This window comes from Canis lupus, chromosome 25, assembly GCF_003254725.2.
Source record: "Canis lupus dingo isolate Sandy chromosome 25, ASM325472v2, whole genome shotgun sequence".
In the NCBI taxonomy this organism is placed as follows: Eukaryota; Metazoa; Chordata; class Mammalia; order Carnivora; family Canidae; genus Canis; species Canis lupus.
Genome location: NC_064267.1, coordinates 20852382 through 20996560, shown reverse-complemented (window position 1 = coordinate 20996560; position 144179 = coordinate 20852382). Strand labels below are relative to the sequence as shown.

The 144179-nt window shown below is 40.3% G+C and overlaps 2 protein-coding genes and 1 long non-coding RNA gene across 10 annotated transcripts; 2 read left to right on the top strand and 1 right to left on the bottom strand.

Annotated features, from left to right (window-relative positions):
• The first annotated feature begins 30154 nt into the window (after positions 1 to 30154).
• On the top strand, positions 30155 to 53085 carry AADAT (aminoadipate aminotransferase). Of its 4 annotated transcripts, none has more exons than XM_035716362.2 (13): positions 30166 to 30372; positions 31424 to 31592; positions 32775 to 32907; positions 36359 to 36433; positions 41039 to 41248; positions 43107 to 43172; positions 44538 to 44620; positions 45085 to 45181; positions 46395 to 46456; positions 46954 to 47018; positions 48345 to 48451; positions 51668 to 51769; positions 52722 to 53085. In XM_035716362.2, exons 1-13 carry the CDS (start codon positions 30306 to 30308, stop codon positions 52761 to 52763), a joined length of 1278 nt encoding a protein of 425 aa, XP_035572255.1. In that variant the 5' UTR covers positions 30166 to 30305; the 3' UTR covers positions 52764 to 53085. The 4 variants fall into 4 exon arrangements, with proteins under 4 accessions (XP_035572265.1, XP_048957296.1, XP_035572255.1 ...); XM_049101340.1 differs by lacking the exon at positions 30166 to 30372 and adding an exon at positions 31047 to 31159; XM_035716372.2 differs by lacking the exon at positions 43107 to 43172 and having other exon boundaries at positions 30155 to 30372.
• Positions 53086 to 86575: 33490 nt separating this feature from the next.
• LOC112669605 (uncharacterized) lies at positions 86576 to 89621 on the bottom strand. The gene is made up of 2 exons (XR_003142379.3): positions 88811 to 89621; positions 86576 to 88427 (listed from the first exon to the last, which is right to left on the bottom strand). It is a non-coding gene; the product is annotated as an uncharacterized LOC112669605 (long non-coding RNA).
• A 441-nt stretch (positions 89622 to 90062) lies between these two features.
• Positions 90063 to 128102, top strand: MFAP3L (microfibril associated protein 3 like). Of its 5 annotated transcripts, none has more exons than XM_025462854.3 (3): positions 90063 to 90195; positions 110547 to 110971; positions 122368 to 128102. In XM_025462854.3, exons 2-3 carry the CDS (start codon positions 110677 to 110679, stop codon positions 123297 to 123299), a joined length of 1227 nt encoding a protein of 408 aa, XP_025318639.1. In that variant the 5' UTR covers positions 90063 to 90195; positions 110547 to 110676; the 3' UTR covers positions 123300 to 128102. The 5 variants fall into 5 exon arrangements, with proteins under 5 accessions (XP_025318639.1, XP_035572236.1, XP_025318638.1 ...); XM_025462853.3 differs by lacking the exon at positions 90063 to 90195 and adding an exon at positions 109713 to 109899; XM_035716343.2 differs by lacking the exon at positions 110547 to 110971 and having other exon boundaries at positions 90083 to 90195.
• Positions 128103 to 144179: the final 16077 nt, after the last annotated feature.

Here is a 144179-nt window from a genome sequence, read left to right as displayed (position 1 = left end):
CCCTGGAGAGAGGAGAAGATAACCACAAACACCAGTTTGACTACAGCCTGAGTAATGGGCTGGGGACAGATATCTAATCTGACTGCCAGACCTGTCCACCAAAGAAACCTCACAGGAGGCAGCACAAAGAGAGAGCACAGTAGCTTAGGGTCACTGCAATCCCAACAGACAGTGTGGGGATAGATATCTTGTCTAACTGCAGGCTCCACCAACCAACCAAAGTCTTTCAGGGGACAATACTGAGAGAGTATCTGTACTTCTGTATAATGCAGCTCTGGCAAACAAGTTGAGGGCAAACATCTGGTCTGACCCAACTCAAGGCCAAGGTGGCCCCATAGTGAACACTTAACAGCATAGGGACCATACCTTGCCCGCAAGAGGCAAAGAAGACCACTACAGATGACTGGACTGAAGGCAAATGTGGCTCAACCATAATAGTAGGGTGCATGAAAAACTCTTAGAAGCCATCCCTGAAGGAAGTAGAAATCCAGATCCAGAAGGTACAGAGATTCCCCAATATTTCAACCCAAGGAGGTCCATACAAAAACACATAACAATTAAAATGGCAAAATGTAGTGATAAAGAGAGAATTTTAAAAGCAGAAAGAGAAAAGAAAACAGTTACATACAAGGGAAACCCCATGAGGCTATCAACTGGTTTTTCAGCAGAAATTTTACAGGCCATAAGAGGGTGGCATCATATATTCAAGGTGCTGGAAAACAAAATAAAACAAAAACAAAAACAAAAAACAAACAAACAAAAACTTACAACCAGGAATATTCTATCCAGCAAGGCTATAACTCAGAATAGAAGGAAGAGAGATTTTCCCAAACAAAAGTTAAAGGAATTAATGACCACTAAATAAGCTTTACAAGAAATGTTAAAGGGGATTCTTTGAGTTGAAAGGAAAGACAATAATCAGGAGTAAAATACTAAGAAAGGAAAAAACTTCAGAGATACAAATAGACATAATAAAAGTAGTAGATTAATCACTTATAAAACCAGTACAGAGGTCAAAGCACAAAAGCAGTAAAATCAAGTATATCTATAAAAATCATTCAAGGGATTCACATAATAAAAGGATGTAAAATATGACATCATATACTTAAAACATGGGGTGGTGGGAGAGTAAAAACTGAGTGTTTATAGAATGGGTTCAAACTTAAGTGACCATCAACTTACCATAGACTGCTATATGCACAAGATTTTATATATAAACCTAATGGTAACCATAAACCAAAAACCTGTAATAGATATGGCAAAAATAAAAAAAGAAAGGAAGCTAATCATATCACCAAAGAAAGCTATTACACCATAAGAGAAGAGACTAGAAAAGAAAGGAAGTGAAGAACTACAAAAACAATTGTAAAACAAGTTTTTTAAAAATGACAATAAGTACATCCCTATTAATTACTTTGAATGTAAATGGACTAAATGACCAACCCAAAAAACATAGTTGACTGAATGGACAAAAAAAAAAAAAAAAAAAAAAAAGACTCATACACTGCTTACAAGATATTCATTTCAGATCTAAAGATACATGCAAATTGGAAGTGAAGGAATGGAAAAGCATTTATCATGCAATGGAAATGAAAAGAAAGCTGGGGTAGCAATACCTATAACAGACAAAATAGATTTTTAAACAAAGACAACAGAGACAAAGAAGGACACCATATAATAATAAAGGGAACAATACCACAAGAGGATACAATAATTATAATTATTTATGCACTCAAGATAGGAATACCCAAATACATAAAGCAACTATTAACAAAATTACAGAATAAATTGATAGCAATACAATAATAGCAGGAGACATTACTACCCCACTTACTTCAATGGATAAATCATCCAAACAAAATCAACAAGGAAACAGTGGCTTTGAATGACACATTGAACCAAATGAATCTAGCAGATATACTCAGAACACTCCCTCCTAAAACACCAAAATACACATTCTTTTCAAGAATGGAACATTCTCCAGATTGAAATCATATCAAGCATCATTTTTTACCAATGCTTCAATTTTTTACCAATCATTCAATGCTATGAAACTAGAATCAACCACAAGAAAAAAATCTGGAAAGAGCATAAGCACATGGAGTTTAAAAAATATGCTACTAAACAATGAATGGATCAACCAAAAAATCAAAGAGGAAATTTTAAAATACATGGAAACAAATGAAAATGAAAACACTATGTTGCAAAATCTTTGGGATGCAGCAAAAGCTGTATTAAAAGGGAACACTATATCAACACAGGAGTACCTTAAGAAGCAAGAAAAACCTCAAATAGACAACCTGACCTTACACCTAAAGGACCTAGAAAAAGAGCAACAAAGCCCAAAACCAGTAGAAGAAAGGAAATAATGAAGATCAGAGCAGAAATAAATGAAATAGAAACTTAAAAAAAAAAAATAGAACAAACCAATGAAACCAGAAGCTGGTTCTTTGAAAATATCAACAAAATTGACAAACCTTCAGCCAGGTCTATCAAAAAGAGAGAGAGAGAGAGAGGATTCAAATAAATAAAATCAGAAATGAAAGAGGAGAAATAACAACTAATACCATGAAAATACGAAGAACTATAAAAGAATATTATGAAAAATTAAATGCCAACAAATTAGACAACCTAGAAGAAATGGATAAATTCCTAGAAACATATAACCCCCCAAAACTGAATTGAAAAGAAATAGAAAATTTTAACAGACCAATTATTAGTAATGAAATTTAATCGGTAATCAAAAACTCCCAACAAACAGAAGTCCAGGACTGGACAGCTTTGTGGGTGAATTCTACCAAACATTTAAAGAAGTAATACCTATTCTTCTCAAAACTATTGGAAGATAGAAGAGGAAGGAAAGCTTCTTTTTTTTTTTTTTTTTTTTTTTTGGAAGGAAAGCTTCTAAATTCATTCTATGAGGTATGCATTATTTTGATAAGAAAACCAAATAAAGATACTACAAAAAAATAAAACTGCAGCCAATATCTATAATGAACAAAGATGCAAAAATTTTCAACATACTAGAAAATTATATCCAAAAATACATTTTTTAAAATCATCCACCAGGGATGCCTGGGTGGCTCAGTGGTTGAATGTCTACCTTCAGCTCAGGGCATGATCCCGGGGTCCTGGGATTGAGTCCCACAGCAGGCTCTCTGTGGGGTGTCTGCTTCTCCCTCTTCCTATGTCTCTGCTTCTCTCTGTATCTCCCATGAGTAAATAAATAAAATATTTTTTAAAAAACCATTCACCATAATCAAGTGGGTTTTATTCCTGGGAAGCAAGCATGTCTAATATTTGTATTTCAATCAATATGATACATCACATCAATAAGAAAAAGGATAAATTATTTCAATAGATGCAGAAAAAGCATTTAACAAAGGACAACATCCACTCATGATAAAACCCTCAACAAAGTAGGCTTAGAGGGAACATAACTCAACATAATAAAGGCCATATATAAAAAACCCAGAGCTAACATTATACTCTAAGATCAGGACCAGAACAAGGATGTCCATTCTCACCATTTTTATTCAACAGAGTACTGAAAGTCCTAGCCACAGCAATAAAACAAGAAAAAGAAAGAAAAAGCATCCAAACTAGAAAGGAAGAAGTAAAACTTTCACTATTTGCAGATAACTAATACTATATATAAAGTATTATAGACTAAAGACTCCAACAAAACTACTAGAACTGATCAATGAATTCAATAAGGTTTCAGGATATAAAATCAACATACAGAAATCTGTTGCATTTTTATATACTAATAATGAAGAAGTGGAAAGAGAAATTAAGAAAATAATCCCATTTATAATTGCACCCAAAAAAATAAGATACCTAGGAACAAACTTAACCAAAGTAAAAGATCTATACTCAAAAAGCTATAAAACATTGATGAAAGAATTACACTACAAACAAATGGAAAAATATCCCATACTTGGGAATTGGAAGAGCAAGTATTGTTAAAATGGCCGTACTACCCAAAGCAATCAACAGATTCAACATAAGTCCTATCAAAATACCAACAGCATTTTTTATAGAACTAGAATAAATAGTACTAAAATTGTACGGAACCACAATAAACCCTGAATAGCCAAAGCAATCTTGAAAAGAAAAAAAAAAAAAACTGAAGGGATCACAATCCCAGATTTCAAGATATACTACAAAGCTATAATAATGAAAACAATATGGTACTGGCACAAAAATAGACACCTCGATCAGTGGAACATAATAAAGTGCCCAGAAATAAGCCCACACTTACATAGTCAATTAATCTACGGCAAAGGAGGCAAGAATATGCAGTGGGAAAAAGTCTCTTCAATAAATCATGTTAGGAAAACTGGACAACTATATTCAAAAGAATAAAACTGAACCACTTTCATACATCATACACAAAAATAAACTCAAGATGGATAAATATCTAATTGTGATACCCAAAAGCATAAAATTTCTAGAAGAAAATAGGCAGTAATCTCTGTGACATTAGCCACAGACATATTTTTCTAAATATGTCTTTTTTGGCAAAGGAAATAAAAGCAAAAATAAACTACTGGGACTATATCAAAATAAAGTTTTACACAGCAAAGGAAACCATCAACAAAACAAAAAGGCAACCTATGGAATGGGAGAAGATATTTGCACAAATTATTTATCTGATAAGGGGTTAATATCCAAAAAGTATAAAGAATTTATATAATTCAACACCAAAAAGTCCAATTTAAAAATAGAAGACATGAAGAGACATTTCTCAAAGAAGACATACAGATGGCCAACAGGCACATGAAAAGATGCTCAACATCACTCATCATCAGGGAAATGCAAATCAAAACCATAATGAAACATCACTTCACACCACTCAGAATGGCTAAAATCAAAAACAATAAACAATAAGTGTTGACAAAGATATAGAGAAAAAGGAACCCTCATGTATTCCTCAAGGAAAGAGAAAAGAAAGGAGTCCATGGCCAGTTATTTCCTCTTTGTTCACATTTCATTTGTTCACATTTAATTTATGAGAATTCAATCACCAAGCCACACCTACCTGCATAAAAGACTGGATAGTAGTCTCTAGATGGGCAGCCACTTGTCCACGATGAAGGAAAGAACAGAACTTGGGTGAAAGCCAGGAGCTTGCCACTGTCTGTTTCTCTGGCCACCTAATTCCTGTAGTTATTCACATTCTAGACAGAACACCTGCCCTTTGGACACAACCCAGGATCTCAGCTGTACATGTAGCTCAAAGTCCAGGGAATATGCAATTCAATGATCTATAAACTAAAAAAAAAGTAATCTGCCCTCCATACACTCACAAATGGTGGAGCTGGATAAGAAACACTACAGTAAAACTCCCATTTAGAAAATGAAAAATTGAGAAACACACAAAAGTCAGAATTCTATAATGTCAGGGAAAAAACCTGTCAAAAATTTGGAAATGGGCCAAAGAGATTACTGAGTGTCCTTTCAGTGGGACTGGTATAGTTGCCCTCCTGTGATCATCAGATTCTATAAGCATGTGCATGTTGGACTATCTTTGGGCTTTTTATAAACCTATAGAGACAGAACTTAAATTATACAAAGCTGAAAATGATGCAAATGTTTCCAATCCATATCAATGAAAAATATCACTGTTTGTGGTAATGCAAATGAATTTTGTCCCTGTATAAAAGATAAGCCTCTGCAAGATAAATCATCAATTTGACCCATTTTAATGTTTTACAGGTTCTCTCATGATGAATTAAATGCATCTTTTATGTGTGCTCATTTTACATGCGTATGAGTTTCATGACTTAACCTTTTTGAAAGTAATACTTTAACAATAGTGAAATCTTATGCTTATCCTGGAATGTGTTCTTTCTTTGACCTGTTGTGTGTGTTGGAAGAAATTCCTTGCAGTGTCTTCCCTGGTCCTACTTCAGCCCCAGGAGATCCTTCCTGTTCCTCATACCCAGTACCCACAGCAGAAGTGGGTGTTAGAGTGTATGCTGTCCTCAGTGCTGTAGGGTTTTCATGTACTCACTGCTAGTTCATGTTAGAGGTGCCTTAGGGCTTACCCAGGCGGGTATTGTGGTTTCTTTGGCAATAATATTCCCTTTGGAACTTTGAAATTTTTCTCACTTGACTTCTAATCAGCTCTCCGTCTTGGTAACCTTAACCAAGGTTACTTTCTGAAGCTAATGTTTATACCTGGTGTTATTTACTGGCTTCCTTGTTCTGCCCAAGCATTTCTCCCTCATTTTACTGGGGGCTACATGAAAGCCCCCAGTATTATCTGAGACAGTGGGCTTCAGTTGGGCAGCTGGGACCTTTTATTTAGCTAATAAAGACACTGAGCAAATTTTGCCTCAAGGTTTGAATTTGGATGAATTTGTCTTTCTCACATGAAGTCTATTTACTTTAATCTATTTGCAAATTACCAATGCTTTCCTGAGTTCATCCCATTTTTATAGTACCTTATTAAAAGCTGCAAGAAACAGGAGCACCTGGGTGACTCAGTCAGTTAGTTAAGCACCCAACTCTTGGTTTCAGATCAGGTCATGATCTCAAGGTCATGAGATCAAGTCCTGTGGAGAGCCGCATGTAAAGTCCTATGAAGAGCCCCATGACAGGCTCTGTGTTCACTGGGGAGTCTTCCTCTCTCCCTCTCCCTTTGCCCCTCCTCCCTACTCTCTCTCCCTAAAAATAAATAAATAAATCTCTTTAAAAAAAATAATAAAAATAAAAGTACTGAGAAATGGCCAACATTCTTACTCTTAGCATAGGGGCAGAGGGATTTCACCAAATGACAAAGGTCACTTATCTTCAGTTTTTAAAAAATAATCTATTCCTCACTGCTCAGCCATTAAACCAATGTCATATATCTTAGATTTTTGTTATAACAACACTCCACTTCCAGTATTAATTTCTATATTAGAGAAAAGAATAGACTGACATAATTTTTTTCTAATATAGTATCTTAAAGATAATTGTCTGGCCATTCACGTGGTATGGTACCTTGCTCCTTCAGGACATTCAGAGTCCCAGATTCATCCTATTTTGTTTAGCCATTTGCCATAGCAGAAGTGGGCAATCTTTTCCTCTAAGGGCCAGATAGCAAATATTTTAGGCTTTGCATGCCATACAATCTCTGTTGTAACTATCCAATCTTGCTGCAAAAGCAACCATAAACAGTAAGTTTTAAGAAATGAGCATGGCTATGTTCCAATAAAACTTATTTATGGACACTGGAAATTTGAATTTCATATAATTTTTTCAGGTCATGAAATATTATTCTTCTTTTGAATTTTTTCAACCACTTAAAGATAGAAAACCAATTTTAAAAACAAGACCAGATTTATCCTATGGGCTGAAGTTTTCAGACCCTTGTGTGAGAGGGTTGTCCCCATCTGCATGATTGAAAGTGAGTCACAGGCATATCTATGACCTAGCGCATACCATAGCAAAACGGGGGCCAGACAGCCATCAAAAAAAAAAAAGAAGAAGAAACCAAAAACAGAAATCTTGCCATTTGCAACAATGTGGATGAAACTAGATGGTATTATGCTAAGCAAAATAAGTCAGAGGAAGACAATTATCATATGATCTCACTCATATGTGAAATTTAAGAAATAAGACAGAAGAGAAGGGGAAGAGAGGAAAAAAATAAAACAAGATGAAATCAGAGAGGGAGACAAACCATGACACTCTTAATCATAGAAAACAAACTGAGGGTCCCTGGAGGGGAGAGATGGAGGAATGTGGTCACTGGGTGATGGACATTAAGGAGGGCACGTGATGTAATAAGCACTGGGTGTTATATAAGATGGATCAATCACTGAACTCTACTTCTGAAACTAATAACACTATATGTTAATTAACTGAATTTAAATTTAAATTAAAAAGAGCAAGTCTAGAGCAAGAAATTTTGTTTTAAGGATTTTTTTTTAAGATCTTATTTATTTATCCATGAGAGACACAGAGGGAGAAGCAGGCTCCTCACATGGAGCCCGATGCAGGACTCGATCCCCAGACCTGGGATCACACTCTGAACCAAAGGCAGATGCTCAACCACTGAGCCACCCAGGTGTCCCAAAAATTAAGCAATTGTTGTTTTAATATCTGTTTACCTTCCATTATTAAGAACTTGGTCACATGTCCATACCTCATTGCAAAGGAAGCTGGAAAATAGAATTAAAACTGGCTCACCATATGCCCCCGGAAGAAGGGAAGAACCTATGACAAAAGGTTACCTGTTACACATCCCCAAGACTAGTTTTTAAGAGCCTCATTAAAATCAATACCACTAGTTTAATTCTCCAGCTCCCTGGGCCTAACTTTGCTTTAATGACTCTTCCTTACAGCTGCATGAAATGAAATATTCTCCACTTCTATGTACCATTCTTCTAAGAATCTATGTCCATCTAGAGAGAAACTAGAGAAATGTCCTTGGCTCCAGTCTAAGAGTATACTATACACATAACACAGTGCTAATACTATGAAAGCTACCAAATTTTTAGTGTCCTATATGAGCTCTCCTGTGTAAAACTTACAACTCTAAAGCAATCATGTTGTAACTACAGAATAGTTACATAATAGTAAACAACTCCTGTGTGTCCCACCGTGTGTACACTGCATTAGCATCTCAAGTACAGCTGGATTTTTTTCCTACCTATCACCCATTAGAAGTCTTGTCCTCTCTCCAATCTTTGGACTAATAAAAATTCTGGGATATTAAAGAGATAGGTTTCCATACACCACCACAGAGAAGTGTCACACTGGACCATCAACAGCTGAGATAGTGGAGAAGACGGAACAAAATCGTGTAAAGCTCCAACTGGAATATCCTTTGCTGTTGCCTTGAGTTCAGGTAATGGGAAATTCCCAGAATCCACAAACTTTACCCTCTAACCAACAAGAGCCAGCATAAGAGTTGGACTGATGTGAGTCTATCACTACTAGAAGTTGGATAAAATGTAAAAGATTGAGATCTGAATTTCTGGAAAGATCATGAATAAGATGAAATCTTTCAACTGGTAACAGAATTGCTGATCAAAACTGAACTAAGGATAGACGGGATCCTGAAGGAAAGAAACTGCAAATAGTTTTATGGAAGGGGCTTAACCTGATGGGATTACATTTAGGAAGTAGATTTCTTTTTCTCCCTCCACTGCCTCAAATAGACTTTGTGGGATCCCTCTCCTCTGCCCCTTCACAATATCTGGGGCAGATCCCAAAAGTTTTTGGTCGTTTACAGCTTTAAGATCATTTTCAGCATCGAAAGTTTAGTGTAGTATAACTACAATTCCAATCTTGTCCAATCCAGTGTGAGCAGGCTTGATCCAAGGCCATTTAATATCAGGGATGACTCCATGCATTCCCTGGCTCACCACTTAGGACTACTCTGCTCCACTCCAGTGGTCCAAGCACCCTTTCATGAATTATGTGCCCACTATCTCCCAGAACCCTGGTTCTCTTACTTCCATTGTAACAGGGAGCTTAGAAAATACAGATTTCCCGGAGAGCCTGGGTGGCTCAATGGTTGAGCATCTGTCTTTGGCTCAGGTCGTGATCCTGGGGTCATGGGATCAAGTCTCTCATCGGGCCTGCCTCTCCCTCTGCTTATGTCTCTGCCTCTCTCTGTGTGTCTCATGAATAAATAAATAAAATCTTAAAAAAAAAAAGAAAGAAAAGAAAAGAAAATACAGATTCTCCAAGTATCTTCCCATCACACTACCAACTCCCCGACTTTCCTCACCCCATTCCTCTTGTCAGATTCAAATTTGGTTAGAAAGTAGCAGAGCCCTCAATTATGAATTTACAACAAACCCCTAGGTGATTCTGATGAAAGTGGCCTACAGACTATATTTGGAAAAACACTGCTTCAGGAATCTCTAAATAATATCTGACCAGGAAACACATCCTTTATTCTTGGTTCCTGTCCTAAATTAATTATTTACACTCTCCAACATCCTCATTATTCAAATATCTTATTTGATTTCTTCCTTGATTAAACAATTTCTCCTTCCCTCTTCTAAGCTTTTTGAATAACCGGGTTATCATTAACTCTTTTAGACCTCTAAACTGTGCTCCATACTTTGTGGCTTTACCAAACCCTGGCTTTACTGAAACCTGGCTACCCACTGAAGATACTGGTTTCCCTATAGTTCTCTCAAGTAAAAACTGCTCATCTTCCTACATCTCACTTACCTTGCAATTGGAAAATGAGGTTGGTATCCTCCTCTCCCCAAAACCATGCCCACACCATTATTCCAGCACCTTCTTACAAAAGTTCCTGCCTCCTTGAGACTCATGCAGTTTGGTTATACATTTTATCTGCCAGCATACACTACCTCCACCTTTCCTGCCACTGTTATTTTTTTTAAGATTTTATTTATTTATTCATGACAGACACAGAGAGAGAGAGAGGCAGAGACATAGGCAGAGGGAGAAGCAGGCTCCATGCAGGAAGCCGGATGTGGGACTCAATCCCAGATCCTCAGGATCACACCCTGAGCCCAAGGCAGACGCTCAACCACTGAGCCACCCAGGCATCCCTCCTGCCACTGTTATGTGCCAAGCTCCCTCAGTGCCAGTGGCACCCAAATCAAATATTCCTTTATTTCCAAACCATGCCATTATCCTGAATGACTTTACTGTCCACGTGGATGAATGATTTAGCTCCCTGACTTCTCATGTTCTTGACTTCATCTCTTCCATCACTTCAGCTACCACTCTACAGAAACTCAGTGAAACTTATCGCCTGGAAGCACTCTATCTCTAATACACTAACTCAGACATCTCACTCTCAGCCCACAAGCTCCCATCTTCCCAGCTCACTCACTAGTGACTCTTACCACATAGGTTCTTCAACTTCCAGGGCAACTCCAGTCCATAGAACCCTTGACTTCCTCTATCAGCTGCTTCATTTCATTACTTCCACCTTAATTCTTCTTAGGTACAATCACAGCCCCACTCTCTCTAATGTTCTAAAGTCTCTTGCTCCACAGATTTCTCACTGCATCCACATGCAAATATTCCTACCCTAGGTGAACCAAGCACTCCTCCTTTGTCTTTGCACTCTAGGTGCTAAATGTTGGTAGAGACAAATCTCACTAACAGTAGTTTGGTCCCAATCTACAGTTACCAACCTCAAATGGGCCCAAAACACTCATCAGCAAGGCTATAATGCTTCTCTATCCTCCATAACAAATATATTTAGGTATACTTCCTTCTCATCAAACCCCCAATCCTTCCACATCCCCCCTCTTCTCAGCATAAGGTCTTTAGAAAAACAAATAGATAAACCCTCCTTTATCTGCATCAATACTTTCGTCCTATTACCACACTCATTTGCAAAGGAAAACATGTTTCACTGTTCACTGGGTGGTCAGGCTGTGCAGCCAAAGTTAAAAGGTGGATAAGTGTCACTCAAGGAAGAGATCAGTGCATAACATGACATTGCTGAGCATAGACAATGTGCACATCAAGCTCAAGGGGTTCAGCATTTCCTTACAGCAAGAGGAGAGAATGCACAAGATCCAGCCCCTTATAATGCATTGGTCCCTGATGGCCAGCACATCCAACCAGCAGCCTAATATGGACAGCATGACTGCATATAACCCTCTTTGTGCTACAGTAGAAGGATGCTGAGTCCTCCTCTCTGGGGTCTGAAATACAGAACACTGCAGACATGCCTGCAGGCCATTAATGCACGTGTGTAAGCAGAACAAAGGGGTCTACTTCCAGTTCAGATCAGGGGAAGCTATTTCCTCACAAGGCAACAAGCCCAGCACAGGCTGAGAGTTCTCTATCTCTTTGAAAGGAAACATTCCAGGCAAAAGGCCATCTTATATATAGCCCATGCATGAGGTTACAAATTGTGCGTGACTGCCTTTCCCAACAAAAATTATCCTACCTTCCACTTGAGATCATCTTATTCTGAACCAAAAACTTTTTTCAATCCCCACATCAACCTATAGATACAGTTCAATCCCCTCCCTTTCTATTAACTACTCACTGTCATTTCCTAATATTCTACTCGTTTTCACCCCACTTCAATCTTGCTTTTACAACACATACCATAAAATTATCCAGGTCGAGTTCAGCAAGGACTTCTCCTCACTAAATTCAAAGAAGACTTCTCTGTTTTATCTTGACTGAACACTGTGCACATTTGACATTCTTGACCACTCTCTCCCTCCTCTGAGTTCTTTTTCTCTTTACTGTCTGTGCCTGACTTTCTTCACTGGCAATACCCCATTTTCTCTGCTAGCATTCTCAACTCCACATGCCCCTCACATTAAGAGCACCTCAAGGCTCTGTCCTTTTCTCCCTGTAGAGCTCAGGTACTTCTATTGCTTCTAGTATCCTCTCATTGATACAGTCACTCCAAAAATATTTATGAGCAGCCCCAATGGGACAGACGCTGTAGACGGTGAGAGAATTCAGTGGCAGGGCCACTCCTCTGCATGAGTCCAGATGGCACCTTTCATCTAGAATGCTATGTGAGGCAATGGCACTGTTTAGTGGTTTTCAGAGAGACAAAAGGGATATCTACCCTCATAGGCTTTACTGGTTTGAGGGAGAAATATGAACATAAACAAATACTTTCCAAAGTAATTACTCAATTAGAGCTGGGAATAGCATTCTAAAGGAAATGCTGGGAGCAGGAGGCTCAGCAAAGAGCAGAGTTTCCAGGAAAGAACCAACATACACCAAGCACCAAGGTAGGAAGAAGCATGGTATAGTGGAAGGTCTTCTAAAAGGCCACTGTGCTGGAGTTGGAAAGTGGGAGAGAAAGCAGTGTGACAAGAACCTGGAGGGGCAGGCAGGGGCTACATGACATGGACTCTCGAAGGCCACTTGAAGCATTTAACTCTTGACCTTGAGATTTTAGTCTGAATTCCTAGGGAAGTCACTGAAAGACGTTAAGTAGACAGAAATACAATCAAATCTGCATTATAGGGACTGCCTGGGTGGCCCAGTAGTTGAGTGTCTGCCTTCAGCTCAGGGCACGGTCCTGGGGTCCTGGGATGAAGTCTGCATGGGACTCCCTGCAGGGAGCCTGCTTCTCCCTCTGCCTGTCTCTGCTTCTCTCTGTGTGTCTCTCATGAATAAATAAATAAAAGTCATTTTAAAATTTGCATTTTAAAAAGTTTACTTTGGCTGCAGAGTGATTACAGTGGAGCTAGGGAGGCTGGTTTCAAGGCTAAGAAAGTGACTTAGGGTGCTTTATAGGCTATCGGCAGTAGCTAGATCGACGCAAATTTTCAAGATACCATTTTAGGAGGACTCTTGTGAGAATGTTCTGGTCTAACCAATTGGTTACACAGTGGTACCATTTCCTAAGAGGAGGAACAGTGGAAGAAACATGTTTAGGGAAAGCAGCACAGTACACATTTGGAGATGCTGAATTTGAGATGCTTGAAAAGCATCCTAGGGGAGAGACTGAGGGACAGTTAGCTATATGTTGTTCTGAGGTTAGAGATATATTATTCCTCTCAGAGTGATTAGTCCTTCTCAAAACACTCTTTCTCTCTTTAAAAAAAAAAATTATTTATTTATTCATGAGAGACACAGAGACAGAGAGAGAGGCAGAGACACGCAGAAGGAGAAGTAGGCTCCATGCAGGGAGCTCAATGTAGGACTCAATCCTGGGTCTTCAGGATCACGCCCTGGGCTGAAGGCGGCGCTAAACCGCTGAGCCACCTGGGCTGCCCAACACTCTTTCTCTGTTGTCTTTCTCACCATTTTCTGTCCTTTGTTGTCCTTTTATCCCTATATATTAGGCTCCTTTAGTCACTGGCTATGGTGGGTTGAGTAGTATACCCTAAAATCCGTGTCTACAGAGCCTATGAATGTGACCTTATTTGTAAAAAGGGTCCTTGCAGATGTAATCAAGTTAAGAAAAAATCATACTGAATTAGGGTATGTTCTAAATCCAATAACCAAAGACCACATATGGAAAATGAGACACAGAGGAAAGAAGACCATGTGAAGATGGAGGCAAAAATCAGATACTTATAGCTACAAGCCACAGAATGCCACAGATTGCAAGCAACCAGCAGATGCTAGAAAGAGCAAGGACAAATTCTTCCCTAAAGCCCTTAGAGGGACTGTGGTTCTGCTGACATCTTGATTTTGGAATTCCAGCCTCCAGAACTGGGAGAGAATAAACTTCTGTTGTTTTCAGCCATCCGGTTGGTAGTAATTTGTTATGGCAGTACCAGGAAATTAATACCCTGACTCAACTTTGGCTCCTCCCTCTCCATGTGAATCCATCACAAATCTCTATTCTAGCCATCCAATGCCTCTCAAATCTATTTATTTCCTGCATTCCCACTCCCATCATCTCACAGAAGACTCTATCATCCCTCACCTTGTTATTACAAAAAAACAAAAACAAAAAAACACCTAACTGGCTCAATGGGTTTATTTTTGCCCTTCTTCAAACCTACTCAGTAGCCCAAGTGACCTCAAAAATACAAATATGAAAAAAAAAATACAAATATGTACACGCCACTCTCTTTAATAAACATATCTGGTAGAATTAGGAAAAGGTTCACCATCTTCAATATGGGAAACAAACACTTCTGTGATCTCACCAGCCTGGCCCCCAAAGTCAACACTTGGCTCCCTCTTCATTATTCTTTCAACTCTTGCTATATTGGACTTCTTTGGGTTCCTCAACCTTGCCATGTTTTCTCACCTCTTCCTACTTACCTTCTATCACTCACACACTTTTAGTTATGTACTTAATGTGTAAACTCCATGACAGCATGAACTATATATGCAATGTTCACTGGTATATATACTCTGTGCCTAATACATACCTAAAAAATACAAAGTTCTCAGTGAACACTTTTTGAAATAATGGCACAGAATGCAATCAAATTCTTCAAGTTACATTAGACCACACCTGATCAGATATATTTTTTCCAGAAAACCAAGTTTTAACTCAGAATATATTTTAATAGAAATAATGTATGAAAAATTCAATCACCATTTATAACAGTACTTCTAGTGGGATAAATATCAGTTTCATTCAACCAGCAAAAGAAAAAAAAATGAACTTTTCAAAAATGAACTTTTGAACTGTCTCTACTCCATACATGCTCAGTCACTATCACCTGACCTTTTCATTCAAGCCAAGTCCTCAAACTCAACATGTACACAAGCATGCTTTGAGAATGCCAAGCAGAAACATAGATCTTAACTGTTTCTGAGGGGGGATGTTACACCCTGGAGATTTTGAAGACAAGAAAGAAGGACAGGAGAAACAAAGTCAATATTTCTCAGCCTGACAGGGGATTACACGGCTCCATTTCCCTTTCCTTCCATTTGGTCAAGTACTTCACAAAAACACTAATGTCAACTGGTAGCCTGGAGGAGAAGTTCATCTCCACAAATAAACATGGTCGCGGTTCTTCCCTTCTCCTTCTCTGCCACCGTTCTATTACTTGCCCCAATCACCAAGACAAACTGATGCAAACCCTGATCTACATTCATACCCAACCCATTCAATACACTTGTGATTACAAAGTCCACCATTCTGTACACTGGTATCCTGATATATGTAAAACTAGTAGGAACACTGTCATTCCTTCTAAACTCACAATAGTACAAAAGTCTAATCTATGATCTCTAACTCAGTACAGGTATGCCTCATTTTATTGCACTTCACTTTATTGTGCATCATGGATACCGCATGTTTTATAAATTGAAGATCTATCACAACTCCACATCAAGCTAGTCTCCTGGCTTCATTTTTCCAACAGCATTTGCTCACTTCATGTCTCTGTGTCACATTTTGGTAATTTTCACAGTATTTTAAACTTTCTCATTGCTATTATATTTGTTATGGTGATCTGTGATCAGGGATCTTCAATGTTACTATTGTGGTTGTTTTTGGGATGCCACAAACTGCACCCATACAAGACAGCAAACTTAATCAATGTTATGTGTCTGACTGACCCCCTGACCCACTGTTATCCATCTCTTCCCCCATCCTCAGGCCTCCCTATTTCCAGAGACACAACAATATTGAAATTAGGCCAATCAATAACCCTACAATGGTCACTGAGTTTTCAAGTGAAAGGAAGAGCTACAAATGATTAAGCTTAGTGAGGAAGGCCTGTCAAAAACTGAGAAAGGCTGAAAGTTAGGCCTCCTGTGTCAAATAGTTAGCAGACTTTTGAATGCAAAGGAAAAGTTCTTGAAGGAAATTAAAAGTGTTACTCTAGTGAAGACACAAATAAGAAATCAAAACAACCCTATTGCTGAGGTAGAGAAAGTTTGCATGGTCTGGATACAAGATCAAACCAGCCACAACATTCCCTTAAGCCAAAGCCCAATTCAGAGCAAGATCCATCCCTCTTTAATCCTGTGAAGGCTGAGAGAGGTAAAGAGCCTGTAGAAGAAAAGCTGATAGCTGGCAGACATTGTTGGTCCATGAGGTTTGAGGAAGAAGCCACCTCCATAGTAGAAAAGGGCAGGAGCAACAGCAAGTGCTGATGTAAAAGCTGCAGCAAAAAAAAAAAAAAAAAAAACTGCAGCAAATTATCCAGAAGCTCTAGCTCTTATACTTCATGAAGCAACAGATTTTCCACATAGATGAAACGACCTTCTATTGGAAGAAGATGCCATCTAGGACTTTCATACTTTCATAGCTGGAAAAGAGAACTCAATGCCTGGCTTCAAAGCTTCAAAGGACAGACTCTTTTGTTAGGAGTTAATGCAGCTGAGGACTTTATGTTGAAGCCAATGCTTATTCATCACACAAAAATCCTACAGCCCTTAAGTACATTAAATCTATTCTGTCTGTACTCTCTAAATGTAATAACAAGGCCTGGATGACAGCACACCTGTTTGTGACATGGTTTACTGAATATTTTGAACCCACTGTTGAGACTTATTGCTTAGAAAAAAAGATTCCCGGGATCCCTGGGTGGCGCAGGGGTTTGGCACCTGCCTTTGGCCCAGGGCGCGATCCTGGAGACCCGAGATCGAATCCCACATCGGGCTCCCGGTGCATGGAGCCTGCTTCTCCCTCTGCCTAGGTCTCTGCCTCTCTCTCTCTTTCTCTCTCTGTGACTATCATAAATAAATAAAAATTTAAAAATTTTTTAAAAAAAGAAAAGAAAAAAAGATTCCCTTCAGAATAGAACTGCCCATTGACAATGCACCCAGTCACCCAAGAGCCAATTCTAAAAGAAGTTCTACTGTGGGTAAATGCTATGCAACAGCATCACATGCCATAGAGAAATCCTAGGGAAAAGAAAAGTCAATCAATGCAGCAAACTTCATTGTTGTTTTATTTTAAGGAGTTGCCACAGGCATTCCCCCTTCAGCAACCACTACCCTGATCGGTTAGCTACTATAAATATCAAGGCAAGATCCTCTACCAGCAAAAAGATTATGACTCACTGAAAGCTCAGAGGATAGTTAGAATTTTTTAGGAATAAAGCATTTTTTAAATTAAGGTATGTACATTGTTTTATATATATGTTGTATTACATATTATGTATAATATATATGTTTATAGTTATATTTATATATAATAAATGATATGATTATAATATATAAATATGCAATTATAATAATGTTATTGTATCATGTTATAGGTTATATTATATATTAAATATATAGTGCCATTGCACACTTCATAAACTACAACATAGTGTAAGCATAACTTTTATATGCACTGGGAAACCAAAAACTTCATTTCAGTCACTTTATTGTGGTATTTATTTACCAGTTCAGCCATTTTCCCTTACTGTTGGAATAAGAACTAAAATCTTGACTAGAGCCTACAAAAACCAGTATGACTTGACCTCTGTCTCCATAGCTGCATCTCTTCCTACTCAACTCTTCCATTTCTAGCCTCCTTTCACTTCCTTGAATATACCATGATTCCTTATCTAGGAAACCATTGCACATTCTATTTCTGCTACTGAGAGTGCTCTCTCTTTCACCTACTCTACTTTTGCCTACTTCTACTTGGCCCTTATTTTTTTTAAGATTTATTTATTGATTTTATATAGAGAGAGAGAGCAGGAAGGAGAAGGCAGGAGGGGGGAGAAACTCAAGCAGACACCACACAGCAGAGCCTGACCCAGGGCTCCATCTCACAACCCTCAGATGAGACCTAAACAGAAACCAAGAATCAGACACTTAAGTCACTGCACCACCCAGGCGCCCCTCTACTCAGCCTTTAGATCTCAGTGGAAATATCGCTTCCTCAGAAGACTGTCTCTCTTCAGCCCCAAGACCACATCACTGCATCATCATATACTGTCACTCCACTGTGTGTCTTTCTTCTCGACCCTTCCCAGTGCAAATTAAAATACTGGATATAGGAAATGCCAAACAAATATTTTTTAAATCAACCCTTACTCTGGGGGCTTCAACTTGCCCAAAAAAATAATACCTTGCTGCCTATTTTAAATCTTACTTCAGCTGCCATCTGCATACTACTTTCTGGGGGGGAAAAAGGCAACAGGCCAAAATTTTCTATTTGTTTTCTGAGTTTATGTCCATATTTTAATTCTAACTGTTGGGTAGGTGAGTTGTTATTATATACCTTTCTTTACTACAGATCTTAAGCCCAGAATGCTCACCAGTATACTTGTCTGAAACAAACCTCTCTCAGATCATGGATAAGAGTCTATGGTAAATATGTTGAATGAGGGAAGTCTTCCCAATTAAAATTAATCATTGCCATCTACGTGCTTCATTTATGTACTTTGCTCAGACACTTTGGAGTTTTCACACTATTCTTTCATCATTTGTTGACTTACAGGGCTCACTGAATATACCCATATTTACTTGCTTACCAATAACAGGAATTCTGTGTTGTCTTAGTAAACTCAGCTCAAGTTTGTACAGTACTCTCTGCCACAGAGTTACAGATTTGGATTACAATTCAATGTCAGAAAACCAATTCAGAAGCGCAGTTATAAAGCTACTGGTGGCTCTGGAAAAAAGCATAAAGGAATCAAGACACTTCATGACTGCAGAATTTAGATCTAATCAAGCAGAAATTGAAAATCAATTAAATGAGATGTAATCCAAACTGGAGGTCCTAACAACAAGGGTTAATGAGGTAAAAGGAAGAGTGAGTGACATAGAAGACAAGTTGATGGCAAGGAAGGAAAAACAAGAAAAACAAAAGACCATGAGGAAAGATTAAGGGAAATAAATGATAGCCTCTGAAGGAAAAATCTACGTATAATTGGGATTCCAGAGGGCGCTGAGAGGGCCAGAAGGCCAGAAAGCGTATATGAACAAATCATAGCTGAGAACTTCCCTAATTTGGGGAGGGAAACAGGCATTCAGATCCAGGAGATAGAGAGGTCCCCCCCTAAAATCAATAAAAACTGTTCAACAACTCAACATTTAATAGTGCAACTTGCAAATTCCAAAGATAAAGAGGAAGTCCTTAAAGCAGCGAGAGACAAGAGATCCCTAACTTATATGGGGAGAAATATTAGATTAACAGCAGACCTCTCCACAGAGACCTGGCAGGCCAGAAAGGGCTGGCAGGATATAGTCAAAGTACTAAATGAGAAGAACATGCATCCAAGAATACTTTATCCAGCAAGGCTCTCATTCAGAATAGAAGGAGAGATAAAGACCTTCCAAGATAGGCAGAAACTGAAAGGCTATGTGACCACCAAGCCAGCTCTGCAAGAAATATTAAGGAGGACTCTGTAAAAGAAAGAGGAAGCCCAAAGAAATAATCCACAAAAACAGGGATTGAATAGGTATTATGATGACACTAAATTCATATCTTTCAATAGTAGCTCTGAGCATAAATTGGCTAAAAGATCCCATCAAAAGACTCAGGGTTTCAGACTGGATAAAAAAGCAAGACCCATCTATTTGCTGTCTACAAGAGACTCATTTTAGACCTAAGGACACCTTCAGCCTGAAAATGAAAGATTGGAGAACCATTTACGATTCAAATGGTCCTCAAAAGAAAGTAGGGGTAGCAATGCTCATATCAGATAAATTAAAGTTTTTACCAAAGACTGTAGTAAGAGATGAAGAGGGACACTATATCATACTTAAAAGGTCTATCCAACAAGAGGACCTACAATCATGAATATTTATGCCCCTAATGTGGGAGCTACCAAGTATATCAATCAATTAACAACCAAAGCAAAGTCATACTTAGGTAATAATACACTAATACTGGGAGACTTCAACACGGTGCTTTCTGTAAATGACAGAGTTTCTAAGCACAACATCTCCAAAGAAACAAGAGCTTTAAATGATACAGTGGACCAGATGGATTTCACAGATATTTACAAAACTGTACATCCAAACGCAACTGAATACACATTCTTCTCAAGTGCACATGGAACTTTCTCCAGAATAGACCACATACTGGGTCACAAATCAGGTCTTAACTGAGACCTTAACTTACCAAAAAATTGGAATTGTCCCCTGCATATTTTCAGGCCATAATGCTTTGAATCTAGAACTAAATCACAAGAAGAAATTTGCAAGAAATTCAAACACGTGGAGGTTAAAGACACTCCTGCTAAAAGATGAAAGGGTCAGGAAATTAGAGAAGAATTAAAAATATTCATGGAAACTAATGAGAATGAAGATACAACCATTCAAAATCTCTGGGATACAGCAAAAGTAGTCCTGAGAGGGAAATACATCACAATACAAGCATCCCTCAAAAAACTGGAAAAAAACTCAAATACAGAACGTAACCTTGTGCTGAAAGGAACTGGAGAAAGAACAACAAATAAAACCTGCACCAAGCAGAAAAAGAGAGTTAATAAAAATTAGAGCAGAACTCAATGATATAGACACCAGAAGAACTGTGGAACAGATCAACAAAACCAGGAGTTGGTTCTTTGAAAGAATTCATAAGATAGATAACCGATTAGCCAGCCTAATTAAAAACAAAAGAGAAAATACTCAAATTAATAAAATCATGAATGAAAAGGAGAGATTACCACCAATACCAAAGAAATACAAACGATTTTAAAAACATACTATGAGGGGATCCCTGGATGGCTCAGCGGTTTGGCACCTGCCTTTGGCCCAGGGCGCGATCCTGGAGTCCCAGGATCAAGTCCCGCATCGGGCTCCCAGCATGGAGCCTGCTTCTCCCTCTGCCTGTGTCTCTGCCTCTCTCTCTCTCCCTATGTCTGTCATGAATAAATAAATAAAATCTTAAAAAAAAAAATATTATGAGCAGCTATATGCCAATAAATTAGGGAATCTAGAAGAAATCGACGCATTTCTGGAAAACCACAAACTACCAAAACTGGAACAGGAAGAAACAGAAAATCTGAACTGGCCAATAACCAGGGAGGAAATTGAAGCAGTCATCAAACCTCCCAAGACACTAAAGTCCAGGGCGAATGGCTTCCCTGGGGAATTCTATCAAACGTTTTAAGAAGAAACCATAGCTATTCTACTAAAGCTGTTCCAAAAGATAGAAAGGGACAGAATACTTCCAAACTCGTTCTATGAGGCCAGCATCACCTTAATTCCAACCAAAGACCCCACCAAAAAGGAGAATTATAGACCAATCTCCCTGATGAACACAGATGCAAAAATTCTCAACAAGATACTAGCCAATAGGATCCAAAAGTACATTAAGATTATTTGCAATGACCAAGTGGGATTTATCCCAGGGATGCAAGGTTGATTCAACACTCATAAACAATCAACATGATAGATCATATCAACAAAAGAAAAAACATGAATCCTATGATCCTCACAATAGATGCAAAGAAGGCATTTGACAAAATACAGCATCCATTCCTGATCAAAACTCTTCAGAGTGTAGGGATAGAGGGAACATTCCTTAACATCTTTAAAGCCATCTATGAAAAGCCCACAGCAAATATCATTCTCAATGGGGAAGCACTGGGAGCCTTTCCCCTAAGATCAGGAACAAGACAGGGATGTCCACTCTCACCACTGCTATTCAACATAGTACTAGAAGTCCTAGCCTCAGCAATCAGACAACAAAAAGAAATAAAAGGCATTCGAATTGGCAAACAAGAAGTCAAACTCTCCCTCTTTGCAGATGACATGATATTGTACATAGAAACCCAAAAGACTCGACCCCAAGATTGCTAGAACTCATACAGCAATTCGGCAGTGTGGCAGGATACAAAATCAATGCCCAGAAATCAGTGGCATTTCTATACACTAACAATGAGACTGAAGAAGGAGAAACTAAGGAGTCAATCCCATTGACAATTGCACCCAAAAGCATAAGATACCTAGGAATAAACCTAACCAAAGAGGTAAAGGGTCTATACCCTAAAAACTACAGAACACTTCTGAAAGAAATTGAGGAGGACACAATGAGATGGAAAAATATTCCATGCTCATGGATTGGAAGAATTAATATTGGGAAAATGTCGATGCTACCCACAGCAATTTACACACTTAATGCAATCCCTATCAAAGGACCGTGAACTTTGTTCACAGAGTTGGAACAAATCATCTTAAGATTTGTGTGGAATCAGAAAAGACCTCGAATAGCCAGGGGAATATTGAAAAAGAAAACCAGAGCCGGGGGCATCACAATGCGAGATTTCAAGTTGTACTACAAAGCTGTGGTCATCAATACAGGGTAGTACTGGCACAAAAACAGACACATAGATCAATGGAACAGAATAGAGAATCCAGAAGTGGACCCTGAACTTTATGGTCAACTAATATTCGACAAAGCAGGAAAGACTGTCCACTGGAAAAAGGACAGTCTCTTCAATAAATGGTGCTGGGGAAATTGGACAGCCACGTGCAGAAGAATGAGACTAGACCATTCTCTTGCACCATACACAAAGGTAAACTCAAAATGGATGAAAGATCTAAATGTGAGACAAGAATCCATCAAAATCCTAGAGGAGAAAACAGGCAACACCCTTTTTGAACTTGGCCACAGCAACTTCTTGCAAGATAGACCTATGAAGGCAAGAGAAACAAAAGCAAAAATGAACTATAGGGACTTCATCAAGATAAAAGGCTTCTGCACAGCCAAAGAAGCAGTCAACAAAACTAAAAGACAACCTACAGAATGGGAGAAGATATTTGCAAATGACATATCAGATAAAAGGCTAGTTTCCAAGATCTATAAAGAATTTATTAAACTCAACAGCAAAGAAACAAACAATCCAATCATGAAATGGGTAAAAGACATGACAGAAATTTCACCAAAGAAGACATAGACACAGCCAACAAGCACATGAGAAAATGCTCCGCATCACTGGCCATCAGGGAAATACAAATCAAAACCACAATGAGATACCACCTCCCACCAGCGAGAATGGGGAAAATTAACAAGACAGGAAACAACACATGTTGGAGAGGATGTGGAGAAAGGGGAACCCTCTTGCACTGTTGGTGGGAATGTGAACTGGTGCAGCCACTCTGGAAAACTGTGTGGAGGTTCCTCAAAGAGTTAAAAATAGATAAGCCCTACACCCAGCAATTGCACAGCTGGGGATTTACCCCAAAGATACAGATGCAGTGAAACACTGGGACACCTGCACCCCGATGTTTATAGCAGCAATGTCCACAACAGCCAAACTGTGGATGGCCTCAGTGTCCATCGAAAGATGAATGGAAAAGAAGCTGTGGTCTATGTATACAACGGAATATTACTCAGCCATTAGAAACAACAAATACCCACCATTTGCTTCAACGTGGAGGGACCTGGAGGGTATTATGCTGAGTGAAGTAAATCAATCAGAGAAGGACAAACATATGGTCTCATTCATTTGGGGAATATAAAAAATAGCGAAAGAGAATAAAGGGGAAAGGAGAGAAAATGAGTGGGAAATATCAGAAAGGGTGACAGACCATGAGAGACACCTAACTCTGGGAAACGAACAAGGGGTAGTGGAAGGGGAGGTGGACAGGGGGTGGGGGTGACTGGGTGACCAGCACTGAGTGGGGCACTTGATGGGATGAGCACTGTGTATTATGCTATATTTTGGCAAATCTAACTCCAATAAAACACACACACACACACACACACACACACACAAATAAGTATGCTCCCACGGGACCCAAACCTCTTGCAGATAACAAATTTAGGTTCTGAAAAAAATGTGAGAAGGAAGGAAGGAAGGGAGAGATGGAGGGAGGGAGGGAAATAAGAAAACTTGGGTCTCAAGAGTGAACAAAAGCCTGCAGAATCTGGAGGGAATCTATACCTGAAAGAAGAGTATTCCTATTTATGCAACTTCCAGTTGTAAATCCTAAGAACAGGTCACAATCAACACCCCATGGGGCAGCTAGCTCCAGGGGAAAAACCAGTCTCTCTGGTCTAAAGAACAAAAGATTACAAGGCAACCACAGACACTGAAAATTGACGGGCAAAATCCCTGAAAAGAGAGTCTGAGAGAGGACATCACAAATCCTGTGTATAAGTCTATGTATTCTCTGCCCCAGTCCCTGACCAATCCTTGAACCATGCAGCATGCACGCATAGAAAAAAAATCAAAGCAACCAGCTAAAGATAAAAGAGCTGAACTGAGATTTGAACCACTGCCCAAGAGATAGAAATTATACTTTGATTTGAACCAAGTAAACTGCCTGCTGGAAGAAAAACCTCCACACTTTTAGAGGAATATAATAGAATTCAGAGTCTTTTCCACATAACATTCACAATGCCAAGGTGAATTTAAAAATATTCAATATATGAAGGACCAGAAGAATGTGAATTCATCTCAGGAAAAAAGGCAAAGGAAATGATCCAGATGTTTCAATTAGTGGACAAAGAATTGAGAGCAACAATTATAACAGTGCTAAACCAACTGTTAGTGTTTTCCTTGGCCTTAGAATGTTCCAAAAATATGTTTACAGTGATGAAAAATATAGTTGATCTCAACAGAAAACTAGAAACTTTCTAAAGGATCAAATGGAAATTATAAAACTGAAAAATACAATATCTGAAATCAAAAAGGCAGCTTTGCAGGTACAACTGTTTCCTCAAAAGAATTCTTTCTCTTTTTATATATAATAACCTCTTTTATTTAGTTTCTGATAACTAACCTTAGCTATTTAACTACTCAGTTCCTCCTTCTTTGAGTGTTCAGTGGCTGAAGTACTAAAGCACTTATGACAGTTATAATCTCTCTAACTTGATTCCTGCCTTAATTTTATTCCTCTACCCTAATATTTTTGCCTAATTGACCTAACCCTGCATTCCGTCTGTAGTGGTTTTAAAACATGGGGTACCTGGCTGGCTCAGTCAGTAAAGCAAATGACTCTTGGTCTTGGTGTTGTAAGTTTGAGCCCCATGTTGGGTGTAGAGATTACTTAAAAATAAAATCTTGCCAAAAAAAACAAATTTCATGACATTCTGTTCTTCAAAACATAGACCATGATTCCCCTCCCCCTGAGAGTGGACTGGACTCAAAGAATCACTTCTAATCAACAGAATATAGCAAACATGACAGTATGATTTCCAAGACTAGATCATGGAAGGCACTGAAGCCTCTTCCTTTCTCTCTTGGGTCACTCAACCTGAGGGAAGCCAGCTGTCCATGTCATGAAGACATTCTTGCAACTCTTTGGAAAGGTACATGTAGAAAGCAACCAAGTTCTCCTACCAATAGCCAGCAAGAGGTCTTCAGCCCATAGTCATGTGTTATGGGTTCAATTGTGTCCCTCCTAAAAGATAAGTTAGAATCTTAACTTACATAACACAGTACCTAAAAATATGACCTTATCTAAAATAGAGTTCTTACGGAGATAATCAAGTTACAATAAAGTCATTATGATGAGCCCTAATCCAGTATGACTGATGTCCTTATGAAAAAGGGTAGAAAAACAAAAAAGGGAGGAGATGGGTACACAGGGAAAATGGCATGTAGGATGAAGTCTGAGATCAAGATAATATTAGTACAAGCCATAGAACATGAAAGACTGCCAGCAAACCACCCAAATCTTGGAGAAAGGCATGATAGAGATTGTCCCTCACAGCTCTCTGAAAGAACCACCCTGCCAACACCTTGATCGTTCACTTCTAGCCCCCAGGACAGAAACAATACATTTCTGTTGTTCCAAAGCATTTGGGGTACTTGGTTACAGCAGCCGCAGGAAACTAACGTATCATATGAATGAACCACTTTGGAAGCAGATCATCTAGTTCCAGACAAGCTTGCAGATGATTGCAGTCCTAACCATTATCTTGACTTCCACTTCCTGAGACAACCCTAGCCAGAACTGACAGCTAAGTGGCTACTGAATTCCTGACCCACAGAAATTATGAGATAAGTGTTTGGTGTCTTAACTGTTGTTATGGCCTGAATTGTGTCCCCACCACATATTCATATGTGGAAGCCCGAAACTCTCAAGTGACTGTATTTGGAGGCAGAGCCTTTAAAGAGGTAATTAAGGTTGAATGACACTGTTAGATGGGGCCCTAGTCCAATATGACTGGTGTCCCTATCAGAAGAGGATCAAGAGACACCTGGGTGGCTCAGTAGTTGAGCATTGCCTTTGGCTCAGGGCATGATCCCAGGGTTCCTGGGATTGAGTCCCGTATTGGGCTTACCACAGGGAGCCTGTTTCTCTCTCTGCCTATGTCTCTGCCTCTCTCTGTGTGTCTCTCATGAATAAATAAATAAAATCTTAAAAAGAAGAAGAAGAAGAAGAAGAAGAAGAAGAAGAAGAAGAAGAAGAAGAAGAAGAAAACAACAACAACAACACCAGGGATGGGCACACACAAAGCAAAGGTCATGTGAGAACATAAGGAGAAGGTGCCCATCTGGAACCCAGTGAGGGGGCCCCAAGAGAAACCAACTCTACTGACATCTTGACCTTGGCCTTGACCAAGGCTTCCAGAAGTGTGAGAAAATAATCTTCTGTTGTTTAAGCCACTCAGTCTGCGGTATTTTGTTATGGGAACCCCAGAAGAACAACACAGCTGATAAATTTGGGAATAACCTATCACACAACAATAGATACTAATACACTTTCCCACACCAGCCCCCCAAACACACACATTTTTCCACTTCCATTTGCCACTGTTTCAACAAGTACTGCAAATTAGAAATGTCAGCAATATCTCTTTGAACAGATTTGGTGTTCTGAAACTTGATTCCCTCACAGAGTATGGAAAAGGCTCTGTGATAAATATGTCAAGTGAGAAACAAGTCTTCCCATAAAGACCTCTATCGTTTAAGTGAAAGTAGTAAAGGATGACAATTAGCCTGTGCGTGACCCTGTTTGATCTTAGACTATGAGCATGACCAAGATCATAATAGAAGGCTTACACTTCTAACCCAATGGAAAACTTCAGTCCATTGGAAACAACCACCACCTCCTTCTCTCTTTCCTCAGCAGCTTGTACCTCAGCTATGGATGCTGAATTATATGAATTTGTTAAGCCCTCAACCAACAAACACTTGCTCTTCCAGACGTGTCTCAGTTATATTTTTAAATATATACTTTTTAAATTTATTACAGTTCCTAGCACAGAGAAAGCACTCAGTATATGTTTAGAGAATGACTGAATCCAGAAGAACTGTCCCCTTTAATTCTATCCTCAGGCAGACCTACACCAGCCAAGACTTTAAAAAGGCAGTGCTGAGCTGTGAATCTCCCTCGTTTATCTTATTCCCTCTGGAGAATTCCTTCTGCTGTTGCTCCTGACAAATTCAAAGTCTGGTCTGTTTGATTTCTGCTTCTGATGGTCAGGTAAGCTCTCCCTAAGTTAACTCTTGCCTGTTCCTTCGCATCACACCATTTTCTTCCTTGCGTTGTCTGAACATAATCCTAAGGTCCTGTGCATCCCATTTAGCCCTCCCTCATGGGCCAATTCTCTGCCCTTGTACGTGGCCTCAATCTTCACCCCAGTTATGACTGTTCAGCACCCTCAACCATCTCACCCATCCAACTCCAGGGCAGGCCCAAAAGAAGGTTCAGGGCAGCCCTGGTGGCCCAGCGGTTTAGCGCCTGCCTTTGGCCCAGGGCCTGATCCTGGAGACCCGGGATCGAGTCCCATGTTGGGCTCCCTGCATGGAGCCTGCTTCTCCCCTGCCTCTCTCTTTCTCTCTCTCTCTGTGTGTGTGCCTCTCATGAATAAATAAATTAAATCTTAAAAAAAAAGAAAAGAAAAGAAAAGAAAAGAAAAGAAAAGAAAAGAAAAGAAAAGAAAAGAAAAGTTCAGCAAAGTGTTTAAGGTTGAGAACTTGCATCTTATGACCTGTTGGCCTACATCTCTTTAGCTTTGCTTCCTGGAATTGTGTTCTACTGATTGATGGGGGCAGGGCAGTGGGTGAGTTCTGCTCTATTTTTAATGTCTATAGATATCATAAGAATCACAGACCTGTCCATGAATGTGGTTCCAAAAGCTAATCTTGAGTGTTTTCTTGGCCCAAAACTCCAAACTGCTTTCATCCTTTCCTACCATCAAAGAGAAGTTTAGGTTTCTGTTAAGTATCTGAGGGACTCGAACTCACTAGAGCCAAAAAGAAGCTGCAGTCTCCGGAGTCTACTTACATCTCGTAATGAACCCGGTCTACATTGTATTCAGGTGTATTTAGAGCTTCTTGAACTAATTTCTTAAAACATTCAGGGGCAACCCTTTTTAAAACAGACAATCTAAAAATGATCCTTCATACATTCATGAATTAACTAAGACATAACTTGCCTTAAACATTGCCAAGTAGTTTCTCCAGCCAAAAACCTTCGGAGGCTGAGTACTTTAGTGAAAACATTGTAACCATTCATAATAAGAGCTTAACATTTATTGAGTGCTTTTATAATGTGCAGGCTGCTTTGCACTTAATATGGATTCTCTCATTTAATCCTGCCAACAGCCCTGTGAGAAAACTTACCCACAAAAATGTAACTTATCCCAAGACATCCAGCTGTTAAATCATCAAGTGGGATTTAAACCACTTGAAGTCTCTGAATCCAGAACTCCACCGCCTCTTGGGTTTCATGCAGCTTTACTAATGAAATTCCCTCCTGGTATTTGGCTGCCGATGTAAAGATTTCACTGGGTTATCTCATTCTTTTGTTGCCAGGACCTGGATAAGGATAGAAGTATCTCCTGGACTAATCTACTTCTGTCCCGAGGAGAGCGGTTGGGCAGTATGTCAATTCTCACCCAGGAAGTCTTCAATACACGTTTACTGAATGAATGAAGTCAGTTTGGAATTTGTTAAAAACAAATGACTCTTTTCTATCCACCTAAGAATAAGAGGAATTGTCTCAATATCTTCTCTCATTAAGTGCTCCCATGGAAAACTGTGCATTCCATTTTGGTGACTCAGAAAGATGAAATCACAGAGAAAACTGGGGGCGGAGGGGGCTGCCCGTGGAAGGTGGGGAGAAGTGTAGGAAACAGGGCATAGGGGATCCCTGGGTGGCGCAGCGGTTTGGCGCCTGCCTTTGGCCCAGGGCACGATCCTGGAGACCCGGGATCGAATCCCACGTCGGGCTCCCGGTGCATGGAGCCTGCTTCTCCCTCTGCCTATGTCTCTGCCTCTCTCTCTCTCTCTCTGTGACTATCATAAATAAATAAAAATTAAAAAAAAAAAAGAAAGAAACAGGGCATAGACCCACAGAGATGAGTCTAAGTCTTAAGTCTAACCTAAGTCCATAATGAGGAGTCAGAAAATCCAAGGGGAGGGAAGACGCTAACATTTGAGGAGGTCAGTGATTCTCCCAACACTCCATCCTCACTCTAAAATGTTCAGATCTTGGAGAACGTGATGTCGCAAATCATCTGGGTGGCCTAGGTTGGGGCCTGTAGCTCTGTCATAAAAGGTCAGTATGAAACACAAGTGTCTGCGGGATGTAAGGCGCCAGGGGCTCCGCGGGGGGAGGGGGGACCGCGGGCGGCCCAGAGCGGCGCGGTGCGGAGCGGAGCGGTGCGGAGCGGAGCGGCTTCCAGGCGGGTCGCGGCGAGGAAGCCCGCTGCAGTGGACCAGGGCGGCCAGCAGATGGCGCGCTCGGGGGGTCGCGGCGGACGTCCGCCCACCCGGCACCCTCCACCCCACCCGCCCGGCCACCCCGCCTCGTCCTCGCGGCCACTCCGGCTGCGAGGTCAAGGGCTGGGCTTCTGCCAAATGGACTCAGGCACCGCCCGGGGCTCCGAGGGCGTTGACCCGGGGGGGCGGCGGCCGCGGCGGGCGGCCATAGGCTGCGGCGCGGGGCGGGGGAGCGAGGCGGGCCCTGCCCGGCCCCGGGACCCCGAGGGCCTCCGAGGAGCCCCGAGCGCGCCGCCGCCCGCCCCGGCCGCCTGGGACCCGGCGCCCCGAGCCCTCCTGCACCGGGCTGTGCGGTGCTTCCCCGACCGCCAAGGGGCTCGGCCGTCAGACATGAACTACGCGCGGTTCCTCACCGCCGCCAGCGCTGCCAGACAGCCGTCGGCCATCCGCGTCGTGAGTGAGTGCGGGGCGCCAGGGGCTCGCGGGCTCGGGGCGGGGGGGGCTCTCGCGGGGCCTCCGGGGGCCGGGCCTCCCCCGGGCGGGGGCTCTCGCGCATCCTCCGGGGACTTGCCCCCCTCCGGGTCGGGGTCTCCCTGGGGCCCTCCTGGGACTTGCCCTCCCCCGGGGCGGGGGTCTCCCTGGGGCCCTCCGGGGACTTGCCCTCCCCCGGGGCGGGGTCTCCCTGGGGCCCTCCTGGGACTTGCTCCCCCCCGGGGCGGGGGTCTCCCTGGGGCCCTCCGGGGACTTGCCCCCCCCCCGGGTCGGGGTCTCCCTGGGGCCCTCCTGGGACTTGCCCCCCCCCGGGGCGGGGTCTCCCTGGGGCCCTCCTGGGACTTGCCCTCCCCCGGGGCGGGGGTCTCCCTGGGGCCCTCCGGGGACTTGCCCTCCCCCAGGGGGCCGGGGTCTCTCTGGGGCCCTCCGGGGACGGGGACGGGGCCCGGTGGCGCGCTGAGCTCCCTTCACTCCTTCGCTGTGAGCCCGGCCCTGCGCGCGGACCTCAAACAGGGACAGACTCGGGCTGGAGAGGAAGGCGAGGACTTGGGTGTCCGTGCTCCAGTGCAGCAGGAGCAGCAGTAGAGAGACAGGGGCTGCTGCGGACACGTCCTGGGAAGAGAGGCTGTGCTGCCAGAGGGCTCTTCCCTGCAGGATGAGCAGATGTCAGGCACAGGGTGCAAATGTGTGCGCAGTGGGGAGGGCCTGGTAACTTGGAAAGAAAGGAGTGAGCCCTGCAGCCGGAAAGGCAGGTAGGTGCCAAATGGAGGAGGGTTTTCTGTGATTGCGACCCTCTGCTTTACCTTTGGGATCGCTCTACCTTCTCCATTCTTTAGTTCCTCCACCAGGGAGGTAGGGTCAGAAAAAGCAATTTTATGTGCTTTAGACTAGCATTCTATCACTAGAAATTGTTCAACTTTACAGTTTTTTGTTGACCATAATGCAATATATTGAGCTATCTCTGTTTATGAAAGTCTTCAATGAAAGTGTTTTCTTCTCTTCTGTATTTATTGTAGCTGAGATATTGAGCAGGATGCCGAAATCATTAATTTCCTTGGCTGCTGGAATGCCAAACCCCAACACCTTCCCCTTTAAGACTGCTGTTATCACCATAGAAAATGGAAAGCCCATCCAATTTGATGAAGAGATGATGAAGAGAGCACTTCAGTATTCTCAAAGTGCTGGGTAGTTATCAACGGATAACATAATTTTGTTGGTTTTTTTTTTTTTTGCAATATTCTAAGGCCCATTGATAAAGTAATAAGTAGGTATTCCACAAGTAGGTAGATTTGAGGAAGAGTCTTTAAAGAATAATTAAGACCAATAGGTTTATTAAATGCTTAACACTCCCCAGTGACTGCACCTTAATGGGTGGGGAGACTCAGAGAAGGCTTCTACAAGGAAGCTTGGAGCTGAGACTGAAAAGAGAAAAATGAGGTAGCTAGGGGAAGAAGTAGGTTAGGAGGAAGGAGGAAAAGCAAAATCCAGGAAACAGCAATTTTAATTCTGCGGAGTAATTTTGTAATATGTTCCCTTAATAGTTGCGGACAACTGTGCAAATACTTTGTCCCTCCATTTAGATGTCCTGAATTTTTTTTTTAAGATTTTATTTATTTATTTGAGAGAGGGAGAGAGCATGTACATGGGCATGAGTGAGGGGAGTGGCAAAGGAAGGGGGAGAAGCAGGATCGCCACTGAGCAGGAGCAGGACATGGGGCTCCATCACAGGACCCTGAGATCATGACCTGCGCCAAAGACAGACACTTAACCAGCTGAGCCACCCACACATCCCCAGATGTCTTTCATTTCTTAAAAGCAAGCTGAAACATACTTTATGACTTTGGTTAGCTGGTCTTCATCCAATGATAAAGGGTAATTTATGGAGTGTCTACACATTATACCTTATTAAAGTTTTCTTTGTTCTGTGACCAAAAAGTGTATTGAAATGTAGCACGTTATATATATAAATGATATATATGTAGGTTTTTCTTTCCATGATACAAAGAACTTGAGACTGGATTTCTAGGTAGCCTATGGAAATTTTCCTAGGAGAACAATCAATTGTGCAGTGAGTGCTCTAGTGTAAGAGAAAGAGAATAGGCTTTGGAATAAGAAAGATGTAGATTCATATCTCAGTTCATAATCTGAACTGATTGACTTTATGTGAATTTCTTAATCTCTAAGTCTATTGCTTTGTCTTTTAAATAGGGATATTAATATTGGCAAAAAGCATTTGAGGATTTTTTTTGAGGATTTTTTAGATTGAATGAATAAAGTGACTGGCCTAAAGCTACCATTTAATTCTTGTCTACTATTATTATTATGATTTTTAAAACAATAAATTTGAAAATACATTTTATGCTTTAGAATCCCAGAGCTGTTATCCTGGATAAAACAGTTACAAGTAAAATTGCATAATCCTCCCACCATCAATTACCCAACCAACCAAGGACAAATGGACATATGTATAACATCTGGCAGCCAAGATGGTCTTTGCAAGGTAAGACTGAAAGGACAGGGAACCCCACGTTAAAAATCCAGTATGTTGGTCAATATAGTCATCTCTCCCCTGACCTCAAGAGGATTGTGTTTCACGAATTACTGGTAGCCTATCTTGTCTTACCTAGAATTTTAAACAGGGAACTTAAAGACATTCACCAACCTGATTTTTCTTAAATGTAGATCATGTGGTTAATGTCCCAGAGCTATGAGTCATTAAAACAAGATTCCTATTAAGGAAGTACTCAACTCCTGCCAGAAGCTTAATGAGCACTGCTTAATTTCATCTGGCTCAGAGATTACATTTTGATTTATATAGTTATGACATTTCGGGATGATTTTTAAATTCTTTAGAGGGTAAATCCTGAAATTCCTGAGATGAAACATTATTCCTTTGTATGCTTGCTTATGTAATCATCTCTGCTTGCCACTGCTTCCATCGGTCTCCTTCTTGGACATGCTTCGTAGATCTAGGTATGTCTGCCTGACTTCTCTCTGGGTTAGTTCTCCTGTTGTCTCCCTCTTACTCTCTGTGTGTCTCTTTCTCTCTGTTACTCCATCCACCTCTTTCCTGGGTTCCAGAGAGTCTACAGACAGACATAACCACCACTGGGGGTTCTCACAAGAGACTGCACCAGTGGTTCTCAGTTTCATCTGTTTCTTTTTTCCTTTCTTTTTCACAAATAGTCCTATAAAGATTCTCTATATCCAGACTTCACATCTAGACTAAAAAGGACTCTCATTTATCTTAAACCAAAGTAGTTTTGTTTTTCTTTTCATGAAAATGTGAAAGCTGCAATCCAGTTAGCTTTAAGGAATTTTAAATTATCATTACAGAATAAGGTTTTGAAATAAGAATATAATTTTTCCTCCCTCTTTCTGTGTTTAATTGGAGAAAAAATGGGGATTAGCTACTGTTTGAGTAAAGAGAAACATCTGTGATTCCATAGATTAATTAATATGAAAAAAGTTCTTTTTCAATTAAATTCTGTCTTTCTGTCTTAAGAAGGTATACTATGAACTTTTTTCCAGAACAGTGCTCAAGACAGTTTCTTCTTTATCTGTCACAATCAGTCATAACAAAGGAAGATGGCATAGATGGCCAAATACACCAATAATGCACTTATAGACATGCTTATTACAGAGGCCTTCATGGGAATCTGATTTACTCTTCCTTCCACTTTGTTCTCCAATATAGATATTATGTTAAGCACCTGTGTCTCTGTCTACCTCTCTTAAACAATGCTACCAGATAACAACCAGCCCCTCTTTTCATCTAGGATATTTGACATTTTCATGTCCTTTAATTGACGGGGGAAATGTCTGTGTAGGTTTTCATTTAATTTATTGACAGTGAACATGCCACCCAAGTGATTTGTTTGGTCCTAAGATGTCCTGTAAAGCCTGGATCACTTAGAAACTTTTCAGAGCAGCGTAGTATTTGTTATAAAATGCCAAAAACTCATAAGGAAAAGATGAAGGGAACATCATAACCCAAATCAGGAAACAAAAGTCAGAACATCTGCTTCAGAGGAGCCTGGGTGGCTCAGCGGTTTAGCACCGCCTTCAGCCCAGGGTGTGATCCTGGGGTCCCGGGATCGAGTCCCACATCAGGCTCCCTGCATGGAGCCTGCTTCTCTCTCTGCCTGTGTCTCTGCCTGTGTGTGTGTGTGTGTGTGTGTGTGTGTGTGTGTGTGTGTCATGAATAAATAAATAAAATCTTTAAAAAAAAAAAAACATCTGCTTCATTTGATAACGGCCATACTGTTTCTCATGAGATAAAGGTTGTTAAAGTGATAGGAAGGAGGGGCTCAGACTGAGGATCGTGACACACCACAAGGAAAGAAAGGATGATTCCATGAATTATGTAAGATGTCATCATAATAGATCCGTTTGATTTAGGCTAGAAGCAACTATTGCCTAGATCATGTTGTCTGCAGAATCTCCTCTAAGATTTGTCAAGCCTGTCTTACCTAACCTCTAAATATTCTTTAACATTGTTAACCTTCCCAACCTTTCTAAAACACTCTTCACTGGTTCTCTCGACACCTCATTGACCCAATTGGCCTGCCTTTGCAGTGTCCTCATCTACACATCCATCATTTATCAGAGTTCCTCAAGGCTCAGTCCTCAAAACTCTTCTCCCCTTAGCCCATATACTTTCCCGGGATACTTCCACTCACACCCATGTGCTCGATCATATGCTAGTAACTTCCAAGCTTCTTCCAAATCCATGTGTCCCATCTGTCCACCTGGCACCATGACAGGATGTTTAAAAGGCATCTCAAACCAAAACACACTCATCACCTTGTCCATCGGAGAGAGACAACTTTGTGGTTCTGTTTTTCAGTGAACAGCATCACTCCCTCCATCTGTCTAGTTCCATGGCCAGAAATCTAAGAGTCATTCTTCATGCCTCCTCTTCCTCATTCCCCTATAATCCATAATTGTGTTCTGTTGGTTTGGATTTCCTAAGTGCCTCTCAGTTCTCTCCAATTCCATCATCACTGTATGTCATGCTACACACATATCTCTTCCCAGAACTGCAGCAAAAACATTCCAGGTGACCCCCCAAATTTCCCAGACTTTCCACATATATTCTCACTCATATTTTATTTCATATTGAAGCCAGAATGATCTTTCCAACATGCATATCTGATAATGTGACTCCCCCCTTCCCAGCCTCTACCTAAAATTCTTACTGTCCTCATGTGGCTTGAATACCTGCATGGTATTTCTCTGCCTATTTCTGTCTAATCTCACTCCACCCTCCTCTTTACATTCCTTTTCAGGACACAGAATTCTTCCAGTTTCTAAAACTGTACCTATTGTCATCACCTATTCCAACTCATAACTTCTCAATGAAGGCTTCCCTGAAGGCCCAAGTCCTCCTACAATGAGCCCTTATAACATTGTGTGTCTATACTTAAGCACTTACCATTGTATTTTAAGTATACATTTATTTGAGTGATTATTTGATTAGCATCTAGCTTTTCCATTGGACTAGTAGCTCCATGAAGATAAGAACCATGTTGCTATGTTTGTCATTTTGTCTCCATACCATGCATAGGCTTGGCTTATAGTAAATATTTAATAAATTTTCAAAGAAGAAATAAATGAATTTTAGGAGCCAAACCAATTATCTTACCCTAGAACAGAACTTGGGAAACTACAGCTAGAGAGCCAATTCCAGCCCTCACCTGACTTTGTAAATAGAGTTTTATAGGAACCCAGCCACACCCACTGATTTATATATTGTTTTTGGCTGTTTCTCACTATACAGGCAGAGATAAATAGTTGCAATGGAGATATTATGGCCCACAAAATATGTACCATCTGGCACTTTACAGAATATTTGCCAACTCCTACTCTTGAATCCTAGTGAGCTCAAACTAACAAGGGATTCAAAGAATGGAAATAATATCCAAACTAATCTGTGCTTCTTTTGTTAGGTGTTTGAAATGATCATTAATCCTGGAGATAATGTCCTGCTAAATGAACCTATTTATTCAGGAACACTTCAAGCTGTGAGTACACATTTTTATAAAAGGGCCTCCTCTTTCTTATAATTAATAAGAAGAAAACATTACACCTTTAGAATTATCTGTCCACTGAAAGATAAAATTGTATCTTCCATCTGTAAGCAGGAAAATATTAAGTGGCATAAGCAAAATATGTTAAATGTACCCTCTGCTTTATACATGTCCTTTTACAAAATCTATGTTTATAGGTGCTGAAATGAAGCTGCGCAAAATCACGTCCAGCTTTCTTAACATTTCACTTGAAATGCAACTTCGTTTACAAAAACTTATTTTTCATAAGTTTTAATAATAAGTATCTTTAATAAGTATCTTTTATTACCATATGTCTAAGTACAGTCATGTTATATGTCAATTTAATATAACTGTAAACCAATATGGTATAATTAGGGCTTTCCACTCCAGTATTAATAGGACTATAATATCCAGAATCAGGAAAGTGATCATCTGGCTCTGCTGTGTACTAGTCAGAACACATCTGAGCTATAGGTTTGTTTGGGGCACAATACTTTAGGATTGCCATGGACTGATTTGTGCGTGTTCTTAGGTTAATAGAACTGGCACCAAAGGGTGGAAACTATGGGGAAACTATTTCAACTCTGTATAAGAACTTCCTAGCCATGAGCCTTACTTCACTCCTGACTCCCTAAGAAGGTAAAACACTGCCCATCACTGCAGATACTCAAAGTTGCTCAGTAGTCATTAACACAAGTGTTAGAAAAGTAATTCTAGTTTAAAATAGGGGAATGAATGAGGTGAACTTTATGCTCTGTTGACTCTAACTTCACAGATTCTCTTTTTTCAAGTTTAATATTATCTTAAAAATTAATATATAAAGCAATTAGTCTTCAAGGCATGTTTCCTCAAAATTAAGTAGAAATAAAATTGATACCATTAAAAATGCTTTTCCTGTGAACAATCTGAAAAGGAAATTAAGAAAACAATTCCATTTATAATAAAAGCCAAAAGAACAAAATCTCTGAAACCTAAGAAAGGAGGTAAAAGAGTTAGTTGTACATCAAAAACTACAAAAGGCTGCTGAAAGAAATTAAAGAAGACCCAAATAGATGGAAAAACATCACCTAATCATCAATTGGAAGACTTACTATTGTTTAAATGTCAATACTTCCAAAGCAGGATGCCTGGGTGGCTCAGCGGTTGAGCGCCTCCCTTCAGCCCAGGACATGATCCTGGAGTCCCGGGGTTGAGTCCCACATTGGGCTCCCTGCATGGAGCCTGCTTCTCTCTCTGCCTATGTCTCTGTGTCTCTCATGAATAAATAAATAAAATCTAAAAAAATATATATATATATACTATCAAAGCAAACTACAGATTCAATACAATCCCTATCAAATTCCAGTAACTTTTTTTGCAGAAATAGAAAACCCAGTTATCAAATTTATATGGGATTGGAAGGAATCCAAATAGCCAAAACAATCTTGAAAAAGAAGAACAAAGTTCGAAGACTCCTATTTCCTAATTTCCAAACCAACTTCAAAGCTATAGTAATCAAAATACTGTGGCACTGGTATAGGGATAGACATATAGACCAGTGGAATAGAATTCAGGTCCAGAAATAAATCCACACATCTGTGGTCATTTTATTTCAACAAGGGTACCAAAATCATTCAATAGAGAAAGAAAAATCTCTTCAACATAAGGTGCTAGGACAACTGGATTTCCATATGCAAAAGAAAGAAACTGGATCCTTGAGCCACATAAAAATTTGACTCAAAAGGATCAAAGACCTAAATGTAAGAGCTAAAACTACAAAATCTTAGAAGAAAACATAAAAGCAAATCTTTGTGACCTTGGCACTAAATTCTTAGATATGACACCAAAAACACAGGCAAAAAGGAACAAAAAAGTAGATAAATTGTACTTCATCAAAGATTAAAAACTTGTGTGCATTGAAAAACGTTATGAAGAAACTGAAAAGACAGTCCACAGAATGGGAGAAAATATTTGTAAATCACATATCTGATATAGACTTAATATCCAGAACATATAAGGACCTACTATAACTCAATGACGACAACAACAAAACCTAATTTATTTTTTTTTTCAAAACCTAATTTAAAAATGGACAAAGGACTTGAATAGACATTTTTACAAAGAAGAAATACAAGTAGCGAATAAGCACATGAAAAGATGCTCAACATCATCATTAATCATTAGAGAAACACAAATCAAAACCACAGTGAGATACTACCTTATACCTACTAGGACAGCTATTCTTTTCATGTAAAGTAATAAGTGTTATTTTACAACAAGCCAACAAGTTTGAATATGAGGAGAAATTGGAACCCTTGTACATTGCTGGTGGAAATGTAAAATGGTACAGCGGCTGAGGAAAAGTTTGTCAGTTTCTCAAAACATTGAACATAGCATTACCATGTGACTCATTAATTCAACTCCAAGTCTATACCCCAAAAGAACTGAAAACTGGAGCTCAAACAGATAATTGTACACAAATGTTTATTGAAAGCATTATTCATAATAACCAAAAGGTGGAAGCAACTCAAGAGTCCATCAACAGGTGAGTGGATATAAAATGTGGCGTATACATATGCTGGAATATTGTTCAGCCATAAAAAGGAACAATATTTTAACACACACTACAACATGGATAAACTTTGAAAACTATGGCCAACTGAAAGAAGCCAGACACAAAAGGACAGATATTGTATAACTACACTTACTTGTTTCTTAAATCTCAAACAGGCAGATTCAGAGCCAGAGAATAAGAGGTTACTAGGGCCTGGGTGGGGGATGGGTGGGGGGATGGAAAGTTATTGCTGAATGGGTAAAGATTTTCTGTTTGGGGTGATAAAAAATTTTGGAAATCAATAGTGATGATGGATTCACACATTGTGAATGTGATTAATGCCATGAGCTGTACACTTAAAAATGGCAAAATTTTGGGGGCGCCTGGGAGGCTTAGTCAATTAAGCATCTGCTTTTGGCTTAGGTCATGATCCCAGGATCCTGGGATCAAGCCCCAAGGCAGGCTCTCTGCTCAGTGGGGGAGTCTGCTTCTCCTTTCCCTCTGCTCCTCCCCCTTGTGCTCTCTCACTCCCTCTCAAATAAATAAAATCTTTTTTAAAAAGGCAACATTTTTGTTATATATCTATTTACCACAATAAAAAACTAAAGTAAAATCATTCCTTTTTCTTAATGGTTGGTTACTAATTAGTAATTATTTTACTAAACTCCTTATATGCCTATGAATATAAAACCACTGTTAGTATAAACAGCATCATGCACACACACACAAATGTTTTCACATACCCAGACAGAAACCCTGTGCCAGGCTATGAGGAAATTTGCTAGTAAGGATTATGTGTTTTTTTGTGGCCCAGTATTAATTTGTTTATTCATGGTGGATGTACTTTTTTAGCCTAAGAACTCTTAAATTCCTAAGAACTCTTAAATTTGTCATAAATTTGTCTGGATTATTCCCACTTAGTTCATGATTCCACATTTGCTAAAAGAGTGTTTATCCTTTGAAAAATTTTTCGTCTGAGAGCCTCACTCAATTATTGTTATTTCTGAAGTTCTAATTTTTTTCTTTAAGTTCATCCAAGAATAAGATTCCACAAGATTTTTATAAACTTACGTATGTCAATAAAAATAAAAATAAAAATAAACTTATGTATGTCCATAAGCAAGGCCACTACTTGTGATTTCAGGCTTAGCCTTTGGTAAATATGAAATACTTCCATCCTCCTGGGTAAGCTTCTGCCCTTTTTCCCTCAATGCCCTTCACCCCCTGGCTTCCCTGACCACAGTCCTAAGACCACCCTGAACTTCTCATAATGTGGAGTTAATGCAGGGGGGCCCCAGACTCTGCTCTTGTTAGAAACTGTTTCTAATGTGCCCATGCTATACCACCTGTTAAATACTTTGAATATCACCTCTGCTTGTAACTATTTTATTAGCATAACAGATTCTTTCTATGTTTAACTTTATAAAAAAAAAGCATTAATTAATAAATATCTACTTTGTAAACCAGTTCTAATTATAATTCCAAAGATGATTCAAAAGAGGTTAGGAGATGCTGTGTAACAAATCTCAGTGGCTTGTGGCTAGGAAAGTTTCTTTCTCCTACATTCTGCATATCTACCAAAAGGCAGCTGCTGCTCTGTTCAATGTCATCTCAATCCCAAGCCCCCAGCTGATAGAAGCAGCCTCTGTCTGGAACATTGCCAGTCAATAGTCAAGGGAAAAGGAAAATAGAGAACCACAAGCTGGATTTTAAAGCTTCTGCTTGGAAGAAACACACATCACTTCTGCTCACAGTTTATTAGCCAAAGCAAGACATATGGCCAATCCTGACATATAAGAGAAAGGAAGTATACTCCTTCCTCTGGGAACCAACAGGGGATATTTTTGAACAATAATGGAATCTACCAAAGGATAACAATAAAATGAGAACATACAACCTCAACCTCAAGTATAGAGACGAGTGCAGGTTTATATGTTTAAGGGGTATAAATGGTAACATTCTTGGTTAGTATAAGAAGAGCCAATGACACATTTTGTAATCCTGTCTGAATCTTGGGCTTTTTTTTTTTTATTTGTGCTCAACAGCTGAAGCCCCTGGGCTGCAACATTATTAATGTTCCCAGTGATGAATTCGGCATTATTCCAGACTCCCTCAAAGAAGTCCTTTCCAAATGGAAACCAGAAGACTCCAAGGATCCCAAGAAAAACACCCCCAAATTTCTTTACACTGTACCAAATGGCAACAACCCTACAGGAAACTCATTAACAAGTAACCGCAAGAAGGCAATCTATGAGGTATTTTAAAAGAATGTGTTATGCGGCTATGTTCTTGTTTATTTTTGACTTTTGAGAAGAGTACTGTGCAAGCTCCCTTTCTTATTTCTTTTTATTACAAGGAAGGTAATTTTAAATAAAAGGAATTTATTAGTAATTTTTAATAAAAAGATTCATCTATGCCCAAGGTCCTAATAAATTGAAACACAAGAAAGTACTCCATCCTTTGTTAACTATGAGATTTTTCTTTTCCTTTAATTGATATTTTCATTAAAAATAAATAGGATTTTTGACCTAATGTTAAATTTTATGCAGTTATTTAATCAAACTTGGGGTTTGATTCATTATTTTATATTTATATTTTCAACTTGTCTCTTCTCCTTCCTACTCCTTAACATTTTAGGTTACAAAGAAATTTTTCAATATAAGAGACATGCTCTTTTTGTCAATTCTCTTTTAGGTACCTGACTATGATGCCTAAACTTTTCACTATAAACAATTTTTTAAAATATCAAACACATATCTAGCTATACAAGAGTCTTTGAAAAATAAGAGAAATGTACCTTTTGTAAAGTCTCTTTTATGTACCAACTGTGCTGCCTAGACTTTTGCTACAAATAGCTTCTTAAAAAATAAGTACCAAAGCCATATTAAACGTAGAGAATGTGCAGTAGAATCATAAAGATATCAGTTTCTTTCACTCATGTATGTATATATGTATACACACACACACACACACACACACACACATGTTTGTGTCAAAATATTGTCTTATTTTTCACATACTCCAGAGTTCTGTCCTGAGTTCTCTTATTTACATCCTACAACTAGAGAGTCTCATCCAGTTCTATGGCTATAAATTCCCTTCTAAATAATAGAAATGCCTTTCCCTTGAACTCCAGACTTCTGTATCCAACTTCTCCATCCAACGTCTCTTTCCAACATCCACCATTAATGTCTGATGGTCATTTCCAACCTACAATGGCCAAATAGAACTCTTGATTTAGTCCAGTCACACCCAACCTCCAACCCTCCATCTCTGTAAATAGTCCATGAACAGTCACCCTTTATTCCTCTCTTTCTCTGTCTCTTCCTCACACCCCCGACAGCCAGTCCATCCTATGGATTCCACTGCCAAATGGATCCAAATCCACCTCTTTCTCTATTTCTCTCCTCTGCCCTTCCCACCACCCATCTTCCCAGCCACCACCTTCCTTTACTGGTCTACTAGGATAGTTTCCTCGATGGACCCCTGCTACATTCCACTCTCAATCTCCAACCAGTCTTTCTTCACACAGTAGCCAGTCATGTCCTTCAGCCCCTAAAATATAAATGTGAAGCCAGTCTCATGGTCCTCCTGGTGCAGTCCTCTAGTGGCTTCCCTTTGCAATTAGAATTCAAATTCCTTCATCTGCCTCACAAAGCTATGTGACCTGCTAGTCTGTTCCCAAGCCTTATTGTCTCTTCTCCTCCTTCTTGCTGCAACCTATTTTGTCATTCTGAGCTCTTGTGTTGTCAGGAAGGGCTCCCCAATGAAATAGCTACCCTGTCCTCCTCTCTGTCTCTCAGATATCACCCTTTATCACCCTGCCTGGCCCCTAAAACCTCTTGTTTAATATTTCTTGTCTTCATTATCTATTAGATTATATATAGTGTCTTTCCCAGAACTTAGAATGTAAGTTCCATGAGAATAAGAGCCTTCAGTGAATGCCTTGCTCATCTCTTTATCCTCATTGTCTAGGACAAGAGGCACTTAGTAGCTTCTTGAGGGAATGAATGAATGAATGCATGAATGAATGAATCAATACAAAGAATTATGATTCCAAGTGATTTTCAGCTTAGTTCTTAAAAATTAAATATCCTACTTCAACCATTTTAGCTTGCAAGAAAATATGATTTCCTCATCATAGAAGATGATCCTTACTATTTTCTCCAGTTTAGCAAGGTAAGTGATGATGTGAACTTATTTCACAATTAAAGGATACATTGTAAGTTATTACACTGACTTGACTTTAGCCTGGCTGCTGAGTTGGAGCTAATCTACCTTTACATTAAAGTTAAGTAAAATTGTTAGTAATTTTCTACCACTTCAATCTTTAGTCTTTCAGTTTTATCATGGAACTAATACTTCTCATGTCTGGTATTACTGCTCTTTCCAGAAATGACTTACTTTAAAATAGTAGCTAGCTCACTATAGTATGCATTTGGGTTCCCAGAGTGAGTCAGGGCTAATGGTCTTCTCAAACTCCAAATCCTAGTTCATAGCTTATTAAACATCATATGAAGTAGGCTTCGTTTTGGGTATCAGCTATAGTCTCTTGGCAGTGGCTGACTGGAATGATATCTGAGAAGAATTTGAAAGCTAAGCCTGAACTTAAAGAGAAAGAGGGTCGTGCTCAGTTAGTGATGTCCATTACAGAGAAGGCATTACTGGCAGCATGCCACATATTTACCATTCCTGTCTTTGAAGACCTGGATCTTACCAGCAGAATAATGTATTTTTAGGATCTTTTTCACTATGTATACATGCCACTTTTCATGATCATGGTCTCCTAATAGCAGTAAGTGGTACAGATTCTCAGTGCCCGGTTCTCAAAACTAAACACTGTCTTTATTCGCCTCCCAGGGCTGCAGAGAACATATGCTTGGTTTCAATGCTCCCTTTAAATCTACTGAAAAGAAACAAAAACTCTGGACTGTTCTATATGGTTTGCTGAATATCACATCTACCTACCTATTCCCTACCCTTAACATGACCTGGCCTCTTTTCTTGTGTGCATATACTTTTCTTTATCTTTTTTTTTTTTTGCATATACTTTTCAAGTAAATATTGAAGTCAATATTGCAGTATGACTAACTTTCTCATCTTGTTTTATCTTTCTAGCTCTTCTAAGGATCAGCATTCTCTCTCTAAACATCCTAAATGCTGCTGGCCCTCTTCATTTTGATCTAATCCAAATGAGTTTTTCTCGAATCCTTCCTCTAAATCTGTTAATCCTGAATCTCAACCTTTGAGTGAGATTTTGAGGAGGGCCTATTTAAGGTTTCTCTAAATTCATAGTAATAGCATCTTAAGCAAATGAGTAAACTCTTCTGTGTGTTTTTGACAGAAAAGCTGTGAAGATAGGCAGGTACTCATAAAAGAACACGCAACTCGGTTTCTTATTCCATTTTAAGACTAAGGTAACAGAAAAGATGGTTGTGCTGCTGCTATCAGAATTTATGTCCTCTCCATTTCCTACACAAAATAATTTTTCAGTCACTCACAGTGTTCTCAAAACAACAATATGTATTTTTTTTCCATTTCAAGCCCTGGGCACCAACATTTCTTTCAATGGATGTCGATGGGCGAGTCATCAGAGCGGACTCTTTTTCAAAAGTCCTCTCCTCTGGGTAAGGCCTTGTATCTTACCTTAGGGCCAGATCTAAAAAAGATAGGTTGTACCTGGGTATTTTTTAGTCCAAATAATTCTCATTTAAGACACTTCTATTCTTACTTACCTTAAAACATCAGTTTGATTATTAATATTAATATATGCCTTTTCTTTCTTTATCCATCTCCAGTAATCAAAGATATTTGGGCATTAATCTAAAGTTGTAGTGGGCCTGGTCAGGTTTTGGGTTTTATATATGAAAGAACACATTTTGAAATACTTGGTCAGACTTGCATTCTATTTTAAACATAAGCTTAAATTTAAATCTGAATTTTAAATAATAAGTAGCTAATTTTATTAGAATATTTTAATTGTCTAGGCCCATTTGTCCCCAGGTCACACCTGTCTTACTAATGAAATCAATAAAGTGACGTGTATTAATTGTTAACACAGTATTGGTATTGTGCCTTTGCTCTTTTGTAGGTTGCGAATAGGGTTTATAACGGGTCCAAAACCCTTGATAGAGAGAGTCATTTTACACACACAAGTTTCAACTCTGCACCCTAGCACTTTTACACAGGTAAAGACAATGTCAGAAATAAGAGGTATTTGGGGTTTCTTTTTAAGAAATCAAAATAAAAAGTATGAGATGTTAGCGAGAAAGACTGAGTGAAGGTGGCAGGAAGGGAAATCACTGATACTGAATCTCTAGTACCAATATGGGCTGAAGTAAAAGATCAGATACCTCAGATGTTTACTCTAAAAGGCAAATGAGAATTAAATTAACCTGGTGTTACTTTGCAGCATAGACCAAATTCCTTGAGAGAGAGGGTATCTTATTCATCCTGTGTCCCTAGCATCTATCCCAGGAACTCCATAAAAACTTTGTTGAACTGAAGAAAATGGAAGTGAGCTTGGCGAAGTAATATAACTTTAGCTTCATTGTCCTGGAATCCGTAATGAGCATAAGGATTCAACCCTGTTTAGTGACTCCTTGTTTGACTTCATTGCACATGTGCTAAAGACACTAGTTGTTATGTATTTTAGCTAAAAAACAATAAAGTAAAATTAATTTTAGAGAATGTATAAAACTCCTCACAAACTTCGAGAAATTATTGGATCCATCGCTAAAGCAATCTTAAGAATCAGATCCTAAGGGTAGAATTGATTCAAAATCAATAGAAAAAGAAGACTAAGGCTAGGACACTTGATATTGTACATTCCATAAAGTACAAATGTCCCCATATTTTGTCAAGGTGGGGATTTTTTTCCCGTATTTTTTGTGTCCTATCAACAAAACTTCGCTATCCATTTATAACATTTAGAACTTCTATTTTATATAGAAAAATCACTGAAAATATTACATACTACATATCTATTATATATATTTTACATTTAAAGAAGCAATATAGTATGCTAACTAATGGCATGGGTCTGAAGCTAGACAGTCTAACTTAAATCCAGGCTGTCTATGACTAACTGTATGACCTTGGGAAGGTTCATTTAAAACTTGTGCCTTGGTTTCTTCAGTAAAAAATAAATAGTAATCTAATATTAATATACTAATGTATTATAAAGGTTTCTGGCACAAAGCAAGTACTATATAAACATTTGTTATTTTATTGTCATTGTTAATAATTAACATTTGTTATAAATCACTGTGTAAAGCTTGGTTCAGCTTGTGGTGGTTTACAGGTAATCAAGAATGATTTGCTTTTTATGTTTGGCAGAAAAAAACCCACACATTTTAAGAGGGTGAACCATGACATTTGTTATTGTCTTTTCTCTCTTAGCTTCTGGTGTCACAGCTTCTACACCAATGGGGAGAAGAGGGTTTCCTGGCTCATGTAGACAGGTATTGCATGCTAGTTTCCATATTTTACTAGAAATAGACTTCCCTTTATTAATTTTCAATAGATTTATTCCAAAATAAAGGAAAAAAATGCAGTGGTAAAAAGTTTGCCACCAGACAGGTCAAATAAACATGCTCTATTCCCTTTTCAATCATTCAACATTTTAATCAAGATAGAAAGCATATTCTTAGGGTACCTGGGTGGCTCAGTCAGTTAAGCATCTGCCTTTGGCTCATGTCATGATCCTAAGATCCTGGAATGGAGCCCTTCATCAGGCTCTGCTGAGTGGGGAGTGAGCTTCCTCTCACTCTTGCTCTGTTGACTTTCTCTCTCTCTCTCTCTCTCTCTCTCTCTCTCTCTCATTTCTCAAATAAATAAAATCTTAAAAAAAAAAAGAAAAAAAAGAAAACAGTTTCTTACAGACTGGACTCCAGAGCCTTCTGGTTTTTTCAATCAATGAACTAACAAACACATGCTTTTCATTGTTTTCATCTTCTAGGGTTACTGATTTCTATAGGAACCAGAAGGATGCATTACTGGCAGCTGCAAACAAATGGTTAAGTGGTAAGTGGAACATACATCCTATCCTGTGATAGTCACTAGCACTTTTATGAATGGGGGATAAACAGTCCATAGTTAGTGTTAATAATATTGCAAGAAAAGTAACAACAGTCCAGGAGTATTCTTGTCAAGAAATGTTACTCTATAAGTAATATCAGAAGTAACAGTCTGCAAACCATGGCACTGTTCTATCTCTACTTTGCCTGTCTGCTGCAAATAATCTGTGGTTTAAAGGGTGGGGTGGGGGAAGACCTTTTAGTCTAAAAATCAACTAGCAATAACTTAAGCTAAATGATGCCTATACTCAAAAGGTTTTAGAGTTACTTCAGAATTTCCCCCAAACAGCAGAGGAATTGTCAAATGGTATGCTCCTTTTTTAATTAGACTACATAGAAACAAAGTAATACTATCTAAGTCAGTACTAGCTCATTACAAATTATTTGCCTTCTAATCATTAACATCATTTATCTAATAATGCCTATTGCTAATTTGCAGGATGATTTAATTTTCTGTTAATGAATTACATGATTTTAATCATATCATTAAAAAAGTTTTTGGTGTAAATAATAAACAAAAATTAATTCCTTATTTCTGTCATAACTTGTTCCCTATAAATTCTTGGTAAATATAGAATTACCAGTTTATTTTTATTATTTATTTATTTTTTTAGAATTACCAGTTTAATAAGAGTACTATTCCTCCATTTTGTACAGCAGAGTTAAAGAAAAGTTTCTAAACAAAAGCAAGTACTAAAAGATAATTAAAATGAAAATAATTGTCTTTCCTTCTTGGCTTCTCTATCCTAATACTCAATGAAACAAAAAGGCTACAAATACATCTGAAGTTCTTGAATTTTAAGTACTTCTTTTCATAATCAATCACATTATAAAAACTAATCCATCAGACTTCCAAACTAATACATAAATGACAGAATTTATTGAAGCACTGGAAGAATCTAGAAGGAGTCGAAGAATCTTCTGTAGTTGAAAGAGCCAGAATTGGCTTCGGTCTGGTTCTAACTAAGGGAAGTAGACACAGGCCTTAGATTCTTTGCACTACCCAAGACTGACTGAAATTGGAAATATAAACATGAGTCTCCCTTCCTCCCTTCACTCCCCTCTCATTTTTTTTTTTCCCCTCTCATTTTTAAATAAACTCAGAACATCAATTTTCAGGGCTCATAGAATTCAGTGTTTTAAAAATGCTGTCCCCGAAGGGATGTTTTTGGACATTCTAGTTGACAGTTACTAAGATTATGTCATTAATTGGTATATTTTCTGTCATCAGAAATGGCTTTAGCAGATATTTATTCTCTTCTTTGGTTTGTAGGTTTGGCAGAATGGCATGTCCCGGCTGCTGGAATGTTTTTATGGGTTAAAATTAAGGGTATTTATGATGTAAAACAAATGATTGAAGAAAAAGCCATTCAGAAAAAGGTAAAAGATATGGATGGAACTGGAGGGTATTATGCTGAGTGAAATAAGTCAATCGGAGAAGGACAGACATTATATGGTCTCATTCATTTGGGGAATATAGAAAATAGTGAAAGGGAATAAAGGGGAAAGGAGAAAAAATGAATGGGAAATATCAGAAAGGGAGACAGAACATGAGAGACTCTTAACTCTGGGAAACGAACTAGTGGTGGTGGAAAGGGAAGTGGGCAGGGGGTGGGGGTGACTGGGTGATGGGCACTGAGGGGGGCACTTGATGGATGAGCACTGGGTGTTATTCTATATGTTGGCAAATTGAACACCAATAAAAAATAAATTTATAAAAAAAAGAGAGGTAAAAGGGTAGAGTTATACTTTTTCTTTAAAGTGATTTTCATTTAAAAAAAAAATTTATTCAGTTTATTCATGAGAGACACAGAGAGAGGCAGAGACACCTGCAGAGGGAGACGTAGGCTCCCTGCGGGGAACCTGATGCAGAACTTGATCCCAGGATCTTGGGATCACGACCTGAGCTGAAGGCAGACGCTCAACCTCTGAGCCACCCAGGTGCCCCTAACATGATTTTTCACTTAAAAATGAAGAGTTGTTTATCATTGCCCTCCACTCTAACCCATAACAGTTTAATATCAGATGTCATCTCATATTTCTATATCTTACATTTCCAATTATGTTACCTTGTTTTTAAAATCATAATAGTTTTTTGAGTTACACAGTAATTCTTCTGGTCTACATTAATAGAAATAGAGTCATTCATCTCAGCTACTGGTTAGTTTAATGACTAAGAGCAGATGGTTTTTTTCTCCCTGATTAAGAAAGTAAAGCATGCTAGCAAACTTGGTAAATTCATAACAGTATAATGGAAGGTTTTTAAATAGCTCATTATTTCATCACCCCAATTTTGTGACCATTTGTGGTATATTTGCTTTTTTTTTAAAAGATTTTATTTATTTATTCATGAGAGACACAGAGAGACAGAGACACAGGCAGAGGGAGAAGCAGGCTCCATGCAGGGAGCCGAATGTAGGACTCAATCCCGGGACTCCAGGATCACGCCCTAGGCCAAAGGCAGGCACTAAACCACTGAGCCACCCAGGGATCTCCCCTGTGGCATATTTTCTTGAAGAGCTTGTCTATATGTTGTATTTTGTCTGTGCAGTTATTTTTCATGGTTAAAATTACACAGAAAAGTTTGTGTCCTGTTTTCACTTAAAATTGGCTGTAAGTATTTCTTTTAGGATTTTCTTTTTCTCCTTTCATACTTAAATCTACTTAGTTATCATTCAAGGGCATTAATTAAGATGGGAAATCTAAATATTTTTTCTGTGTAGGTGTATAGCTGTCCAATTTACCTAGTGGAGTATCCTTTCTCCATGAATTAATTCTTTTGTTACATTTGCCAGTCTTTTATAAACACTGAAATCTGGTTCTAGGGTCACTTTGTTTTGAAGCAGTAAGTATGAGGGAACAGATTGTGTTGATGCTGGCACAGGACCATGCTAGTGCACAAGAAATGAGATTGTGTGGATGCTATAAAACTGATGTCTGGAGGTCAGACCTGGAGGCCGTCATGTGTCCTCTCTAACCACCTTACTTGAGGGCAGGAATCATGCTTTATTCATTGTTCTAATCCTACCAATTCTACATTGTAGGTACTTAGTAAATACTTAGTCAAAAAAAAAAAAAAAACATTTTAGTATAGTAAGTCAATTTTACATTTTCTTTGCTTTTCTGTCAATGCCATTATCATCAGGATCATTTGATAAATGGTTACTTGTATGGATCTCTGAGGTAGATACTAAGGATATAGACTTTTGGACTTTCTTATATTTTTTTGGTATACTCCATCTAGCCCATGTATCCTCTTGCATGTAACCTTAACTTTTTCTAAATAATCTCCACTTTACAACTACAACCTTAGCCCAATTCTGGTCATCTTATAAAGAGGTTATCACTACCCTTCCTTCTCTCACAGCTCCTTGCTTGTAGTGCACCCCCAATATTTTCTACTATATTGGGAGAAGTGATAGTTTTCATTTTATTGTGCATCAGTACAGAAACCCATCTTCTGCTTTGAAATCTCTTCCCCCAGAATGCCCCAAATCATTTCACTCCCAACTCACCTTCTTTTAGTGGACAGTGCCCAGATTTATACCACATAACAAGAATGAATACTTTTGAATATCATGATCACACTAAATTATAATCTCAAAGACCTAACACAACCAAAGTTTATTTCTGACTCACATAAAACTTCCAAAGATGTGATCTGCAGGCAAATCTGCTCCAACCAGTGGATCAGAGACTCTCGTTCCTTCCTTCTTGTTGCTATTGGTCTTCAATGCATGGATGCCACAATGGCTACAAAATGGGAAAAGCTGATGATGGGTCACACTTGCGGAGATTTTTATGGGCAAGGCCTAGAAGTTGCATGCATTACTTCACATCCATTGGCTAGGATTTGGTCATTTGCCACACATAACAAGAAAAAAGCTGGAAAACAGAAAATATTCATACACCCAAGAAACAGAGGAAATGGGTTTCACAATCAGTGAGTCATCTGCCATAATGCTCACATCAAGAATAGCAGTTGTTCCCACTACCTCTGTCTTGACATACTTACATAACATTTTTATTCATTCACGTTATGTATCAAATTTACCTCCTTTCAGTTCTTCGACTAGACCAATTTTCTTCCCCTCTCAAGGCCTTTTACACTATCTTCTCCCTAAAATACTCTTCACCCACTTTTGGCTCGGTCAACACCTACTTATTATCCAAGTCCCAGCTTAAAGCCACTTCCAAATATGATAACTTAAAAATGGTCTCTCATTGTTTGACTTTATATTACTTTCCTAGTTGGCTAACCATTTATTCATGTTTATTACCCTCTCTATTTCTTTTATAAGCTGTCCTTTGCCCATCAAAGCTAGAATATTAGTGTTTTTCTTCTCAGTTTCTGTATATTATTTATATGAAGAAGATGAAGTACTTGCCATATTTACTATAAACAGTAATTTTTTCCAGATTCTGTGCTTTTATTTTAGGACATAGAGACATTTTACATAAAATTATTTTTCTCATGATTTTTTAAGTTGTTTTTAAATGTAAAAAGTCTTTTCCCACTCTGAAATTGGATATACCTACATTTTTTTCTAGTTTTTATTTAATGCTTATTCACTTATTTTCGATAAACTTTCTTAGGTATTAATGCTTCCTGGAAATGTTTTTTACATCGATAACTCAGCTCCTAGTCCTTACTTCAGAGCATCCTTCTCTTCAGCTTCTCCAGAACAGATGGATATGGTGAGTACAATATTCTCTTTAGAGTAACACTAGATACCAATTCTTTTTGGGGGTGCATGTGTTCATTTTGTGAGTTATAACATTATTTAATGTCCTCTTAAGTTTCTGAAAAATAAGTATCAAGTGAGAAGTCATGAATTACTATTAAAGACATATTTTAATGATAGCAAATAGACAAATGCATGAGACCAAGTTGGAGTTAAATTTCATTGTCTTCATGAATTGTTTTCAGACTTGCTGAACAGTGTGGGAAGATTACTGACATATAAGAAAACTTCGTTCCTTCCTTCCTGGAATTAATACGAGCTAAATTCAGTACAAATTCATGAAAGCCATTAATCTCTTTCTCTGAAGGAAAATATATCAGCAAGAGTCAAATGCAATAATATTCTTAAATTAATTATAGTCTGGGTTTAGCCAAAATAACAAGAAGCAAAGAAACAAGTTCCTAAGGACTGCATGTCTGGGACTCCAAATAGAAGAATCATAAACTGAACAACACCATTAACCTCGAGAAGAGTCTATACTTGCCCTTGCAGATGGACTGGTTCTTGATGTTCTTTATTTACTTGCTTTCTCATCTCATTAAATATGCTTTTCATAAGTTGTCTCTTGTTTTACATATGAGGAGAATTAGACAATTGAAACATACAGAATGCATATGCAGGTGAATGATTATATGAGAAAATATTTAGTGTTGTGGGAAAAATGGAAAATAATGATCTTAAAGGCTTAAAGAACAAATAAAGTCCTGGGAATCTGATATGCTTATAGCTACATATATTAGTGGACATTGATGGCATCCTCCTCAGATTAAAATGATGTTAAATTTGACTTTTCATTGCCTTATGTTAACCTAAGATTAATACTCTGTTTGAATTTTTTAAATTATCGCAAACTTTTCCTAAGTAGCATCCTAATGTCATTCATTTTTATCTCTTTTCTATTTCAGGCCTTCCAGAGATTAGCCCAACTTATTAAAGAATCTTTATGAAGAAATCAAACTATGAAAAAATCAAACTCTTTCATGGATTTTTCAGATAAATTATTTTTATGTTTTAGCAAGAAGAAATGATTATTGGCATTAGACTTACAGATTGGATTTCAACAATCATGTCATGTCTGTAGTAATTGTGCCCTTAAATTCATCAGATTGACAAAATATAATCCACTTATACCTTTTGATAAATTTTCACTCTGCAAAAATCATTTTCTCCTGGATTTTATTATAAATAACTCTAATTGCTTTCTGATTTCCCATAAACTTTCCTTGAAACATTTTACAATAAATTATTTTGAAAATGTAAGAAAATAAATTCAGAATGGTATATGAACTCTTTCTATTTTTAGAAAAATTTAATGAAATCTTACTGGAAAATTTGTTAGAATTTGACCATTATAAATGATTATCAGTAAGAGTACCACTGACATTATGTTGTGCCATAGAATCCTTTTAAAATAAAATTCTGAAATTAAGCATACCTAAAGGCATTAGGCCTATTAATTCTAAATAAGGAAGAGAGATATGCTGATAGCTACATATATTAGTGGACTTAGAAGAATTTGCTACACTGTATTTTCATAATACTACACAATTTACAAAAACACATTCTTATCCATTACTTAAATCTACTACACCCCTTTGAGGTACTTAGGCAATACTTTTTAATGACTTTCTCACTTTTTCACATATTTTTCTCATCTGATTATTAATGTATGCTTATTTAAAATTTTTCAAACAATACAGTCAGTATAAGCGATAAAGTAAAAGCTACCTCATTATCTCATCCCCAGTGATAACTGCTGTCAGCATTTATCATCCATCCGTTTATTTTTATTTTTTTAAAAGATATTTATTTATTATTTTTTAATTTATTTTTTATTGGTGTTCAATTTACTAACATACAGAATAACCCCCAGTGCCCGTCACCCATTCACTCCCACCCCCCGCCCTTCTCCCCTTCCACCACCCCTAGTTCGATTCCCAGAGTTAGCAGTCTTTACGTTCTGTCTCCCTTTCTGATATTTCCCACACATTTCTTCTCCCTTCCCTTATATTCCCTTTCACTATTATTTATATTCCCCAAATGAATGAGAACATATAATGTTTGTCCTTCTCCGACTGACTTACTTCACTCAGCATAATACCCTCCAGTTCCATCCACGTTGAAGCAAATGGTGGGTATTTGTCATTTCTAATAGCTGAGTAATATTCCATTGTATACATAAACCACATCTTCTTTATCCATTCATCTTTCGTTGGACACCGAGGCTCCTTCCACAGTTTGGCTATCGTGGACATTGCTGCTAGAAACATCGGGGTGCAGGTGTCCCGGGGTTTCACTTGCATTTGTATCTTTGGAGTAAATCCCCAGCAGTGCAATTGCTGGGTCGTAGGGCAGGTATATTTTTAACTGTTTGAGGAACCTCCACACAGTTTTCCAGAACGGCTGCACCAGTTCACATTCCCACCAACAGTGTAAGAGGGTTCCCTTTTCTCCGCATCCTCTCCAACATTTGTTGTTTCCTGCCTTGTTAATTTTCCCCATTCTCACTGGTGTGAGGTGGTATCTCATTGTGGTTTTGATTTGTATTTCTCTGATGGCAAGTGATGCAGAGCATTTTCTCATATGCATGTTGGCCATGTCTATGTCTTCCTCTGTGAGATTTCTCTTCATGTCTTTTGCCCATTTCATGATTGGATCGTTTGTTTCTTTGGTGTTGAGTTTAATAAGTTCTTTATAGATCTTGGAAACTAGCCCTTTATCTGATATGTCATTTGCAAATATCTTCTCCCATTCTGTAGGTTGTCTTTTAGTTTTGTTGACTGTATCCTTTGCTGTGCAAAAGCTTCTTACCTTGATGAAGTCCCAATAGTTCATTTTTGCTTTTGTTTCTTTGGCCTTCGTGGATGTATCTTGCAAAAAGTTACTGTGGCCGAGTTCAAAAAGGGTGTTGCCTGTGTTCTTCTCTAGGATTTTGATGGAATCTTGTCTCACATTTAGATCTTTCATCCATTTTGAGTTTATCTTTGTGTATGGTGAAAGAGAGTGGTCTAGTTTCATTCTTCTGCATGTGGATGTCCAATTTTCCCAGCACCATTTATTGAAGAGACTGTCTTTCTTCCAATGGATAGTCTTTCCTCTTTTATCGAATATTAGTTGACCATAAAGTTCAGGGTCCACTTCTGGGTTCTCTATTCTGTTCCACTGATCTATGTGTCTGTTTTTGTGCCAGTACCACACTGTCTTGATGACCACAGCTTTGTAGTACAACCTGAAATCTGGCATTGTGATGCCCCCAGATATGGTTTTCTTTTTTAAAATTCCCCTAGCTATTCGGGGCTTTTCTGATTCCACACAAATCTTAAAATAATTTGTTCTAACTCTCTGAAGAAAGTCCATGGTATTTTGATAGGGATTGCATGAAACGTATATATTGCCCTGGGTAACATTGACATTTTCACAATATTAATTCTGCCAATCCATGAGCATGGAATGTTTTTCCATCTCTTTGTGTCTTCCTCAATTTCTTTCAGAAGTGTTCTATAGTTTTGAGGGTATAGATCTTTTACATCTTTGGTTAGGTTTATTCCTAGGTATCTTATGCTTTTGGGTGCAATTGTCAATGGGATTGACTCCTTAATTTCTCTTTCTTCAGTCTCATTGTTTGTGTATAGAAATGCCACTGATTTCTGGGCATTGATTTTGTATCCTGCCACGCTACCGAATTGCTGTATAAGTTCTAGCAATCTTGGGGTGGAGACTTTTGGGTTTTCTATGTAGAGTATCATGTCATCGGCGAAGAGGGAGAGTTTGACTTCTTCTTTGCCAATTTGAATGCCTTTAATGTCTTTTTGTTGTCTGATTGCTGAGGCTAGGACTTCCAGTACTATGTTGAATAGCAGTGGTGAGAGTGGACATCCCTTAGGGGATCTTAGGGGAAAGGCTCCCAGTGCTTCCCCATTGAGAATGATATTTGCTGTGGGCTTTTCATAGATGGCTTTTAAGATGTCGAGGAATGTTCCCTCTATCCCTACACTCTGAAGAGTTTTGATCAGGAATGGATGCTGTGTTTTGTCAAATGCTTTCTCTGCATCCAATGAGAGGATCATATGGTTCTTGGTTTTTCTCTTGCTGATATGATGAATCACATTGATTGTTTTACGGGTGTTGAACCAGCCTTGTGTCCCAGGGATAAATCCTACTTGGTCATGGTGAATAATTTTCTTAATGTACTGTTGGATCCTATTGGCCAGTATCTTGTTGAGAATTTTTGCATCCATGTTCATCAGGGATATTGGTCTGTAATTCTCCTTTTTGGTGGGGTCTTTGTCTGGTTTTGGAATTAAGGTGATGCTGGCCTCATAGAACGAATTTGGAAGTACTCCATCTCTTTCTATCTTTCCAAACAGCTTTAGGAGAATAGGTATGGTTTCTTCTTTAAACGTTTGATAAAATTCCCCTGGGAAGCCATCTGGCCCTGGACTCTTGTGTCTTGGGAGGTTTTTGATAACTGCTTCAATTTCCTCCCTAGTTATTGGCCTGTTCAGGTTTTCTATTTCTTCCTGTTCCAGTTTTGGTAGTTTGTGGCTTTCCAGGAATGCGTCCATTTCTTCTAGATTGCCTAATTTATTGGCGTATAGCTGTTCATATATGTTTTTAAAATCGTTTGTATTTCCTTGGTGTTGGTAGTGATCTCTCCTTTCTCATTCATGATTTTATTAATTTGAGTCTTCTCTCTCTTCTTTTTAATAAGGCTGGCTAATGGTTTATCTATCTTATTAATTCTTTCAAAGAACCAACTCCTGGTTCTGTTGATCTGTTCCACAGTTCTTCTGGTCTCGATTTCGTTGAGTTCTGCTCGAATCTTTATTAACTCCCTTCTTCTCTTGGGTGTAGGATCTATTTGCTGTTTTTTCTCTAGCTCCTTTAGGTGTAAGGTTAGCTTTTGTATTTGAATTCTTTCCAGTTTTTGAATGGATGCTTGTATTGCGATGTATTTCCCCCTTAGGACTGCTTTTGCTGCATCCCAAAGATTTTGAACGGTTGTATCTTCATTCTCATTAGTTTCCATGAATCTTTTTAATTCTTCCTTAATTTCCTGGTTGACCCTTTCATCTTTTAGCAGGATGGTCCTTAACCTCCACGTATTTGAGGTCCTTCCAAACTTCTTGTTGTGATTTAGTTCTAATTTCAAGGCATTATGGTCTGAGAATATGCAGGGGACAATCCCAATCTTTTGGTATCGGTTCAGACCCGATTTGTGACCCAGTATGTGGTCTATTCTGGAGAAAGTTCCATGTGCACTTGAGAAGAATGTGTATTCAGTTGAGTTTGGATGTAAAGTTCTGTAGATATCTGTGAAATCCAGTCTGGTCCAGTGTATCATTTAAAGCTCTCGTTTCTTTGGAGATGTTGTGCTTAGAAGACCTATCGAGTATAGAAAGAGCTAGATTGAAGTCACCAAGTATAAGTGTATTATTATCTAAGTATTTCTTCACTTTGGTTAATAATTGATTTACATATTTGGCAGCTCCCACATTCGGGGCATATATATTGAGGATTGTTAAGTCCTCTTGTTGAATAGATCCTTTAAGTATGATATAGTGTCCCTCTTCATCTCTCACTACAGTCTTTGGGGTAAATTTTAGTTTATCTGATATAAGGATGGCTACCCCTGCTTTCTTTTGAGGACCATTCGAATGGTAAATGGTTCTCCAACCTTTTATTTTCAGGCTGTAGGTGTCCTTCTGTCTAAAATGAGTCTCTTGTAGACAGCAAATAGATGGGTCCTGCTTTTTTATCCAGTCTGAAACCCTGCGCCTTTTGATGGGGTCATTAAGCCCAGTTCACATTCAGAGTTACTATTGAGAGATATGAGTTGTCATCATGATATCTATTCAGTCCTTGTTTTTGCGGAATGTTCCACTGAACTTCTTCTTAAAGGGGAATTTTAAGAGTCCCCCTTAAAATTTCTTGCAGAGCTGGTTTGTAGGTCACATATTCTTTCAGTTGCTGCCTGTCTTGGAAGCTCTTTATCTCTCCTTCCATTTTGAATGAGAGCCTTGCTGGATAAAGTATTCTTGGTTGCATGTTCTTCTCATTTAGGACCCTGAATATATCCTGCCAGCCCTTTCTGGCCTGCCAGGTCTCTGTGGAGAGGTCTGCTGTTACCCTAATACTCCTCCCCATAAAAGTCAGGGATTTCTTGTCTCTTGCTGCTTTAAGGATCTTCTCTTTATCTTTGGAATTTGCAAGCTTCACTATTAAATGTCGAGGTGTTGAACAGGTTTTTATTGATTTTAGGGGGGGATCTCTCTATTTCCTGGATCTGAATGCCTGTTTCCCTTCCCAGATTAGGAAAGTTTTCAGCTAGAATTTGTTCAAATACATATTCTGGCCCTCTGGCCCTTTCGGCGCCCTCGGGAACACCAATTAAACGTAGGTTTTTCTTCCTCAGGCTGTCGTTTATTTCCCTTAATCTATCTTCATGGTCTTTTAATTGTTTGTCTCTTTTTTTCCTCAGTTTCCCTCTTTGCTATCAACTTGTCTTCTATGTCACTCACTCGTTCTTCCACCTCGTTAACCCTCGTCGTTAGGACTTCTAGTTTGGATTGCATCTCATTCAATTGATTTTTAATTTCTGCCTGATTAGCTCTAAATTCTGCAGTCATGAAGTCTCTTGAGTCCTTTATGCTTTTTTCTAGAGCCACCAGTAGCTGTATAATAGTGCTTCTGAATTGGCTTTCTGACATTGAATTGTAATCCAGATTTTGTAACTCTGTGGGAGAGAGGACTGTTTCTGATTCTTTCTTTTGAGGTGAGGTTTTCCTTCTAGTCATTTTGCTCAGTGCAGAGTGGCCAAAAGCAAGTTGTATTGGGAAAAGGAGAAAAAGAGAGGAGAGAAAGAAGGAAAGAAAAGAGAAAGAGAAAAAAAAAGGAAGAAAAAACGAAAAAAAAAGAAAAAGAGAAAGAAAAAGAAAGAAAGGAGAAAAAAGGGGGGTGGGGGAAGGAAACAAATCAAAAAGCAAAACAAAACAAAACAATACAAAAACAACAACAACAAAAAAAGAACCACGGGGGAGTATCTTCTGATTCTGTGTACTTTAAGTCCCTTGACTTCCCCTGGAAGTTGTCCGTCCACCTGGTCTTCTGGGGGAGGGGCCTGTTGTGCTGATTTTCAGGTGTTAGCAGTTGGGGGAGCTGCTCTGCCCCTGCCTGGTGCAGGGCTCAGTGGGCGTTGTTTACCCCGTGAGGCCCCAGGAGCAACAGCCCTAGTGGCGGGGCCAGCTCTGCAGCCCTGGATTCAGCCCCCGTAGGAACTCCGGGGCTCTCCGTCTGCAGGGCCTGGAGGCTCTGGGGCGGGGCCGCTGATCTGCTCAGCTCGGGGCAGGAGCGTCCTCGCTGTCCTGGGCCCTCCCGGCCTCTGCCTGTCCCGGGGGGAGGCCGGATCCGGGCTGTGTCCGGCGCCCTGTGCTCCGGGGCCTGCGCTGTTGGATTCGCGCTCCCTCCCGCAGCCCCCTCCGCGGAGCCACCGCCCGAGCCCCCCCCCCCCCCCCCGAGCTGCTCCGGGTCCCGCCGGTCCCGCCGTGCGCGCTGCAGCCCTTAGGGAGCTCGGCGCACTCTCCCGGGGCGCAGGTGTCTGTTAGTGTCCCCGAGAGCCCGAGGGCATCCCCGCCCTCCTGGGTCCTGCTCCACCTCCCTGCGAGCCCCTTTCCGCCCGGGAATTTTGGTGCAGCTCCTGCGTCTCCGGGACGGGGCTCTCCTGTCCTGGGGACACTCGCCCCAGCCTCAGCCCGGCTCCTTGCGGGGCTCCTCCCCCTTGGAGGCCTTTGTTTCTTTATTTCTTTTTTCCCGTCTTCCTACCTTGATAGAAGCGCGAACTCTTCTCACTGTAGCATTCCAGCTGTTCTCTCTTTAATTCTCAGGCCGAATTCATAGATTTTCAGGATAATTTGAAGGTTTTCTAGGTAATTTGGTGGAGACAGGTAATTTGGTGGAGACAGGTGATTTGGGGACCCTACTCTTCCGCCGTCTTGCCCCTCCCCACTCATCCATCCTTTTAGATGTTTTTCTATGCATGTGCATGTTATATGTAAAAGAGTAGGATCTCATTATGACCATGTATCATAAATACCTTATATTTGCTTTCTAGTGGTCTGTAACAAATTACTGCAGTGTTTCAAGATCCAGTAATTATAAAGTTATAAGTTCTTTTAAGAAATTAGGAAGTCACTTTCACTTATGACATCCTTTACATGTATAGGCATACCTCAGAGATATTGTGGGTTCGGTTCCAGACCACTCCAAAAAAGCAAATATGTCATAAAGTGAGTCAAACAAATTTTTTTTTGTTTCCCAGTGCATATACAAGTTATGTTTACATGATACCATAGTCTATTAAGTATGCAATAGCTTTATGTCTAAAAAACAATGTACATGCCTTAATTTAAAAATACTTTATTTTACAACTGATGAATTACTGAACTCTAATCTGAAACTAAGGAGGCACTATATGTAGGCTAATTGAATTTAAATTAAAAAAAATACTTTATTTCTAAAAATGCTAACCACCATCAGAGTTTTCAGCAAGTAGTAATCACTAATCACAGATCCTAACAATTATAATAAAAGTTTAAAATATTACGAGATATACCAAAATGTGAGTGAGCAAATGCTGTTGGAAAAATGGTGCTGACAGACTTGCTTGATGCAGGGTTGCCACAAGCCTTCAATGTGTAAAAATGCACTATCTGCAAAGCACGCTAAAATGTATGCCTGTATAAGCGTACCCACCATAGTTACAAACGAGATGTCACATCTTACAGCAGCTAAATTTATTGAACAAAAGTCTCACCTCAAAGCTCACCTTAGCTGGCCCAAGCCCAAGTCCTTATGTTTAAGACAACCAGTGGTAGTTATTTAGGAGAGACTGGGAAGACATGGGGCCTGGGTGAGCACTAAGATGAACCTAACAATTCCACTCCCATGAGATGAAAAGTATACATTAGATTTATAAAAGTAAAAACAAAATAAGCCTTCTGCTTACTTTATTCGATAGTTCCAGATATCAAATTTCTTTGCCATCAATGTATAAATATTGCCTTGCATTTTTTAAAAATCACTAACACAGAGTAGTTGGCTTATAGATTGATTTATAATCCCCAGCTTTCATCTTCTAACATACAGAACTTAATATACTCAGAACCAAGAGGATCACCCTCTAGAACCCGTCAGGTAGACTATTTTCTCCCTCCACTACAACTTTGTCACCACCACCATCTCCCAGTCCACCCCCTTTTTTTCTCTTCTCCTTTCTTTTCTTTTCTCTTTTTCTCTTTTTTCCTCTTTATTTATGCTTTTTTCTCTTCTTTTTTCTCTTTTTTCTCTTTTTCTCTGGGAATCTTGGCCGCCTATTTTTTACTAATTTGTCTTAAAATTGTTTTTCACTTCACTGGACCTTTTGTTTTATTTCATTCTGATCTTTCTTTTCAATTTCTGGTCTCTGACCTCGACACTAGGGTAAAATTTACTTAGGTCATTGATATTCTGAAATCAGCCCACTCATACAGCCAGTCTGCACTGAGCAAAATGACTAGAAGGAAGAACCCACCACAAAAGAAAGAATCAGAAACAGTACTCTCTGCCATAGAGTTACAGAATTTGGATTACAATTCGATGTCAGAAAGCCAATTCAAAAGCACAGTTATAAAGCTACTGGTGGCTCTGGGAAAAAGCATAAAGAATTCAAGAGACTTCATTACTGCAGAATTTAGATCTAATCAGACCGAAATTAAATATCAATTAAATGCGATGTAATCCAAACTGGAGGTCCTAACGAGGATTAATGAGGTGGAAGAAAGAAAGAGTGAGCAACATAGAAGACAAGTTGATGGCAAGGAAGGAAGCTGAGGAAAAAAAAAGGAAAAAGACCATGAGGAAAGTTTAAGGGAAATAAATTATAGCCTCAGAAGGAAAAATCTACGTATAAGTGGGGTTCCAGAGGGCGCTGAGAGGGCCAGAAGGCCAGAAAACATATTTGAACAAATCATAGCTGAGAACTTCCCTAATTTGAGGAGAGAAACAGGCATTCAGATCCAGGAGATAGGGAGGTCCCCTCCCAAAAAAAAATCAATAAAAACTGTTCAACGCCTCAACATTTAATAGTGAAACATGCAAATTCCCAAAGATAAAGAGAAAATCCTTAAAGCAGCGAGAGACAAGAGATCCCTAACTTATATGGGGAGAAATATAGATTAACAGCAGACCTCTTCACAGAGACCTGGCAGGCCAGAAAGGGCTGGCAGGATATAGTCAAAGTACTAAATGAGAAGAACATGCATCCAAGAATACTTTATCCAGCAAGGCTCTCATTCAGAATAGAAGGAGAGATAAAGACCTTCCAAGATAGGCAGAAACTGAAAGAATACATGACCACCAAACCGACTCTGGAGGAAATATTAAGGAGGACTCTGTAAAAGAAAGAAGAAGCCCAAAGAAATAATCCACAAAAACAGGGACTGAATAGGTATTATGATGACACTAAATTCACATCTTTCAATAGTAGCTCTGAACGTAAATGGGCTAAATTATCCCATCAAAAGAATCAGGGTTTCAGACTGGATGAAAAGGCAAGACCCATCTATTTGCTGTCTACAAGAGCTTCACTTTAGACCTAAGGACACCTTCAGCCTGAAAATGAAAGGTTGGAGAACCATTTACCATTCATACCCCTTCCTCTAAAGAAAGGGGTAGCAATCCTCATATCAGATAAAGTTTTCACCAAAGACTGTAGTAAGAGATGAAGAGGGACACTATATCATACTTAAAGGGTCTATTCAACAAGAAGACCTAACAATCATGAATATTTATGCCCCTAATGTGGCAGCTGCCAAGTATATCAATCAATTAATAACCAAAGCAAAGTCATACTTAGATAATACACTAATAGTAGGAGACTTCAACATGGCACTTTCTGCAAATGACAGATCTGCTAAGCACAACATCACCAAAGAAACAAGAGCTTTAAATGATACAGTGGACCAGATGGATTTCACAGATATTTACAGAACTTTGCATCCGAACACTACAGAATACACATTCTTCTCAAGTGCACATGGAACTTTCTCCAGTATAGACGACATACTGGGTCACAAATCAGGTCTCAACCAATACCAAAATATTGATATTGTCCCCTGCCTACTTTCAGACCACAGTGCTTTGAAACTAGAACTCAATCACAAGAAGAAATTTGGAAGAAACTCAAAAGTGGAGGTTAAAGACACTCCTGCTAAAAGATGAAAGGGCCAACCACGAAATTAGAGAAGAATTAAGAAGATTCATGGAAACTAATAAGAATGAAGATACAACTATTCAAAATCTTTGGGATATAGCAAAAGCAGTCCTAAGAGGGAAACACAGCACAATACAAGCATCCCTCAAAAAACTGGAAAAAACTCAAATACACAAGCTAACTTTGCACCTAAAGGAATTGGAGAAAGAACAGCAAATAAAACCTACACCAAGCAGAAGAGAGTTAATAAAGATTTGAGCAGAACTCAATGAAATAGGGACCAGAAGAACTGTAGAACAGATCAACAAAACCAGGAGTTGGTTCTTTGAAAGATTCATAAGATAGATAACCCATTAGCCAGCCTTATTAAAAACAAAAGAGAAAAGACTCAATAAAATCACAAATGAAAAAGGAGAGATCACAACCAATACCAAGGAAATACAATGATTTTAAAAACGTATTATGAGCAGCTATATGCCAATAAATTAGGCAATCTAGAAGAAATAGACGCATTTCTAGAAAACCACAAACTACCAAAACTAGAACAGGAAGAAATAGAAAACCTGAATAGGCCAATAACCAGGGAGGAAATTGAAGCAGTCATCAAAAACCTCCCAAGACACAAAGACCAGGGCCAGATGGCTTCCCAGGGGAATTCTATCAAATGTTTAAAGAAGAAACAATACCTATTCTACTAAACCTGTTCCAAAAGATAGAAAGGGACAGAATACTTCCAAACTCATTTTATGAGGCCAGCATCACCTTAATTCCAACACCAGACAAAGACCCCATCAAAAAGGAGAATTATAGACCAATCTCCCTGATGAACACATATGCAAAAATTCTCAACAAGATACTAGCCAGTAGGATCCAACAATACATTAAGAAGATTATTCACCATGACCAAGTGGGATTTATCCCAGGGATGCAAGGTTGGTTCAACACTTGTAAAACAATCAATGTGATAGATCATATCAACAAGAGAAAAAACAAGAACTCTATGATCCTCTCAATAGATGCAAAGAAGGCATTTGACAAAATACAGCATCCATTCCTGATCAAAACCCTTGAGAGTATATGGATGGAGGGAACATTACTCAGCATCTTAAAAGCCATCTATGAAAAGCCCACAGCAAATATCATTCTTAATGCGGAAACATTGGGAGCCTTCCCCCTAAGATCAGGAACACAACAGGGATGTCCACTCTCACCACTGCTATTCAACACAGTACTAAAGTCCTAGCCTCAGCAATCAGACAACAAAAAGAAATAAAAAGCATTCAAATTAGTAAAGAAGAAGTCAAACTCTCTCTCTTCACAGATAACATGATACTGTACAAAGAAAACCCAAAAGACTCCACCCCAAGATTGCTAGAACTCATACAGCAATTCGGCAGTGTGGCAGGATACAAAATCAATGCCCAGAAATCAGTGGCATTTCTGTACACTAACAATGAGACTGAAGAAAGAGAAATTAAGGAGTCAATCCCATTTACAATTTCACCCAAAAGCATAAGATCCTTGGAATAAACTGAACCAAAGAGGTAAAGGGTCTATACTCTAAAAACTACAGAACTCTTCTGAAAGAAATTGAGGAAGACACAAAAAGATGGAAAAATATGCCATGCTCATGGATTGGAAGAAATATTGGGAAAATGTCAATGTTACCCCGGGCAATTTACACATTTAATGCAATACCTATCAAAATACCATGGACTTTCTTCAGAGAGTTGGAACAAATCATCTTAAGATTTGTGTGGAATCAGAAAAAACTCAAATAGCCAGAGGAATATTGATAAAGAAAACCAGAGCCGGGGGCATCACAATGCCAGATTTCAAGTTGTACTACAGAGCTGTGGTCATCAAGATGTGGTACTGGCACAAAAAGAGACACATAGATCAATGGAATAGACTAGAGAATCCAGAAATGGGCCCTCAACTCTATGGTCAACTAATATTCGATAAAGCAGGAAAGACTATCCACTGGAAAAAGGACAGTCTCTTCAATAAATGGTGCTGGGAAAATTGGACAGCCACGTGCAGAAGAATGAAACTAGACCATTCTCGGGATCCCTGGGTGGCGCAGCGGTTTGGCGCCTGCCTTTGGCCCAGGGCGCGATCCTGGAGACCCGGGATCGAATCCCACATCGGGCTCCCGGTGCATGGAGCCTGCTTCTCCCTCTGCCTGTGTCTCTGCCTCTCTCTCTTTCTCTCTGTGTGACTATCATAAATAAATAAATAAATAAATAAAAATTAAAAAAAAAAAGAAACTAGACCATTCTCTTACACATACACAAAGATAAACTCAAAATGGATGAAAGATCTAAATATGGGACAAGAATTCATCAAAATCCTAGAGGAGAAAACAGGCAACACCCTTTTTGCACTTGGCCACAGCAACTTCTTGCAAGACACATGTATGAAGGCAAGGGAAAGAAAAGCAAAAATGAACTATTGGGACTTCATCAAGATAAAAAGCTTCTGCACAGCCAAAGAAACAGTCAACAAAACTAAAAGACAACCTAAAGAATGGGAGAAGAAGGGGTTTTATGGGGTGGGGGGGGGGTCAGTCAAATAGATATACAGTGCCTGCATGATGGACCTCATCATGTGTACTGAAGCTGCACACCCACAGGGGAAAATCAGGTGTTCACCGTAAATCACATTGTTAGTATAAACTACCTAGAAAACAGTTACTGCTGCATGGCTCAAGACCCCAGAGATGGAATACACTCATCAGTGAGAATATTCCAAGAGCTCACTTCCCAGGAGCCACTCAGGGGCCAGTCACAAAAACAGTGCTTTCTTGGGAATGTGCCTTCTTGGAGTGACCCAGATCTGCTGAGTTAATCCTTTCCCACCCACTAGAAACCCCACTTATGGACATTTTAGAGAATTTCCCAAAATATGGAAGAAAGTAAAAAAATAAGAAGATAGCAATTGTAATTTAAAACAGCAAAAAGCTAGGGTTAGGGGTAGAGGTTTCCTCCCATCCAAGTACTAACCAGGCCTGACCCTGCTTATCTTCCGAGATCAGACGAGATCGGGCGCGTTCAGGGTGGTATGGCCGTAGACGGGGTAGAGGTTTCCTGACTAAAGGTCTCACAGTAAGAAAACAATTATGTCATTCACTTATGAATCATTAGGATAAAATGATTACATATAATATGGAATGAAGAATCAGGGTATGAAACTATATACTGTAGCTACAACTATATAAAAACTGAGAACACATCTACCACAAAAGTAACAACTGGGTAACTTTTTTTCTTTAATTTCAAAATATTCTGTACTAATTTACTTTCATAATTTAAAAAATTAATTTTTAATACCTCAAGCAAACTACTCATAGTTTTTGTTTTTTTTTTCAGTTGGATAAGCAGAGATTCCTAAAGGCAATGATCAGAAGATCTAGGGACAGCAAGAGGGCAATGACCATGTAATACAAAATCAAAATGAAAGTCATATCCATGCCACTGCAGTTGATTTGGATCTGGTTAGAAGTTACATAGGTTTAGTTTCCTAGTATTAGTCTACAGAGCTTCTATGTGGAAACCACGGTGTCACCAAACATTGTCCACAATGAATGGAAGCAGCTGGAACATTGGGTTTTGGTGGAAACCAATATGAGTATTTCAAGTTGACCTAAAATAGAAGTTGTCACTTTGCATGGTTTCCTTTTGATTTAAATTTGAATGTTTGTCAACTTTAGCAATTTCCTCTCCTCCATGTAAGAAGGTCTTTAATACTTTCCACATAATACTTGTAGAGCACAGTATATCTTTAAATTCCTTTTCAAATGCTAATTAAATCTCACATGGGTGGAAATTATTAATCAAAAGTAGGCTTAATTAAACTTTTTGGAGATTCTAAAAGTCTTGATAAAAATCAAATATCAATGAACTTTTAACTGGTGATGTATGTTTATTAAGGTTTTAAGTTACCTGAAATAAAAAACCACAACTCCTTTCTTCAGAACCCAATGGTAATTAGGAGAATTCCATTAAAAAAAAAAAATGTATCTGTTGATGAGCATTCCTTTCCAGTTACCTTATTTCTACACCTCAGGATTTAAAATTTCATTTATTCATTTTATTCATTCAGGGAGCAAATATTTGTTGAGTGTCTACTATCCCAAGCATTCAACACACAGCAGTGAACAAAACACAGAGCCTACAATTGGGGCAAAAGTTGGTGAACGAAGACAGACAACAAAGAAATTTAGTAATAAAGTATTTTACATAGTGATGAGTGCTCACAGGGTAAAAGGATAGGTAAAGATAAAGTGGGGCATGCTACTTTTTAAAAAGGGCTCAGTGAAGCCCCTGAAACAGGTGATATTTGAGCAGAAAACAGACTGCAGTGAGGGGATGGGCCAGGCAGGTATCTGTGAGAAGCACTCCATGCAGAGTGAACCGGAGGCTCAGCAGCCCTGACAAGAGACCACACTTGATAAGTCTGAGGAGCTATACAGACTTCAGAGATGCTAAAAAGTAAACCAAAGTGTATTAGTCTGCTTGGCTACCATGAAAAAGTGCTGCAGACATGTGGCTTAAGAGAAATTTACAGTCTCACAGTCCCAGAGGATAAATGTCCAAGACTGAGGTGTCAGAGGGGTCGGTTTCTTCTGAGACTTCTTGGCAGATAGATGGTCACCTTCCCCCTGTGTTTTCACTTGGCCTTTGCTCTATACGTGGCTGTGTCCTAATTTCTTCTTCTTATAAGACATCAGTCACACAGGTCGTATTGGATCAGGGCCCATCCTATGACCTCATTTTAATGTAATTGCCTCTATCTCCAAATACAGTCTCATTCTGAGGTACTGAGGGTTGGGACTTCAATGCATGAATTTTAGAGGGACACAATTCAGCCCAAACAATAGGAAAGTGGTAAAAGATAAAAAGTCAGAGAAGGGGCACCTGAGTGGCTCAGTCAGTTGGACAGCCAACTCTTGGTTTTGGCTCAGGTCATGATCTCAGAGTCCTGGGATGGAGCCCTGCATCAGGCTCTGTGCTCAGCATGGAATCTGCTTTGGATTCCTATCTCCCTCTCCCTCTACCCCTTCCCCTGATCACGTGTTCTCTCTCTCTCTCTCTCTCTCTCTCTCTCTCTCTCTTTCACTCTGTAAAATAAATAAATAAATCTTTAGGAAAAAGAGAGATGGGAGGGTGAGAGGAGTAGACTCAGTAGGGCCTCAAGTTTGAATTATTCTGATAAAAACAGGAAGCCACTGGAGGGTTTTAATCAGAAGAACAGCATGAGCTGTTCTTGGATTTCAAAAGGTCACTCTGACCCCAAGCACAAAAATGGATGGGAATGGAGCAAGGTTAGAAGCTGGGAGATGGCTTAGTAGTCTGGAGACAAGACTTTCTCTCTTGATTAGAACAGTCAAGAAAGAACTCCCTAATGACATGGCATTGAATGGGAGTAAAAGAATAAAGTAAAGGGAAATTCATGGAGATACCTGAGGAAAGAGAGAAGCAAAACAATTTTTCAATAGAAATTGAATATACGGATGCCTGGGTGGCTCAGTGGTTCAGCATCTGCCTTTAGCTCAGTAGTGAATCCAGGGTCCTAGGATCAAGTCCTGCATCAGGCTCCCTGCAGGAAACCTGCTTCTCCCTCTGTCTGTGTCTCTGCCTCTCTCTCTGTCTCTCATGAAGAAATAAAAATTTTTTCAAAAAGAAAGAAATTGACTACAAAGAGGCTACTTTAGGTGAAATAAGTATTAGAAGATTCCTACCCTCACATGATTTGAATATGTAACTTATTTATTAATCTTATTAGTTTGACTTGGCTAATTTGCTTTTCTTTTCTATTCCTGCTATCAGAGTTTTTCATTCTCATTTTATTTCACTGCTTTTGCAAACTATTTTGTGTCTTCTTCTACTTAGAATTTACAACTGAAGTTGAAAATGTAAGTACTAACTTGAAATATGGTCATAATTTCAAGAACACTTTGTATTCAAATAGCTACATTATCCAGATACTACAACCATGTATTCATTAGAGTCATTGAAAAAGCAATCAAAATTAGAACCTACTGAATGAAGCCCTTAATAATTTTATATGTAAGGAAGAAACTACATAAAGAGAAAATAAAAACATTTCTTACTACACTCAGACATATGGGAAGCTGCTTTGAAAGTTCAGATTCAAAAAAAAAAAAAATGCTCAGATCATTTGATACTCTCCATGTTTGTGGCATTTCAACCTTCTGCCAACCACGGCTCCCAGACCTGCCATGGGGTTTTCTTTTCCAAGATTCCTTGAACCCCATCTGAACCTCATCTTGGGAAGAAAGCAACAAAATAACAGAGGTCCTGGAATCCCTAGACACCAAAACTTCCACCCTTCCGGCAATATAATACCTGGAAAAAATTAAGAAAGAAGAGGAAGAAGGAAGGAGGGACAGGAAGAAGGGAGGGTGAACCTGCATACATTTTGATGTAGCAATTTTAGTTCTAAGAATTTACCATAAGAAAATGTTTTAAAGATCCTCATCATAGCATATATTTGTGAAAGAATGAAACTGCCTAGAAGTCCAGCCATAACAATCTTTCTTCTAGTGCCCCCACTTGGCCCTACTTCCTTCACTTACCTAATTCCTATTCATCCTATAGGCTCAGCTCAAATTCCACTTTCTGAGAGAACTCTGCCCTGAGCCCCAAGATGAGATTAGGGCATTCTGCTAATGACTCACATAGCACCCTATCTCTTTGCCTTTGTAGCACTCACAACAGTAATTCTTTGTGCAATTCTTAGTTAATGTTTCCTGTGCCTTTCTCTTCCCAGATGATAATCTCTAGGTGGACAGAAGCTTATGCCCATTTTCTTCACAGCTCTATTCTCAGAGTATATCACTGTTCAGCAGACAATATGCTCTCAATAAATACAGCAGTCAGTATGCTCTCAATAAATAAATGCCAACACATATTTATTCCACTTTAAATGGATAAATTTTATGATATGTGAATTATATCTCAAGAAAGCTTTTTTTAAAAAGATGTCACCATCAATACATAAATTAGGGGGTGCCTGGGTGGCTCAGTCAGGTAAGTGACCAACTCTTGATTTCAGCTCAGGTCATGATCTCATGGTTATGAGACCAAGCCCAGCGTCAGGCTCCTCACTTAGTGGGGATCTGCTTGAGATTCTCTCTCTTGCCCTCTGCCCCTCCCCATTGCATGCTTGTTCTTTCTCTCTCTAAAATAAATAAATAAATCCTTTTAAAAAGAACATAATTATTTAAACAAACTAATGAAAATTGCCAGACAATGGCATACAATGTAGTTAGAAAAAAGTATTTGAGCTGTATGTCTACTGACATGGAAAAATATTCAAGAAATATTATGCCAAAGAGTTTTATAAAAGTTTATACAACATGATCTCCTTGTTTTGCTTGACAAAAGAATACCCATATGTATATTAATGTAACTAATATTTATTGAATGCCCATATTTCCAGACACGGGTCTAAGGGTTTGTGATACTAGTGAATAAAGATCTCTGTTATTGTGGAGCTTACATTCTGGCATGGGAGATTGGCTATAGTAATAAACATAACATATAAGAACATTATACAGTATGTTAGAAGGTAAAAAGGCCATGGGGTGGGGAGGATGCAGGGGCTTGGTAGATGAGGATTTGATAGTGCTGGAGAGAGGCATGCTGCAGTTGTGTTGTGTGTGTGTGGTGTTTTTTTTTTTTTTTTTTTAAGATTCATTTATTTATTCCAGAGAGAGTATGCAAGTGGGGAGAGAGGCAGAGGGAGAGAAAGAATCCCAAGCAGACTCTCCACAGAGCACAGAGCCCATTTGGGGCTCCTACTGCAAGATCATGACCCTGGCCCAAACCGAGAGTGGATGCTCAACTGACTGAGCCACCTAGGTGCCCCCTCCTCCACCGGGCAGCAGTCTCAAATAGGGAAGTTAGAATAATCCTTTGAGAAAGTGAACAAAGACTCAAGAAAGAATTAGCCAAGCAGGCATATGACAGAGCAGCAAGCCCTCAGCATGTTTTAGAGTCTTAGCCTCTTCTGCTCAAGGAACTGTGAGACCAGCATGGCTGTGGCAAAGCAAACAAGAGGGAGTGCCTCAGGAGAGGAGGGGGTGGTAGCTATTGTTCCTGATGCCATTGTCAGGACTTCAGCTTTCACTCCATGAGGCATGCGGGCCATTGTGGGATTGTGACCAAGGAGAGGGATGATCCCTGTTTGAGAGGATGGCCCTGGCTGCTGAACAGGGTAGAGAGTGGAGGATGGGGCTGAGTGAGAGAAGCAGAGAGACCATTTAAAGATTAGTACAGTAATCCAGGCAAGGGAGGATGGTGGCTCAGACTCAAGAAAGAAGAGAACAGGTGGCTAGGAGAAGTTAAGTGTCCAGATTTCCAAAGATAGAGCCAACAGGATTCCCCAATGGACTGAATGTGAGGTGTGAAGAGAGGAATCAAAAACCAAAGTTTGGGATCTAAGCAACTGCAGGATGGAGTTGACAATAACGAAAATGAAGGCAGAGGATGAAGGCTAGTTTGAAAAGAAAGAATTGGAACTTAGCTTTGGATGTGTTATTTTTGAGCCGTTTACCAAACATCTGTGCTAGATTATTTTCAAATGATCATCACTGGCACGTTCTGCTAAAGTATCTGCTCAGAAAAGGCTAGGACTATATTCCTCAGAATCAGCCAATGAGAGACCTGAGCTTTGAGGCACCAGTTCTATGTGCGTGGTGCAGCCACAGTGAAGTTCCAAGTGGCTTCTGGGTGAGCTTTCTGAAAAATGCCCACATGGGGATAGGTGCTTGTGATCACAGTAGCTTCAGGACATAACTGGATGTAGCATGAAGGAGCTGGTGGGAGGATCTTGAAATCTGCCACAGCTTCCAGACCTGTGCTTGCTGCAGGCTGAAACACAAGTGACAATTTTGTGTCTTTTCTCTAATCAATGACCTTCTATCTATTGTTTAAGCTTCCAATTCATAATCAGCATGCATAGTTTTCTGTTTTCCTGCCCAATAAACCAGGCAAATGGAGTTGTGCAGTGGGTAGTTGGAAATGTCAATGTGGAGTCTGGGGCGGGGGGGGGGGGGGAGTTGGGGTTGGAGATGACATTTGCACGTCATGAGCAAATGACAGCATGTAAATCTTGAGCTTGAATGATCACCAAGCATAGAGAGAGACAAGTTGAAGGACTAAGCCTGAACAAACCAACCTGGACAGGCCACGTCAGCTGAAGAGGAACCAATAAGGCACAAACGTCCAGGCCAGCCTGGCACCCCAGAAACCAGAGGAAAAATATCAGCAAGGAGGAGAGAATGGCCACCCACGCTTGAGTGTTGCTGATCAGTCGATTAGCTGAAAGCTGAGAACTAACTGACCCATTGGATCACATAAAGTGGAAGTCATTGGTGACCTGGATAAAAGCAGTTCTGTGAGAGGGTGTTTTTTAAAGCCTGACTAGAGTGGTTTTTAGAAAGAATGGGAAGAATGGCACACAGCTGTGCTCATTGTAAGACGTCTGGTGACTTACATGAAAATTTGGACAAGCAGTACCTCTGGGTCATGTGATTATAGGTGAAGGTTTTTGTTGCTTATATCTTTTTATTGATTAGCTGAAATGAACATGGACTCCTTCTCTAATAAGTAAAAATAAAATTATTATCAACATCTATCTCTAAATGCTTCAACTACCAACCTGCCATAGCCCGGGGCTGACCCTGAGTTCCAGGGGTTTCAGATCTAAGAAAAACAAGTTCTTGGGTGTCAGTCTCAGTTCTCAGACATTGCCCCATCTTCTCTTTAGCCCCAGTGACACCAAATGATATACATACTGTCTGCTGTTCCCAAACTTCAATTACTGAGCATTTTCAAATTAAATAGTACTCTTACAACTTCAAAATTCTTTTCAATAATTAAAATAAATGTTTATGGAACACTTTGCATGTAGCCGTAACTTGCTAAAAACACTGCATTTAAAAAGATGAATGTGATTGCCAAGTGCTTAATTTACACTGTGAACACTATTTATGCAGGATAGCCAAAGACCCATCTAGCAGATACACCTGTCAACTATACTGAGGAGAGAAGGGAAATATGAGAAATTTCAGGCACGTGAAGCCTGTAAAAGAGAATCTTTGGGAAACCCAAATGTGACATTTTATAAGGAGTGTTAACCTGTTACTGGGATTAAAACAATTGAGAAATTTTTCTGAACGGCTTCTGAACGAAGGCTCTTTTCTTGATCTTCTGTACCCAGCACCTTTCCCAGTAATGCATATGGTTAGCACTGAATTAACATGCATTGAACTAATTACCTCACTTGCTCTCCTTTACTGAAATAGTCATAATGATTATCCTCTCTTTCTAGCAAATACAAAGTTAGGCTTAATGAGTGCAGGCTAATTAACATACAAGTAAAGCTAGAGAATCTTCAAATGTTTGGAGGACCCATGGGGGCATTTCTCTCCAGCCTCCAGATGATTCCTGTCATGTTAATGATGATGTGCTCAATATCTAGTCCCTGGGGTTGCAAAGTCCATCTGCCAATGAAGGGGGTCTTCAAAGTAAAAAGGGCAGAAAACAAGGATTAAAAAAATGGATATGGCAAAATAGCTCAGGTGAAAAGTCATATTGTTATATCTTCATGAATCCTCTAGCTACTGATAATAGGCATACATTAATATCTTATAAGGTTAATAATAATAATAAAGCTAAGTGCTTTCATGCATTACCTAATTTAATGCTCAAAACAACTGGAAGCAGAATTGTTAGCCCCATTTTACAAAGGAGGAAACTAAGTTTCTGGATGGCCTGAGTGATGAATGACTCCAAGTCTGGGCTCAGGGCCAGCCAGATGAATGGGGGTAGCTACAGGCTGAGGTCCCACAAGGGGACACAGAAGCATTACCTGCAATGTTTGTACAAGAGTGGTCAGGAAAAATAGCGGCAGAGGAGTGCAATTCTGCAGGATGGTTAGAAACATTTAGGGACCTTTTACCTACAGGCAGATTCTTGCACACAATGGCTCAATGGAGAAGCAAGAATCTATATCAAAGACCCAGAAATACACGGCTGTAGATTTGTTATCAATGGTCGTCAAAAGGGAAGAATTTTCACCTTTGGGGGCAAAAATTGTTAGAATGCCCAGGCTTCAATAATTTGTGACAACCTAGGAAATCTCAAGTCGACATATAGAATTGCTTTATATTGTATTACATTCCTACGCTATAATGAAAAATGCCAAAGTTATTATGAAATGTAAAGTGAAGTGACAAACCTTGAGCAGCAGGTGGCAGGCTCACCTCATGATGATTTCTTAAAAACCTTGCAACAGGATTACGGTAAACTTTTGATTCTAATATCATTACAAAAATTCAAATATATCTCATACTTAGCAGAAATTAGGAATACAACATTATTTAATCATGCTATGTCCTGTAACTTCATGACTAATGTTGACTAAGTTTATTCATTCAACTTAGTGAATACAAGAGAATACATGTATTAAGTGAATTCATCATCAAGACATTTCTACACACTAGACACAAAGTAAAATGTCTAGACTATTCTAAATTATAATAGGGGGAAATACTATGTTTAAATATTGGTTTCTCATTAAGATATTTTATATGTTCTGTCTTCCTATGTGAGACCTGTATAATTTTATATTGCATATTCCTGTTTCACCTAATTTTTTAAAAAATGTTTAAAGTTTTCATTCATTCTACATTTAAAAGTATATTTCTCACACTATTAAAAATTAAAATGGCAAACCCCATCAGAAAACCATGGTAAATTTATGTTTACTCTTAAAATATATGTTGAGGCGAGCACAGTAAGATAATGCATTGTGCTTTATCAAAAAGAATCTTTCTTTACCTTATTTACATTAAGACAATTTCTAGCTTCACTAACTAATGTATTAAGTTCATAAGCATGCAGTCACCCAGCAGTTTTGTTGGGTGAAGGAAAAGAGAAGGTTCTTGCCCTTGAGGAGCATATAACCATATTATAGAGACAAGACCAATAGAACCGTATGTTTCTGGGAACCTTCTAAAATTTCTAAATGTATAATTGCATATACATTGCCTTCAAAAGGCTTATATTATCAAAGCGCAAAATGGGAGCTAGTTTGACTTTTGAGTAAAGAATGGTCGACTAGGCACTCATTAACTCAGTTACTCATTATCACCTCACACCACAGCCCGACCCCCTCACATTCACACATCCACACTTCCAAATTCAGGTGATTACAATTTGTATCTCAGAAAAGCTTCCAGTGTCTGGGTACCTGAGTTCCTTTTAGTTAGAGAACCAGAAAATTTTCAATCTACAAATGCCAAGCATCTAATAAACACACGGTATAATAAAAACATAAGGAAGTATATACATTCCAAATGTCATCTAATAAAAGTCAGGAGACAGAATGGACCAAGTCACTGAAGGCTAGGGGTTCAGATGACAAGTACGGAGCTGACAGTGTGCCTGTGAGAATAGCTAGGGAAGATGTCCTGATGGCGATAAAGGTGAGCTGGACCTGGGGTGATGGCAGAGACTCAGAGAAAGAAGAGAAGGGTCATTTGGGTTAGAAGAGAGACGTGAGAAAACATGAAAGAGCTTTAATTATTATAGAACATTTGGAAGACACTTCACCTAATTTAATTTTTAAAATAATGTGCTCTTTACTCCCCATTAATCTCATAAGAGGGTTGTATCTCATAATTAATCTTCTAGGATCCTACTAGTGCTAACCCTCCATAAGCTGATTTTCTTCATGCCAATCGCACTGTTATGGACTGAATTATTTCCCCCCTCCAAATTCATATGTTGAAGTCCTACCTTCAGTTAGCTCAGAATGTGACTTAATTTGGAAACTTGGTGGTTGCAGATGTAATTACTTAAGAAGAGGTCACAATGGAGTGGGGGGGCCACTATGACTGGTGTCTTTATAAAAAGGAGACATTTGGACACTGACACACACCCAAGGAGAACACCATGTGAAGACTGGAGTTAGGCTGCCCAAGCCAATGACCCCTCCCTAATGCCTCCAGAGGGAGCATGGCCTGCTAACTCCTTGATTTTGGACTTCATGCCTCCAGAACTATGACATTAGTTTCTGTTTGAGTCACTCAGTTTGTGATACTTACAGCAACCCTTGAGCAACTTGACCACACACATCAACCAGAATTCACTACCTTGACAAATGGATATGGTGAAATCCAGCATGAGTATTCAGATGTAGCATCTGTTAGAATTGCATATCAGAAGAAAAACTGTTTCCTGCAGAGGCTGTATACATCCAAACACTCTGGGTAAATCTTCCTTTGCCAATTTGAAATGAAGTGTGGCTTCTGTTTCCAGTGGAACACCAAGAGGGGCCAGAGGATGCTCCTCTCTGGGTTCCACATCATGTGGAAGGAGGGCTGTGCCCCTGCTCTATCGGTCACCAGCTTGTTTGGAACAACAGCCTGACGTGAGGCACACTGCTCTCCTTGAGTTACTCTTCTTGTTCTTGCTCTAATGGCATATCACTTGGCAGTGAACTACCTTGCATGGTAGAACTAGGCTTTCAGCTCTAATTGCCAACCTGAAAAATGATCCAGAATGCTCCTGACGATGATCTACACATCTATGACTCTATCTCTGGTGGCAGTACTGTGCTGATTCTGAAAACACATACACACACACACACACACACACACACACACAAACTGTCTACATCTCTGCTTAATTTGGTGAGTTATTTATTAACTGACATCCCCATCTCTGAAAAGAACTTGAGGTGACTTCAAACAAAACCACCTGGCCAACATGTACATTATAAACTCTATGATCTGAAATGGACAGGGTAGCCACCCATTCTATAGTCTATTTTTATGGAATTGTCAGGGCTTCCCAGATACCTGATGGAAACACATGGCTGTGCTATTAGAATGATGTGTGCTTTCATATTATTCTGAAATAAGTTTTATCTGCTATCATGTTACCTTTTACCCATAACAGATAATCAAAGGTAAATGGATCAGTGTAAATCATAGAAGTAGGCGGAATTCCCATTTCTCATTCTTATTATCTGCTGATTACATTTCCCTCTAATAGGCTCAGTAACACAATAAACTCCTCATGCAGCAATATTCACTTTGTGGAAAATGTTGCGTGTGTGTTTCTAACTTGTTCTTGTATATACTCTAAAGGTGACAGAACTTCTAACAGAGACAGAAAAAAACTATGGTAAGAGCCAAATATATAACAGAAGGGTGTAAAAAATAGGAGAAATAAAAATGACTTGAATCATTTTTTCTAGAGAAATAAACATTCAAGCACTACAACTCCTTACAAATCTTTTTACACAGAGAACTGCAGCTCCAGAAAAAAGGCAGGGGTGGGAAATGACTGACAACACTTAAAACTTTGTAACAAATTGAGTTTTTAGAAAATTTTTCAAGAAAAAAGTCAGAATCCAAGAATTTTAGTAAGAACAAAAGACCTTTACTGTAAGAGATGTTTTGAATTATCCTGAAGAGTCTCAAAATAAACAAACAAAAAAGAACCATTTCTTTAGAAAACATACATATACTGCAACAACACTGTTGCATTCAAAACCCAATCCCGTGCATGCCACGCTCAGACTGCATGGCAAAACAGCCACTCTCTCTTGAAAGATTAACTTAATTGCATCCTTACAAAAAAGAAAACTCAGGCGTTCATGATAGAAGCACATTGCATCAATGTGACACTAATGTTGGTCCCTTCCGAAATTGTCACTCATTTGTCCTGCTGTAAATTGATTATTCCATATAAGGAGAAATGAGTCAGCATTAAGACTATTACCCTGAAGGATAACACTATGTTCCAGACAAATGTTTTCTGGAAACACATGGCCTTAGTCAGCTCTGGCTACTACAATGAAATACAATAGGCTAGGCAATTTAAACAACAGACATTTATTGTCCACAGTTCTGGCAGCTAGAAGTCTGAGACCAGGGTGCCCACACAGGCTCTGGTAAGAGTCCTTTCCTGGCAGCAGAGGGCTGCCTTCTGGCTGTGTCCTCCCATGTCAGGGAGAAAGATCTTGTGTCTCTCTTTATAAAAGTGCTAATCCCAGCAGGACCCTACCCTCAGGACCTAACTACTTTCCAGCCTCACTCCTGACACCATCCATCACGTTGGGCATTAGGGCTTCAACATATGGATTTGGGAAGGACATAACTGAGTCCACAGCAACACACAGGATTTTTCCAGTTCTGCTCACCTTTTGAAGTCCTCTCTCACATACATGACTCATCTCACATACATGACTCATCTGTACACAAACACAGCAGAACTCAAACCAATGAGTGTTGAGCCTGAAGTTTGGGCTAAGACAGCGCAGCACATGCACTCAAAAGTGCTGTGGGCTGTGGACACTTGTGTATCTACAGCTTCTTAGTAAACAGGAAAACACCATAGACAGGCATCACTTTCCCACACCAGATAACAAGCACTTGAAGAAAGGATCAGTACACACATTTTGTACATGAAGTAGAACTCAAATGGTAGGACACACGGATGAGAGGAAAGGAGCACTTGTGGCAGGCTGGCCAGAAGACGCCAGCAGGAAAGGTGGCATGTAGGACTCAGTATGTGGAGGCCCAGCCCCCATCGAATACCAGGCCTTTTGGAAAGGGGTTCATTATATTCCACTCTGGGTTGGAAATATTAAGCATAATTAAATGAGAAGAGCACAAAGATTCATGGAGCTCATGAAATCCACGCTCTCCATCATTCAGTTTTTATCAACAAGATGGCGAGTGTCAGTGTTCTTGTAACCTTCTTAAAACATTGGACACTCCTCCAAAAACCAGAACAAGGTGAAATCAAATTCCAAACATAAATGATATCTTGGTTTTTCCAGCACACTGCAGTATGTTGTTGATCTGAGACCGGTAATCAACCAAACAGGCCTTCATCAAACAGCTCAAACTGGATCAAAACCTCTCTGTGCAACCCCATCCAGCATGGCTACAGCATGGAGCCCCAGCAACTCTCAAATAATTTGACTGAATCAAAGAACCAAAGTTTTCTTTCACACCACAAAACCGCTATTTATAGGACAAAAGGCAATGGAACCTCTGACGTCAACATCCAATCCCTGTAAGATACAGAATATACAAATCTTTGTTATGTTTAACCCTCATGGTATTTGCATTTCTTAGACATTACAGTTACAGAGATTTAATATTAAGCCAGAATGCAGACATTCCTGTGGGCAAGCAGGGGCTTTTGCATGTCTCTCCCTAGGCTCCATTCACCTGGGAATTTGATTGGTATCTTCAAAACAGATGGATATGATGCCCAGATGTTTACATAGAGACTTCTCTTTCATCCCTCTCTTTGGAAGTACATTATATACTCAAACAGGTATGTTAAATTTTATGGTTGAAGGAAGGAACTTTCTAGATTGAGTTTTACTATATACTGATTTTAGAACCTAACTCTACATGAGAAGACACCTCCCCAAATACCAACTTTTTTCTAACCAAATAATCATTCTTTTTTTTTTAAGGCAAACAACTATTCAAAATGAAGTCATTGCCTATTTTCCATATACCTCTTCTCTTAATATAGACTACTTTATTTGAAGACTATATAAATCACTATTAATCTCCTATGTTATTCAACAGACATTTAGCAAATACCTACTATGTGTCAGATAATACCCTGGATGCAGGGTCTGCAAGAACATGAGACATGGCCTCTATCCTTGGAAGTTTTAACTAGTTTGGGTGGCTAGGTAATGCATGTTAAATGTAGCTTGCACAATAAAACAGTTTTAATATTGTACTAGATAAAAATAAAATCACCACATTTGACGTTTAGGAAAATTCTTTAGACTGATTAAAAATATAAAATTCATTGTATTTTTATTGTTGCTGATATTTATTCTTGCTATAAGCCTGTCACTGAAAATTCATTCATCATGCTTAATGGTTTTATTAATCTTCCACTATAAATAACTCATGGGATAAGAGTCACTTTCCAATTTGCTTTATAGCTGACAAAAAAAAAAGGCAGCCTAGTTCTTTTGTAAATGAACTGTCACTATAAATTATGCAATGTTCCTGCACTGTAGACAAATCTGGCATACATTTATTTTATAATAAATTAAAATATATGCATTAGACTTGATTTCCCCTCTTATTGCAATATTAGTTTCACTGATCCAAAATATTACACCTAATTCATTCTAAAACTCATGAATTATATGGCTAATTTATTGTGATGACATTAAGAGCCAGTCATACTGAAACTCATAAAACATTACTCAATTTACCACATCATCACAGGTGTGCTGGTGAGCCACAGTCACCTTAATATTTAATGTTTAGGACGATACGCTTGACAGTTAATGCAAAGGATAAAAAAATTATCTCACTCTAAAACAATGTGCATTTACAGATATTAAAGATCATTATTAAAGATCATTATTCCATTAAAAAGTTGCATTCAGTTGATAGGTAGATATATGATATGAAGGGAAGATATATATACATAACCTCTTCTTAAATCCCCATTTCTATCACTCCATGGCCCCACCTCTAGACCTTCAAAGAAACTCACAGCTCTAACCACAACTCCAGATAGAGCTGTGGCTCTGAGTCCTACTGGTATTTGAGGAGCTCTGAGGAAATCCCCAGGAGTGATCCCTGGGATGCTAGATACCTTTACTAGGACTGGGTCAGGTGTAACAGTGCCTTAGCACTAAAAACTACCAGGTCATCAGCCCATGCTTGGTGAAGTGGAGATGATCAGAGCACAGGGAATCATTTCGGCCCTAACACCAGGCTTCCATCTGGTGCCACCACAAGGGATTGGGAGATGGGGGCAGGGGTAGTTAAGGGCAGTGGCAAAAGACTACTAACTACATTCTTTCATCACCCTCAACCCTGATGACAGAAGACAGGAGCCAAGAAAGAGCTGGAGCATAGCAGGGACCTACCACACTCCCCATCCAAGCTAAACCTGAGCACCTGTAAGCCTGTTTTGGACCTTGTATTTGGACTTCAGCCTCTTGGCCCCTAAGCACTGCTGAAGAGTGGTCCACTTCTTTTTTTTTTTTTTAAGATTTTATTTATTTATTCATGAGAGACAAAGAGAAAGAGAGACACAGGCAGAGGAAGAAGCAGGTTCCCCGCAGGGAGCCCAATGCAGGACTCAATCCCAGAACTCCAGGATCACACCTGAGCCAGAGGCAGATGCCCACCCACCATGCCACCGAAGTCACCTTGAGAGGCCCTTTCCTAAAGAAGTGAGACCCTGGAGGAGGCAGGTGTATGGGGAGCAGGGTTGGGGGAGATTTAGGGGAAGCTGGGGAAGTTAAACAAGGGAAGCCTAGGAAAGGATCTGATAAAACAGCAGCCTCTCTGAAGCTGCCTGTTAATACTACTTTCTTACTGTAGTTTCTTAACAATTTAAATGCATTCATAAGTAGGTCTCACAAACTAAACACTGGCATCAAAGAGCCAGTGATCCTTGAATTTTGTGACTTATATGTTCCTGACTTGCCTATCATATCACATTTTAAATATTTTAGGTTCAAGAACAACTACTATTTAAAGGAAACCTATGCCAGAGCCAGAATCTTATAAGAAATAAATTGATCTACCCATTTAAGCATGTGGTCTTTGGGAATGGTCCTGGAAGTCAGGCGACAGGAATGGGGTTGGAGAACTATAGCCTGGCTTGTATCCGAGAGGTCTCTCAGATTCTTCCCATAATGTCTTCGGTTCCCCATTTCCCCATTAGTTTTCTCATGAGCCTTCTCTTGATATTATAAAAGGAAGGCAAATAACACCCTCAAGAAAAATAGTGTGAGGGTAAATACAAACAAAAATAAGAGACAGAGACAGATATCCAGATTAAGACCTTTATAAGCAAACCACCCTAGTTCCAAAAAGAGTATCCAGTGACTTTAAAATACTGAACTTTAATCTATAAAATGAGCATAAGGCAGGGTGAGGGAGTGTGATTTTCCTCTGTATGCCTGTTTTGGTGCTCTTTTGTAATACTACCACCTTCAGAAATCCCTTTGGTTCTCCTGCTTTCCTGGTACCCTTAGGAATTGGGGCTCAGTGCCAAATGAATTATAGGCTGGTAAAGGCTAAGGGATGACAGGTAGTTCTGCTCTGAGTGAACTCATTACCTACTGTGTCTCTTATGGGCAATAAGCAATAGTGGACTTTTAATGTAATTAAATGTAATATTCACGTAACAGTAGAAGATTCCTAAAGATGGGCTGGATACTCCCCTTTCAAGCTTGATCCATTTTCAATAATTAGTCCTACAGGCCAAATCACACAGACAGAATTATAAATCACTGAAATCAATCACATCAAGACAGACATGCAGAGTGCTTTTATACTCCACTCTGTTCTCTCCCTGTCATTACTAGCCAATGCCATTATACTTATTAATGATTCTTAGCTGTACCTCTGAGCCACCTCACCCTGCATTCTAGCCTTGTGAGTACCAAATTGTAATTTCAGCTCACTTAAAGGAAATTGGCCCATTTAGTTCATAAATATAATCACAGAATTCCTCATGTTTTAGGGTTGGTTAATTTCAAAATGAAGCCATCTTTAAAATTCCTACAAAAGCAAAAAGAAGACTTGTTGAAATTATTAGCAGAAATGCTATTACATATAATTAATAGCCGAAATTACAAGAGAGAACCCATAAACCACGATGCTGAAAAATGGCCACTAACTATTCCTCAGAAACCTTCTTCAAAATGTTTCATGCTTTTGACCCTACACTCACCCACAATTTATTAGCAGCTTTGCCTTTGTGCCAGTTGACCCAAATCGGGGAGAAACATGCTGGTAACAGATCTGAAACACTTCATCAGAAAGAAAAGCAGAATCCGAGTCATGCAGACTGAGCCCAAAGTCTGAATGACATTTCAGTCCAGCCAAGCGACTCATGGTATTTGTATTTTAAGATGCCTGCCTCTAAGACATTCCAGTGTGTAGTTCTAACACCAATACCCAGCATGTAATTCAACAAATTTATTGGCATCTATTGTATGCCAGAAACTATACTAGATTAGATTGAAATACTAAAGATAAGCTGGGAAGCTTACACAAGCCTGAAAAGCAAGTATGGTTCAAATGGAGAGACCTATTCCCTTAGCCAGATGACCATAGGTTTTGTTTTTTTTAAGATTTTATTTATTTATTTATTTATAAATAATAATATTTATATTGTAAATATTTATTTACAGAGAGGCAGAGCCACAGGCAGAGGAAGAAGCAGGCTCCATGCAGGAAGCCTGATGCAGGACTCGATCCCAAGACTCTGGGATCACTCCGAGCCAAAGGCAGACACTCAACCGCTGAGCCACCCAGGCATCCCCAACCAGTTATATCATAACCCCACATGTCCCTAAGTGAAAATAACGATCTGTAAACACACTGAACCATGGTGGAGAATGAACTAAACACTATGGTTCCCGTAATTACATGCAGAAATTGTATTTATTATTTGGGAGAGGGAGCGCAGGGATCACACTGAAGGCTATAGGACATTGCCCTGTGTCTTTCGTGATGGGAAAGAACAGAGTTTCAATCTGTTAGAAAACTTCATTCCTAGGGTTGGCTCAAACCACCACTGTAAGATCAAGAGTACATTTCATTACCCTCTCAGCCCTCTCAATCCTCTCGAATTGTCAGTAGTGACAATTCAGTTGTTGGTGTCCAAAGCATTCACGCTCCCCACTATGAAGCCTCTCGAGGAAGCACCTGGACTTTGGACCACAGCTTTAGGGAAACCTGGCTTAGCAGAGGGGAAGGCCCCAGAAAGGAAACCAGATATCCATATAATGAGGGCCTTCTTAGCCTTCCAGTGTCCTTCAAATCCTACCAAGTGAAAACCAGTTCTTTCTACCTACTGCGGTACCAGCATCTTACTCTCGCCATGCTTTTTTTTTTTTTTTTTTTAAGATTTTATTTATTTATTCATGAGAGACACACACAGAGAGAGGCAGAGACACAGGCAGAGGGAGAAGCAGGCTCCATGCAGGAAGCCTGATGTGGAACTCATCCGGAGACTCCAGGATCATGCTTTGAGCCAAAGGCAGATGCTTAACCGCTGAGCCACCCAGGCATCCCCTATTCTCTCCATTCTTATGCTTCTAGAAGTTCCCTAAGCTCCCCAAAGAGCTTGTACTCCCCTATCACCTGCCTCATCCTCTGCCCTTTGCCCCACCACACCCTGGGGCTTCTTCCTGGCTTCTGCCCTCACAGAAGTCCCTGTGTCTACACAGAGACATTTGGTGGCACATTTCACAAGATAAAAAGAAAAAAATGTAGAATTTCCTTCCCTTCCATCTCAACTCTAGTATATTCACTACTCAAAAGAGAGAGGCACAAAAATCACCAGCTCAGAAGCAGACAATTCAACTTTCTGAGTTTATTTTGGATTTCTCGTTGTACAGATTTAGCCGGTTACTCCAGCTGAGGTCACAGTGATGCTGAGGATGTTCACCTGGGCTTGAGAGCCCCACGGGCCTGAGCAGCATTTTGAAGTTGGTACTGTGACCTCCCTGTCAAGTGTCAGGGACAAAGGATTGTACTTGTGGGGCTCCTGGAGAATATGCTGCCTTCCTTCAGATGTTTGCTTTCCCACTTGTTGCACAGTGATTTGTTTGGATATTTGGGTCACCCAACACTGACCTCCTCCCCCACTATGGTGGGAAGCTGGATGTTGGGCCTTCCCTCCTTCCCAGGGAAATCATAAACTAAAACAAAATTTTAAGCCATGTGCAAAACATACCGTTCCTAGAATCTAAGAGAGAAGCACCTGTGAGGTCAAGTTTTTACAAAGGGGTCCCTCTAGGACTCACCCCATCTGCCCGCCTGGCCTCTCCAGGGCTCTTTTCGCACCTCTTACCAAGGGGGTCCCCTCTTCTAACCTTCCTGCGCAAATGTCCATCTACCATTCAGAAAGCCCCTACACACAGGAAACGAATCCGAGATTCATCCTTTAACCTGCCAGTAATTCCTCCCACAGGTGAATCACTGTGTGCACGGAGGCCCTGGCCAGTGGGAGGCTTGGCTGCAAAGGTCATTAATGTTCCAGACTGGCAAAGGGTCCAGGAGGGCAGGGCTTTGGTGCCGCCTCACAGGGAGTCTAGGAAGGGCATGACCCCTGAAGCTGAAGCTTCTGCCCCACGTGAGCTGCAGGCACGCCATCTGTTCTCTTGATTGCTGCCGCTGGCTAACAGGTTGGACCACACACACACACACACACACACACACACATACACACACCCCTCCAAAGGACCGACGCAAGGGCTCAGCCTAAACCCTTAATGAGGAAGGGAATATTTTTCTAGTACTGATTCATACTTCTCAAGATGCTTCCCTCTCCTTGGCCAGCAAATCACAAGATTGTGGAGAGATGTATTTTTCTTTCATTCCTCCTTCATGCCCCTTCCTAATTGTGCCCTTTCAGACTTGCAGGAACAAGGAAAAAGCCTAATGCAGAGTCATAGACCTCTTACTGTCCTCTTCCAGGAAGAGGGTAAGGTCAGAACTTCCACTGCCCTCCTCACCTTTTGTCAAAGGAGGCTGAACTGGGGATTAAGGTGCTGGTGAATAACAAGTGGATCAACACGGTCACTGAGTAAGATCCCTGGGTGCTTCAGCACAGAGAAAAACAAGAAGCTACCTTACTATGTGCTCTTCCATTTTCTTCAGACTATAAAATAAGTCAAGGCTATTTAAAAAACACAAAGGATGACACTTTTTGAAACAGACAGATACCCTTTCCACTCATATATATCTGTCTGCCCAAGAAAACCAGTATCTGGGCTACTTGAAGTTCTAGACTAACAGTTACTATTTTTCCTTTTATTCATATGACATAGAACTACATTTCTCAAATATGGTGTGTGAAATCCCTTGAGGACTTGTTAAAATTGCTGCCCCAGAGACCATTCTTTCCCTGAGGTCTGGAATGTGTTCCTCATCTGCTGGGGGGGTTTCTAAAGCAGGTGGTCAGTCCCCTCCACAGGAAGCTCTAGGTGCTCTGGGCAGACAATGGGAGCTGGTAAAACTGTAAAAATTATGTTCATTCCTAAAGGGTTAATCTGCTTTCCAGAGGTGCCAAACTTTCAACAGAAAAAAATAAACAAAATCTATTCTAAGGATTAAATATATAATTAGAGGATTTTAACAGCCCCATGGAAGAAAACACAGTGATAGAGAACAATGGAATTTGTGGATTAATTAGCAATACAATGCTGAGCTTTGTGCAGTTTCAGACTGATAATACATCTGGCTCACAACACACTTCCTGGATTTCTGAAACCAAAGAAAATGCATTGGGTTTAAGGTCAAATCTGAGATTTTGCTTATATTCCTCAAAAAGGCATAACCATTCAGCAGGTTGTATGTGATGTGACTGTTCTGATATTTTTTCTTTGCATTCTATTTACAATACTCAGGAAGGATTTTAAAAATTAATGAGCTTTAAATATTGTATGGGTACAAATGTCAATCATTCATTTATTAGGTAAAATGTTACTGAATACAAAGATACAAAGATATCAAGACAAGCCCTTGCTATCACATTGCATACAATGTAGTGGAGGAGTTAAAAAAAAAAAATAAGCCAAGGTTAGGTGTCAAAATGAAGACAAAGTACAAGGTATACAGTTGAAATATTCAGGAAGAGGTCATCTTGAGGAAGTCACGGGGACCCAGCCTGAACTGGACCCTGAGGCTTAACAGTTGCCAAGGGGTGAACAAGAGGAAAGAGGAACAGAAAAACTAAAGGAACATGGAGGCATGAATATGCATAGCAAGTAGTACAGATTGGCTAGGAAATGGGACACCAGCAGACACCGGCTGGAGACTAATCTGGAGAGGGAGACAGGGGCCAGTCTATGCTTCAAAGTTGGACTTTATCCTGAAGGCACTAAGAACCCATACTCTAAGGGCTCAGCAAAGACACCAAAATATAATTTGCTTAAAAAGAAAAGTCTGAGGAGGCATGGAGATTGGATTGGAGGAAATACAGAGGGAGAAGACTCATTTGGAAGAGATGATGGGCCTGAGAAGGCAGTGCAGGTGGACGGTCCATTTGCAGAGACGTCTCAGGGCAGGGTGGACAGTACCAGTGACCAGCTGGATGACAAAGGAAAGGCAGATGGGTGGATCGAGGATAGCATCCGCATTTGTGGTGTGCAGAACTGAGAAGGTGGGAGTACCAGTAACCATGTTAGGACATGTAAGTAGAAGAGCAGCTATAGCACATGAATTCTGTTTGCGACATATTGGGCTCCAGTTTCCTGAGGGTCACAGCCATTAAGATACTTGGTAGATTACATATAAGAGTCTGAACTCAGGGAGATTTGGAGAGGAGTATAATATCTGGGGCAAATAAAATATTCAAAAATATTAATAATCAGTAGAGACAAATGGTCAGGCATAGACATGGGCCAATCAGAATAGGTGCCTGATGGACCAGAAAGAATTGCAGCAATTAACAGCTTTCACAGCCTCATGTGCACACATCAACTGAACACCACCTTGCTAGTGACAGTCATCGGATGGGAAGAGCAGAAGGGAAAGCAGAAGGGAAGGTGCCACAGGACAGAACACTTACAATAGGATGGTGCAAAGGAAATGAACCTGGAGAACAAAGATGAGAAGGAACCATCAGAAAGACAAGAAAACTAAGAAAAACTGGGGACCAGGAAGCTTCAGATGGGAAGGAAAGGCGGTATGAACTATTAAAGAAATGTCTTACCCATCTTTTCCTCAGCCAGAAATTTGCAGTGTAGATGTCTATAGGGATCAAGAGCAGTGCTCAGGAAGTACCAAGAGCAATGGGGTCTCAAAGCCAAGGGATGAGGGTGACCCAACACAAGTCAGAGCCTAGGGGGAACACAAGCTCTTCCCAGGGGTGACCTTCCACTAAAGATGGTGTCTCCAATCATGCTGAAGCTGAACCCGGGCTGGATGAGAGGGAGAGGTCGAAATGAAGCCAACTCTTAGTGAGGGTATCTCCCACTCTCATACCAAACGTCACTGGGCAGCTGACCCATCTGTCTAGTTTCTTCCTCCTCAGACAGAATACGGACATCTATCTACTGACCTGCCTGGGCTCAGTGCAAGGCTCTCTCTGGGTTCTTGGGTCTATTCACCTCAAGCCTGTAAAATCTCTTTCCTGTAATCTTTCTCCAATTCAGTCTTCTCTTCTGTGACAGAGCGTTAAAAGCAAGTTTCCCCCACCTGCCTCAAGCCTGTTTAAGATAGCACGAGAGCATTCTGCTGATCCTCTGAGAATCTGAAGAGAGGTGGACAGGAGTCGCAGTGAATGGTCTGAAAGAAGGAAAAAAAGAAAGGTACGTAATACCGTGGAATTATTTGAAACTGAGCACAAACATTTAATCTTTGATAAAGAGAGTTAACATTTAGGGTTCTAGTGCAAATGTAAAGAATACTTGAAAAAAGATGTAGGTTTCTCGAAAGAAAGACGGGCTGAGAAGTTCTTAGAGCTAATATGTGTTATTATTGGAGATGCCGTAAAGCCAATGTTAAAATAGTTCCAATTTCAAAATTTTAGGAAAAAATCCGGCTTTTTGGGTCCCTCACAAGCCAGACCCCATGCCCTCGCCTCCCCTACCAGGGCCTGGGTCGAAGCGACCTGTGCACGTGTGGAAGCTACAGCACCTCCAGGGCCCTGCCTCCACCTGCCTCCTGACCTTCAGTGTCGTGACGGGAGCGCAGCTCCATCCACCTCGGGCAACGACAGGCGGCCGCGTGCGGCATCCCGGCCCCGTCCGGAGCATGCTCAGTCCAGTCCTGACCCACTTTGCAGGTCCCAGCTCGGGGCGGGGGGTCGGAGGTGCTACTTTGCTTGGTTTGCCAAGGACGGGGAGAAGGAGGGGAGAGGCTGGGAGCGGCTCAGAGACGCCTCGCTCCTGGTGAGCCGGCCCTGGCCCGGCGGCGGAACAGGCCCAGCGGGCACCGGAGCCGCCGGGATCGGCAGGTGTTGAGAGTCCACCCTTCCGGGTTTTCCCAGCAACCAACGGAGAAGGGGGCGGTCCTGGAGTAAAAGGGTCGGTCTGGGCGGGGCCACGGGGCGGCCCGAAAGGAGGGGGGAGGAGCCCGGTCCCGGCCCCAAATAGCGTCTCGCAAGTCTTAAAAATAAAAACTAAATAAATGAATAAATAAAAGGTGGGGGGCGGGGGGATGGGGGCGCTGCTTGCATCGTAGGATCGCGCTGCCGAAGTTCTGCAGCTGTTTTTAAATAATAATTTTAGAATAATATATCTTATTATAAAAGCTCCATATCGTCCACTAGAGAACACTTAGAAACTGTAAATAATCAAACCAGAAGAAAATTAAAAATCCCTGGAACCCCACCGCTGAGAAGGCAGCAGAGAAGGTCCTGCCGCGTCCTCCTCCACCTGCTCCTGCGCGGCTCCCGCACGGACAGCGGAGCCCCGGGAAGGCCTCCAGGTGGCCTCGGCGCCGGGGGGAGTCCGCCCCGGGGTGCGACCCTGGGGCACCTGTTCCCGGGCCTCCCTGCGCCTCGGGCGCCGCGGCACCCCGGGAGGGCGCGCTGGGGCCCCGGGAGCCCCGCCCCCGCCCCCGCCCCGCAGCGTCAGAGCCGGTGCCCAGGGCTCCCGCGGCAGCCGCGTGCGCGAGCGGGGGCGGGACCCAGAGCCCCGGAGCCCGCGCCCGCTGGAGGCGGACCCCGCACCCGCAGCCCGCCCGCCCCGCCCCGCCCCGCCCCGCCCCTCCCCGTGGCTGCCGCGAAAACCCGGCGGCGACACCCCGGCGGCGACACCCCGGCCGCCCCGCGCCGCCGCCGCCGCCGCGCCCCCGGCCGCCCGGCCCCCCCCGCGCCCCCTCCGCGCCCCCGCGGGCCGCACTGGGCATGCTCGGCACCGGCCGCTCCGGCTGCCGCAGGTGCAAGCCCCGCAGCGCCCGCCCCCGCCCGCGGAGCTCCCCGGCGCCGGCGGAGGCGACTCGCCCGCGGTAGGAGCTGCCGGGTCGGGCGCGGGGCGGAGCGGCGGCATCCGCACGGGCGGGCCATGGCGAGGGGCGCTCGGCGGCCCCCGGAGCGGCGCGGCGGCGTCAGGTGAGCTGGGGCGCGGAGGCGGCGCGGAGGGGGCCGGGGGCGCGGGGGCCCGGGCGGGGGCGCGGGGGGCGGCGGGGGTGGAACCCGCGCGCGGAGGGCGGCCGGGTGGCTGCGGCCGCTGGGGCCCAGGAACTTTCGGGCGGTGCTGGATGGAGGCTCCGCCAGGTCCCAGTACGGGGGTCCCGGGGGTCCTGCGGGCTGCGGACAGGCTTGTGCCATCATCTTCTACGGCCGAGACCGCGGTGTAGACAGGATGCTGCCGAGTAGCCTCCCAAGCCGCCGGGGCGCCGGGGAACGCCGAGCGGCGGCGGGGGCCTTCGGGGGAAGCCAGGTGGCTCGGATCAGCGTGCCTCAGTTTCCCCGGGGCGGGGGTGGGGGGGTGGGGTCTACCGTCCCGTGGCCCAGAGGCCCTGAGTTCGGATGCTGCGTGCGGAGCCTAAAGAGTGCAGCGTCCTGGTGCTGCAGGCGTGCGGGAGGCTGTGGGTGCAGCAAGCCGCCGCCTCGCGACGGGAGCTCGCGGAGTTTGTCGCATTTGACTCCATAGCAAGTTGACATCGAATTGCTTCATGGCGTGGAATGGGGAAAACGTGCTTCATCGACTTAAAAAAAAAAAAAAAAGTAATTGCAAAGCCGATTTATTTTAAGCTCGACTATTAACTTGCCTTCGCCTCCAAAAAACTTGAGTTTGCAACTTGCAAGATTTATAAAGCAAGCTAGCAAAAAAAAAAAAAAAAGGAAGAAGAAGAAGAATGTAGGTTCATTATCTGCTCACACTGTAGAAAATAATCTATTATGGTTGAATTGTCATTGTTTTTAGGGAAACTTGCTAGCAGAAAAGTTTGGTTACTGTAGCAATCTTTATTTTGTGTTAGCTTATATGAAGAACTTGGAAATCTAGCATTGGAGAAGCTCAGTGTTTTTTGTAAAGGTTTCTCACTTCTGCTTCTAGATGAAACACATTTGTTTCAGTTGCTACTATGCTGAACATAGTAAAATTGTTCAGGATGAAATACAAGATGGAAGAGGATTTATATTCAAGAGAGAGAACATTAGAACGATGTAGTTCCTAGTGGTATTTTACTTTTACAGAAAAATGCAATTTGTAGATCCTACTGGGGTTTCTGCTCTTGGTTCTTCCTAAACATTTAGTACCATTACCACTCTTAGGATTGTTGGATTTAATGGGAGCGAGGTAAACAGTCCTTGTTCTAGTAGGAACCGGTTCTACCCCTAAGGCTATATCCTCAAGCCTGTTTCCCTAAGTACAACTTAGTAGGTTCAGTTGTTTTATTTATTAAGCTTATTACAAAACTTCTTGTTTGCATTCTTGACAGACCTTAATAGACTTTGGAGATGTGTTGACTTTTCAATGGTTTGTGAATAGCCTTTAATGTTTGTTCTGGCCTGAGATGGTTCCAGCTCTAATTCCAGATACTCAGTGATTTCCCCAGTGGGCTTTATGCTTGCCTGCACATAACCAAGATTTAAGAACAGGAACGCTTGAAATGTCCAGACAACAATAGCAACAGCATGATTAGTGTTTCTACAAATTGGGCCTGAAGTCTTCCATGTTAGCCAAAGGGTTTGGTTGGTGGTGTTCATTGTTCTTAAATGTACTTCTAAGTACATTCATAGAAAAATTTAGAAGTTTGAGAAAAATCCATGTAAATATTTGAGAAATTGCACTTCCCTTTTCTTTAAAAATGTGTCAAGTTTAAAGTCTGCCTCCAGGTACTGCATACCTGTGCAACTTATCCTGTGTAGCAGGTCTTGGTTCTCAGGCTGCATTCCCAAGTGGCAGGCAGTAATGTCTCCCTTTAGCTTTGGCTTCTTCTTAACCTAAAGGAAGCAGCAAGGCCTAGGAATATGTGCATATAGGTTTAGTAAAGGCCAGTAGGTCCCCTTCTGGATCTAAAAAAAAACCTCATTTTTTTTCAAGGTTAGGAAAAGCGGTGAAAAAAAAATTTTTTTAAGATTTTATTTTTATTTTATTTTATTTATTCATGAGAGACACACAGAGAGAGGCGGAGACATAGGCAGAGGCTCCTCCTGCGGGGAGCCCCATGTAGGACTCTATCCCAGTACCCCAGGATCATGATCTGCGCTAAAGGCAGATGCTCAACCACTGAGCCACCCAGGTGTCTCAAAGCAGTGAAATTTAACAAAGGCATGTTTAAACACTGCTTGCTGCCTCAGGAATTCCACAAGAAAATGGCATCTTCTAAACTAAAATGACCCAAACTGACAGGATTTAAGTTGAAGAGGGGTTTCATCATTGCTAATTAAGAAAAAATAGCAAAGTAGACTGTATTCAAATTAGGAAACAGGTGATCATTTCTTTTTTGCACTTGTTGCGTTCTTTCAACTCAACTGCTAGGCATGTAATTTTTCATTTCATTTCCTTGTTATCCAATTTCTAAACTGTATGTTATTGGCAGTGACATTAGATATTCATAGCAAACCACTGGCCTTTAAAAATAGATCTTCCTGGATTCATGTGGCCATTATGTATTTAACGTGTCATTTGGCTTGCAATTTAAATAGTTGAGTAGTAGAGGCTATTTAATTTTGTTTAATTTCGAACCTTTTGTTCTTCTTCTTCTTTTTTTTTTTTTTTAATGACAACTTCCCAGGTACTAAAATACTAAATACATAGTGTGGCAAAGTCGCTTTTAACCTCCAACGTAGTATAGTCTGATTTGTTAGCTGAGTGTCATGTTTTGGGATTCAGAAATCATTCCAATAACATCACTTGCTAACCTCACCAAGCCTTGGGGGTGCAGCTTTCCAGGGGGATACTTAAAACTGACATTTTGTGATCAATGGCAACTCACATTAAAGTTAGAAATATCCTTAAAAAAGAAAAGAAATATCCTTAGATGTAAATGGTTTAAGTTTGCTATAATGCCTCCCTGGAATGGTTGAAGGATTAAGGGGTTTGGTTAATAACGTGATAAGACCCAGTGAAGAGCTGTTGGAACTAGTATCTAAACTGCACTCAAAACAGAAGCCCTATGAATTTATTGTCTTGCCTTGGCCTTCACATGAGGTCTTCACTCATTAAAATGTCATATTCGTTTTTCTTCCCCACAGTCTTTAATAGTTAGGCCTCAAGGGTTGCAGAAATGAATAAGACTTAGTGACTCAGAATCTACTTGTCCATACTTGAGGACAAATAAACTATAGTGCAAGGTAAGTGCTCCAGGAGAGGCATTTGCATATGGGACTAAGGAGACAAGAGAAATGAGCTCCTTGGGTTGGAGGAGGGGGGAGCATGAAAATAGTGACATGTCCATAGGATCTTAAGGAATGATCCAGGAATTTGGGTAGAAGTCTTCCAAGCAGAGAAGTGAACTTTCCAGGCAGAAGGAACACCATTGTGGTAGTTAGAAGAATAGCCCTCCCCCAAAGATGTCCACTCTGGGACATTGCCAGTGTGATTAAGTTGAAGATTTTGAGACGGAGAGATTATCTGGAATATTCAGTGGGTCCAGTGTAATCACTGGAGTCTGTGTGGGTCAAGAGGAAAGCAGAAGTCCATGTTAGAGTGAAGCCATGTGAAAAAGATTCGACTGGCCATTGCTGGCTTTGAAGATGGAGGGGGGCCACAAATCAAGAATGTGGATAGGCTCTAGAAGCTGATAAAGCAAGGAAGCAGATGCTGTTCTAGAGCTTCCAGAAGGAACACAGCACTGCCAACTCTCCAATTAGCCTAGTAAGATCCATTTTGAACTTTTAACCCACAGAACCGAAAGACAATACATTTGTATGTTTAAGCCACTAAGTTTATGACTTAGTGTCATAGAAAGGAGTGATAGAAAACTAGTACAACTGTTATGCAAAGAAGGACTTGGTATGATGGAATAATGAGCAGAGGCAAGAGAAAGGGTATGAAACTGTCCTTTCATTGTGATGAACTTGATGCCATGCAAAGGAGTTTGGAGTTTATCCTGTTATAGATAAATGATGGGAAACCAGCTAAGCATTTTTAAACAGGAACATGGAATGAACAGACTGCTGCTAGATTTATCTTCCTAAAAAAAGCAGTGTATGGCTAAACCCCAAGTTTCATACAGCTGTTTGACAAAGGGTGTCCAGCCAGAGGTGGTTAGTGACAGAAATCTGGAACCCTCATGGTATATAATTCAATTCTGAATTGATCTGAAATGGCATTCACATATATCTGTGAAATGAATAGCTTAAGAAGCTCTTATTCACAATTTGTGATAGAAGAAGGGCATAAACAATAAAGCAGAAGGGCTAAGTCACATTTTGACTACTTTGTTTCTGCCCATTGTCATCTTAGCAGACAAGCTGCTCTGCTGGCTGTATCCCATGCAGTCATGAACAGAGAGCCATGAAAGCTCAAATCTAATGCAGTTAACTTGAGATGATGTAATGTCACCTGGGCCAGCTCTGACCAGTTGCTCGTAGCTTGTGGGGTGTTGTGGGCTTGTGCAGACTCAGCTGGGAAATGGCCGAAATCAATTAGCAATGTTTGCCATAGGGCCCCGTATTTGCCAGGGTATGGATGACAGCTAGAATACTAGATGACCTAACTTCTGTGTTAAAATTTAAGAAATTCCGTCATTCTTTCCAAACATATTTATTCACTCTCTCTTAAATATAGGGCTTAATTTCTGTCCTATAAAAACTTATAGTGTGGTCAAGTTGACATCTCTGTGTCTGGAAAACCTAACCTAAAGAAATCTATTTTAGTGTTATGAGAGTGGCTCTGCATTGAAACTATACTATATGTCAGAAAAACTTGGTAAGAGAAAAATACACCTTTCAGACAACATGGTAAAGGAAGACCTGAACTGGCAAAATCTGAAATTGGAAACAATAAGACTTGACTAAGAATCATTTTAATAAAAACTAAACTGTCTATGTTGTATAGCTCCTGTTTGTATAACTTTATAAGATTTTCCCCAAAATGTCCTTATAAAATGATGGAATAATTATTGTTTACCACTGTAAAGGACTAGCTTGGTGCAAACCATTCCCCTTTCTTGAATATCCTCTGCCTTGGTCTGCCAAGATACTGCCCCTAGTTCTCCCTATGCTTTTTTTTTTTTTTTTTTTTATGGTCTTTCCCTGAGGGTTTGTCACTCTTTTCTCTGAGTTCTAACCTTGGTCTTCTCATCTTGTGGTCTAGTTTGTTCTTTCTGGATGATTTCTTTTTCCTCATGACTGTGTCACTAGCCCACATGCCAATGTCTCTGAATCTGTATCTTCTGATAAGTGTCTCTCACCCATTCATTAATTAATTCACCAATCCATTTGACAAATATTAATGACCTGAGAGCTTAATGGTGGTGAAAAGTAATTGCAGGGGAAATATGAAGGTATGGGTAAAAATCAGAAAAAGAGTGTCTGGGGCTACCTAGGAGAGTCCTAGAGGGCTTTTGAACCAAGACTTGAAAGCCAAGTAGGCGTTTGCCAGACATGCAAGGTTATGAAAGGCAGCATGGCCAGCTGGAGGCACAGAAGTGTTGTGGGGAACACGGGGAAGTCAGGAAAGAAGAGGGACAAGAGAAGTTCCAGAGATGAGGTGAGAAAGGTGAGTAGGAGTCAGATCATGTCATGTATGTCCTACCAAGGACTTTAGTTTTATACTACTGGCAAAGACATAGAATATGTTTTAAGTCAGATCTTTTAGAGTCAACTGATTTTGGCAACAGTGTGGCTTATGGATTGGAGGCAGGCAAGAAGTAGAGGCAGGTCAGTGAGGAAGGGGTCTAGTAGAGTGGTGCCAAGTCAGAGATGATGAGTACATAAAGCTGGACAGACCGGGGATGTGGTGGCCATGTGGGCAGGGAAGGAGAGAAGGCATCCGAAGCAACTCCCATGCAATCAGATTGTCTGTCAGATACTGTAGAATGTGGAAGGCATACTCTCTCAAGGCTTCTGCTGAGCACAAGACTTTGCAGGACCTGAGATGCTGACTTCCACTGCACGTCCTTCATGAGAGGGACCTAGAGCAGCAGAGAAGTAGGAAAGCCCAAACTCGGAGCTGTGTGTGGAGGAGAAAATCAGAATTTCTTTGGGCATGCATTCTGTAAGAGAGGCATCAAAGAAAGAAGGAAGGAATTGATTCCCTAATGGTTTTTCAGCTTCTGGGCAGAAGTATTTGGGGATGGAGTGAGGCTGAAACGATATTGCTAACAGGGTAGACTTCCCTAATTCTGGATTATAAGGTAATTTAGAGGTTGGGCTGAAATTGGCTCTTTGTAATCTGTGAAAAGAGGAAGTTTGCTGAACAGGTATTCAAATATAATTCAAAATCTTTCCTTTCAATGAGGATTTGAGTTGGCTGATGGTGCCAGAAGTGTGAAGGGAAGGCTTTGCTCCTTAAGGAAATAAATGAGTTGGAGTAAAGTGCTCCAGAATTACTCATTGACAGGTCCCACCCAGTTTAGGATTGGAGGGCCCTGGCTGAGGCTAATTCACTTCATTTTCATTGGCTTATTAGAGCAGTACCTCTCCTAGACAAGATAGGATGCATCTGTCCCGGCGTCTGTACTTTTCTGTACCCTCTTGGAACTAGCAAGAGCTCTATACTATTTGTGAAAGTGGGAACTATTCCAAATTGACTAGTTAATTCCTTTCTTCCCCATGGCCAAGCTCCCCTGTAAGGAAGTAAGGAGATGTGTAGGGATCGGGTTTTCTTAAAGATGCAAAACCCACTTTCCCTGGTCCTCAGCATGGGGAGGTATTTGAGTAAAGACTGCATTAGTATTTGGCCCTAAGCTTCACCCAGGACTTTCTTCTAGGTCATTAGACTCCAGGATGGCCAGGGGATGGTTTAAACATCTAGTAACTGTTTAAGCTTTCTTGCTTCTCAGCTGCTGGTGTTAACTTCGCTTTGTAAATTTCTGCTTCGATTCCGGAAGCCAGGCGCTGGGCTGCGCTGCCCTCACTAATCATGCCTGTGCTTCTACTCTTGGCTCTCCCCACCCACCTTTGTGCTATTCCTGCTGTCGGTCCCAAATTGGAGGGAAGGTTTTTTTCCTTCAGAGCTAGGACAACCCTAGATTACTTGGTCTCTTGAATGAGCCTTGCTCTTGTTAGACTTCCCAAAGGTAACTTGGTTTTCTCCATCTTAAAACATTTTTGAGGAACTTGAAATTAGTTTCTAGAAAACATTTGAGTATTATCAATACCTCGCTTCACTGAGGGCAGAGCATTTCTCCCCGTCTGTTTCCTTCTCACCTTCCTACAGCATCTCATCCCTACCTCCATGTCATGGCTGTCTCCCCTTCTTTCACTGGTGTGTTAGTTTTTATTTCCTAAGTAATGGATCATTCGTCCCAGAATCCTCTCTATCATTTCTCCTAAGCAGCCCTTATTAAATAGAATTTCTGAAGGAGTACCCTAATATCCCAGAGTTCTTGAGATGATGATGCCCATCTCATCCATTGTATGAGACTTGCAAAAACATACTATAACATAGATTTTTATTTTTAATTGGCATGCTGTGTTTATTTCCATCCCTACTTGTCTAAACTAAGCCATTACTCCTGCTGAGAAAACTATCCTGTCTCCTGTATTCATCCTTCAGGATTTGACCAACCCCAGGGAACATTCTATGACCTTTCCAGCTGGCCTTCCTCTGAATTTCTGCGGTATTTTCCTTGTTTAGTGCTTAATTACATATTGCTTTGTATGCAGTTATCACCAAGATTCTAAGCACCATTAGGGTAAAGAACTGGTCTTAAAAATGTTTTTAAGCCCATAGCAATTGGTAGTAAACTGATAATAGTGGCCTCATAAATACTTTTGAGTTCAGCTTAACTGATATAACTGGCTCCTGATTTTTTATCACTTAGCTGCATCTGACTGCACAGGTGAGAAATCACTGAGAACATCTGGCAAGTGTACTCAGAGCCCTTTCCCATCAAAGCTGAGGGAATAGCAAAGCTTCCTTCCAAATTCTGTGTAGTAACCACTGAATCCATATTTTCAACTTTTTTCTGTTTTTATTTTTTAGTTAAAGTAATTTTCTGTATTGTCGCATTGAAAAACACTTAATTTGGGGGCAAGATTGATCTTAGGATATGCACTAAAGTCAAGTTAGAAGATTATCTGGATTTAAATCTTTTGAAAGATATCGATTTTATGTCCAAAATTTTAAAATATTTTTTTAAATGATAGCCATGTTTTGAAATAATTTTAAATGACAATTATGACAGAGCAGACATTTAGACAATTTGGCCAAGCTGTGGTTTTCACTTGGTGATAACTGCATAGGGAGTGAGAGAAGACGAGGTTCTGTGAGGAGCTTCTGCTCTCAGGTTGACACCTTGGCCTCTGCTGCTTCCACTGTCAGTGTGGACAGAAAGAACCATACAGGCCTGCTTGTGGCCAAGGGTAGTATGAGACTCAAATGGGATACCATCTGTGGGAGTGTTTTATAAACCATAAGTGCTAGGTGAGCATAAGGGACATTGTTACTGAGTTCTTAATAACAAATCGAATAGAGTTTGAATTACAGGATCTCTTCTGATCCGTTTTTCACTGAGATCCAGTTCTTAGTGTCTATGAAAAACGGCATATGTGATTCAGAGAAATATTCATTATGCAATTCTGCTTTGTGATAATAAGCTGGTAAAGGAGGAAGGAGGAAAGGCTTTTGTAACTACCCTTTTCAGTTATTGAGCATATTTTTTCAAATAGATGAAATTTTACTCCACTGAAAGAAGAAACCCTCAGTAATCCAGTTCCTACACTGGGAATTTGAATGGTCTTAGTCAAACAAGCAGAGAGATAAGGAGTAAGGGACGGTTTCAACATTTGATGTATAAATTAAGTAGGCAGTTGCTTTTCATCTCAACAATAAAAAGAATGTATGTTTCAGGCATAGAGAATAGTCCCCAGATTCATTACTCATGTCAGACAGCAGACCCCAGTCCTCTGATAGACCCACTTCCCTAAGCCTCTGCTCCCAGGCTGTGTTAGGAGCAGCTCCACCTCTCAGAGCTCTCTATAAGGAAGAATGTGTTTCTGAAGACTGACTTTTTAAGAAATCTTGGTTCATATTTCAAAGTTAGTTTCGTGGTAAAGAATAGACCTAGTTACCCAGGATTTCTAAGAAATGGGTAGAATTTGCAGGATATGTAGGGCAAATGTAGATGCCGAATAAGTTAGTAATATATCTAAATGAGAGGGCATAGAACTAGTATAAATTCACTCAGCAGATATCTAAGCCCTCACAATGAGCAAAGCATATATCTAGACACAAGGATACTACAGGAACAGTGTCAACCACAGAAGTCCATCTATCCAGTAGCTCACATCTTAGTAAGAACAGGGTAGTTAATGGGATGAAGAAAAAGGCAAGGTAGAGGTGACAAGAAGTGATAGAGGGTGGAGAGCACTATTTTTGTAAAATGACTGGATAACCAGAGACAGCCTCACTAATGAGGTGACATTTGAGAAAGGAAATGTAGGGAGTGAGTCTTGCAGGCATCCCAGGGACTTATTTCAGACAGAAGGAATAGTAAGTACAAGGGCTCCATATACTTGGCACATTCCAGGATTAGCAGGGCCCAATGTGGCTGGCAGGGAGCAAGAGGGGGTTAGAGGTCAGAAATGAAGATTGCAAGACTGCTAGGGGCCAACCACTGTAGTGTCCACAGGAAGGCCTTCTCTGGCTTTTTTACCCTTGAACCAAGGACCTCTGGAAATGTACATTGTGATAATTTTAAAGTGTGTTTTATTTTCATTTTTTTGAAGCTTTCTCATGCATAAATTGTTACTAGTCATTAAAAAGGGGGGAACGCATGGTTCCTAGGATAGTCAATAAATATTTGAGCACCCACCACGTTTTGTCACAGTGGAATTTCATAAAAATTATACCCCCAAATGGTAAGAGCAGACACAAGAACTCTCTGTAGTGAATTACCAAGTGAAATGAAGATTTCAAGGCTGCAGATAGGAACTGTAGTATGCCTCGATCAGCCTCTCAGTGGTACAGCGCCACAGGAATATGAGCTGATTCACCTCAGGAATGTGGTGAGGGTGTCTGGAAGGTCTAAAGGCCTTGGGAGCTTGACTAAGTTTTCTTTTTCATTATATCGCTTAAGATGTGAGAAACACTCAAGAAGTTGCCTTCCCTATGGAGAACAAGGTACCATGTGCCATATGATGCCCAAAGCTGGTTCCTGGGCTATCACCAAGTCACGAATGGCTGAGGGGCAGTCACAGTTCTCTGTCCTGACTGGATTTCCTGCAATGGGATCTTCATTGTACACAAAAAAACTCCCTGCTCTTTCCCTCTTCTTCTCCACTCACCATTCCATCCCTTGGCCAGCCCCAGTCACACTCCCACTGATCCTGGTCATAGAATGTAGGTCAGAAGAGACCTACCAGCTGGGTGTGCAGCTAAGAAGGATCAGCTGACTCCCAGAAGTCATCTACTGGTAAATGGCAAAACTGAGGAAAGGGTTTGTGGGTTTTAATACTAAAATGATAAACTAGTGCCCTCTTCACAGATCACCCCCACACTCCTGTTCTCGACTTTAACCCTAGGGCATGCCGTATTTCTTATCCTAGGAACCTGATTTCAACCCTTTGCTGTATTATTATCTGATTCCTCTGGCTGCAGAGAGTCCAGTAGCAAATTCCTCTTCGCATTGGCCATCACTTGAAATACTGGATGTATTCCTATTAGACATTACTCTGTGTCTTGGTTGGGTACTATTAATGCTGTCCTTCATACTCAAAATAAGTGAAATAGCTTTATCACAGGCTGTCCAAGCACAAAATATTCAACCACCCTTACATCACGTCAATGGAAAACTGCCCACAAATGCATTGCATCTGGCCAGTTGGGAAGCTGTGTACAATCAAATGGGGAAACTGAGAAAGGCACTTTCACTACAAAGGCCTTAAGAGTTTGCAAAGTATACCGGAATCCACAAGAAAATGTATCTGTTGGCAGTTGCGTTGGGCCGTATATCATATTTAGGAAAGCGTGTTAAGAATATTGCTTCTGATTTATAGAGCAGTATACTCTGCAGGCTGCACAGTGGACATGTATCTGCCTCCACTCTCCAGGCAGAGTGTTGGCCAGCCCGGGTTTGCAGGCAGGCAGCTAGGGGTCAGCACCTCAATAAAACATCTCCCTGATCCCATGGGATCCTCTGGCCATTTTTCCAGGCCAGAGAAGAGTTCTTACTCATTGATGTGTCTAGGCTTCCAGATGCCTGTCAGCCCCTGCCTGACTTCACTCTGGGTATAGGGGCTTATATACTGAACACATCAAGAACTGAGGAAATGGGGCTTGAGATGAAATGAAGATGAGAAATGAAAGTTGGCAGAAGTAGTGCTATAGATTAGCAGGTAATACAAATTAATTGTATTAGAAAGAGAATGTGAATCTCCCTATGCACATACTCCAAGAGAGTAGGGAAAATATTTTGAAAGGACACATTTTTAAAAGGGAGGAGATACTGGAAAAAACATCTTGTGATAGGGACAGGAAGAGAAAGGCATAAACAGAGGTGCTTCTGAACCAGCTTTAGGTTTTACAGGTGTAGAGAATCCAATAAATGATGATGTCAGAGATTCAAGAAAAATGCCAAGACAGCACCTTAACCCTTTCAATCTGCATTGTAATGTGTTTTGGGTATTGAATTGGTAACATAAAGGCACCATCCACCAGTGCATCTATCCTATTTGTATTCATTTTCCAGGTTTGCTTTGTTTCCTGGACTATCAGATTCTGGAGGAAATATCTCTCTCATCAGTTAAGGATTTGCATTAATTGGGCCTAAAACTATTTTAGCCTATTCATTTAAAATGAGAATTTGAAGAAGCTGAATACACACCGAAGAATCAGTAAACTCTTCCAAAAGGTGTATCTATGATAAGAAGATCCCTCAGTGTATGTTTCAGCTACTGGGACAACTCACAAGTTCCCTTATGGAACCTAAAGGTTGTAATGTAATTCAAGCCCAATCTGGGTGTAAGCTTTTCATCCTGGTTCTAAGCCACTAAATTGTGTGGTACTGGGTAATTGCTCATCTTCTCTAATATTCTAGTTATGTGAACAAATATGTATAATAAACCTGTTTTTATCTTGCCTAATGATAATTGTAGAGGAAAACCTTTACTATAATTCTTTTTCTCTTCCTCCTTTTTTACACATTATATTTGAGAGCTTTATTTATTTTTTAAAGATTTTATTTATTTATATCAGTCTTACTTTTAATCAGAAAAACATTCCATGTGGGAAAATTGTGATGAAGATCCAAGCATAGTTTCTTAATATTGTGCACCACCAAAACTACAGTATTACAAAGATGGCATCTCTGGGCCTGAGTTCATTTTCAGGCTTTATAAACAGTGATTTGAAACAGATCCATTTGTCGAAAAAATAACAAAGCATAAAATTTTGTAGAGGCCTTAACATTACTGCAGTTGAAGTAAGATTGAGACCTTTTGTTCTGGCTCCTTCTAAATTGTTTGGGGAGCTTAAAGAGCTCATCTGGTGGCTATTCACAGCAGTTCAACAAGTCAGGGTATATATTTTGTTCTACCCATTAAGTAGCTATAAATTATCCCAATACCATGCAGTTAATAGACAAAGGGTGTGCCAAGAATGCCATGAGGGCTCTTAGTCTCTTTTTCCTTCTAGGGGCTGACTACTTTCATAAGACAGCCCTACTTCTTCCCATGATATGCTCCCATATAGCTCTCAGTTTGTGACAGTTCATAAATTTAAGTGTCTCTGCTGCTGCTCGTCCTCACAAACCTTCCATCAGCCAGGACTTTCAGAGCAAGGAAAGAATGAAGCCAGGAGAGGTGAGTGGAACAGGCAGGAGCCACCATGGGCTCTGCTCAGCCCCATGGGCAGCAGACAGGCCTTCATCCAAGTGTAGCAGCAGCTGGGCAGTGCAGCCCCAGGGAGTTGTTGGTTGAAATTCCTGGCTCATGTGTTCATATGTATTCCACGCACAGTGCCAGCATTTGTCCTTAGGCCCTGCTGCTGCAGAAGTCTGGACTTACTTCTACCAGTTATAGAGTCAGGCACTCATTAAATCCTGTACGTTCTAATTCCTGTACCTCAGTTGGACCTGCCCACATCTTTGCTTCCCTGTTGCTTTTAGTTCATGCCCCTGTTCTTTCCTTCTTGGATATTGTAGGAAGCTTCTAGCTGCCTCTACATCATCAGCCTCACACTCTGAGAAAGGTCATCGTTCTGCACACAGAACTGGCCATGTCACTTCCACCTTCCAAAACCTGTGAGTGCACGCCATCCTTGGTATGATGTACCATTCCCTTCACTATTGGGACCAGCCTACCTTTCCTGCCTTCCTCCTCCTCCTTCCTTCTACATACTTCAAAGTGGTGCCTAATCATACACAGCTAACTGTGCCTGGTTCCCTCCAATCAGCATTTTCTTAAATATGCTCTTCCTCCTTTTGGGTCAGTTCCAGTCCCTTGCTCTATTTGGTAAAATCCTTTATAACTAAAGGGCCACTTCTTATAGAAGTTTCTTCTCAACCCTTCAAGACCACTTGGGTGTCCTCTCCTGTACCCCTAGTGGATCTTTGACCTTTTTCTGATGGGTCAGTTGTCACATTGTCTTCAGTTGTTGCTTTGCTTTTCTCACTCCTCCTACTAGGTTTGTGGGTGACGTGGTTAAGGACTGTGTCCTACTCCTCACCCCTGGCAGTGTGGCCAGAAACATTTCTCTGTTTACTATGTATTGATTCGGGTTGAACTGACCTATCTGTGTGCTTCTAAAAGTGACCTAAAAACAGTATTCTGTCCTTCTTTGATGTGATGATCACATTTGCCATCCAAGTGAGGAATTATCTTTGTGTTACTAGAAGCATCAAGAATCTCTACATGGATAGATTCTGGAGTATTTATAAGGAAGAAACAAAGACAGTATGGATCTTTCTGCAATATGATTGGACATTGAGATTATACTTATTATACTTAGCACTTAAATTACTTGATTCTGGAATATTCTCGTTCTACACGTTCTTGGGGGATATTCAGACACTACCTTACCTACCTAAAAACCCAATGTATGTTGATCTTAAAAGAAGTCATGGGAGTCCAAAATGGGACCATAACTTAAAATGGCCTCAGTTGCCTCCCAGTTTTAAAAAGGTAGTGTTTATGATGTAATGAGTATTTTAGTGTCTCTTGTCATTTCCCATGAAGTTGGGATTTTTTTTCTCCTTGCTGCATGAAGAGAAAGCTATCCAAGAATATGTTCTAAACTAAAAGGCAGCCCTTGTGTCTGTGGCATCATTTATGCACAAATGAAAATAGTGGTGACTCTCAGTAGATGTTGTGACAAAATCTAGTTATATAACTATAAAATTACTCATCATAGTTGATGGGGAAATGCCAGCTTGAGCTGTGCCAAGAAAAAACAACAATGTATATTCATTTAGTTCAAAACACCCTTAAACAAGGGGCCCTTTCCTCCCAAATCCCAAAATACACGGTCAATAGTCATGTTTTATTATGGGTGAAGAAACAAAAATAAAGTAAGATCCAACAAAGCTTCTTACTACTTGTTTTTAAGATAAAGTACAATCATTGGGAAATAGGGAAGAAGCTGGGTAAAGAAAGGACGTTTGGTGTCTGCTAAATATTTTCTCTTTTATTTATAGAAAATACTCTATGAAAGTTTTCCCAAGGGCCATGAGCAAACACATGAAGCTTAACAATTTGTCCATTGTAGCTTTTGTTAAACCCTGGTTTTGGAATCTATGGCCTTTGTTCTTGTATTTTGAAGGACTGCCTTTTAAACTGCTGGATTATGGTACTCCTGGTTTAGTCTTTGGTAGCTAAAATGTCTTTCACAATGTTACAATGTTATTAACTGAACTTTTCACAGTGCTGTCTGTCATATCCAACAAGCTTCGCAAAGTACATTTGTAGAATATTTCCCCAGTACCCAAAATGACATGATGCCTCTATGTTTTTCTGGCAATACACTGTGAATTTACTGTAGTTGCCACTGGATCCCACGTAAGTGAGGCTTCGTACAGCCAGTGCGTAAGCATGACTTTGGGTACTCACTATTAAGGAAACTCTACAGAACTATATGCCAGAATTTCTGCCATCAAGGAGCTCTCCTTGTAATTGAGAAGTTTCCTCAACACAAAGCTAAGAAAAAAAAAAAAAAAGCAAAATCATATGCCAGAGAGGAGTGTCACAAGTTTGGTACAAGCTACAGGTGCACTGGGAGATTACAAGGATCGGGCTGGCTGTGAGCTGTGAGCTTTGGGGCTGTAGGAAGGGGAAGGTAGAATTGGGATTGGATGTGGGATAGGCAGTCAATAAACATCTCCTCCAAGTGTCAGCAGACCAGCCAGTGCTTCTTCTACATACCCACCCTGAAGCTCATTGCACCTAGAGAACACATACTGAAATTAGCTGTATCTCTCTCCCTAGTACATTATAAGTGGACATAGCCTGTGGCTTATTGAGCTCTGTAGCCTTCTCACACACCCCAACCTGTCCCAGACCCTTAGCAGTGTGGCCAGCACATAATCAGTACTTAAAAAAAAAAAAAAAAAAAAAAAAAAAACTGAAAGAGCATGGTATGAGATTTGGTGAATTCCTACTAAAAACTTGTAATTCATTAGTGTTGATTAATTAAATGCTTTATTTTCAAAAAGAAATGTTCAGGGATCCGAGTGGGTCAGCGGTTGAGCAACTGCCTTCGGGCCAGGGCGTGATCCTGGAGTTCCAGGATCAAGTCCCACATCAGGCTCCCTGCATGGAGCCTGCTTCTTCCTCTGCCTAAGTCTCTGCCTCTCTCCTTCTGTGTCTCTCATGAATAAATAAATAAATAATATTTTTTAAAATGTTCACAGAGAGTTTTTGAGTAAAAATGCATTGATACAAACAACCTACAAATTACACATTATGATTTCTGTACTTTGATAACTTTTCAAAATGTGAAAGGATGGGAGTATGATGGAGGAGGGAGGAAAGAATTTGCTAACTGAAATGCCTGCATTAGAATCAAAATCTCTGCCTCTGTACCTGTGAAAGTCTCTAAGGGAACTAGTTAAAGTTCTGTAACAGTTGCTGTGTTTCTAGTGCAAGGTACCTACTGACATTATTACAATAGAACAGCAGTGTTCCATTCTCTTTAGTCTTGCTAGCACAAGGTGTTTTAAAGTTGAAAACCAACAGCCTTTGTTTGAAAACAGTTCTAGAGTTCTGCATTTTAAAACTCAGTTTGATCTTCCATTGATTGCATTCTTCCTAGTTGTGAAAAAAAAAAAGTTATATTTACTACATATATGTATTAGAACCTACCTTGAATTTTGTCTCGACTGTCATTCTCCCCAAACTATTTAGTCAGGCATCTCCTCTGGTGTAGACATCAGGGAGTCAGAGAAGAGTGACTCCAGATTCTGTCCTGAGGATGCTCAGTGCAGTGTCTCTGCCCAAAGGGGCCTTGTGTGTTTTCAAACTCGAGTCCCCGAGAAAGGACCCAGTACTGAAAATCCCTTGTGATTACTTCTGGTGGCGGGAAGGCAGTTAATATTGTCTTAAGTAAAAACAAAAACAAGGTATGTCTTTTGAATGCTTTGGTAAAAATCAATTTGAGAGGCCTGATTTCAGCAAAGGATGCCTTATACATAGTTGATAATTCTTGTTTTCAAGCTGAACGTTATAGAAGTGCTTTATGTACATTTGATCATGAATCCTTATAATTATCTTGTACTTCCTGAGTTCTTGGCCAAAAACACACAGCCAGTAAGGGTGGTCAGATCCCAGATCCTGGCCCAGTCCACCTACAACTCGAGGCCATGCTCTTAAACAACCATTCTGTATTGAATAGGTCAGTTTTACAACTTCCCTATTAAAAGGAAACCACAAGTTAGCCAAGTAAAGAAAACATTTACAAAGTCATAACAGGGTATGTGTCATGCTGTTGCAGCCTATGCTATCTCCCTTAGACCACGATTCCTGCTGGTGGAAAAATGTGTTGGCCTTCCTGGGGCAGGAAGGCGCTCAAGTCCACGGGGGAGTAATGGAAGCCTGCAGCACCAAGAAAACTCTTTGTCCTTTCCACTGAAAAAGTATATGGTCTGAAGCTAATATATCACCTCTAATTTATTTACCTCTTCAGTTTCATTGTCTACAGAACTGGAATAATTATTTCTGCCTTTGGAGAGAGAATCGTTTGTTCAGTAACTTATTGTCAGGGCCAACTTCACACACTGCAGGTGCCAAGATGAATGAGGCAGACAGAATGGTTAGTGTGGTCCTGGCACAGGATAGACATAAACATAAGTGCAACAGAATAGAGTTCAGAAGTAAACTCAATTGCTTTTGACAAAAAGGCAAGGTAATCCACTGGTACTGAAACAACTGGATTATCCATATGGGGGAAAAAGGAGTCTCAATCCTTACCTCACGCCGTATATCTACACACAAAAAAAAATACTGGAGTGGATCAGTGTAAAAATGGGGCCCAAGGCAACTTTTGGTGATGATGGAAACATTCCATATTTTGTTTATTGTGGTAGTTACATAATATATAAATTGTCAATACCCACTAAAATGTATACCTAAAATAGGCACATTTTATTGTTTGTAACTTATACTGCAATAAAGTTGGTTTTAAAAAAGAAATCATATCCCATCACCCCTTTGTTTAAAATTTTCCAGTGAACATTAGGTGGAATCCAAAGTCCTAGGTGATCTGGACCTGTGTACTCCTGTGACCCATCTTACAGTGCTCCATTTGCTTTTGTAATTCTTCTTGGAATGCTCTTCTCTCAGATCTAGATGTGGCTGATTCCCAAAGAGACTCCAGCTTAGGGGCCACCTCCTTAGTGAAGTTCCCACCTCCTCAGGGAAGTCCTCCCTGATTGCCTAACTCACCACTTGAGTACATGTGTCACTAGCTGAAATTCTTATTTACATGGTATTTATTGTCTGTTTTCCTCCATGACAATGTAATATCCACATAACAAGGAAGATCTGTCTTGTCCACTCTTCTGTCTCTAGGCCCTACAATAATGTCTGCCTAGTAGTTGATGTTCAGTAATTATTTAAAAAAATTAATATAAAGTAATGAGTAAGGAATTCAGATTCTATTATGTAGATAGTGCAGAAACACTGAAGGTTGCTAAATACAGAAACGGCATCATAGAATTTGTATTGCAGAATGGTTATAGGGATTGGATTGGGAACTGGGGTAAAATTGAAGGCAGGCAGATTATACAGGAGGCTACCACACCATTCCTGGTAAGGAAAAGTAAGGAGGGTAAACTGAGGTTCAGTCAGAGGACACAAGGGCTGGAACAATCCAAGCAACATTTAAGAGGTGGAATCAGCAACCTATAGTTCTGAGGGGACGAGGGTCATAGTGGAATTGAGGATTATATCTGTGCATACCTGAGTTAATGGTGGTGTCCTGAACTGAAATAAGGGATGCAGGAAATGTAGCACAGTTAGCAGATGAGTTTGGCTTGGGAATATTAATTCTGAGGTACTTGCAAAGCATCCTGCTAAAGTGGTTTGGTGGACAGTTGGACAGTGCGTAATACCAGTCAGCAATTCAGGAAAGAGGACCGAGGACATGGATTTGAGAGTCATTAGGCTGTAGGTGGTAAATAAAGGCATGGGAGTGGCACTTTGGTAAGAGCTGAGGGTAAAAAGAGAAAAGGCCCAATGATGAAACTCTAGGGGTCAAGTACCTCTTAAGGACTGGGAAGAAGAAGAGGAACCAGTGAAGAATGATGAGAGCAGTTAGGAGGAGCAGAGTGTGGAAGCCACGGAAGAACTTTTCTCACAAGTTAAGAGCAGCAGCTGTTGCCAGAGATCTGGCAAGAGAAAGACTGAAAACTTGGCAACTCTGAGGGACCGGTGGCTTGAGCAAGAACTGTATCTGTGAAGAGCAGGCAAAATACAGAATGTAGTCTTCTGAGGAGGGAGTGGTGGGGTGGGGGAGAGAGTTAGGATGAGATGCAGGGGATTCTTACCAAAAGGTGGGAAAGCGCGAATTCATGGCAGCCTGCCCTCGGATGAGAAAGCTATCTTTTGAGAAAGATAAGGATGCCACTGGGCTAAGGTGCTTGATTCAAAAGCTTAAGGATCTTGGGGAAAGGAGGATGCTGAACTGACTCAGCATGGATACACAGATTGCCATATGTCACCGAGGGCCTGGCTGGGGTTGGAGATGGTTCCTTTAGATATAGTTGTAGGGTTCTCTCCAGTAGGTGCTCAGCCTTCTGGGCACAAGAGCCAGGATGACAAGTGATCAGCTTGATCACAGGTGTATACTGGAGAGTAGTTGTGGCAGAAAGAGAAGGGCGTTGTGGTCTACATGACTGGGTCTAGACTGAGACAGAAGTGGAGCGTGCAGGTCGGGTGGCAGAGAGGGGGAGGTAGAGATAGAGACTGAGGGAAATAGAAGGCCTAGAAAGTCCAGCGAGAGCAGAGTAAGAGATCTCGAAGAATGGTGGGGTGCAGTTAAAGATGGTAGAACTTCAGAATTACATGGAACTTGGGAATTTAGAATTCCGAGAGATGAGAGGTCCAGGGTGTGGCTGCGTGATTGGTGGATGAAATGGAGGATAGAGATGTAGGTGACAGTTAGATCTTTGGATATAAGAGGCACAGCCACCATAATGTCACCCCATTCACACTGATGTCCCCCTGCCTCCGGGAGTCAGATGGAGACGGAAACAAGAGAATTCCGTAAGTGATCCCAAGTTGGTAGATAACAGTTACGGGGAACAGAGAGAGCTAGATGGTACAAAGCTCAAAGGAGCATGGGCAGTTGCTTCAAAGCAGGGAAGGCATATCTAGAAGCCATAAAGGGAGCAAGGAGAATGCCAGACTGATGTTGGTGGAGCCCTTCCAAATGCTGGTGGCACCCAAGCCATGACCACTGAAGTAAACTGGAAGGAAAGAGGTTAGGAAGGATCCAGGTCAACAGGTCATCTGCAATAGCAACAGGTGATGGGATAGAAGGAGACCTTATAATGCTAACTGAAAGAAGCCTGAATTGGTTTTGGAACTCTCTGAAGTCATGTGATACAAATTTCACATACAAAATATAGATTTGGGTGTTGGTGGTATAGTGATGAGCATAGCTGCCTTCCAAAATATAGATTTGTTCCTACTAAGAGAGCTCTATGTTTCAGTAGCAAAAATGATAAAATTATATTGTTACGATTTCTGCGAAAAATATAATTTAACATTCAGAACATCTTCTGATTTGTGTGTTTAAAACTTATGAAGGTGTGTATTTTAGCTGGGTTTCTAACGTTTTATAAACAATACTGTTAAAGTAATAAGTGCTAATATTTATGTGTGTGGGTTTTGTTTGTTTTTTTTAACAGGTTCTTAATCAAGAACCAACTCTATGGATCCAGGACAGGTTTGTCCCATGGTCTGCTCTGAAAGCGTGTTGTCCGATAGAAGATTTCATTGGCAAACCATCTCTGTTGCCTTATAGAGCAAGCAAAGAAGATGGATCGATTGAAGAACCATCTGCCTGTGTGCTTTCTACCTACTGTGCCCTTTGTAGTCCTAGTATCCACTCTAGCCACTGCTAAGACTGTGACTAATAGCACTTTAAATGGCAGTGACGTGGTCTTGGGCTCTGTGCCCGTAATCATTGCCAGAACCGACCATATCATAGTCAAGGAAGGGAACAGTGCCTTGATTAATTGTAGTGTTTATGGCATCCCCGATCCACAATTCAAGTGGTATAATTCCGTTGGCAAGCTGCTGAAAGAAGATGAGGAGAAGGAGAGAGGAGGAGGTAGGCTTTTAAGTTGTGTCAAATGTCATAAAATAGAAACCCATACTCTGGAACCCGTGCTGAGAATGTTAGTTGTTTTTATGCAAGTCATTTGAAGATCTCATTCTGTCGTCTTTTCTAAGGCAAGAGAAAAATATATATCCTTAAGGATCCAAAGCAATAATTAATTCATAGTTTTCACTCTTCGACTCAGAAGACAAAGGGCAAACATAAAAGTCTCTTAAAAGGCCTCTTGAAATTTTGTAATATAATGCATACAAAATGTTACAGGGATGAATATAAAATGGATCTTCCATTAGTATACGTTCCGTTTATAAGGGAGTTTTATTTTGTTTCATGGAGCTGGCTCCAGGAAACAATCTAGCAGTTGTTTATGGTTAAATGTCAGCTTAATTCATTGACCATGGATTTAAGGACCACACTTCTTAAAGGAAGTCTCTCTGCAAGGTTGTCAGCCACCGGCTAGACATTGTTCCATGTGCTCCTGAAGACCTGGCTGAAGTTTCTAGATTGTCCTGTTACAGCTGAGGCCAAGAGGGAGGGAAGATTCAATAGCAAAAATAACATGTGGCAGTAGGGGAATGTTTGGTTTTTAATGAGTGCATTTCTGGCCAAAAAATGTGAATCACCTACCCAAGCCCCAAGCTCGCTTCAGGGAAGTCTCCAACCAGAGAGAAGATTGGTTGGTCATTGTGAATCAACACATTTCTTTTTTCTGATGTGAGAGGTACTCGTCTTAAAAGCCAAGCCTAAACCTAACTGACCTAAAGGAGTTACAGTGCTTTCTGAAGCATTTACTGTGCGAAGTTAAGGAGCTGGGGGTGGGGGAGTAGAAAGACTGTTGTTCTAAAGTAGCAGCTTGTGAGGTTCTGTCACTTTTCATTCAGATCCTACTTCCTGTCCCACAGCCCTTCGACCAATGAATAAACCCCAGAGACTTTCTACTCCTAGAAAACCTACATTTTTAGCCTCTTTCCCTCATTTCATCTTTTTTAACCCTGAAAAAGAGTAGAGGCTAATGCCTTATGTCTTGTCCAAGAGCTGAGCAAGTGGAGTTTTCTTGCAATTACATGCTTCTGGCTCACAGCTGTGTTCCTCATAGTTAAGGCCGCTGGCAGTCCAGCTGCCTGGGATGTGGGGTTCCTTGTAGTGCTCTTATTACATTATTTTTGGTTAACCATTCAAGGTTGTGCAATATGACAAAGCCTCTTCCCTTCAATGAAAATACTGTAAATTACGTATCCTATGTGTGCCTGTCAGTTTAACCTAGGAGAGTGGAACTCTTTCCCGACCAAGTACGAGTACGGGGCCATAGAATGTTTAATTGGAAGGGACTTAGAGACAACATCATCCAGATCCCTCTCTTACCCACGTTTTCTCCGAGGTCCTACTGTTAAGTGGCAGTGACTAGAACCTTCACTACTGGCAGTAAGATGGGGCCACTACCACCCCTAGCCCACAGTTGGTTTCCATTCCTCCCATTCCTTCCTCCCAGACTACAAGTCTAAAGGAAGTGATATCACACTTGTGAAGGGGGCGGTAACCATGGTAACATAGACTCTCAAGTGCCTGTGCTTCATCAGATCTTTCTGTAGCCTGGGCCACTGCAAGGAATAACAAGGTACCTGAAGTCAGGGGAGCATGGACTCCAGACCTGAACCTACCTTTCACACAGACAGTGAAGCCCAGGTCATGCCCAATATGGAGGAGCTGGGGCTGGGGCACTGAACTAGAATTCTTGAGAGGAGGAGGACTGTGGGAGCCACACGGAGCAGGGGCCTGCATGTCAGGCACAACATTTTAAGTGCAGTCCTGAAGTCCCACCTTTTTGCTTCAAAGAGATCACGCATCGCCTCCTTTGAAATGGTCCTTATAACTGTTAACTCAGTCTGGCAAGTACAGCCTGCACCTTGCCATCTCTGTCTGTGTCCTTGGAGGCTGGACTAGATGGAAGCCCCATGGCTCAATTTCCTTTTGTTCTGCGGGTGCTTGGGTGGCCCTAACGTAGCAGCCTATCCCAGGACTCTGGAACCAGGAGTGGCCACTGAGAGCCTTTGGCGCAGACAACTGCTCCATCAGAACCCAGCGCTTTCATCATGTGTGCTGCCAGCAGTCTTGCTAAGTCAGTTAGCTGTTTTTAAATCTCATAAGGAAGATGCACTGCAAATTTTTAAAAAGAACTCATGATACTGGTACTTGATGTTCTATCTCAGCTTTTGTGTTATGATGCATAATAATAGTAATCTCAGAACATACATAACACAGGGTAATACACAAAACACTGTGCCTAACAACCTAGCAAGACATAAGAAGTAGCAGAAATGAGACTCCTGGTCATGAAATAGAATTTTAGTTCTCACATGGCCTATTAGAGGACGCATAAGTCTTTAACTCTTCCTTTCTGATGGGAAAAAAAATGCCCATATTAAAACCATAGACAAAACTTTCAGTTTTTAGGTTGACAGCCTAGAAGTTTAAATGGAGCCATGTTTCATTTATAACTCAGCAAAGAGGTAATTGAATACAGTGTGAGAAATGGTGCTAATACCCCAGAAACATTACCTAGATACAGAAGGCTACTGTTACAACCAAACTAACAACATCAATGTAATTTTCATTCACAATGCCTACCATTGATTAAGCCCCCGGACCAAGTTGCAGATATTATTTCTAATTCTTACCATAAGCATGATGGGTAGATATTACTAGTCGTCATATATACAGATGAGGGACCAGGTGAATAGAGAGTATATTGTACAACCAGTGTGGCCCAGTTAGTGTTTACCCTCCCTCTGTAGTCAGATCAGCATCTGCTCATCCTTTAGGTCTTCTAGGTGAAGAATGTTGAAGAGCATCTAACCCAGACTAAGCAAATGAGAGAAGCCTTCCTGGATGGAAAATGCATGATGACCACCCACATCCCAGTCACAGTGTTAGGTTGTGTACTGCCGTGTGTATACATGGCACATACAGACACACACACCTTATCAGAATCGTCTGTTCACTTTCTCCAGGAGCACAATACTGTTTACTGTGTGATTAACATGGAAAGGAACAATTTCATTGCTTGCTTATGCTGAAAAAGTGAGATCGCTATTATTCATTCCAGTACTGGCAGTCCTAGAAAGAATGGGGCTATTTCCTGTCTCGGACAGGAGCAGCAGCTGCTTTGCTTTGCTTTGCTTCCCTGGTGCTTGTTACTTCAAGTCCACAGGATCAGGAGAGGCTAACGCATAATCTATTTCTGGAGGAGGGTTTTTTTTTTGGCAGGGAGGGGGGTAGTTCACCAAAGGATGTGTTTGGGGTGGTCCATCAACCACATTACAGAAATAACTCAGAATTCGAGTAACATGCATAACCACAAATGGCCACAAACTGCATTGTTTTCAATATTTCTTTTGCGAGAGGTGAGTAGAAATATATAGTTGTCAGAAAGTATTCTGAAAAAAGTACCAGTTATTTCAGGTATGAATTAGCCAGTGTATTTTTGCCATGCCTTCTTGCTCTGACTTTAAGCCATTCAAATGCACATTAGCACCTTTATCAGATGATAAATAACAAGAATTTCAAGAAAGTCAACTGGCACAGGCCTTGGTAAACATGTCTGTCTTGTGAGCAATTACATTTGCAATTCTTCAAGTTTAGATTTGGGACTTTTCTGTGGGTTTGTTCTCCATACTGTTGCAGCATTTTTTCACCAAAAATGATTATGAATGGTCTTTCAAAGTAAACACGCACAGAGTAAACTGGACCGCACGAAGTTCACAATTATCACAACTGCTACTGAAGCTTCGTGGGGTTCATGGTTGTAAATTTTGCATTTTCTTCACATCACTGCATTGTTTTTACCTCCAGTTTTCAAATTTTTTGAATAGACGATGAAATGCTTATTAAGTACTTCTGCAAGGGACAACACACTGTGCCAGCCCAGTTCTCAGACCATAGCTTATGACCTCTCCACTTACTGCCTGCATGAGAAGGTCAGTTCCCACATTCAATGTAAATTATCCTTTGCCTCTAAGATCAGCATTGTGGGGCATTCAGAAGAACCACACAAGAGTCTTTTCTTTGCGTAAGTGCGTCAACTTCCCTGAGCCACAGTTTTCATGTCTGTAAAATAGAGACAATCCTTTTTCGCTAGCATGTGGGACTGAGAGTCTTGAATAAACCACTGTGTATGAGATGTTTTGGATAGTTACCTGGAACATACCAAGCTGTCCATAAATGGCAGCTGCTGTTACTGTTACTGGTAATACTGTCCTGTGTCATCACAGTCACAGATTCCAAGTGCTTAAATCCCTATGTCAGAATCCAGTGTGTTTTGAAAAGACAGGAAGTAAGTTTCAGGGTAATTTCTTATTCTCTAGCTCAGTTTCTCAACCTTAAAAGCTTTTAATTGATATAAGAGCTTTTATATCCCTTAAAATTTATTTGAAATTTCAAGACCATGTTGTTCCTGCTCTGACAGCAGGTTTGGAAGCCTCTCCTGCATCAGAGGTTTGCCCCTGCCCCAACATTGCTCTTGGGTACAAAGGGCAACTGATATCCAATATGCTTCTATCTCTGAAAAGGCACTATATGTGGCAATTACTAAGCATAGCTAGCATACACAAGATAAACTTTATATTTGTGTAACTCAGTAGATCTCAGTGGGTCGGTCTGTTTTCCACCAGAGGCCATTTGGCTAAGTCTGGAGATATTTTTCAGTTGTCATAACTTAGGGGAGGAGGGAAAGGCAGGGGGGAATTGTGCTACTGGCATCTGGTGGGCAGAAGGAAGAAATGCTGCTAAGCACCCTATAATGCACAGGATAGACCCCCTACAAAGAATTATTCTGCATAAAATGTCAGGGGTGTCAAAGTTGGGAAACCCTGATCTAACTCAAAGAAGCATTCTTCAGCTAACCAAAGAATCATTCTAAAGTAGATCTTCAGGTCAGTTGTTTGAACCTTCTGTATTTCCCCATAAACGTGGTTTAATTTAATTTATTTTGGTTCACTGAGCCATATCAAGAGCCAAGCTGATAACTACCCACCATTGATTGTTTTTCTTTAATGAGGTGTGCTCCATTTGGGATATGAGTTCAGAGTGCTCTAGTCTTAGCTGTGAAAAGACCCTTCCAGATCCATCTCAGATAAAGATGACAGCTGAGATTCCCCAGATGGAAGTTATTTATATGAACCCAGCGTAGGGTGCTCTTGTCTTGGAAAACCACCTGTAGCTATTCTCAGAAAAGACCATTGCTAGCCTCTGTGGAATTACATGCTTGGCACTTTTTTAAAAATTAGGATCATCTGATCAAATTAGCTAGAGGGTCAGATGTTTCCTTTGCCAGGAAATGAAAAGACAGTAGCTTCTTTTCGGATATTATTTATACCGTTAAGGAGAGTGTAACTGGAGGCTCTGAACAGCATAGCCCTCCACCCCCACCTTCCTGCACCAAAAGCTGAGCTAAGCCCGTATTATCCCAGGCTACCTTTGCTCCACATGATGTAGGAAATAGCTTATTAGAGCTGCCCTAGTACACTCTGAAGAGGTCTCTTGGGAGGACTGGGGCAGAAGGCTGGCGGGGGGTAAGGGAGGGCACAAGAGCACTTGCAGCCTGCAATGTTATGACCAGAGTCTTTGCAGTAGCTTTAAGGAGCTGTCATCTACTGCAGAAGCCCTGGAACAGGTGCAGCTATGCAGTGCTAAATTTGTTTTCAATTATGTTTTGTAAAAAAGGCATGGATCCTTTCTCTTCAGTGGTCTATATTTCACATATTGGAAAAGGAGTGCCATGTTTATAGACACCTACACACACGGGCATTTTTTTCCTATTTAAAAGAATGTCAATTCAATGTGATACTCCTTCAAGTGAACCTCATCCTCCCATTTATGTTTGCATAAACTCTAATTGGAACTCTTACCGCATAAAAATGTTTAAACTTGGTTTCAAGAAAGTAGCCTACTTATTTTGGCCAGTTGAACCCTCCTCCTAAAAGGCATGGGTATGTAAGGCTCAAGAACCTACGTATCTAAATGGGATTGTGAACAGACTTTTAATCTTTTCATACTACTAATTGGAGAGATAGACAAGCCATATATCAGCTTGTTTGCACATTCACAGAAAGATATCTCCAAAGAAAAAGAAATCCTTATCGCCTAATAAGTAATTGAGGGGAAATTCTAAGAACTTAGTATTTGGGCATTAATTGTTAATGTCAAATGCTCCATGATCTTCAGGAAAAGCTGGAGAAATTTAGGGTTGTAGTGGACATGATGTTTGAAGGAAGCTGTAATTACAGTATCTTTTAAGTTGTGCTCTCACTTGTTTTATGGTCCTTTAGGCCCAGGAGGTATCAATGCTGCTCATTTCTCCACAGCAATAATTTGGTTAGAAGTTGTTTGCATGAGCTATAGCTCTGATCTGGTGCCATTCAGTGGCTAGACTCTGAGCCACAGTAATCCTGCAGGTTGACTATAGCCATGTGATGCCGTTGATCTGCTTCTTTCATTACTGGATGATCTACCTAACTGACACCGTCCTACTGACCAGACATTGTGCTTTCTGGAGTGACTTCCCCCTGTGTGTGTGTGTGTGTACCCCCCAGTGAGCACCATGGTACCAGGTCACCCACCCTTCTGTCTTGGGCCTGAGGTTACGGCTTCTCCCAAGAATGTTGACAGGAGAGGAAAGCTCTGGAACTATATCCCTGGAAGAAAAACTATCATGAAAAGGAGAATTTTTTTTGTTACATTCATTGTTGATTTTCTTACATTCATTAATATTTTTCCAGGCAATTTTGGCTTATCTGATTTGAAGAATATCAAGAAATCTAAAAGTGGGTCACAGATTACATTCAGTTTGAATTTTGACAGATGCCTCCATATCAACCTCCCAAAGGTTTTACCAGGCCCACTCCCACCTGCAGTGTGTGAGCATCCTTTCTCCATTCTCTCAGCAACGTCATGTCTAATCGGTGCCTTCCCGCTTTTTCTGGCACTCTGAAAAGTGTAAAAAATTATGTTTTTTAAAACTAATCTCTTTGAATTCCATCAGTTTTCCTTTATAGTTTCTGGGATTCTTGAAATGCTTAAAAAGGCCCTCCTATCCACAGTTTATAAAAATGCTTTTATATCCTCTATTAGTTTTATACTTTTAATTTACACTTAGATCTTCAGAATACTTGGAATTTATTTTTACCTATCATATAAGATAGGAGTGTAACTTTATTTTCTTTTTCTTTCCCTGCTTTGAAATGTCTTCCTTATTTTTAAAATTCCCATGCCTACTGGCATCTGCTTCTGGTCTTTCTGATTGTCTTCACTGGTTTAATCAGAGGGAGGAGAAGGCTTTCTCAGGGAATACGATGAGATGTGAGGTGGGGTCTAAACTGGACTAAGAATGTGTGAGGTAAGGGCTTGGAGTGGGGAGGGAGGAGAGCTTTCCAGGCTGAGGAAACATGTGGCAAGGCCCTGTGGCAGCTCTAAGAAATGAAACAAGGCCAGCTTGTCAAGGGAAAAGTAGTCCTGCAGGATGAGAGTTTATCGTTCTCCCACAGGATAAATATGAAGCTCTTGAACATTCTGGCCCTGCATTCCTTCAGCCCCGTTTCTACCCTAGCCCTTCTTGGTGTTATACATGGTTTGTCAGCTGGAGCAGCACAGCTTCCCTCTTTTGCTCATACACTCCCGGCATCCCCTTCCTGCCTGCACCACCCAGCCTGCCCTCATCCTGGCCTAGTACCCCACGCCTCTCTAAGAAGCTGGTGCTCCACCCCACTGCCCTGGGCCAGCACACTTGCCAAGTGATCCACAGTTGTTTGTAGCAGTCTGGGCTGGATGGTTTTCTCAGTTGGGGATCTTGTCTTACTCACCTTTGTATTTGCATAGTCTAGAGTGGAACTTGGTGCAAATGCAATTTGCTCAATAATATTTGTTGACTAAATGCGTGAACAAAATTTAAAAAGATCACTGCCCTTCTAAAAATGTCAAGTTTTTTTGTGTGTGTGCAGCATAATATACACAGCAGCACAGCTACGAAATAACATCTGTTAGCTTTTTCTTTGCAAAGGAGAGATTGTCACCACACTACTTCTGTTCACACATGGGAGATTTTTCACGTGCCTGGAGTTTCTTGGGGAGACTGTGACAGATTCCTGAGCAAACTCTGGTCTCCAGTAGCGTAGACTCTAGCAGCCCTTCTACCGCGTGTGGCAGTACTTTAGCATGAAGCCTTCGGGTGAGGGTCACCAGGACCACAGTGGGACCAGAGGAAGTGGGGGAAGGGGTTTCCCAGGGGAGAGCTATGCTCTGAGCAAGACACAGGATATGAATGAACGAATCACCATCAGGGGCGTTGGAGAAACATTTTACACGTCATCTTTGGTAATATATTCAGAAAGTCATGGTTAAACATCCGCCTCTTTCTTTCCTCCAAAGTCATTGCATGTAGAACTGACTTGGCATCAGCTGCTGACATTTTAGGGTTTTATTTGTGCTGAAGTGATGCAGCTTAATGAAAATTCAACACATAACTTTGACATTCCCACTCAACTAACATGGCCCTGTATACCCACTATATGTATAGCACTGATGGCTTCCAGTGACAGGCATTGTGGGTTATATTTGTTTCTTTAACTAAAGTTAAAGTCAAAGGACCCTTCCAGAATGAGTCTCTAGGCAAGGATTTATAGCCTGAGGTGAATGGCAATGTGCAGCATAGAAAATTTTCTCAAGATGATCCCAGCTGCTGGGTTACATATGGAGATTCTTTGTGAGACTGGGCCCAAAGATGTGGGAGGACCCTCCCAGTGCAATTTGTGCCATCTTCCTTATTTTCAGGGCTGCAAATGGTAATAGAACATGCAGAAATCTTTATTTTTCACTAATCAAAAGTCAAACTGAGATTGAGAGGAAATTATACAGAGTCTTAGTATGTGTGTGTGTGTGTGTATTGGCTACCAAAGACTTGCTTTGTGACCCATAACAATTAAAATACAAGTATCACTGAAATTATTCAGTATGAGGAAAAAGCTGTTTGTAGTACCATCGGATGCCTGCCTTAATAGTTTGCTGTTCTTTTCTGCTTTTCTCCTCCTATACCCAGGTTAAGACTACTTTGGAGGTAATTCCTCCTTAACAGGGTGGCCATGGGTTGTTAGGAGGTGACAATTTGACCCTAATTATTCCCCATACCTCATCCTCTCCCATCCTATTCTCTATTATATTTTCTTTTTAAGATTTTCTTTATTTGAGAGAGACAGAGCACAAGCAGGGTGAAGAGCAGAGGGAGCCGCAGACTCCCCGCTGAGCAGGGATTTCCCCCATGTGAGACTTGATCCTGGAACGCCAGGATCACAACCTGAGCCAAAGGCAGACACTTAACTGCCTGAGCCACCAGGTGTCCCTACCTATTTTATTTTCCAACAAAAGAAGAAAGGTAAATTTGAGAAACTACTACAAGTATAGTCTGTAAGTCTTTGGAACCAGATACCTTCCATTTCCATAATCTTCCAATCAACTAGATTTTTTTCCTGTGCCTATTGGTGTCCACTTTTATGAAACATGTAAATTTTAAGAAAATGAATGGATAATTTCCCTTGCCTCAGATTATTTCCATACTTGGATTGATCTGCAGCTGAAATATCTAAATCCATGTTCAGGGAACAAAAGGGGTAGAAGGCTTGCCCCTGCGCAATCTGAACAAGAGATGTCACAGACTGGGTACTTAGGTTTGTCTGTTAAGAAACATTCACAAGAAACTGAAAATTCACTGGATTTTCCAAACCAGTGTTTTCTACTCCTAGGGAGAATACACTGGCTGACTTGTTAGAAAAGGGTTACTCTGGGACACCAGGAACCACTCTTCACAGATGTTCTTTGAGAAAGCAAAGTAATAGGATGGCATCTACAAGAGGCATCCTGCCAGATCCAGCGTGGCTAGCAAGTAGGAGGAACTGTAGGTCCTTGGAAGATACCTCATTACTTCATGTAGCTTTCTTAAGAAGGTTCCTTGGAGCAGAAGATGCTGGAAAAAAAGAAGGCCTTTTGTTGCCTCATTCCATAGTTCCTTGAGATAGTAGTCATTTAGGTGCTCACAAGTTTAAAAAAAAAAAAAAGTGGGGAGGAGACACATTGCTTGTTGCTTTGGGGAAATATCAGACTTTAAATAGAATGAAAAGTCACTGCCAGAAGGGGAAGAAACAAGAAAAAAATACAAGTCAATAATAGATACTTAAAAGGAAAACTAAATGTTACATTGCCCCATCTCTTAGGAAGGTTCGGTAGTTGGCTTAGGGAACTGGAGTGCTTTTATGGAGAGATATCTGCCTGCCTGCTCCTCAGAACTCCCAAGAGGCCTGATCTGGACCCCTTCTTTCCCTGTAGGACAATGTAGGGTGGTAGTAGGATTTCAGAAAGGCTCAGACACAAGACCTGGAAGCCAAATGTTTTACCATGTTTCCCAGGGGTCTTCTGACCTGTGAGTATACAGACAGACTAAGAATCAATCCCAACTAAAGAGCTTCTCCTGATTTACAACCTCATTGCCAGAGCAACACTAGATCCTTTCCAGGCCAGGGAGGGAAATAAGAATTGCACTTATCAACAAGCATTCTCTATTATGTGAAGCTTCCTTTCAACTTGATGGGTCTATAATTTATTTGCAAGGCTAAAGCAAATTGATGGTAATTCATACCCAGCCTCTTAATGTTCACATTGTTAGCTTGTAACTTTTAAGTACTATAAACAGTTCATTATAAGTTCTCAAAATTAATGACATCTAATGTTTTAATTAACTGAGGTTATACAGAGATAACTCCAACCTCAGATAGGAGAAACCCAGGTAAACAATTATAATTTAACTGCCTTACTCCAGATTTTACATTGATCCTGAAATACTTTCTATTCTGAGAAGCATTAATCTCCCCAGTGAACATGTATTCAACAGAGTCATGCTCCCAGGCAGGTTAGAAAACCAGACACTATGTTTATGTAATTCTTTAATAAGAACACAATATTTTCCAGATAGTTTATTTTTCCTATTTTTCACAAGGCTGCAGAATTATGTAGTATGGTTTATGGCTTTAAGAGTGTAGCCTTTTTAGCTTGAGTTCATCTTTTTGCTCTACTACTTCCAAACTAGTGACCTTGGGAAGGTGGTCTAATCCAACTGTGCCTTAGTTTCTTCATCCTGTAAAACAGAGCTGATATCAGTACCTACCTTGCAGAGTTGTTGTGACGATCAAATAAGTTAGTATGTGTCACTGTCTGGCACACAGTAAATATTCATTGTCATTATCCTTGGTGGTAGTAGTAGCAGTAATAGATGTTTTTAGTAACGTGAGATTTTGTAGACACTTTGATGGGAGCTGTATGTTCTTGGTTGAATTCTCCACTCTTCCTTCCAACAGGAAAATGGCAGATGCACGACAGTGGCCTCCTGAACATCACCAAGGTGTCTTTTTCAGACCGAGGTAAATATACATGTGTTGCTTCTAACGTCCATGGCACTGTGAACAACACGGTGACCCTGAGAGTCATCTTTACCTCTGGAGACATGGGCGTCTACTACATGGTCGTCTGCCTTGTGGCCTTCACCGTTGTCATGATCCTCAATATCACCCGCCTGTGCATGATGAGCAGCCACCTGAAGAAGACTGAGAAAGCCATCAATGAATTCTTTAGGACAGAAGGTGCAGAAAAGCTGCAGAAGGCATTTGAGATTGCCAAGCGGATCCCCATCATCACCTCAGCCAAAACTCTAGAGCTTGCCAAAGTCACCCAGTTCAAAACCATGGAGTTTGCCCGCTATATTGAAGAGCTTGCCAGGAGTGTGCCTCTGCCTCCACTCATCATGAACTGTAGGACTATCATGGAGGAAATCATGGAAGTAGTTGGACTTGAGGAGCAGGGGCAGAATTTTGTGCGGCATACTCCAGAAGGCCAGGAGGCTTCCGACAGGGATGAGGTTTACACGATCCCAAACTCCCTGAAAAGAAGTGACTCACCCACTGCAGACTCGGATGCCTCATCACTGCATGAGCAGCCCCAGCAAATTGCCATCAAGGTGTCTGTTCACCCACAGTCCAAAAAAGATCACATGGGTGACCAGGAAGCTGTACAATTTGAGGTCAAAGATGAAGAGGAGACAGAACCGTCTGCTGAACATTCCCCAGAAACTGCAGAACCTTCTACAGATATAACATCCACAGAGCTAACATCTGAAGAGCCAACACCTGTTGAGGTACTAGATAGAGTTCTGCCACCAGCTCACCTGGAAACTCCAGAGCCAGCAGTGGCACATGACAGAAACACCTGCATTATTTATGAAAGCCATGTCTAATATCAACTATGAAAAGCTATGCATATCACGAAAATCAGGGGCTGCTCCTTGTAGTGCAGATGTAGTTCGCACTTGCCGCTAAGCCTTACCAGGAGACTCTGATCCCTTAGGTAGGAGTGATGCCATTTTCAAAGGGGAAACACCTGAGTGCAGTTTATTATAAGCCTGGAATTTCCCTAGGAAAGGATGTGAGAAACATCAGAGTGCAGAACTGATAATACTGGGCAGAAGGTGTCTGTCCACGTGATACGAATTTTAGAGGCTCTTCTCTGCCAAACATCTTAATGGGTGATGCCCTTTCGGCAAAGAGAATATTACCGTAAGATATTCTGAGCTCAAGAGCCCTCCCTGTCCAATGCACACTGCATTGCAAAAAAAAAAAAAAAGAAAGAAAAAAAAACAACAACAACAACAACTATAGGTCTGCTACAATAGCAAATGCACGTACATGGGTTTGTTGCACTTTCTTCTCAGTTTTTATTCCTGTCACTGTTCCTTTATAATGTAGTAGTTGTTGTTATGTTAATACTAATTGCTCTTCGGTTTAGTCCTTATACCCACTTTGTCCTTATTTCCCCCTAGAATGTGTACCTCAGAGGCTTTGGTATCAGTCACCAGTACTGGGGCTCATATCCACAAGTCAGTTGTAACGTTCCAGAGTACTTACTAGGCTCGTTATTTTTGTCACTTCTCAGGCTTATGTTCATACATCACTTTTTTTTGTTTGTTTCCAATGAAGCTGCTATTGTGAAACTGAGAAAACCTTTGCCCAGAAATAGCACTTTAATAGCCAAATAAAAATGTGTTTACCTGTCCAATTCTGAGAGGCTTTTGATGAGCCCAACTGAAGTATGGAGGGAGACTGTAAAAGGTTGAATATACCGATATTACCCATGAAAACCGCTCTTTTTATGTTTAAGTAACATCATCCTACAAACAAACTGATTCTTTATGTGGAAAATGTATTGCTTCTGAAGACAGAGGCATTTGATGAATCCCTGTAGGTTGTAGAATATTGGCTTCCCAGAAGGGCTTTGCAGAGCCATATGCCATTGGGTGATTCAAACACTGGATTTGGGTCAGCAAAATAAAGATCTGTGAAGCCGTATAACCAGGTCCACTGTTGTGAACTACAAAGCTAACCATTGGTCTTGAAGGGGAGACCGAGGGGTTAGAAAAATGGCATAGGGAACTGTGTCATCAAGTTTCATGCCAGATTGTGGAATCATCTTTTAGCCTCACAGGAAAGCAGTTAGATGTGAGGCTGAATGATGTTTTGGAAAGAAGACAGAAGTCAGTCTATGCAAAGCCCAACATGTTACCCAACTGTGCCAATGACCAAGGCCTGGCTTTGGGCAGGTCTGGGTGTCGGTTTCCTTATTTGTCAGAGGAGACAGACTAGATGGACTCTGAGCACCATCTAAAGAGTCTGACTCTCTCACAGAGCCAAACTGATATCATCATGCTTTCTCTCTGTCCAGTTACTTAACAGATTTTCACTTTTCTCTCTGGATTCAGCTCACATTTTCTTATGCTGCATTACTTATTCAAAGAGGATCAATTTCAAATAATCCTAGCATTTTAAGCAAGTTGTGGATCTTCTTTCCCAAAACATTATTAAGACCACTTCTATAATTGAAATTTAATCTAATGGTGAGAATTAGTGGTATTTCATTTTCACTTAGAAGCAGGGGGGAGTAAACTTAAAGTGGTTGTAAGGGTCGTGGCTATATCAGGTGTTGGGGTCAGGACATTGGAGGTTACATCTTTTTCATCTGCATGATATGGGGGTTGTACTTGAAGAGTCACAAGATCCCACCAACTCAGACATTTACTGCTTTATGGAAAGTTTATAATCTCCCAAGATGGCCCCACTGCAAGAGACAACATTGGAAGCAAAAATGGATACAGGAGATTGGTTGCTTTTGCTGTCCAAATTTTACCACAAATATATCTGGCTCTGCAGCCTGAAAGCAGTGGGTTTGCCTTTAAGGGTGGCGTGATAGGCCTCTTTATTCATAGATAACTAGTGTGAGAGGCAATCTAACAAGACATGGAGTTTGGTCAGACATCACTTGGCCAGAATGAACTGCTGGCATCTAGTTAGAAGTGTCTCAGGTGGTTACATAAAGCAAGTAGTAGTATGGCAGTCAGGAGAAACCATGACTTCTATCTGGGCTCTCTGGACAAGGATTTTAGGTATTCAGGTTGCAGAAGAGTTTTATCTCCACTTCTCAGAATATAAACATTTTCCACTCACTATGGAGATCAGCAAATTCCTAGTATGGATCTATATGCCCAAAACAATAACAGAGATTTAAGCTCATTTTACGATATTGTGCGAACTTTTCCCCGTTCTGTTCAATTCTCATTCCACCCAAACCCATGTGCATATTTCTGCATGGAAATTACAGAAGAAGGCATCAGTTCCATCTAGACATTGATTAGGGATTTAAAAAATGTAAAGTCAGATTTTTTTACGAAGCAGGAGCAGAAATGTGTGACCAAAGAATGTTCCAGATTGGTTTTAGCTTCTTAAGACTGGGGAGATTATTATATAGGTTTTCCAAACTTTTCCCCTCTAAGGCATCAAAAAGCTCTTGATATAATAATAGCCAACCTAAAAGGAGGTCAGCTTACAATGGAGATTTCTCCTTCCAGAAATTCTGCGCTCTTCCTATCAATCTTACAGCTTCTTTATGAAATAAGAAAGGCTCTCCTTCTAGAATATAAAATGCAGAAGACCTCGTGACTTTCAGCTGATTTTTCAAAATAAACTCTTCAGCTTCATAGAAATTCATAAAAGTATGGCTGTATGTGTGTGTGCTTGTGTGCACGAATGCACATCAGGCTCCTTTGGGCAGTTTAAAAGCTTAACACTAAATCCCAAGCCATGTCCTGTGGGTCTTATGTAGTCATTCTCAATATCAGTTTCTGGTTTCTGAGTCATATCTACAGCAACTTTTTTTTCTTGAAATTCTGAAAATGATTCAGATATGTGTGCATATTCAATTCACTTAGATGACCTGTAAACTTGGACGGTATTTATTCTAAATGGAAAAAAAATTTTATACTGAAAATCTATGTAATTTATAATGGTTTTGTTTTATATATTATATTTTCATATCTTTAGGGCACATCTACTGTTATCATCTTTTTGTATATCATACTTTGCAAAAAGAAATACTAATACTTGACTAAAATCTCTAGGAACCAAACATGACCTATAATGGATAGAATTTGCTTTAAAAATATCTGAATGTTCTCACCCGTTCCAAGCATTATTGTGCCATTATATCTGGAATGATTTGTCTCAGATGCTTATGAGCATTCCTCTTTTCAAAAGTAAGGTGAAAAGGCCTGATATCCCACACAACGGATTCTGGAATCTCCTTCCTTCATCTTTTTTATTGTTTGGTTCATTTTTAACTGCAGAAGTCTATGTTAAGTGTCCCTTTGAAGGGCAAAGGTGAGATCAGAAAGCAGTTTGATGAAAAGAGCTATGGCTGAATTGAGCTATGGCTATGTAAATTATTTAACAGACTGATGATATGTTTCAAGTCTAATGCTTAGATTATTTATTGGTGATCTAGGACCTGCTCCGCTCTTCAGCACATGAAGAAAATGTAAGGCACAAAGAGTATTTGCATGTTGTGAGCAGGCACCCTTTCCGTGTAGTGCAGCCAAAACAGATCAGCTTAGCTATTATAGAAACACTCATCCCGGCCACTGGAGACACAGTTTTAGAAAGGCAAATCAGACACCTTTTATTCACAGATTGAAATACAGTGTTGGATCAGTGCTAAACGTCTTTTAATGGCAGCCCCCCATGGTTCTGCAAACAGGGGATTTCCTCTCAGTGTTTTAGGTGGAAAGAAAATGGAGCGTTTAACTTATCTTTCAGATACTCTATTTTGTACTCAGTGCAGTTCCATTACTATTCTGTACCCTTCTTCACAGATCCTTTTGGCATTCCCTTAAAATTGTAATCCCTGTTTCTACCCCTGCTTTTTAAACTCATTTATGGTACTCTTTAAACCTACCAAACCTCATTGTATATTCGCACACATATTTTGAGCACCTGATATCTTCAAGACACTAGTCATTTTTACATTCACCTATTCATTTAAAAATCTCTCAGCAGATAACAAAGGTCATTTTCCTAATGACTTTTTTTTAGAGTTTCTACAGTGATTAATCAGGTTTGGATTAAACAAATCAATGGTGTGGGGGGAAATCAAAACAGAATTGCTTAATATGTTTTCCAAAGGACTGAGTGTGTGTCTGTTATACAAGAAAGTATCATCTGAGGGTGATAATGATCTTTGAGATTTTTTTAGAGATACCATTTTTAAGGGGGCTAATCCTTAGAATACCACAATCAGAAGTGAAGCTCTTAAAGAATGTAAAAATAGAAAACAAATAGTTCTAAGAATATTCTGGCATAAAATCAGTTTATTTAACCAGTAACAGAAGCCTTCTAATGTATCTGTCGGACACCATAGAGCTGCTTACAGTGAGTTAGGGTCAAAGAAGATGCTTGCTTGCACTTATGTTTGGCTTGCTATCTCTCTAGTTTTGAATGTCCTTTGTTAAAATTGGAAAATAAGATGAAAAACGTTATCCGGGCAGAAATGTCAAATTGTTTATTTTGTGAACTACAATTGTTCACTTTTTAAAAATACGTTAAAGATATATACAAATGACTTTTAAGTTGATGTTACAGTAGCAAAACAGAAAACCACGTGCTCCATCCTGTATTTTGATTGTTGCTTTAATAAAGGATTTGCGCAGGTGTGTGGATTATGTGTCCTGTCCCTCCTAAAGGGCACATAACTGTGGCCTGATTTACTCCTTCCAATGGTAGGACACCTGTCACTGATTCTTTTCCCTACCTTTTGCATCCACGACATATCTTGGGAGAAAAGGAAAAAAGAAATAATTTGTATATAAAACTACAATATCTATCGAAATTCAGTAACCTTAACTTCATCCTAACACACCTTATAGCAATGTATTTTTATCTATATCAAGAAATCATTTTTAACATGTAACATCAAGCATTCTGTAGAGAATCCAAAAAGATCAGGAAACTCCCATGCTCAACATGTTTCCACAGAAGGTATGAGTAATAGATCTGCCCAGACACCGCCTAGACAACCAAACCCAGGCCAAATCTAGGAACATGCTAAGTAGTAGGTTCCTTTGGCAATCAGTAAGCTTCTAACGCTAAATCTCTCTCAAGATGAGATGTGGGACATGTGAGCAAAATAAGAAAGGGGACTACCAAATGGGAAAGCAAGATATAAAAGGCAGAAAGTAATTTCCTGTAGACTAAAGTGGCACACAAAATAACAGTTATCCAATAAACTATACATATAACTAGCCATTCCCAAGTTCTCCCAAGCAAACCCCCCAAAAAACAAACAAAAAACAGTCTAAGAGAATTATGCTGGCATTAATGGAAAAATTAACAATTGTGTCATCAAGAAAGAGAAAACAGGAAAGTTTTGTGCTAACCAGGTTATTTTGACTGGCACATATTTACAGACCCAGAACAAAGAGCTGCTCAAATTTTTTTGCAAGTTTTGGAATGTCATCAACCTTAATTAAAGGAGCTATGTAAGGATTAATATGAATCTGAGTGATTTTCAAATAAGCATATAGTCACTGAGTTGGAAAGTAAATGTGAAGTTATCTGATGTACATATATTTTTTTATAGTGTGCCTACAAGTAGCTATTCAGCTCTCCTTGAAAATCTCTGGTAAATAGGGAGTTCGTTACCTCATGCAGTAGCATTTTCCACTGCAGCTGGGGTTTCAGTGCCGGTTAAAGTGGTACCACACTTGTCCTTGAGCTTCCTGGAGCTGAAAGTGTGAATGAGTCCTGCCACAATCAAATTGCCTAACACAAAACTAAAGTTACAAATGTATTTGCATAAAAGGATTACAAAAATTGGGGGTGCTCCTGATGCAACTACATTAACACGCTATGGGGTAGACACCCTTTTGAGTGAACGGTTTCTGCCAATGAGTGGTAGAGGCAGAAGTCAGGTGAATGGGGTGCTCCCCCTCACAGCTCCTGACATGTCCTAAGGCTACAAGTTCACTAAACAAAAGGATGGTTCAGCAGCCAGAAAAAAAAGTGAATCAAACAACAGATTCATTGCCTCAGTATGTTAGTATACTTTTGAAGGACTATCAGAACAGACTACTGACAGAAGTATACCTATGTGTTAGGTGGCATATTGAGGTATTTTTAAATAGCAACTGAATTAGAGCTAGCCCCAATTGCATGTATGCTATTAGGTAAAATGAAGATACCAAGAGTAAAATAACTCTGCTAAAATAGTAAATAACAAGCTAAAAACATGAATGAAGATTGATATAACAGTATGAATTTTTCAAAAAACACTTCTTACTACCGGTGGAGTAGGTTTCCTTATACTTATTCATGTTCTAAAGTTCATTATGGAATAGGAGTCCCAGTGAATTATGTAGAAAAATCGCCACACATAGGACCCTAACATTAGGGGACCTTGTGTTCAGTGCCAATGCTGTCCAGCATCTATTTCCTGAAATTCCTCGTGCTTCAAATGAAGCTGCTATGTATTGAGACCCCTGAAGTGATCGGTGCCTCTGGTTTTAAGTCTGACTATCTTATCTGGGGGTGCTACACACTTCTTCCAACCAGGCAAATGGTGAGGTGAACAAAGTTGTCCCCGAACTGTAAGATTCCTAACTCTAACCATCAAGGGAAAAAATAACAAGCATGTGTAAAGAAAGAGGTAAAACTCTCTTCGCTGTACAGAGTGCCTCCACAGTACCTCAGCTGGTCTGCCGAAAGACCGAGTTACTATGCCTGAAGTAAAATGCTTCATTACAGAATAGAGTCTACGAAAAAAATTCATCTACCATGTAGTAGACACTTTATCAGTTTAACATAAAAGAGGTAAATGTTAATGCTGGTTATGTTTGAAATTCTTTTAAAGCTGAAACATTACAAAACTTATGACTTGGCATCTTTTTAGAAGTGTCTTCACCTAAAAAAATTGGAAAAGTGTTAAGATCTTAGAAATTGCAGATGATTTAAACACATTCTATTCGTATGGGGGAAAATGACAACTGATGTAGAGCATCTGTGATCATTAAATGTTTTAATGTGCAGAATATAACGTTCCTAATTTTTTGGTCATCACATTAATTACTGTGATTAATGAGATTTCTGAAACCCTGCCAGGTTGTGAATAAAAATTTAACCCCCCAATTAAAAACATATAAGTACTATTCTTGTAACATTTAACTGTTTTATGTTACCTTCTCTCATTCCACAATGAATTTTAGGTGATTGAGTTTAACATATTGTACTTTCTTTGAGTCCTTTGAAATTGCAAATTGCTGTGTTTCATACAAGCTCACTAACTCTCAGTAACAGGACTATTTTATTAGTCAAACATTTTCCTCCTAATCATTCTGAGTCAATAAGAAATTTACAGTATGATTAAAAAAGCAGAACAGCTGGATGATCTATAAATGCTTCTCTTTATCTAAAGCTAAAAATGGAAGGCCTTCTGCTATACCACAAAAATAAGACATTATTAAGCTATGCTTACAAACAGACTGAACGTTTGTGTCCACCCAAAATTCCTAAATTGGGGATCCCTGGGTGGCGCAGCGGTTTGGCGCCTGCCTTTGGCCCAGGGCGCGGTCCTGGATATCTGGGATCGAATCCCACGTCGGGCTCCCGGTGCATGGAGCCTGCTTCTCCCTCTGCCTGTGTCTCTGCCTCTCTCTCTCTCACTGTGTGCCTATCCTAAATAAATAAAAGTTAAAAAAATTTAAAAAAAATTCCTAAATTGAAATCCTAATCCCCAATGTGATGGTGTATGGAGGTGGAGCATTTGGAAGGGGATTAAGGTCATGGAGGATGAAGCCTTCATGAATTGAATTAGTGCCCTTATAAAAAAGACACCACACAGCTTCCTCACCTCTTCAGCCATGTGAGGACACAGCAAAAGAATTCAACTGTCTATGAACTAGGAAGGTTCATGCCCTGATCTTGGACCTCCAGCATCCAGGACATTAAAAGAAAAGTCTTTGTTGTTTAAGCCACCCAGTCTATGGTATTTATGTTGTAGCAGCCCAAACGGACTAAGGATAAATAGTGTAAAACAATGTAGGAACATATAAAACATGCCACTTAGTTCCTCCAAGTCCTCACATACAGATTTGGATTGCCTATTCAAACATTTTCCTTATAGTGTTTCTTTCAACACTTACTTATAAAAATCAATACATATATAGAATTACAAAGCTTCAGATTATTTTTCTTCATTAAACATGTGCATTCACCAGGATAGGAAAATTACAATACAGTCATGACTGTGATGTCTAAAGAGGATGGCTATGCCTTATGACACCAAATTTAGATTCAAGAATTATCGAAACACAAAATTGTCTCCAATTGGTAGCAAAAACGTATTATGTACCCACTATGGCAAGCTAAACCTTGACTACCGTTTGTGACATGTGTGTTTGCTTGTATGTTGCATGTGTAAATTTTATCTTCCTAAATACTGTGAGCCCAGAATATTAAACGCATTTTAATTAGACTTTATTTTGAGATAATTGTAGATTCACTTAGAGTTGTAGGAAATGATATAGAGAGATCCTAGGGCCCCTCAATGGTAACATTTCACAAAACTATAGTACACCATCACAATCAGGGTATCAACATGTATATAATTCCCAGTGTTACTCAAATTTTCCCAGGTTCACATGTATTCATTTGCATGTGTGTAATTTCTGGATCTGCCACCGCAGCCAAGACATAAGACAGTTCCATCACCATGAGGAGCCCTTATGTTGCTCTCTTACAACCACAACTACCCCATCCCAACACAGAACACATTTATTTTAAATCAGTAAACAATTTGATAACCAAAATGTGTCTGGAACCAATCATAAGTGTATTTTTCCATAAAAATACGTTCAAATTTATCAGTTTCTTGATAACTGGTTTCCTGTCCCCTTTGAAGGACTTACACAGTGAAGACAAAGAGGAGGTTTCTGAAACACAAAGGAAGGATAGCCATATATCTGAAATTCTAGAAAACTCTTGAGAAGTTGGGAATTTGAAGTAGCAATAGGTCACAGCGTGTTGGTGGGGGAACTCTTGACATCTCATAGGCACCCTAACTATTCTTGTAGCCAAAAGACACTGAACATAGAACATAGGCATGATTTCTACATGTCTTGGTAAGTTTCAAGGGAAGACAAGGTAGGGGCTCCTGGGTGACTCAGAGGTTGAGCACCTGCCTTTGGCTCAGATCATGATTCCGGGGTCCTGGGATTGAGTCCTGAATCAGGCTCCCTACAGGAAGCCTGCTTCTCTCTCTGCCTATGTCTCTGCCTCTCTGTGTCTCTCATGAATAAATAAATAAAATCTTAAAAAGAGAGAGAGAGAGAAGAAAAAGTAGTTCCTTCCAGTATCTAAAATGTCTAGTCTCACCAACACTCCAGATTTCCTAAAACTAAGGGTAGTAGGTAGAAAATAATGAGTAAAGATTCAAATGACCTCTATGATACTGGTGGTCTTGTTAACCTTGTATTCTTCTCTCTTGGATAAGACAGGACTTGGAATCTAAATGCCCAGCACCTAGGCCATAATGAGAAATTGATTCTGATGTTAGATTAAGCATCAAGGGCCTTAGTAAAACCCTAGCAAGACCAGTTACCATCTTAAGTACTGAAATCAAGACAACTGGCCACAGTGTTGAAGGGAAAGATCCTCTGCCCACCCAACTCAAGGGAACATGCTGGAGGCAGATTCTTACGCTGGGTCACTTGAGTCCTGAAAGGTCCTCACGCAGAACCACTGAAAAAGCAGCATGAAAACTTCGTCCCTTCAGAGTAACATGTTTCTCTTATTACACAAATACCCTAGGCTTATAATCACTTCTAGCCTTTGTCATGAATACAGAGTAGGAATTGATTTAATCCCATGACTCTACCTAACCACTAGTTAAGAGGAGTTTCCCAAGAGAAGCATGAGAAAACTAAAAATAACTTCTATTTGACACTGTACCCCAGGACCAACCATGTCCAGTAAATTTTTTTAATATGGCAAATACATATGCATCAGCTTATACAAATCAGTCATTAAAATCATAAAAAATTATACTCATCTAATGTCTAGTAAAAAAAAAAAAAAAAAAAAAAGCCCCTTCAGTTTTAATCCTTGTTCTCTCTTCAATGACATGAACCTCAGTGCTTAAAGCATTTTTGTTCTAGGCTAATCAGTAGGGTCCTGTTATTAAAAAAAAAAAAAAAAAAGTTATTAAGTCGTTTCTAAATTATTCTCAGTGATAGTGGAGGGCAAACTTTCAGCTGAGTAGCAACATGAAAGCATCTTTCAAATACTTGTTTATTTTGAATGTGATACATTAATTTAGGATGCTTTATTTCAACCAATTTCAAGAATGTTCTTTACAATTGCCAGATCAGTAACATTACTACTCTGTATTTTCCACTCAAACCCCAGGATTAGACACAGAATCTGCATACCATACTTTAACCATAATGTTCAATTTTATCCTGTTCTACCTAAATTTTACTCTGTTTTCTCTGCACATGCTTGATTTCACAGTCTTACAAAATTGTTTCTAGTTGTTTATCAACAGTGGGATATAACATTTCCTTTCTTTCTTTTTTCATAGCATTTAGATAAAGCAGTGTAAATCCTAATGAATTTTCTCTGGTCTCCTCTGTAACAATACATACCCTTCCTCCATCTTACAAGTTAGCTTAATAGATGATCCTGTGTTCTAAAAAAAACAAAAAAGAACTTTTCCTAAGCCCATACTAGATTCTTCAGGCTGAGCTCTATACAAACAGGAATCACACCCATATTGCCATATTGCCACAATGCTTCCTACAGAACCTTAAGGATTACTGGTCTTTAGGAAATGTTAACCAAATAAAAACTCATATGTCTTCTAGCTAATTAGGATTTATTAGGTTTGGATTAAATGTCTTCATTTATAGGGCCCAGTGAAGGGTAAAAATTCATTTTGAAGAATCTCTTTGAACCTAAAACCATGCTTGTACAGACTCCCCTGTTTTTGGGATGGTTTTTCTGGGTAAATTTTCTTTTTGTGTGAACAGAATATAGCTGTAAATTTCTTCCCATGTTCTCTTCTTTCATGCTTTAACTTAATACTTAAAAGGGCTGTTTAAAAGTCTTTTGTCCACTCTAGTGGTGTCATGGTGAGACAATTTTCTCCAATTAAAAATCTGCAACGAATTCAAGAGAAATGAATTGTGACATTGAAATTACTTCTATGTCATCACGTCTTGTTCTCTGCAAGAACTTTACAGTCACTGGAAGATGGAGCAGAACAAAACCATATCCTTTCTGCGGTGCAGAGAGTGGTGGGGACAGTCAATGCATCCCAGTTATAGGTTAATACATTACCTGTTCAGATTGCCCTGGTTTTGCTCTAGATTTCTGTCACCTCAAAAAAAAAAAAAAAAAACAAAGTTCTGGTGAAAAAATAGGATTAGAGAATTCAGCTCCTGGAGCTTGTGCTACCTCCTCTGTAAATCTTCACCAAGGCAGACTAGCTCTGATGGAAAAATAATCCCCAAATAGCTGATGAGTTTAAATTTTCCTTTCCTGGGACACCTGGGTGGCTCAGCGGTTGAGCATCTGCCTTCAGCTCAGAGCGTGATCCCGGAGTCCTAGGATGGAGTCCAACATCGGGCTCCTTGCATGGAGCCTGCTTCTCCCTCTGCCTATGTCTCTGCCTCTCTCTCTCTCTCTCTCTCTCTCTCTCTCTCTAGGACTCTCATGAATAGATAAATTAATTTTCCTTTCCTAAATGATAAGGTGTTTATCTTCCCGATTTGTCCTCAAGGCATAAACAGGGCAGCACAGACCTCATTGTAGGAGCAAGAAAATTGACTCATTAGGTAAGGGAACTAATTCAAGATTGAGAAGGCAGAGGATATAAACACAACTGGCACAATATACCAACTGATGCATATACTGATTCTGAAATCCCGAGCCTGTACATTCTGGTGTTGCCCGCATGCTTCTCGCTATACACAGCCAGCGTCTGTGTGAAGGGCACCGTTGGATGGCACCACTCATGGGGAGATGAAGGTCTTCCGAAGATCACTGCTGCTTCATTTTCTCACCATGGTCTCCCTACCTCCTCTCTTTTCTCAGAGAAATCCAGTTTCCCCTTATCTTTTTATGCCCCTGCCTCTTGGTCTTTTTATACGGCAAGTTGGACCAGTTATCCAGCTCTGGCCTCAACCCCAGTGGGTAATGAACACCTTTGTTTTCCTCCTGTCTTCAAGTTAGCCGGCTGCTTCACAGGGAGCCTGTTGCTCACATTTACACTGGTGACTGACTCCTGAGTACACTTCGAGAGGTACTGGGCATTTACTCATATTTCCGCCTTAATTATCTCTGGCCCCTCCACCCATTCTTGGTCACCATATGTATCCACTACAACGCAAAAATGTCCAAACATGAATTGCTCTGTGTTGTGGGCTAACTTTTCCTCCATATATTACAGAGGACTTTGAAAGATAAGCTGCATATTTCCCTTAATCCCACCTCTTTTTCCAAACTTAACTGATTAGGCTCCATTTATCTCCACTACCCTGACTCCGCCTTACTGTCCTGACCCCTGAACCTCACAAATTCATTGTCATTCTCCTCTTCTTGAGCCCACCCTCCACTGACCCACACCCTGAACATTGTTACCACCTCCAGGATATTATCATCATCGCTCATCCTTGTTCTCTGGGATGCTGAGCAAACTCGTCTTAGAAGCCCTGAGTTATTAGGCCCAGAACTGTTTCCCTATGTGATTAACTGCTTATGTACCTAGGCACCCCATCTCCCCCATCACACTTGCACATGTATTCATGTGTGTACACACACATGTATGTACATCCCAGCACCCTACTGGCAACCAGAGGCAAACAAGGAAGATAAAGAAGTGCCAACAGGGTTGTGAGCTATTCTGTGCATTCTCAGAAACAGTAAATATAGATCATCAAAAAGATAGATCTCAGAATGGCAGAACCACATCACAATGCAATACACATGTGATCTTGCAATAGTGGGACTGATATCTATAACCATGAAAATCTACCTATCCCCTCTCACATCCTCCCTGATGCCCCATCCAGACAGAAACACAATCATAACCAAATCAGCCAGTTATTTGTCCTGGTCCTAATACTACCCTCCGTCCTGAAGTTTATTTTTTGTCCTAAAGATTTTATTTATTTATTCATGAGAGACACACAGAGAGAAAGAGAGAGGCAGAGAAATAGGCAGAGGGAGAAGTAGGCTCCATGCAAGGAGCCTGATGTGGGACTCGATCCTGGGACTCCAGGATCATGCCCTGGGCTGAAGGCAGGCGTTAAACCACTGAGCCACCCAGCGATCCCCAGTTCTAAAGTTTAATAACATTCTAGAGACATATTCCAAACTTGTTTCAGCTAGAGTCCATTTGTGGCCACTCTTCACACTCCTCTGAGTGGCCTAGTTCCATAATCACTGCTACATGAATCTGAGAAAGTTCTGGGATCACAGAGTGCTCCATTGACCTGGCATCTGGCAGGGTGGCTCAGCTGCTGCCTTCTTATATAACATCAGTCTGCCCAATCTCACTGTAAATCCTCTTTTCTAGCATTTGCAGAGTCATGAGAGGCTGGACCCTTGGTATTATTTAATGACAGAGTAGAAATCCTTTTGAACTCTCTTTGTAAATCGCTTCTCTCTACTTATTTGCTGTGTTTCTCTGAGCCCCACCTGACCTCTTTGTCACCACCTGACAAAAGAACTATTAGATCCAACTATGGATTGAAGGTGGGCCCAGTTACTTTTTACTTTTATGAGAATATTATGCAAATAAAATCTTAATTGTTCATGCTAAATACTCAGGAATTTAATTTTACCAATTATCACAGTCTTACTTTGTAATCTGTCCTTAAACTGAGTCAGACAAATGTTTTTTTAAAATTTTTATTTATTCATGAGAGACACATAGAGAGAGGCAGAGACATAGGCGGAGGATGAAGCAGGCTGCATGCAGGAAGCTGAGTCAGAATAAATCCTACTATGGTACTGTGTTACATTATCTTCTTACCCAATAAGCAATGTTGGAAATGAATGGGGTACATTTACCATACAGTTTCTCTGATCTAATAACCTCTAGGTCTACTATTTTACACTGTGTATTAAATTTAAGCTAGACAGCAGGAAAAAATTAAGGGTGAGAATATGTGGAGAGTAATCCTAAATATTTCTCAGAATTCCCCCAAGCATGGGTACGTGTTGCATTGTTTTTCTGTAGACCAGCAGATTAGAGATTCCAGAAGTTCAATAAAATCTCCCTTATGTTAAATGTTAACTAGGCAGTTATGCATCTCATCACAATACCTACTAGTAAAACACAGTGTACTAACCTTGATAAACAGAAAAGTCTGCCTAGGGAAGAACCAGGTATTTTTTAAAATAAAAGTGTCCTTCATCTTGGTATTGGTGCATGTGACTCTTGACTCATTGAAAAGTGGTGTTTTCCAATAAAACAAAACAACCATCCTTTTGTAAAATTCAAATAATCATCTTTGGATGAAAGACCAAAAAGTACTTATAAATCTGGAGAATAATGCTGAAGCATATATGTTATTAAAGCTCTCTTCCAGATGAAGAACATCTCTGAAATGAAAAGCTAAGTAATCTATCCTGTTTGTAGTTAATACAGTCCTGAATTCATTACTCTTAAAGAATTCTCCCTCTTGTGATCCATTACGGACTGGTTGAACCAAATAGTTTCTCTTTTTTTCCAAAACTTTATTATATTTTAATTGCTCAGATAGTGATAAGAAAAGGATTTAACAGAAAACTGGTCACTTGTTAGTAATTCAACTCTATTTATTGGGTATTCGTAACAATCAAGGAAATACTAGGCCCCAAATGAACACAAAAATGAACAAGATTTGGTTCCTGTCCTCAAGAACTTCACCTTTGTAAAAAGCACATAAGATATATAGTAATATAGATGATTAAAAAGTAATAAATGCCTTAATTAATAGGGAAATGAAGTCCCAGTAAAATCCAAGGGATGACAGGCATAACAGTTTTGACTGGAAGAAATCAGGGCATCTTTATAAAGAAAAAGGCAATTTCAGATAACCTGTGATGGGTAGTTAGGATTTGAATGAATTAAGATAAGAAACTCATGTGTGATGAGAGGTCAAGTCAAAAAAAAGGGCAATAAAGAACCTTGTCTCAGACTAGAACATAAAATGTGAAGAGGACAACGGTAACAAGGATGGTTGAGAGGTCAGCTGAAGCCAGCTCTTTGGACTTTGAATGCCAGCATGTAGAGCTTGGACCTTATCCTTGGGCAATGTGGACTCACTAAGGAGAAAGTAAGCGTGACAGATCTCTGCTTTAGAAAGAAGAATGGAGAGGCATCTGGGTGGCTCTGTCAGTTGAGCCTCAGGCTCTGGATTTTGGCTCAGGTCACTATCTCAGGCTTGTGGGATGGAGCCCTGCATCTGGCGCCACACTCTGAGCAAGTCAGCTGGAAATTCTTTCTCTCCCTTTCTCTCTGCCCTTCCCCCTGCTTGCACACTCTAAGTAAATAAAATCTTAAAAAAACAAAAACAAAAAGAAAGAAAAATGGAGAGAACACAGAGGCTCTCTGCAAAGCAATTCAGAAGGCTTTAGATGAACTAAGTTAAATGGAAAGGATGTATGAAAAAAAAAAAAAAGGAAAGGATGTATGAGTATTTCTAAGATGGCATTATTGAGGGCTTGGCAACAGATTGTTTCTGGAGTAAGAGAGTAGGAAGAGCCAAAAATAAATTGGAGATTTTAAGTCTGGGTGACTAAGAGAATTACAGTGTCATTAGCAGAAATAGGAAGGAGAACATAAAGAAAATAGAACATTTGGAACAATTATAATTATTAATGTGATTTTTAAAAGTCCTTTTAGTAACTCAAAACTGACATATATGAGCATATAAACATGCAATTTGACAGAAATGTTTTCTTTCAGTACACTTGGAATTATTAAATATCTTCTTGTCCTTGGACTGAGAGAGGAGGCAGTTAGTTAGATATGAGCTGGGGGCAAAAACAGTGATAAATAGGTGACACATTAGAAACCTGGAGAAACAACCTGACTTTATGGTTTCTAAGACCACTCACCATCCTGGTCTTGTGGCTCCCAAGACCCCGGGGGTTAACACACCAAGAGGCACAGGCACAGAGCAAGTGCTCTCCTCTTCCACCTCTGCCCTAGGGTAACCCCTAGACTGATCATCATGCATTTGTATTATGATTTTAGCTCCCATTCCCCTGGGGGAAGGCTGCAGAGAGTTCTGGTACAAACCTTATAGGGTCAAGAACTTCCCCCTCCTGACCTGTGGAAGGTCCTCATCCCCCGAATGACTGGAAGCAGCCTTCATTAGAGACCACCCCTGTCCATGACCCAATATCCTGCTCACATAAAAAGAAAAAAACCTCTGTAGCCTCAGGCAGTTGACACCCATGGGCCTGCCTGCTCTCTGTTGTTGAGAGTGTACTGTAAACTGCTTTGTGCTTGCTACCTTCCTTCTGTCTGTCTTTAGTTGAGCATAAACCTTTTGTGGGGAATTCAAGAACCAAGACTTCCATTCACACATCACAGGCTCTCCCATGGGTAACAGGACACCTCACATAGTAGGACTTTAAGAGCCTGCTATGCTATGAGAATATGCAATGGCATTTTGTATACTGAAAATAAAATACAAACAACAATGAATTTTCTAGCATTTAAAAATAGAATCTATGATTTGTCTTCCATAGGAAATAAAGACTCATCCTATTTAGTACCTTGACTTATTAATTCCTAGGAAGTCTTAACTGTTGTTCAAAAGTCCCCAAAACAATGAAGAGAAGGGGATTATAAAGACATGTTGAGCAAATAACCAGAAGTGAAATGGCTCAGTTAGGATGCTTTTGGCTGTCATAGGAGAAAACCCACTCCAAACAATTTAAACAGCATTAGGATTATTCTTTTTTAATCTCACATAACAAGAACTCTGGAGAGTTTTCCAGATTGATTAAATCATCAGCATAATTGAGTATTAAGATTTCTCCAGGCTTCAATAGCCCCATTTTTTCTTTAGCCCCTCAACCAGGCTCCCTTATGGAGGCTACAGGTAGCAAAAGCAACCCCAGATATGGTCTGTTCCTACTTGCCACTTGGAAACAGAAAATACAAAAGGGCTATTTCTTCTTATTTCTGTTAGTTCTGTTTTGTTTTAAGGAAGGAAAATCTTTCTCATAAGTGCACTCAGCAGACTTCCTGTCACATCTCATTTCTGGCACTGAGTGAAACATCCATTCCTAAATTGGTCACTGGCTTATAGCAACCATAACACCTCCCCTGTTAATAGGGCCAACCTCTCCCTGAAATCCGCAACTATTAAGAAAGGTAAAGAGCGGTGAGCATAATTGGGGTTCTATTAAAAAGAAAGACAATACAGATGAATGGTAGTTGGGTGACTACCAGTGGTATTTGCCATAATCCCAATGGCAGAAGAGAGAGAGAAAGAGGGGGATGGTGGGGGGGGGGGGGGGGACACAGAGAAAGAGAATAATCAACTTGAGAATGGATTGAGAGGGTGGGTTTTTTTTTGTTTGTTTTTTGTTTGTTTTTTTTTTTACATTTTATATCACTGAATTCAGAAATTGAGAACAATCTGCCCTTATTTTCTATCACTCTTTCAGGGGACTTTCGTAGCCATAGAAACTAGAACTGATTAGAATAAAGTTCTTGGCCTCTCCAGCCACCGCCAACATTTGGAAGGGAATTCAGTCACCAGAGAGCTAGCGCTGATTCTTGAGGGAATGTGAGCGTGAACCCTCCTCCCTCTGCCAAACTGGCACGGGACACTGTGGCCACTCTGCAAATGAACAGTACACAATAAACAAGCCAAGGGAAAGAGCTTTAAGTTCTAAATGCCCTCTTGAGAAAAGAGGGAAGGCAGTTCCTGGGAACAGTGAACAAACGCTGTCAGAAAAGTGGAATCATTGATTTCTATCATGAATGACTAATGATCATTATGGTGTGGTTTAGAATAGAAATACAAGTTCTACACCCAAAGAACTACCAGCCCTATCTCCTGTGATGTTCTCTTTACACTTGCTTGGTAAAAGCAACCAATAAATCAGAATGTCTTGGGTTTATTTAAACCTGTCCATCTCAGATTCATGAAAGTATTTACCCATGAATCCAATTTTTATTTCCATTTGTCGTGCCTCCGGGAATGTTCTTACTTGATTAGTGAAAGCTGATACATGTCTAAGGTTTGGGTAAGATAAATAGTGCCAACACAGCTGAGCTTTTGGTATCTTTACATCAATGTACATGGTACCTTTAGCATGTCAATTTGATAGATTTGTGCATTTGTCATCTCCAGACAATATGGAAACCTTGGTAAATTCATGCCCAAGTGTCTAAATCCAACTGACTGGATACCTATCCTTACCAGCACATTAATAGATGATCCAATATCTACTCACTGGATCATATACGAATGCTACCACAGCCAAGTGATCAAGGACACCCTGGCCTGTTTGTTGGCTGTACTGTTCTCCATTCTCCTCTATTCATGTTCTTTCAGATCAATACGAAGAATATATATCAATATATCAAAATCAAATATGATACCACAAAATAATGGTGATGATTATGATGACAATAATCATTCATTTAACAAATATTATTAAATGCCTACTAGTGTATATGCTAGGTACTATTCTGGGTTCCTAAAACAAAGCAGTGAACAAGGAAAAGTCCTTGCTCTTATGATATTTATTTATTTTTGCTAAGGCAAAAAATAATGCAGGGCAAAGAGAAAATGAAGTGTGGTAGGTGGGGACAGGTCCCAGTCCATATGTAGTGGTCTTTATGTGAAGGCCTCAATAATAGGGTAATATTAACAGAACCCTGAGGAAATTGAGAGAGCAGCCAAAGTGGATATCTAAACAAGGAATTTCAAGGTAGAGGGAAGAATGAGTACAAAATGCCTAGAGAGGAGAGTATGCAGTGTGTTCCAGGAGCAGCAAGGATTCAGTGTGAGCTAGTGATGGGGAGCAGCAGGAGGTAAGAAAGGAAGCAGCAAATCTCTCAGGCCCTTGTCAACAATTTTGAGATCTGTGACTTTAATTTGAGATGGGATACCACTGGAGGACTTTGGTCACATCAATGATATGATCTAGGGAATCTGCAAAATGAGGGAGTTCAGTACTAACTCAAAGTCCAAGGATTCAAATGAAATCATGTGGTGCAACAACCCTAAAGTCATGCCTTAGTAGAGCACGGCACCTCCTTTCAGAACTCAAGATTCCTTCATACCACTCTTCTGCAGTACAGAGCCTGTGCTCTCAGCGGAGTCTGGCAGAAAGCAGCTCATTCTGTCCATCTCCACTCTGCCTTTGGCAGTGCACACCAAGTTGGTCTTTTGCCATTCTTTTAGGCAGCTTCATATCTAAGACCCCTTCTTGTGTTTCAAGAATCCTCCACCTCATGAGACAGAGGGTAGCTCTCACTCTAGAAGATTAAAATGCTTAATACTCTACCAGCTTCCCTTGCACCTAGGACATGGCTCTGCAAATAAGACATAGCATATCTAGAGATCCAGTAGGAAGGCAGTGGCCTGTGGAAGCAGGGGCCAGGCACTGTCCATCCTTCCTTCTTCCAGGTCCAACAGTGGCAGAGGTCTTGCCAAACTACTCAAGCTAACCCACGTGACTGTAGCGGTACAAGCTGCAGTGTCCTTACCCAGTCATAGAGGTAGTGCATTGCTCTAGTTATCTATTGTCTTCACAAAAAACCACTCCTACAACTATTTGACTATTTGCACACTTTCCAATTCACAATACAGTACTGCTAACTATAGACACCATGTTGCATATTACATCTCCAGGACTCACATATCTTGTAACTGGGAGTTTGTACCTTTTTTGTCCACCTTCCTCCTTATATCCCCCAACTCTGGTAACCACCAATATGTTCTTTATTTCTATAATAGTTTTTTTTAATGGATTCCATAAATATGCATCTCTGTTTGATTTATTTCACTTAGCATAATGCCCTCAAGTTTCATCCTTGTTGTTACAAATGGCAGGATTTCCCTCTTTATTGTGACTTAATAATATTCTACTCACATTTCTTTTTTTTCCCCTTTATTTTGGGGAGAAAACTTTATATTTTTTTGATGGTTTAAAACAACAGGAATTTATTTTTTCTTTCACAACTCTAGAGGCCAGAAGTCTGAAATCAACTGCAAAACACTCCAGCAGTTTCTACACTTACCATATGACCCAGCAATTCCACCCCATGTATCAAAGCAGAAGAGATGAAAACAAATATCCACACACCAATTTGTACACAAATGTTTAAAAATGCATACAAGCCAGCGTCCATTCTTTCACAGTTCTGGAGGCCAGAAGTACAAAGTCAATTTCATTGGGTCAAAATCAAGGTGTCAGCGGAGCCAGGCTCCTCTGAAACTTTTAGGGTAGAATCTGTTCCTTAAACCTTTCAGCCTCTGAAGGCTACTGGCATTTCTTGGCTTATGACGCATCACTCCAATCTCTGCCTCAATGCCTTCTTTGCCTTCTTCTCCCTCAGTCCCTCTCTTTTTTTTTTTTTTTAAGTTTTTATTTTAATCACCCAGTGCTCATCACAACATGTACCCTCCTTAATCCCCACCACCTGTTTCACCCAACCCCTCACCCACCTCCTCCCTGGTAACCATCAGTTTGTTCTCTGTAGTTGAGTGTATTTCTTG

What these genes read in the sequence shown, in the direction of transcription:
- AADAT (XM_035716362.2), top strand. Translation starts at nt 30,306, where the DNA reads ATGAACTACGCGCGGTTCCTCACCGCCGCCAGCGCTGCCAGACAGCCG. An exon ending in ATTTTCTCCAGTTTAGCAAG is followed by an intron (nt 43,173 to 44,537) that starts GTAAGTGATGAT and finishes TTCCATTTCAAG; the next exon opens with CCCTGGGCACCAACATTTCT. An exon ending in TTCCTGGCTCATGTAGACAG is followed by an intron (nt 46,457 to 46,953) that starts GTATTGCATGCT and finishes TTCATCTTCTAG; the next exon opens with GGTTACTGATTTCTATAGGA.
- MFAP3L (XM_025462854.3), top strand. Translation starts at nt 110,677, where the DNA reads ATGGATCGATTGAAGAACCATCTGCCTGTGTGCTTTCTACCTACTGTG. An exon ending in GGAGAAGGAGAGAGGAGGAG is followed by an intron (nt 110,972 to 122,367) that starts GTAGGCTTTTAA and finishes TCCTTCCAACAG; the next exon opens with GAAAATGGCAGATGCACGAC.